Consider the following 144,179-nt stretch of genomic DNA (forward strand, 5'->3'; position numbering starts at 1 on the left):
ATAGCCACCATAACCATAGCCATAGCCATAGAAGCCACAGCCATAGCCATAGCCATAGCCATAGCAGCCATAGCCATAGCCATAGCCACAGCACTCATAGCCAGAGCGATAGCCATAGAACACATAGCCACAGAAGCCATAGCCAAAGCCACAGCAGCCACAGCCATAGCAACCACAGACGTAGCCATAGCCATAGCAGCCATAGCCATAGCCATAGCAGCCATAGCCATAGCCATAGCAGTCATAGCCATGGCCATAGTAGCCATTGCCATAGCCATAGCAGCCATAGCCATAGCCATAGCAGCCAAAGCCATAGCCATAGCCATAGCAGCCATAGCCATAGCAGACATAGCCATAGCCATAGCTGCCATAGCTATTTCCACAGCAGCCGTAGCCATAGCCAACGCCATAGCAGCCATAGCCATAGCAGACATAGCCATAGCCACAGCAGCTGTAGCCATACCCACAGCCATAGCAGCCATAGCCATAGCCATAGCCATAGCACTCATAGCCAGAGCGATAGCCATAGAACCCATAGCCATAGAAGCCATAGCCAAAGCCACAGCAGCCACAGCCATAGCAACCACAGACGTACCCATAGCCATTGTAGCCGTAGCCATAGCCATAGCAGCCATAGCCATAGCCCTAGCAGCCATAGCCATGGCCATACTAGCCATTGCCATAGCCATTGTAGCCGTAGCCATAGCCATAGCAGCCATAGCCATAGGCATAGCAGCTATAGCCATAACCATAGCCATAGCAGGCATAGCCATAGCCACAGGAGTTATAGCCATAGCAATAACAGCCATAGTAGCCATAGCCAAAGCCAGAGCAGCCATAGCCATAGCAGACATAGCCATAGACATAGCCATAGAAGCCGTAACCACAGCCATAGCAGCCATAGCCATAGCCACAGCAGCCATAGCCATAGCAGCCATAGCCATTGCCATAGCCATTGCAGCCAGAGCAATAGCAGCCATAGCCATAGCCCTAGAAGCCATAGCTATAGCAGCCATAGCCATAGCCATAGCAGTCATAGCAATGGCCATAGTAGCCATTGCCATAGCCATAGCAGCCATACACGTAGCCATAGACATATCAGTCATAGCCAAAGCCATAGCAGCCATAGCCATAGCCATAGCCATAGCAGCCATAGCCATAGCCGATACCTGCCATAGCTATATCCATAGCAGGCATAGTCATAGCCATAGCTGCCATAGCTATATCCATAGCAGCCATAGCCAGAGCCACAGCCATAGCAGCCATAGACATAGCCATGGTGGCCATAGCAGCCATAGCCGTAGCCATAGCAGCCATAGCCATAGCCATTGCTGCCATAACTATTTCCATAGCAGCCATAGCCATAGCCACAGCCATAGCAGACACAGACACAGCCATAGCCACAGCAGCCAATGCAGCTAAAGCCATAGCCAAAGCAGCCATAGCCATAGCGATAGCTATAGAAGCCATAGCCAGAAAAGGCATAGCCATGGCAGCCATAGCCATAGCCATAGCAGACATAGCCATAGCCATAGCCAGAGCAGCCGTATCCATAGCCATAGTAGCCATAGCCATAGCAATAACAGCCATAGTAGCCATAGCCAAAGCCACAGCAGCTATAGCCATAGCCATAGCAGCCATAGCCATAGACAGAGCAGCCTTAGCCATAGCCATAGCATCCGTAACCACAGCCATAGCAGCCACAGCCATAGCCACAGCAGCCATAGCCGTAGCAGCCATAACCATTGCCATAGCCATAGCAGCCAGAGCAATAGCAGCCATAGCCACAGCCCTAGCAGCCATAGCCATAACCATAGCATTCATAGTCATGGCCATAGTAGCCATTGCCATAGCCATAGCAGCCATACCCATAGCCATAGACATACCAGCCATAGCCAAAGCCATAGCAGCCATAGCCATAGCCACAGCCATAGCAGACATAGACATAGCTATAGCCACAGCAGCCAATGCAGCTAAAGCCATAGCCAAAGCAGCCATGGCCATAGCGATAGCCACAGAAGCAATAGCCACAAAAGGCATAGCCATGGCAGCCATAGCCATAGCCATAGCAGACATAGCCATAGCCATAGGAGACATAGCCATGGCCATAGCAGCCATAGCCATAGCCATAGCAGCCATAGCCATAGCGATAGCCATAGAAGCCATAGCCATAGAAGCCATAGTCATAGCAGCCATAGCCACTGCCGTAGCCATAGCAGCCATAGCCATAGCAGCCATAGCCATTGCCATAGCCATAGCCATAGCAGCCATAGCCATAGCAGCCATAGCCATAGCCATAGCAGTCATAGCCATAGCCATAGCCATAGCAGCCATAGCCATTGCCATAGCCATAGCAGCCACAGCAATAGCAGCCATAGCCATAGCCCTAGCTGCCATAGCCATAGCAGCCATAGCCATAGCCATAGCAGTCATAACCATGGCCATAGTAGCCATTGCCATAGCCATAGCAGCCATACCCATAGCCATAGCCATATCAGCCATAGCCAAAGCCATAGCAGCCATAGCCATAGCCATAGCCATAGCAGTCATAGCCATAGCCATACCTGCCATAGCTATATCCAAAGCAGGCATAGTCATAGCCATAGCTGCCATAGCTATATCCATAGCAGCCATAGCCAGAGCCACAGCCATAGCAGCCATAGACATAGCCATAGCCACAGCAGCCAATGCAGCTATAGCCCTAGCGAAAGCAGCCATAGCCATAGCCATAGCAGCCATAGCCACAGCAGCCCCAGCTATAGCCATAGCCAAAGCAGCCATAGCCATAGCCATAGCAGACATAGCCATAGCCATAGCAGCCATAGACATTTTCATAGCCATAGCAGCCATAGACATAGCCATAGCCATAGCAGCCAATGCAACTATAGCCATAGCGATAGCCGCCGTAGTTATTTCCATAGAAGCCATAGCCATAACCACAGCCATAGCAGCCATAGACATAGCCATACCCACAGCAGCCAATGTAGCTATAGCCATAGCCATAGCAGCCATGGCCAAGCCATAGCAGCCTTAGCCATAGACATAGCCATAGAAGCCATATCCACAGCCATAGCCATAGCAGATAGACGCAATAGCCATTGCAAACACAACCATAGCCATAGCTGCCATAGCCATAGCCGTAGCAGACATAGCCATTGCCATAGCCATAGCAGCCATAGCCATAGCAATAGCCATAACAGTCATAGCCATAGCGATAGCCATAAAAGCCATAGCCATAGAAGCCATAGCCATAGCAGCCATAGCCATAGCCATAGCCATAGCAGCCATAGCCATAGCAGCCATAGCCATAGCCATAGCAGCCATAGCCATAACCATAGCCATAGCAGCAATAGCCATAGCCATAGCCATAGCACCCATAAACATAGCCACAGCCATAGTAGCCATAGCCATAGCTATTGCCAATACAAGCCATAGCCAAAGCCATAGCAGCCATAGCCATAGCAACCATAGCCATAGCCATAGCAGCCATAGTCATGGCCATAGCCATAGCAGTCATAGCCATAGCCATTGCCAGAGCAGCCATAGCCATAGCGATAGCCAGAAAAGCCATAGCGATAGAAGCGATAGGCATAGCGGCCATAGCCATAGCCATAGCCATAGCAGCCATAGCCATAGCCATAGCCATAGCAGCCATAGCCATAGCCATAGCAGCCATAGCCATGGCCATACTAGCCATTGCCATAGCCATTGTAGCCGTAGCCATAGCCATAGCAGCCATAGCCATGGCCATACTAGCCATTGCCATAGCCATTGTATCCGTAGCCATAGCCATAGCAGACATAGCCATAGGCATAGCAGCTATAGCCATAACCATAGCCATAGCAGGCATAGCCATAGCCATAGGAGTTATAGCCATAGCCATAGAAGCCATAGCCATAGCTATAGCCATAGCCATAGCAGCCATAGCCATAGCCATAGCCATAGCCATAGCACTCATAGCCAGAGCGATAGCCATAGAACCCATAGCCATAGAAGCCATAGCCAAAGCCACAGCAGCCACAGCCATAGCAACCACAGACGTAGCCATAGCCATAGCAGCCATAGACATAGCCATAGCAGCCATAGCCATAGCCATAGCAGTCATAGCCATGGCCATAGGAGCCATTGCCATAGCCATAGCAGCCATAGCCATAGCCATAGCAGCCAAAGCCATAGCCATAGCAGCCATACCCATAGCCATAGTCATAGCAGCCATAACCATAGCCATAGCAGCCATAGCCATAGCCATAGCAGATACAGCCATAGCTATAGCAGCCATAGTCATAGCCATAGCAGTCATAGACATAGCAGCCATAGCCATAACCATAGCCATAGCAGCCATAGCAGCCATAGTCATAGCAGCCATAGCCATAACCATAGCCATAGAAGCCACAGCCATAGCAGCCATAGCCATTGCCATAGCCATAGGAGCCATAGCCACAGCGATAGCCATAAAAGCCATAGCGATAGAAGCGATAGGCATAGCAGCCATAGTCATAGCCATAGCCATAGCAGCCATAGCCATAGCAGCCATAGCCACAGCCATAGCAGCCATAGCCATAGCAGACATAGCCATAGCCATAGCAGCCGTACCCATAGCTATAGTCATAGCAGCCATAACCATAGCCATAGCAGCCATAGCCATAGCCATAGCAGATACAGCCAAAGCTATAGCAGCCATAGTCATAGCCATAGCAGTCATAGACATAGCCATAGCCATAGCCTATAGACGCAATAGCCATAGCCACCGTAACCATAGCCATAGCAGCCATAGCCATAGCCATAGCCATAGCAGCCATAGCAGCCATAGCCATAGCAGCCATAGTCATAGCCATAGCAGTCATAGACATAGCCATAGCCATAGCCTATAGACGCAATAGCCATAGCAGTCATAGACATAGCCATAGCCATAGCCTATAGACGCAATAGCCATAGCCACCATAACCATAGCCATAGCCATAGAAGCCACAGCCATAGCCATAGCCATAGCCATAGCAGCCATAGCCATAGCCATAGCCACAGCACTCATAGCCAGAGCGATAGCCATAGAACCCATAGCCACAGAAGCCATAGCCAAAGCCACAGCAGCCACAGCCATAGCAACCACAGACGTAGCCATAGCCATAGCAGCCATAGCCATAGCCATAGCAGCCATAGCCATAGCCATAGCAGTCATAGCCATGGCCATAGTAGCCATTGCCATAGCCATAGCAGCCATAGCCATAGCCATAGCAGCCAAAGACATAGCCATAGCCATAGCAGCCATAGCCATAGCAGACATAGCCATAGCCATAGCTGCCATAGCTATTTCCACAGCAGCCGTAGCCATAGCCAAAGCCATAGCAGCCATAGCCATAGCAGACATAGCCATAGCCACAGCAGCTGTAGCCATACCCACAGCCATAGCAGCCATAGCCATAGCAGCCGTAGCCATAGCCATAGCAGCCATAGACATAGCCATAGCAGCCATAGACACAGCCATAGCAGACATATCCGTAGCCATAGCAGCCATAGACATAGCAGCCGCAGCCATAGCCATAGCCATCGCAGCCATAGCCATAGCCATAGCCATAGCCATAGCAGCCATAGCCATGGCCATAGCCATAGCAGTCATAGCCATAGCCATTGCCAGAGCAGCCATGGCCATAGCGATAGCCAGAAAAGCCATAGCGATAGAAGCGATAGGCATACCGGCCATAGCCATAGCCATAGCCATAGCAGCCATAGCCATAGCCATAGCCATAGCAGCCATAGCCATAGCCATAGCAGCCATAGCCATGGCCATACTAGCCATTGCCATAGCCATTGTAGCCGTAGCCATAGCCATAGCAGCCATAGCCATAGGCATAGCAGCTATAGCCATAACCATAGCCATAGCAGGCGTAGCCATAGCCATAGGAGTTATAGCCATAGCTATAGAAGCCATAGCTATAGCCATAGCCATAGCCATAGCAGCCATAGCCATAGCCATAGCACTCATAGCCAGAGCGATAGCCATAGAACCCATAGCCATAGAAGCCATAGCCAAAGCCAAAGCAGCCACAGCCATAGCAACCACAGACGTAGCCATAGCCATAGCAGCCATAGGCATAGCCATAGCAGCCATAGCCATAGCCATAGCAGTCATAGCCATGGCCATAGTAGCCATTGCCATAGCCATAGCAGTCATAGCCATAGCCATAGCAGCCAAAGCCATAGCCATAGCAGCCATACCCATAGCCATAGTCATAGCAGCCATAACCATAGCCATAGCAGCCATAGCCATAGCCATAGCAGATACAGCCGTAGCTATAGCAGCCATAGTCATAGCCATAGCAGTCATAGACATAGCCATAGCCATAGTTTATTGACGCAATAGCCATAGCCACCATAACCATAGCCATAGCTGCCACAGCCATAGCCATAGCCATAGCAGCCATAGCAGCCATAGTCATAGCAGCCATAGCCATAACCATAGCCATAGAAGCCACAGCCATAGCAGCCATAGCCATTGCCATACCCATAGCAGCCATAGCCACAGCGATAGCCATAAAAGCCATAGCGATAGATGCGATAGGCATAGCAGCCATAGTCATAGCCATAGCCGTAGCAGCCATAGCCATAGCAGCCATAGCCACAGCCATAGCAGCCATAGCCATAGCAGCCGTAGCCATAGCCATAGCAGCCATAGACATAGCCATAGCCATAGCAGCAATAGCCATAGCCATAGCCATAGCACCCATAAACATAGCCACAGCCATAGTAGCCATAGCCATAGCTATAGCCAATACAGGCAATAGCCAAAGCCATAGCAGCCATAGCCATAGCAGACATAGCCATAGCCATAGCAGCCATACCCATAGCTATAGTCATAGCAGCCATAACCATAGCCATAGCAGCCATAGCCATAGCCATAGCAGATACAGCCAAAGCTATAGCAGCCATAGTCATAGCCATAGCAGTCATAGACATAGCCATAGCCATAGCCTATAGACGCAATAGCCATAGCCACCATAACCATAGCCATAGCAGCCATAGCCATAGCCATAGCCATAGCAGCCATAGCAGCCATAGCCATAGCAGCCATAGTCATAGCCATAGCAGTCATAGACATAGCCATAGCCATAGCCTATAGACGCAATAGCCATAGCAGTCATAGACATAGCCATAGCCATAGCCTATAGACGCAATAGCCATAGCCACCATAACCATAGCCATAGCCATAGAAGCCACAGCCATAGCCATAGCCATAGCCATAGCAGCCATAGCCATAGCCATAGCCACAGCACTCATAGCCAGAGCGATAGCCATAGAACCCATAGCCACAGAAGCCATAGCCAAAGCCACAGCAGCCACAGCCATAGCAACCACAGACGTAGCCATAGCCATAGCAGCCATAGCCATAGCCATAGCGGCCATAGCCATAGCCATAGCAGTCATAGCCATGGCAATAGTAGCCATTGCCATAGCCATAGCAGCCATAGCCATAGCCATAGCAGCCAAAGCCATAGCCATAGCCATAGCAGCCATAGCCATAGCAGACATAGCCATAGCCACAGCTGCCATAGCTATTTCCACAGCAGCCGTAGCCATAGTCAACGCCATAGCAGCCATAGCCATAGCAGACATAGCCATAGCCACAGCAGCTGTAGCCATACCCACAGCCATAGCAGCCATAGCCATAGCCATAGCCATAGCACTCATAGCCAGAGCGATAGCCATAGAACCCATAGCCATAGAAGCCATAGCCAAAGCCACAGCAGCCACAGCCATAGCAACCACAGACGTAGCCATAGCCATTGTAGCCGTAGCCATAGCCATAGCAGCCATAGCCATAGCCCTAGCAGCCATAGCCATGGCCATACTAGCCATTGCCATAGCCATTGTAGCCGTAGCCATAGCCATAGCAGCCATAGCCATAGGCATAGCAGCTATAGCCATAACCATAGCCATAGCAGGCATAGCCATAGCCACAGGAGTTATAGCCATAGCAATAACAGCCATAGTAGCCATAGCCAAAGCCAGAGCAGCCATAGCCATAGCCATAGCAGACATAGCCATAGACATAGCCATAGAAGCCGTAACCACAGCCATAGCAGCCATAGCCATAGCCACAGCAGCCATAGCCATAGCAGCCATAGCCATTGCCATAGCCATTGCAGGCAGAGCAATAGCAGCCATAGCCATAGCCCTAGAAGCCATAGCTATAGCAGCCATAGCCATAGCCATAGCAGTCATAGCAATGGCCATAGTAGCCATTGCCATAGCCATAGCAGTCATAGCCATAGCCATAGCAGCCAAAGCCATAGCCATAGCCATAGCAGCCATAGCCATAGCCATAGCAGCCATAGCCATGGCCATACTAGCCATTGCCATAGCCATTGTAGCCGTAGCCATAGCCATAGCAGCCATAGCCATAGGCATAGCAGCTATAGCCATAACCATAGCCATAGCAGGCGTAGCCATAGCCATAGGAGTTATAGCCATAGCTATAGAAGCCATAGCTATAGCCATAGCCATAGCCATAGCAGCCATAGCCATAGCCATAGCACTCATAGCCAGAGCGATAGCCATAGAACCCATAGCCATAGAAGCCATAGCCAAAGCCAAAGCAGCCACAGCCATAGCAACCACAGACGTAGCCATAGCCATAGCAGCCATAGGCATAGCCATAGCAGCCATAGCCATAGCCATAGCAGTCATAGCCATGGCCATAGTAGCCATTGCCATAGCCATAGCAGTCATAGCCATAGCCATAGCAGCCAAAGCCATAGCCATAGCAGCCATACCCATAGCCATAGTCATAGCAGCCATAACCATAGCCATAGCAGCCATAGCCATAGCCATAGCAGATACAGCCGTAGCTATAGCAGCCATAGTCATAGCCATAGCAGTCATAGACATAGCCATAGCCATAGTTTATTGACGCAATAGCCATAGCCACCATAACCATAGCCATAGCTGCCACAGCCATAGCCATAGCCATAGCAGCCATAGCAGCCATAGTCATAGCAGCCATAGCCATAACCATAGCCATAGAAGCCACAGCCATAGCAGCCATAGCCATTGCCATACCCATAGCAGCCATAGCCACAGCGATAGCTATAAAAGCCATAGCGATAGATGCGATAGGCATAGCAGCCATAGTCATAGCCATAGCCGTAGCAGCCATAGCCATAGCAGCCATAGCCACAGCCATAGCAGCCATAGCCATAGCAGCCGTAGCCATAGCCATAGCAGCCATAGACATAGCCATAGCCATAGCAGCAATAGCCATAGCCATAGCCATAGCACCCATAAACATAGCCACAGCCATAGTAGCCATAGCCATAGCTATAGCCAATACAGGCAATAGCCAAAGCCATAGCAGCCATAGCCATAGCAGACATAGCCATAGCCATAGCAGCCATACCCATAGCTATAGTCATAGCAGCCATAACCATAGCCATAGCAGCCATAGCCATAGCCATAGCAGATACAGCCAAAGCTATAGCAGCCATAGTCATAGCCATAGCAGTCATAGACATAGCCATAGCCATAGCCTATAGACGCAATAGCCATAGCCACCATAACCATAGCCATAGCAGCCATAGCCATAGCCATAGCCATAGCAGCCATAGCAGCCATAGCCATAGCAGCCATAGTCATAGCCATAGCAGTCATAGACATAGCCATAGCCATAGCCTATAGACGCAATAGCCATAGCAGTCATAGACATAGCCATAGCCATAGCCTATAGACGCAATAGCCATAGCCACCATAACCATAGCCATAGCCATAGAAGCCACAGCCATAGCCATAGCCATAGCCATAGCAGCCATAGCCATAGCCATAGCCACAGCACTCATAGCCAGAGCGATAGCCATAGAACCCATAGCCACAGAAGCCATAGCCAAAGCCACAGCAGCCACAGCCATAGCAACCACAGACGTAGCCATAGCCATAGCAGCCATAGCCATAGCCATAGCGGCCATAGCCATAGCCATAGCAGTCATAGCCATGGCAATAGTAGCCATTGCCATAGCCATAGCAGCCATAGCCATAGCCATAGCAGCCAAAGCCATAGCCATAGCCATAGCAGCCATAGCCATAGCAGACATAGCCATAGCCACAGCTGCCATAGCTATTTCCACAGCAGCCGTAGCCATAGTCAACGCCATAGCAGCCATAGCCATAGCAGACATAGCCATAGCCACAGCAGCTGTAGCCATACCCACAGCCATAGCAGCCATAGCCATAGCCATAGCCATAGCACTCATAGCCAGAGCGATAGCCATAGAACCCATAGCCATAGAAGCCATAGCCAAAGCCACAGCAGCCACAGCCATAGCAACCACAGACGTAGCCATAGCCATTGTAGCCGTAGCCATAGCCATAGCAGCCATAGCCATAGCCCTAGCAGCCATAGCCATGGCCATACTAGCCATTGCCATAGCCATTGTAGCCGTAGCCATAGCCATAGCAGCCATAGCCATAGGCATAGCAGCTATAGCCATAACCATAGCCATAGCAGGCATAGCCATAGCCACAGGAGTTATAGCCATAGCAATAACAGCCATAGTAGCCATAGCCAAAGCCAGAGCAGCCATAGCCATAGCCATAGCAGACATAGCCATAGACATAGCCATAGAAGCCGTAACCACAGCCATAGCAGCCATAGCCATAGCCACAGCAGCCATAGCCATAGCAGCCATAGCCATTGCCATAGCCATTGCAGGCAGAGCAATAGCAGCCATAGCCATAGCCCTAGAAGCCATAGCTATAGCAGCCATAGCCATAGCCATAGCAGTCATAGCAATGGCCATAGTAGCCATTGCCATAGCCATAGCAGCCATACACGTAGCCATAGACATATCAGCCATAGCCAAAGCCATAGCAGCCATAGCCATAGCCATAGCCATAGCAGCCATAGCCATAGCCATACCTGCCATAGCTATATCCATAGCAGGCATAGTCATAGCCATAGCTGCCATAGATATATCCATAGCAGCCATAGCCAGAGCTACAGCCATAGCAGCCATAGACATAGCCATGGTGGCCATAGCAGCCATAGCCGTAGCCATAGCAGCCATAGCCATAGCCATTGCTGCCATAACTATTTCCATGGCAGCCATAGCCATAGCCACAGCCATAGCAGACACAGACACAGCCATAGCCACAGCAGCCAATGCAGCTAAAGCCATAGCCAAAGCAGCCATAGCCATAGCGATAGCTATAGAAGCCATAGCCAGAAAAGGCATAGCCATGGCAGCCATAGCCATAGCCATAGCAGACATAGCCATAGCCATAGCCAGAGCAGCCGTATCCATAGCCATAGTAGCCATAGCCATAGCAATAACAGCCATAGTAGCCATAGCCAAAGCCACAGCAGCTATAGCCATAGCCATAGCAGCCATAGCCATAGCCAGAGCAGCCTTAGCCATAGCCATAGCATCCGTAACCACAGCCATAGCAGCCACAGCCATAGCCACAGCAGCCATAGCCGTAGCAGCCATAACCATTGCCATAGCCATAGCAGCCGGAGCAATAGCAGCCATAGCCATAGCCCTAGCAGCCATAGCCATAACCATAGCAGTCATAGTCATGGCCATAGTAGCCATTGCCATAGCCATAGCAGCCATACCCATAGCCATAGACATATCAGCCATAGCCAAAGCCATAGCAGCCATAGCCATAGCCACAGCCATAGCAGCCATAGACATAGCTATAGCCACAGCAGCCAATGCAGCTAAAGCCATAGCCAAAGCAGCCATGGCCATAGCGATAGCCACAGAAGCCATAGCCACAAAAGGCATAGCCATTGCGGCCATAGCCATAGCCATAGCAGACATAGCCATAGCCATAGGAGACATAGCCATGGCCATAGCAGCCATAGCCATAGCCATAGCAGCCATAGCCATAGCCATAGCAGCCATAGCCATAGCGATAGCCATAGAAGCCATAGCCATAGAAGCCATAGTCATAGCAGCCATAGCCACTGCCGTAGCCATAGCAGCCATAGCCATAGCAGCCATAGCCATTGCCATAGCCATAGCCATAGCAGCCATAGCCATAGCAGCCATAGCCATAGCCATAGCAGTCATAGCCATAGCCATAGCCATAGCAGCCATAGCCATAGCAGCCATAGCCATAGCCATAGCAGTCATAGCCATAGCCATAGCCATAGCAGCCATAGCCATTGCCATAGCCATAGCAGCCACAGCAATAGCAGCCATAGCCATAGCCCTAGCTGCCATAGCCATAGCAGCCATAGCCATAGCCATAGCAGTCATAACCATGGCCATAGTAGCCATTACCATAGCCATAGCAGCCATACCCATAGCCATAGCCATATCAGCCATAGCCAAAGCCATAGCAGCCATAGCCATAGCCATAGCCATAGCAGTCATAGCCATAGCCATACCTGCCATACCTATATCCAAAGCAGGCATAGTCATAGCCATAGCTGCCATAGCTATATCCATAGCAGCCATAGCCAGAGCCACAGCCATAGCAGCCATAGACATAGCCATAGCCACAGCAGCCAATGCAGCTATAGCCCTAGCGAAAGCAGCCATAGCCATAGCCATAGCAGTCATAGCCACAGCAGCCGCAGCTATAGCCATAGCCAAAGCAGCCAGAGCCATAGCAGCCATAGCCATTGCCATAGCCATAGCAGCCATAGCCATGGCCATACTAGCCATTGCCATAGCCATTGCAGCCGTAGTCATAGCCATAGCAGCCATAGCCATGGCCATACTAGCCATTGCCATAGCCATTGTAGCCGTAGCCATAGCCATAGCAGCCATAGCCATAGGCATAGCAGCTATAGCCATAACCATAGCCATAGCAGGCATAGCCATAGCCATAGGAGTTATAGCCATAGCCATAGAAGCCATAGCCATAGCTATAGCCATAGCCATAGCAGCCATAGCCATAGCCATAGCCATAGCCATAGCACTCATAGCCAGAGCGATAGCCATAAAACCCATAGCCATAGAAGCCATAGCCAAAGCCACAGCAGCCACAGCCATAGCAACCACAGACGTAGCCATAGCCATAGCAGCCATAGACATAGCCATAGCAGCCATAGCCATAGCCATAGCAGTCATAGCCATGGCCATAGTAGCCATTGCCATAGCCATAGCAGCCATAGCCATAGCCATAGCAGCCAAAGCCATAGCCATAGCAGCCATACCCATAGCCATAGTCATAGCAGCCATAACCATAGCCATAGCAGCCATAGCCATAGCCATAGCAGATACAGCCATAGCTATAGCAGCCATAGTCATAGCCATAGCAGTCATAGACATAGCAGCCATAGCCATAACCATAGCCATAGCAGCCATAGCAGCCATAGTCATAGCAGCCATAGCCATAACCATAGCCATAGAAGCCACAGCCATAGCAGCCATAGCCATTGCCATAGCCATAGCAGCCATAGCCATTGCCATAGCCATAGCAGCCATAGCCACAGCGATAGCCATAAAGGCCATAGCGATAGAAGCGATAGGCATAGCAGCCATAGTCATAGCCATAGCCATAGCAGCCATAGCCATAGCAGCCATAGCCACAGCCATAGCAGCCATAGCCATAGCAGCCGTAGCCATAGCCATAGCAGCTATAGACATAGCCATAGCAGCCATAGACACAGCCATAGCAGACATATCCGTAGCCATAGCAGCCATAGACATAGCAGCCGCAGCCATAGCCATAGCCATCGCAGCCATAGCCATAGCCATAGCCATAGCCATAGCAGCCATAGCCATAGCCATAGCCATAGCAGCAATAGCCATAGCCATAGCCATAGCACCCATAAACATAGCCACAGCCATAGTAGCCATAGCCATAGCTATAGCCAATACAAGCCATAGCCAAAGCCATAGCAGCCATAGCCATAGCAACCATAGCCATAGCCATAGCAGCCATAACCATGGCCATAGCCATAGCAGTCATAGCCATAGCCATTGCCAGAGCAGCCATAGCCATAGCGATAGCCAGAAAAGCCATAGCGATAGAAGCGATAGGCATAGCGGCCATAGCCGTAGCCATAGCCATAGCAGCCATAGCCATAGCCATAGCCATAGCAGCCATAGCCATAGCCATAGCAGCCATAGCCATGGCCATACTAGCCATTGCCATAGCCGTTGTAGCCGTAGCCATAGCCATAGCAGCCATAGCCATAGGCATAGCAGCTATAGCCATAACCATAGCCATAGCAGGCGTAGCCATAGCCATAGGAGTTATAGCCATAGCCATAGCCATAGCCATAGCCATAGCAGCCATAGCCATAGCCATAGCCATAGCCATAGCACTCATAGCCAGAGCGATAGCCATAGAACCCATAGCCATAGAAGCCATAGCCAAAGCCACAGCAGCCACAGCCATAGCAACCACAGACGTAGCCATAGCCATAGCAGCCATAGACATAGCCATAGCAGCCATAGCCATAGCCATAGCAGTCATAGCCATGGCCATAGTAGCCATTGCCATAGCCATAGCAGTCATAGCCATAGCCATAGCAGCCAAAGCCATAGCCATAGCAGCCATACCCATAGCCATAGTCATAGCAGCCATAACCATAGCCATAGCAGCCATAGCCATAGCCATAGCAGATACAGCCGTAGCTATAGCAGCCATAGTCATAGCCATAGCAGTCATAGACATAGCCATAGCCATAGCTTATAGACGCAATAGCCATAGCCACCATAACCATAGCCATAGCTGCCACAGCCATAGCAATAGCCATAGCAGCCATAGCAGCCATAGTCATAGCAGCCATAGCCATAACCATAACCATAGAAGCCACAGCCATAGCAGCCATAGCCATTGCCATAGCCATAGCAGCCATAGCCACAGCGATAGCCATAAAAGCCATAGCGATAGAAGCGATAGGCATAGCAGCCATAGTCATAGCCATAGCCATAGCAGCCATAGCCATAGCAGCCATAGCCACAGCCATAGCAGCCATAGCCATAGCAGCCGTAGACATAGCCATAGCAGCCACAGACATAACCATAGCCATAGCAGCAATAGCCATAGCCATAGCCATAGCACCCATAAACATAGCCACAGCCATAGTAGCCATAGCCATAGCTATAGCCAATACAAGCAATAGCCAAAGCCATAGCAGCCATAGCCATAGCAGACATAGCCATAGCCATAGCAGCCATACCCATAGCTATAGTCATAGCAGCCATAACCATAGCCATAGCAGCCATAGCCATAGCCATAGCAGATACAGCCAAAGCTATAGCAGCCATAGTCATAGCCATAGCAGTCATAGACATAGCCATAGCCATAGCCTATAGACGCAATAGCCATAGCCACCATAACCATAGCCATAGCAGCCATAGCCATAGCCATAGCCATAGCAGCCATAGCCATAGCCATAGCCACAGCACTCATAGCCAGAGCGATAGCTTATAGAACCCATAGCCACAGAAGCCATAGCCAAAGCCACAGCAGCCACAGCCATAGCAACCACAGACGTAGCCATAGCCATAGCAGCCATAGCCATAGCCATAGCAGCCATAGCCATAGCCATAGCAGTCATAGCCATGGCCATAGTAGCCATTGCCATAGCCATAGCAGCCATAGCCATAGCCATAGCAGCCAAAGCCATAGCCATAGCCATAGCAGCCATAGCCATAGCAGACATAGCCATAGCCATAGCTGCCATAGCTATTTCCACAGCAGCCGTAGCCATAGCCAACGCCATAGCAGCCATAGCCATAGCAGACATAGCCATAGCCACAGCAGCTGTAGCCATACCCACAGCCATAGCAGCCATAGCCATAGCCATAGCCATAGCACTCATAGCCAGAGCGATAGCCATAGAACCCATAGCCATAGAAGCCATAGCCAAAGCCACAGCAGCCACAGCCATGGCAACCACAGACGTAGCCATAGCCATTGTAGCCGTAGCCATAGCCATAGCAGCCATAGCCATAGCCCTAGCAGCCATAGCCATGGCCATACTAGCCATTGCCATAGCCGTTGTAGCCGTAGCCATAGCCATAGCAGCCATAGCCATAGGCATAGCAGCTATAGCCATAACCATAGCCATAGCAGGCATAGCCATAGCCACAGGAGTTATAGCCATAGCAATAACAGCCATAGTAGCCATAGCCAAAGCCAGAGCAGCCATAGCCATAGCCATAGCAGACATAGCCATAGACATAGCCATAGAAGCCGTAACCACAGCCATAGCAGCCATAGCCATAGCCGCAGCAGCCATAGCCATAGCAGCCATAGCCATTGCCATAGCCATTGCAGCCAGAGCAATAGCAGCCATAGCCATAGCCCTAGAAGCCATAGCTATAGCAGCCATAGCCATAGCCATAGCAGTCATAGCAATGGCCATAGTAGCCATTGCCATAGCCATAGCAGCCATACACGTAGCCATAGACATATCAGCCATAGCCAAAGCCATAGCAGCCATAGCCATAGCCATAGCCATAGCAGCCATAGCCACAGCCATACCTGCCATAGCTATATCCATAGCAGGCATAGTCATAGCCATAGCTGCCATAGCTATATCCATAGCAGCCATAGCCAGAGCCACAGCCATAGCAGCCATAGACATAGCCATGGTGGCCATAGCAGCCATAGCCGTAGCCATAGCAGCCATAGCCATAGCCATTGCTGCCATAACTATTTCCATAGCAGCCATAGCCATAGCCACAGCCATAGCAGACACAGACACAGCCATAGCCACAGCAGCCAATGCAGCTAAAGCCATAGCCAAAGCAGCCATAGCCATAGCGATAGCTATAGAAGCCATAGCCAGAAAAGGCATAGCCATGGCAGCCATAGCCATAGCCATAGCAGACATAGCCATAGCCATAGCCAGAGCAGCCGTATCCATAGCCATAGTAGCCATAGCCATAGCAATAACAGTCATAGTAGCCATAGCCAAGGCCACAGCAGCTATAGCCATAGCCATAGCAGCCATAGCCATAGCCAGAGCAGCCTTAGCCATAGCCATAGCATCCGTAACCACAGCCATAGCAGCCACAGCCATAGCCACAGCAGCCATGGCCGTAGCAGCCATAACCATTGCCATAGCCATAGCAGCCAGAGCAATAGCAGCCATAGCCATAGCCCTAGCAGCCATAGCCATAACCATAGCAGTCATAGTCATGGCCATAGTAGCCATTGCCATAGCCATAGCCATAGCACTCATAGCCATAGCCATAGCAGCCATACCCATAGCTATAGTCATAGCAGCCATAACCATAGCCATAGCAGCCATAGCCATAGCCATAGCAGATACAGCCAAAGCTATAGCAGCCATAGTCATAGCCATAGCAGTCATAGACATAGCCATAGCCATAGCCTATAGACGCAATAGCCATAGCCACCATAACCATAGCCATAGCAGCCATAGCCATAGCCATAGCAGCCACAGCCATAGCAACCACAGACGTAGCCATAGCCATAGCAGCCATAGCCATAGCCATAGCAGCCATAGCCATAGCCATAGCAGTCATAGCCATGGCCATAGTAGCCATTGCCATAGCCATAGCAGCCATAGCCATAGCCATAGCAGCCAAAGCCATAGCCATAGCCATAGCAGCCATAGCCATAGCAGACATAGCCATAGCCACAGCAGCTGTAGCCATACCCACAGCCACAGCAGCCATAGCCATAGCCATAGCAGTCGTAGCAATAGCCATAGCAGCCAAAGCCACAGCCATAGCAGCCATACCCATAGCCATAGTCATAGCAGCCATAACCATAGCCATAGCAGCCATAGCCATAGCCATAGCAGATACAGCCAAAGCTATAGCAGCCATAGTCATAGCCATAGCAGTCATAGACATAGCCATAGCCATAGCTTATAGACGCACTAGCCATAGCCACCATAACCATAGCCATAGCAGCCATAGCCATAGCCATAGCCATAGCAGCCATAGCTATTTCCATAGCAGCCATAGACATAGCCACAGCAATAGCGGCCATAGCCATAGCCATACCCAATACAAGCCATAGCCAAAGCCATAGCAGCCATAGCCATAGCAGCCATAGCCATAGCCACAGCAGCTATAGCCATACCCACAGCCATAGCAGCCATAGCCATAGCCCTAGCAGCCATAGCCATGGCCATACTAGCCATTGCCATAGCCATTGTAGCCGTAGCCATGGCCATAGCAGCCATAGCCATAGGCATAGCAGCTATAGCCATAACCATAGCCATAGCAGGCATAGCCATAGCCATAGGAGTTATAGCCATAGCCATAGAAGCCATAGCCATAGCCATAGCCATAGCCATAGCAGCCATAGCCATAGCCATAGCCATAGCACTCATAGCCAGAGCGATAGCCATAGAACCCATAGCCATAGAAGCCATAGCCAAAGCCACAGCAGCCACAGCCATAGCAACCACAGACGTAGCCATAGCCATTGTAGCCGTAGCCATAGCCATAGCAGCCATAGCCATAGCCCTAGCAGCCATAGCCATGACCATACTAGCCATTGCCATAGCCATTGTAGCCGTAGCCATAGCCATAGCAGCCATAGCCATAGGCATAGCAGCTATAGCCATAACCATAGCCATAGCAGGCATAGCCATAGCCACAGGAGTTATAGCCATAGCAATAACAGCCATAGTAGCCATAGCCAAAGCCAGAGCAGCCATAGCCATAGCCATAGCAGACATAGCCATAGACATAGCCATAGAAGCCGTAACCACAGCCATAGCAGCCATAGCCATAGCCACAGCAGCCATAGCCATAGCAGCCATAGCCATTGCCATAGCCATTGCAGCCAGAACAATAGCAGCCATAGCCATAGCCCTAGAAGCCATAGCTATAGCAGCCATAGCCATAGCCATAGCAGTCATAGCCATGGCCATAGTAGCCATTGCCATAGCCATAGCAGCCATACACGTAGCCATAGACATATCAGCCATAGCCAAAGCCATAGCAGCCATAGCCATAGCCATAGCCATAGCAGCCATAGCCATAGCCATAACTGCCATAGCTATATCCATAGCAGGCATAGTCATAGCCATAGCTGCCATAGCTATATCCATAGCAGCCATAGCCAGAGCCACAGCCATAGCAGCAATAGACATAGCCATGGTGGCCATAGCAGCCATAGCCATAGCCATAGCAGCCATAGCCATAGCCATTGCTGCCATAACTATTTCCATAGCAGCCATAGCCATAGCCACAGCCATAGCAGACACAGACACAGCCATAGCCACAGCAGCCAATGCAGCTAAAGCCATAGCCAAAGCAGCCATAGCCATAGCGATAGTTATAGAAGCCATGGCCAGAAAAGGCATAGCCATGGCAGCCATAGCCAGAGCCATAGCAGACATAGCCATAGCCATAGCCAGAGCAGCCGTATCCATAGCCATAGTAGCCATAGCCATAGCAATAACAGCCATAGTAGCCATAGCCAAAGCCACAGCAGCTATAGCCATAGCCATAGCAGCCATAGCCATAGCCAGAGCAGCCTTAGCCATAGCCATAGCATCCGTAACCACAGCCATAGCAGCCACAGCCATAGCCACAGCAGCCATAGCCGTAGCAGCCATAACCATTGCCATAGCCATAGCAGCCAGAGCAATAGCAGCCATAGCCATAGCCCTAGCAGCCATAGCCATAACCATAGCAGTCATAGTCATGGCCATAGTAGCCATTGCCATAGCCATAGCAGCCATACCCATAGCCATAGACATATCAGCCATAGCCAAAGCCATAGCAGCCATAGCCATAGCCACAGCCATAGCAGCCATAGACATAGCTATAGCCACAGCAGCCAATGCAGCTAAAGCCATAGCCAAAGCAGCCATGGCCATAGCGATAGCCACATAAGCCATAGCCACAAAAGGCATAGCCATGGCAGCCATAGCCGTAGCCATAGCAGACATAGCCATAGCCATAGGAGACACAGCCATGGCCATAGCAGCCATAGCCATAGCCATAGCAGCCATAGCCATAGCGATAGCCATAGAAGCCATAGCCATAGCAGCAATAGCCATAGCCATAGCAGTCATAGCCATGGCCATAGTAGCCATTGCCATAGCCATAGCAGCCATAGCCGTAGCAGCCATAGCTATAGCCATAGCAGCCATAACCATAGCCATAGCAGCCATAGCCATAGCAGTCATAGCCATAGCAGCCATAGCCATAGTCATAGCAGCCATAGCCAGAGCAGCCATAGCCATAGCCATAGCCATATCAGCCATAGCCATAGCCACAGCAGCCATAGCCATAGTCATAGCAGCCATAGCCATAGCAGCCATAGACATAGCCACAGCCATAGCGGCCATAGCCATAGCCATAGCCATAGCAGCCATAGCCATAGCCATAGCAGCCATAGACATAGCCATAGCAGCCATAGACACAGCCATAGCAGCCATATCCATAGCCATAGCAGCCATAGCCGTAGCCATAGCCATAGCAGTCATAGCCATAGCGATAGCCATAGAAGCCATAGCCATAGAAGCCATAGCCATCGCAACCATAGCCATAGCCATAGCAGCCATAGCCATAGCAACCATAGCCATAACAGCCATAGCCATAGCCATAGCAGCCATAGCCGTAGCAGCCATAGCCATAGCCATAGCCATAGCAGCCATTGCCATAGCAGCCACAGGCGTAGCCATAGCCATAGCAGCCATAGCCATAGCCATAGCAGCCATAGCCATTGCCACAGCCATAGCAGCCATAGCCATAACAGCCATAGCCATAGCCATAGCAGCCATAGCCGTAGCAGCCATAGCCATAGCCATAGCCATAGCAGCCACAGCCATAGCAGCCATACCCATAGCCATAGCAGCCATAGCCATAGCCATAACCATATCAGCCATAGCCATATCCATAGCACCCATAGCCATAGCCATAGCAGCCATAGCCATAGCCATAGCCATAGCAATCATAGCCGTAGCCATAGCCATAGCAGCCATAGCCATAGCCATAGCTCCCGTAGCTATTTCCATAGCAGCCGTAGCCATAGCCACAGCCATAGCCGCCGTAGACATATCCATAGCCACAGCAGCCAATGCAGCTATAGCCATAGCCAAAGCAGCCATAGCCATAGCCATAGCAGCCATCGCCATAGACATAGCCATAGCCATAGCCACAACCATAGCAGTCATAGCCATAACAGCCATAGCCATAGCCATAGCAGCCATAGCCATAGCAGCCATAGCCATAGCCATACCAGCCATAGCCATAGCAGCCATAGCCAAATCCATAGCAGCCATAGCCATAGCAGCCACAGACGTAGCCATAGCCATAGCAGCCATAGCCATAGCCATAGCATCTATAGCCATAACCATAGCCATAGCAGCCATTGCCATAGCCATACCAGCCATAGCCATAGCGATAGCCATAGAAGCCATAGCTATAGAAGCCATATCCATAGCCATAGCAGCCATAGCCGTAGCCATAGCCATAGCAGTCATAGCCATAGCGATAGCCATAGAAGCCATAGCCATAGAAGCCATAGCCATCGCAACCATAGCCATAGCCATAGCAGCCATAGCCATAGCAGCCATAGCCATAGCAACCATAGCCATAGCAGCCACAGACGTAGCCATAGCCATAGCAGCCATAGCCATAGCCATAGCAGCCATAGCCATTGCCACAGCCATAGCAGCCATAGCCATAACAGCCATAGCCATAGCCATAGCAGCCATAGCCGTAGCAGCCATAGCCATAGCCATAGCAGCCAACGCCATAACCATAGCCATAGAAGCCATAGCCATAGCAGCCATAGCCGTAGCAGCCATAGCCATAGCAGCCGCAACCATAGCCATAGCCATAGCAGATATTGCCATAGCCATGGTGGCCATAGCAGCCATAGCCGTAGCCATAGCCATATCCATAGCTCGCATATCCATAGCCATAGCATCCATAGCCATAGCCATAGCCATAGCAGCCATAGCCATAGCCATAGCCGCCATAGCTATTTCCATAGCAGCCATAGCGATAGCCACAGCCATAGCAGCCATAGACATAGCTATAGCCACAGCAGCCAATGCAGCTATAGCCATAGCCATAGCAGCCATAGCCATGGCCATAGCCATAGCAGACATAGCCATAGCCATTGCCATAGCAGCCATAGCCATAGCTATAGCCATAAAAGCCACAGCGATAGAAGCGATAGGCATAGCAGCCATAGGCATAGTCATAGCCATAGCAGTCATAGCCATAGCAGCCATAGCCATAGCCATAGCAGCCATAGCCATAGCCATAGCCATATCAGCCATAGCCATGGCCACAGCAGCCATACCCATAGCCATAGCCATAGCAGCCATAGCCACTGCCATAGCCATAGCAGCCATAGCCTTAGCCATAGCAGCCATAGCCATAGCAGCCATAGCCATAGCAGCCATAGCCATAGCCTTAGCAGCCATAGCCATAGCAGAAATAGCCATAGCCATAGCAGCCGTATCCATTGTCATAGTAGCCATAGTAATAGCCATAGCAGCCATAGTAGACGTAGCCATAGCCATAGCAGACATAGCCATAGCCATAGCAGCCAGAGCCATACGCATAGCAGCCAAAGCCATAGCCATAGACATAGTAGCCATAGCAGCCATAGCCATAGCAGCCATAGACATAGCCGTAGCCATAGAAGCCATAGCCATAGCAGCAATAGCCATTGCCATAGCCATAGCAGCCACACACGTAGCCATAGGCATAGCAGCCATGGCCATAGCCATAGCAGCCATAGCCATAGCCATTGCTATAGCAGCCATAGCCATAGCGATAGCCATAAAAGCCATAGCGATAGAAGCGATAGGCATAGCAGCCATAGCCATAGCCATAGCTATAGCAGCCATAGCCATAGCAGCCATAGCCACAGCCATAGCAGCCATAGCCATAGCAGCCATAGCCATAGCCATAGCCATAGCAGCCATAGCCATAGCCATAGCCGTAGCAGCCATAGCCATAGCAGACGCAACCATAGCCATAGCCATAGCAGATATTGCCATAGCCATGGTGGCCATAGCAGCCATAGCCGTAGCCATAGCCATATCCATAGCTCGCATATCCATAGCCATAGCATCCATAGCCATAGCCATAGCCATAGGCATAGCCATAGCAGCCATAGCCGTAGCCATAGCCATAGCCATAGCAGCCATGGCGATAGCCATAGCAGCTATAGCCAAAGCAATAGCCATATCAGCCATAGCCATAGCCACCGCAGCCATAACCATAGCCATAGCCATAGCTGCCATAGCTATTTCCATAGCAGCCATAGCCATAGCCACAGCCATAGCAGCCGTAGACATAGCCATAGCCACAGCAGCCAATGCAGCTATAGCCATAGCCAAAGCAGCCATAGCCATAGCCATAGCAGCCTTAGCCATAGACTTAGCCTCAGAAGCCACTGCCATAGCCATAGCCCTAGCAGATAGACGCAATAGCAATAGCAACCGTCGCCATACCCATAGCAGCAATAGCCATAGCAGCCACAGCCATAGCAGCCATAGCCATAGCCACAGCAGCCATAGCCATGGGCATAGTAGCCATAGCTATAGCCATAGCCGTAGCAGCCACAGCCATAGCAGCCGCAACCATAGCCATAGCAGATATTGCCACAGCCATGGTGGCCATAGCAGCCATAGCCGTAGCCATAGCCATATCCATAGCTCGCATATCCATAGCCATAGCATCCATAGCCATAGCATCCATAGCCATAGGCATAGCCATAGCAGCCATAGCCGTAGCCATAGCCATAGCCATAGCAGCCATGGCGATAGCCATAGCAGCTATAGCCAAAGCAATAGCCATAGCAGCCATAGCCATAGCAGCCATAGCCATAGCCATAGCCATAGCAGCCATAGCCATAGCCATAGCCGTAGCAGCCATAGCCATAGCAGCCGCAACCATAGCCATAGCCATAGCAGATATTGCCATAGCCATGGTGGCCATAGCAGCCATAGCCGTAGCCATAGCCATATCCATAGCTCGCATATCCATAGCCATAGCATCCATAGCCATAGCCATAGCCATAGGCATAGCCATAGCAGCCATAGCCGTAGCCATAGCCATGGCCATAGCAGCCATGGCGATAGCCATAGCAGCTATGGCCAAAGCAATAGCCATATCAGCCATAGCCATAGCCACCGCAGCCATAGCCATAGCCATAGCCATAGCAGCCATAGCCATAGCCATAGCTGCCATAGCTATTTCCATAGCAGCCATAGGCATAGCCACAGCCATAGCAGCCGTAGACATAGCCATAGCCACAGCAGCCAATGCAGCTATAGCCATAGCCAAAGCAGCCATAGCCATAGCCATAGCAGCCTTAGCCATAGACTTAGCCTCAGAAGCCACTGCCATAGCCATAGCCCTAGCAGATAGACGCAATAGCAATAGCAACCGTCGCCATACCCATAGCAGCAATAGCCATAGCAGCCACAGCCATAGCAGCCATAGCCATAGCCACAGCAGCCATAGCCATGGGCATAGTAGCCATAGCCATAGCCATAGCAGCCATAACCATAGCCATAGTAGCCATACACATAGCCATAGCCATAGCAGCCATAGTCCTAGACATAGCAATAGCCATAGCCATAGCAGCCCTAGCCATAGCCATAGCAGCTATAGCCGTAACCACAGCCATAGCAACCATAGCCATAGCAGCCATAGCCATGGGCATAGTAGCCATAGCCATAGCCATATCAGCCATAGCCATAGCAACAGCAGCCATAGAGATAGCCATAGCCATAGCAGCCATAGCCATAACAATAACTGCCATAGCTATTTCCATAGCAGCCATAGCCATAGCCACAGCCATAGCAGCCATAGACATAGCCATAGCCACAGCAGCCAACGCAGCTATAGTCATAGCCAAAGCAGCCATAGCCATAGCCATAGCAGCCATCGCCGTAGCCATAGCCATAGCCATAGCAGACATAGCCATAGCTATAGCAGCCATAGCCATAGCCATAGCCATAGCCATAGCAGCCATAGCCATAGCAATAGCCATAGCAGTCATAGCCATAGCGATGGCCATAGTAGTCGTAGCCATAGAAGACATAGCCATAGCAGCCGTAGCCATTGCCATAGGCATAGCAGCCATAGCCATAGCAGCCATAGCCATTGCCATAGCCATAGCATACATAGCCATCGCAGCCATAGCCATATCCATAGCAGGCATAGCCATAGCAGCCATAGCCATAGCAACCATAGCCATAGCCATAGCCATAGCAGCCATAGCCGTAGCAGCCATAGCCATAGCCATAGCCATAGCAGCCATTGCCATAGCAGCCACAGGCGTAGCCATAGCCATAGCAGCCATAGCCATAGCCATAGCAGCCATAGCCATTGCCACAGCCATAGCAGCCATAGCCATAACAGCCATAGCCATAGCCATAGCAGCCATAGCCGTAGCAGCCATAGCCATAGCCATAGCCATAGCAGCCACAGCCATAGCAGCCATACCCATAGCCATAGCAGCCATAGCCATAGCCATAACCATATCAGCCATAGCCATATCCATAGCACCCATAGCCATAGCCATAGCAGCCATAGCCATAGCCATAGCCATAGCAATCATAGCCGTAGCCATAGCCATAGCAGCCATAGCCATAGCCATAGCTCCCGTAGCTATTTCCATAGCAGCCGTAGCCATAGCCACAGCCATAGCCGCCGTAGACATATCCATAGCCACAGCAGCCAATGCAGCTATAGCCATAGCCAAAGCAGCCATAGCCATAGCCATAGCAGCCATCGCCATAGACATAGCCATAGCCATAGCCACAACCATAGCAGTCATAGCCATAACAGCCATAGCCATAGCCATAGCAGCCATAGCCATAGCAGCCATAGCCATAGCCATACCAGCCATAGCCATAGCAGCCATAGCCAAATCCATAGCAGCCATAGCCATAGCAGCCACAGACGTAGCCATAGCCATAGCAGCCATAGCCATAGCCATAGCATCTATAGCCATAACCATAGCCATAGCAGCCATTGCCATAGCCATACCAGCCATAGCCATAGCGATAGCCATAGAAGCCATAGCTATAGAAGCCATATCCATAGCCATAGCAGCCATAGCCGTAGCCATAGCCATAGCAGTCATAGCCATAGCGATAGCCATAGAAGCCATAGCCATAGAAGCCATAGCCATCGCAACCATAGCCATAGCCATAGCAGCCATAGCCATAGCAGCCATAGCCATAGCAACCATAGCCATAGCAGCCACAGACGTAGCCATAGCCATAGCAGCCATAGCCATAGCCATAGCAGCCATAGCCATTGCCACAGCCATAGCAGCCATAGCCATAACAGCCATAGCCATAGCCATAGCAGCCATAGCCGTAGCAGCCATAGCCATAGCCATAGCAGCCAACGCCATAACCATAGCCATAGAAGCCATAGCCATAGCAGCCATAGCCGTAGCAGCCATAGCCATAGCAGCCGCAACCATAGCCATAGCCATAGCAGATATTGCCATAGCCATGGTGGCCATAGCAGCCATAGCCGTAGCCATAGCCATATCCATAGCTCGCATATCCATAGCCATAGCATCCATAGCCATAGCCATAGCCATAGGCATAGCCATAGCAGCCATAGCCGTAGCCATAGCCATAGCCATAGCAGCCATGGCGATAGCCATAGCAGCTATAGCCAAAGCAATAGCCATATCAGCCATAGCCATAGCCACCGCAGCCATAGCCATAGCCATAGCCATAGCAGCCATAGCCATAGCCATAGCCGCCATAGCTATTTCCATAGCAGCCATAGCGATAGCCACAGCCATAGCAGCCATAGACATAGCTATAGCCACAGCAGCCAATGCAGCTATAGCCATAGCCATAGCAGCCATAGCCATGGCCATAGCCATAGCAGACATAGCCATAGCCATTGCCATAGCAGCCATAGCCATAGCTATAGCCATAAAAGCCACAGCGATAGAAGCGATAGGCATAGCAGCCATAGGCATAGTCATAGCCATAGCAGTCATAGCCATAGCAGCCATAGCCATAGCCATAGCAGCCATAGCCATAGCCATAGCCATATCAGCCATAGCCATGGCCACAGCAGCCATACCCATAGCCATAGCCATAGCAGCCATAGCCACTGCCATAGCCATAGCAGCCATAGCCTTAGCCATAGCAGCCATAGCCATAGCAGCCATAGCCATAGCAGCCATAGCCATAGCCTTAGCAGCCATAGCCATAGCAGAAATAGCCATAGCCATAGCAGCCGTATCCATTGTCATAGTAGCCATAGTAATAGCCATAGCAGCCATAGTAGACGTAGCCATAGCCATAGCAGACATAGCCATAGCCATAGCAGCCAGAGCCATACGCATAGCAGCCAAAGCCATAGCCATAGACATAGTAGCCATAGCAGCCATAGCCATAGCAGCCATAGACATAGCCGTAGCCATAGAAGCCATAGCCATAGCAGCAATAGCCATTGCCATAGCCATAGCAGCCACACACGTAGCCATAGGCATAGCAGCCATGGCCATAGCCATAGCAGCCATAGCCATAGCCATTGCTATAGCAGCCATAGCCATAGCGATAGCCATAAAAGCCATAGCGATAGAAGCGATAGGCATAGCAGCCATAGCCATAGCCATAGCTATAGCAGCCATAGCCATAGCAGCCATAGCCACAGCCATAGCAGCCATAGCCATAGCAGCCATAGCCATAGCCATAGCCATAGCAGCCATAGCCATAGCCATAGCCGTAGCAGCCATAGCCATAGCAGACGCAACCATAGCCATAGCCATAGCAGATATTGCCATAGCCATGGTGGCCATAGCAGCCATAGCCGTAGCCATAGCCATATCCATAGCTCGCATATCCATAGCCATAGCATCCATAGCCATAGCCATAGCCATAGGCATAGCCATAGCAGCCATAGCCGTAGCCATAGCCATAGCCATAGCAGCCATGGCGATAGCCATAGCAGCTATAGCCAAAGCAATAGCCATATCAGCCATAGCCATAGCCACCGCAGCCATAACCATAGCCATAGCCATAGCTGCCATAGCTATTTCCATAGCAGCCATAGCCATAGCCACAGCCATAGCAGCCGTAGACATAGCCATAGCCACAGCAGCCAATGCAGCTATAGCCATAGCCAAAGCAGCCATAGCCATAGCCATAGCAGCCTTAGCCATAGACTTAGCCTCAGAAGCCACTGCCATAGCCATAGCCCTAGCAGATAGACGCAATAGCAATAGCAACCGTCGCCATACCCATAGCAGCAATAGCCATAGCAGCCACAGCCATAGCAGCCATAGCCATAGCCACAGCAGCCATAGCCATGGGCATAGTAGCCATAGCTATAGCCATAGCCGTAGCAGCCACAGCCATAGCAGCCGCAACCATAGCCATAGCAGATATTGCCACAGCCATGGTGGCCATAGCAGCCATAGCCGTAGCCATAGCCATATCCATAGCTCGCATATCCATAGCCATAGCATCCATAGCCATAGCATCCATAGCCATAGGCATAGCCATAGCAGCCATAGCCGTAGCCATAGCCATAGCCATAGCAGCCATGGCGATAGCCATAGCAGCTATAGCCAAAGCAATAGCCATAGCAGCCATAGCCATAGCAGCCATAGCCATAGCCATAGCCATAGCAGCCATAGCCATAGCCATAGCCGTAGCAGCCATAGCCATAGCAGCCGCAACCATAGCCATAGCCATAGCAGATATTGCCATAGCCATGGTGGCCATAGCAGCCATAGCCGTAGCCATAGCCATATCCATAGCTCGCATATCCATAGCCATAGCATCCATAGCCATAGCCATAGCCATAGGCATAGCCATAGCAGCCATAGCCGTAGCCATAGCCATGGCCATAGCAGCCATGGCGATAGCCATAGCAGCTATGGCCAAAGCAATAGCCATATCAGCCATAGCCATAGCCACCGCAGCCATAGCCATAGCCATAGCCATAGCAGCCATAGCCATAGCCATAGCTGCCATAGCTATTTCCATAGCAGCCATAGGCATAGCCACAGCCATAGCAGCCGTAGACATAGCCATAGCCACAGCAGCCAATGCAGCTATAGCCATAGCCAAAGCAGCCATAGCCATAGCCATAGCAGCCTTAGCCATAGACTTAGCCTCAGAAGCCACTGCCATAGCCATAGCCCTAGCAGATAGACGCAATAGCAATAGCAACCGTCGCCATACCCATAGCAGCAATAGCCATAGCAGCCACAGCCATAGCAGCCATAGCCATAGCCACAGCAGCCATAGCCATGGGCATAGTAGCCATAGCCATAGCCATAGCAGCCATAGCCATAGCCATAGTAGCCATACACATAGCCATAGCCATAGCAGCCATAGTCCTAGACATAGCAATAGCCATAGCCATAGCAGCCCTAGCCATAGCCATAGCAGCTATAGCCGTAACCACAGCCATAGCAACCATAGCCATAGCAGCCATAGCCATGGGCATAGTAGCCATAGCCATAGCCATATCAGCCATAGCCATAGCAACAGCAGCCATAGAGATAGCCATAGCCATAGCAGCCATAGCCATAACAATAACTGCCATAGCTATTTCCATAGCAGCCATAGCCATAGCCACAGCCATAGCAGCCATAGACATAGCCATAGCCACAGCAGCCAACGCAGCTATAGTCATAGCCAAAGCAGCCATAGCCATAGCCATAGCAGCCATCGCCGTAGCCATAGCCATAGCCATAGCAGACATAGCCATAGCTATAGCAGCCATAGCCATAGCCATAGCCATAGCCATAGCAGCCATAGCCATAGCAATAGCCATAGCAGTCATAGCCATAGCGATGGCCATAGTAGTCGTAGCCATAGAAGACATAGCCATAGCAGCCGTAGCCATTGCCATAGGCATAGCAGCCATAGCCATAGCAGCCATAGCCATTGCCATAGCCATAGCATACATAGCCGTCGCAGCCATAGCCATATCCATAGCAGGCATAGCCATAGCAGCCATAGCCATAGCAACCATAGCCATAGCCATAGCCATAGCAGCCATAGCCATAGCCAATGCCATAGCAGCCATAGCCAAATCCATAGCAGCCCTAGCCATAGCAGCCACAGACGTAGCCATAGCCATAGCAGCCATAGCCATAGCCATAGCCATAGCCATCGCATACATAGCCATCGCAGTCATAGCCATAGCCATATCAGCCATAGCCATAGCAACCATAGCCATAGCCATAGCAGCCATAGCCATGGCCATAGCCATAGCAGTCATAGCCATGTCCATTGCCAGAGCAGCCATAGCCATAGCGATAGCCATAAAAGCCATAGCGATAGAAACGATAGGCATAGCGGCCATAGCCATAGCCATAGCCATAGCAGCCATAGCCATAGCCATAGCAGCCATAGCCATAGCAGCCATAGCCATAGCAGCCATAGCCATAGCCATAGCCATATCAGCCATAGCCATAGCCACAGCAGCCATACCCATAGCCATAGTCATAGCAGCCATAGCCATAGCCATAGCCGCCATAGCTATTTCCATACAGCCATAGACATAGCCACAGCAATAGCGGCCATAGCCATAGCCATACCCAATATAAGCCATAGCCAAAGCCATAGCAGCCATAGCCATAGCAGCCATAGCCATAGCCATAGCAGCCATAGCCATAGCCATAGCAGCCATAGCCATGGCCATACTAGACATTGCCATAGCCATTGTAGCCGTAGCCATAGCCATAGCAGCCATAGCCATAGGCATAGCAGCTATAGCCATAACCATAGCCATAGCAGCCATAGCCATAGCCATAGGAGTCATAGCCATCGCCATAGAAGCCATAGCCATAGCCATAGCCATAGCCATAGCCGCCATAGCCATAGCCATAGCAGCCAAAGCCATAGCCATAGCAGTCATACCCATAGCCATAGTCATAGCAGCCATAACCATAGCCATAGCAGCCATAGCCATAGCCATAGCAGATACAGCCATAGCTATAGCAGCCATAGTCATAGCCATAGCAGTCATAGACATAGCCATAGCCATAGCTTATAGACGCAATAGCCATAGCCACCATAACCATAGCCATAGCTGCCATAGCCATAGCCATAGCCATAGCAGCCATAGCAGCCATAGTCATAGAAGCCATAGCCATAACCATAGCCATAGAAGCCACAGCCATAGCAGCCATAGCCATTGCCATAGCCATAGCAGCCATAGCCGTAGCAGCCATAGCCGTAGCAGCCATAGCCATAGCCATAGCAGCCATAGCCATAGCAGAAATAGCCATAGCCATAGCAGCCGTATCCATAGCCATAGTAGCCATAGTCGTAGCCATAGCAGCCATAGTAGACATAGCCATAGCCATAGCAGACATAGCCATAGTAGACATAGCCATAGCCATAGCAGACATAGCCATAGTAGACATAGCCATAGCCATAGCAGACATGGCCATAGCCATAGCAGCCATAGCCATAGCCATAGCAGCCATAGACATAGCCATAGCAGCCATAGACACAGCCATAGCAGCCATATCCATAGCCATAGCAGCCATAGCCGTAGCCATAGCCATAGGAGTCATAGCCATAGCGATAGCCATAGAAGCCATAGCCATAGAAGCCATAGCCATCGCAACCATAGCCATAGCCATAGCAGCCATAGCCATAGCAGCCATAGCCATAGCAACCATAGCCATAGCAGCCATAGCCTTTGCCATAGCAGCTATAGCCGTAACCATAGCCATAGCAGCCATAGCCGTAACCATAGCAGCCTTAGCCATAGACATAGCCATAGAAGCCATAGCAATAGCCATAGCCATAGCAGATAGACGCAATAGCCATAGCAACCATAGCCACAGCCACAGTCGCAATAGACATAGCCATAACCATAGCAGCCATTGCCATAGCAGCCACAGACGTAGCCATAGCCATAGCAGCCATAGCCATAGCCAGAGCAGCCATAGCCATAGCCATAGCCATATCAGCCATAGCCATAGCCACAGCAGCCATAGCCATAGTCATAGCAGCCATAGCCATAGCAGCCATAGACATAGCCACAGCCATAGCGGCCATAGCCATAGCCATAGCCAATACAAGCCATAGCCAAAGCCATAGCAGCCATAGCCATAGCAGTCATAGCCACAGCAGCTATATCCATACCCACAGCCATAGCAGCAATAGCCATAGCCATAGCAGTCATAGCCATGGCCATACTAGCCATTACCATAGCCATAGCAGCCATAGCCATAGCCATAGCAGCCAAAGTCATAGCCATAGCAGCCATACCCATAGCCACAGTCATAGCAGCCATAACCATAGCCATAGCAGCCATAGCCATAGCCATAGCAGATACAGCCATAGCTATAGCAGCCACAGTTATAGCCATTGCAGTCATAGACATAGCCATAGCAGCCATAGCCATAGGAGCCATAGCCGTAGCAGCCATAGCCATAGCCACAGCAGCTATAGCCATACCCACAGCCATAGCAGCCATAGCCATAGCCATAGCAGCCATAGCCATGGCCATACTAGCCATTGCCATAGCCATTGTAGCCGTAGCCATAGCCATAGCAGCCATAGCCATAGGCATAGCAGCTATAGCCATAACCATAGCCATAGCAGCCATAGCCATAGCCACAGGAGTCATAGCTATAGCCATAGAAGCCATAGCCATAGCCATAGCCATAGCCATAGCAGACATAGCCTTAGTAGACATAGCCATAGCCATAGCAGACATAGCCATAGTAGACATAGCCATAGCCATAGCAGACATGGCCATAGCCATAGCAGCCATAGCCATAGCCATAGCAGCCATAGACATAGCCATAGCAGCCATAGACACAGCCATAGTAGCCATATCCATAGCCATAGCAGCCATAGCCGTAGCCATAGCCATATCAGCCATAGCCATAGCCACAGCAGCCATAGCCATAGCCATTGCCATAGCAGCCATAGCCAAATCCATAGCAGCCCTAGCCATAGCAGCCACAGACGTAGCCATAGCCATAGCAGCCATAGCCATAGCCATTGCCATAGCAGCCATAGCCAAATCCATAGCAGCCCTAGCCATAGCAGCCACAGACGTAGCCATAGCCATAGCAGCCATAGCCATAGCCATGGCCATAGCCATAGCAGTCATAGCCATATCCATTGCCAGAGCAGCCATAGCCATAGCGATAGCCATAAAATCCATAGCGATAGAAACGATAGGCATAGCGGCCATAGCCATAGCCATAGCCACAGCAGCCATAGCCATAGCCATAGCAGCCATAGCCATAGCAGCCATAGCCATAGCCATAGCCATATCAGCCATAGCCATAGCCACAGCAGCCATACCCATAGCCATAGTCATAGCAGCCATAGCCATAGCCATAGCCGCCATAGCTATTTCCATAGCAGCCATAGACATAGCCACAGCAATAGCGGCCATAGCCATAGCCATACGCAATACAAGCCATAGCCAAAGCCATAGCAGCCATAGCCATAGCAGCCATAGCCATAGCCACAGCAGCTATAGCCATACCCACAGCCATAGCAGCCATAGCCATAGCCATAGCAGCCATAGCCATGGCCATACTAGACATTGCCATAGCCATTGTAGCCGTAGCCATAGCCATAGCAGCCATAGCCATAGGCATAGCAGCTATAGCCATAACCATAGCCATAGCAGCCATAGCCATAGCCATAGGAGTCATAGCCATAGCCATAGAAGCCGTAGCCATAGCCATAGCCATAGCCATAGCTGCCATAGCCATAGCCATAGCCATAGCACTCATAGCCAGAGCGATAGCCATAGAACCCATAGCCATTGAAGCCATAGCCAAAGCCACAGCAGCCACAGCCATAGCAACCACAGACGTAGCCATAGCCATGGCAGCCATAGCCATAGCCATAGCAGCCATAGCCATAGCCATAGCAGTCATAGCCATGGCCATAGTAGCCATTGCCATATCCATAGCAGCCATAGCCATAGCCATAGCAGCCAAAGCCATAGCCATAGCAGTCATACCCATAGCCATAGTCATAGCAGCCATAACCATAGCCATAGCAGCCATAGCCATAGCCATAGCAGATACAGCCATAGCTATAGCAGCCATAGTCATAGCCATAGCAGTCATAGACATAGCCATAGCCATAGCTTATAGACGCAATAGCCATAGCCACCATAACCATAGCCATAGCTGCCATAGCCATAGCCATAGCCATAGCAGCCATAGCAGCCATAGTCATAGCAGCCATAGCCATAACCATAGCCATAGAAGCCACAGCCATAGCAGCCATAGCCATTGCCATAGCCATAGCAGCCATACCCGTAGCAGCCATAGCCGTAGCAGCCATAGCCATAGGCATAGCAGCCATAGCCATAGCAGAAATAGCCATAGCCATAGCAGCCGTATCCATAGCCATAGTAGCCATAGTCGTAGCCATAGCAGCCATAGTAGACATAGCCATAGCCATAGCAGACATAGCCATAGTAGACATAGCCATAGCCATAGCAGACATAGCCATAGTAGACATAGCCAAAGCCATAGCAGACATGGCCATAGCCATAGCAGCCATAGCCATAGCCATAGCAGCCATAGACATAGCCATAGCAGCCATAGACACAGCCATAGCAGGCATATCCATAGCCATAGCAGCCATAGCCGTAGCCATAGCCATAGCAGTCATAGCCATAGCGATAGCCATAGAAGCCATAGCCATAGAAGCCATAGCCATCGCAACCATAGCCATAGCCATAGCAGCCATAGCCATAGCAGCCATAGCCATAGCAACCATAGCCATAGCAGCCATAGCCTTTGCCATAGCAGCTATAGCCATAACCATAGCCATAGCAGCCATAGCCATAACCATAGCAGCCTTAGCCATAGACATAGCCATAGAAGCCATAGCAATAGCCATAGCCATAGCAGATAGACGCAATAGCCATAGCAACCATAGCCATAGCCACAGTCGCAATGGACATAGCCATAGCCATAGCAGCCATAGACATAGCCAGAGCCATAGTAACCATAGCCATAGCCATATCCAGAGCCATAGCAGCCATTGCCATAGCAGCCACAGACGTAGCCATAGCCATAGCAGCCATAGCCATAGCCATAGCAGCCATAGCCATTGCCACAGCCATAGCAGCCATAGCCATAGCAGCCATAGCCATAGCCATAGCAGCCAACGCCATAACCATAGCCATAGAAGCCATAGCCATAGCAGCCATAGCCGTAGCAGCCATAGCCATAGCAGCCGCAACCATAGCCATAGCCATAGCAGATATTGCCATAGCCATGGTGGCCATAGCAGCCATAGCCGTAGCCATAGCCATATCCATAGCTCGCATATCCATAGCCATAGCATCCATAGCCATAGCCATAGCCATAGACATAGCCATAGCAGCCATAGCCGTAGCCATAGCCATAGCCATAGCAGCCATGGCGATAGCCATAGCAGCTATAGCCAAAGCAATAGCCATATCAGCCATAGCCATAGCCACCGCAGCCATAGCCATAGCCATAGCCATAGCAGCCATAGCCATAGCAGCCATAGCCATAGCCATAGCCGCCATAGCTATTTCCATAGCAGCCATAGCGGTAGCCACAGCCATAGCAGCCATAGACATAGCCACAGCCACAGCAGCCAATGCAGCTATAGCCATAGCCATAGCAGCCATAGCCATGGCCATAGCCATAGCAGACATAGCCATAGCCATTGCCATAGCAGCCATAGCCATAGCTATAGCCATAAAAGCCACAGCGATAGAAGCGATAGGCATAGCAGCCATAGGCATAGCCATAGCCATAGCAGTCATAGCCATAGCAGCCATAGCCATAGTCATAGCAGCCATAGCCATAGCAGCCATAGACATAGCCACAGCCATAGCGGCCATAGCCATAGCCATAGCCAATACAAGCCATAGCCAAAGCCATAGCAGCCATAGCCATAGCAGTCATAGCCACAGCAGCTATATCCATACCCACAGCCATAGCAGCAATAGCCATAGCCATAGCAGTCATAGCCATGGCCATACTAGCCATTACCATAGCCATAGCAGCCATAGCCATAGCCATAGCAGCCAAACACATAGCCATAGCAGCCATACCCATAGCCACAGTCATAGCAGCCATAACCATAGCCATAGCAGCCATAGCCATAGCCATAGCAGATACAGCCATAGCTATAGCAGCCACAGTTATAGCCATTGCAGTCATAGACATAGCCATAGCCATAGCTTATAGACGCAATAGCCATAGCCACCATAACCATAGCCATAGCAGCCATAGCCATAGCCATAGCCATAGCAGCCACAGCAGCCATAGCCATAGCAGCCAACGCCATAACCATAGCCATAGAAACCATAGCCATAGCAGCCATAGCCATTGCCATAGCCATAGCAGCCATAGCCATAGCCATAGCAGCCATAGCCATAGGAGCCATAGCCATAGCAGCCATAGCCATAGCCACAGCAGCTATAGCCATACCCACAGCCATAGCAGCCATAGCCATAGCCATAGCAGCCATAGCCATGGCCATACTAGCCATTGCCATAGCCATTGTAGCCGTAGCCATAGCCATAGCAGCCATAGCCATAGGCATAGCAGCTATAGCCATAACCATAGCCATAGCAGCCATAGCCATAGCAGCCATAGCCGTAGCCATAGCCATAGAAGCCATAGCCATAGCCATAGCCATAGCCATAGCAGACATAGCCATAGTAGACATAGCCATAGCCATAGCAGACATAGCCATAGTAGAAATAGCCATAGCCATAGCAGACATGGCCATAGCCATAGCAGCCATAGCCATAGCCATAGCAGCCATAGACATAGCCATAGCAGCCATAGACACAGCCATAGCAGCCATATCCATAGCCATAGCAGCCATAGCCGTAGCCATAGCCATAGCAGTAATAGCCATAGCGATAGCCATAGAAGCCATAGCCATAGAAGCCATAGCCATCGCAACCATAGCCATAGCCATAGCAGCCATAGCCATAGCAACCATAGCCATAGCCGTAGCCATAGCAGCCATAGCCATAGCCATTGCCATAGCAGCCATAGCCAAATCCATAGCAGCCCTAGCCATAGCAGCCACAGACGTAGCCATAGCCATAGCAGCCATAGCCATAGCCATGGCCATAGCCATAGCAGTCATAGCCATATCCATTGCCAGAGCAGCCATAGCCATAGCGATAGCCATAAAATCCATAGCGATAGAAACGATAGGCATAGCGGCCATAGCCATAGCCATAGCCACAGCAGCCATAGCCATAGCCATAGCAGCCATAGCCATAGCAGCCATAGCCATAGCCATAGCCATATCAGCCATAGCCATAGCCACAGCAGCCATACCCATAGCCATAGTCATAGCAGCCATAGCCATAGCCATAGCCGCCATAGCTATTTCCATAGCAGCCATAGACATAGCCACAGCAATAGCGGCCATAGCCATAGCCATACCCAATACAAGCCATAGCCAAAGCCATAGCAGCCATAGCCATAGCAGCCATAGCCATAGCCACAGCAGCTATAGCCATACCCACAGCCATAGCAGCCATAGCCATAGCCATAGCAGCCATAGCCATGGCCATACTAGACATTGCCATAGCCATTGTAGCCGTAGCCATAGCCATAGCAGCCATAGCCATAGGCATAGCAGCTATAGCCATAACCATAGCCATAGCAGCCATAGCCATAGCCATAGGAGTCATAGCCATAGCCATAGAAGCCGTAGCCATAGCCATAGCCATAGCCATAGCCGCCATAGCCATAGCCATAGCCATAGCACTCATAGCCAGAGCGATAGCCATAGAACCCATAGCCATTGAAGCCATAGCTATAGCAGCCATAGCCATAGCCATAGCAGTCATAGCAATGGCCATAGTAGCCATTGCCATAGCCATAGCAGCCATACACGTAGCCATAGACATATCAGCCATAGCCAAAGCCATAGCAGCCATAGCCATAGCCACAGCCATAGCAGCCATAGCCATAGCCATACCTGCCATAGCTATATCCATAGCAGGCATAGTCATAGCCATAGCTGCCATAGCTATATCCATAGCAGCCATAGCCAGAGCCACAGCCATAGCAGCCATAGACATAGCCATGGTGGCCATAGCAGCCATAGCCGTAGCCATAGCAGCCATAGCCATAGCCATTGCTGCCATAACTATTTCCATAGCAGCCATAGCCATAGCCACAGCCATAGCAGACACAGACACAGCCATAGCCACAGCAGCCAATGCAGCTAAAGCCATAGCCAAAGCAGCCATAGCCATAGCGATAGCTATAGAAGCCATAGCCAGAAAAGGCATAGCCATGGCAGCCATAGCCATAGCCATAGCAGACATAGCCATAGCCATAGCCAGAGCAGCCGTATCCATAGCCATAGTAGCCATAGCCATAGCAATAACAGCCATAGTAGCCATAGCCAAAGCCACAGCAGCTATAGCCATAGCCATAGCAGCCATAGCCATAGCCAGAGCAGCCTTAGCCGTAGCAGCCATAACCATTGCCATAGCCATAGCAGCCAGAGCAATAGCAGCCATAGCCATAGCCCTAGCAGCCATAGCCATAACCATAGCAGTCATAGTCATGGCCATAGTAGCCATTGCCATAGCCATAGCAGCCATACCCATAGCCATAGACATATCAGCCATAGCCAAAGCCATAGCAGCCATAGCCATAGCCACAGCCATAGCAGCCATAGACATAGCTATAGCCACAGCAGCCAATGCAGCTAAAGCCATAGCCAAAGCAGCCATGGCCATAGCGATAGCCACAGAAGCCATAGCCACAAAAGGCATAGCCATGGCAGCCATAGCCATAGCCATAGCAGACATAGCCATAGCCATAGGAGACATAGCCATGGCCATAGCAGCCATAGCCATAGCCATAGCAGCCATAGCCATAGCGATAGCCATAGAAGCCATAGCCATAGAAGCCATAGTCATAGCAGCCATAGCCACTGCTGTAGCCATAGCAGCCATAGCCATAGCAGCCATAGCCATTGCCATAGCCATAGCCATAGCAGCCATAGCCATAGCAGCCATAGCCATAGCCATAGCAGACATAGCCATAGCCATAGCAGCCATAGACATTTTCATAGCCATAGCAGCCATAGACATAGCCATAGCCATAGCAGCCAATGCAACTATAGCCATAGCGATAGCCGCCATAGTTATTTCCATAGAAGCCATAGCCATAACCACAGCCATAGCAGCCATAGACATAGCCATACCCACAGCAGCCAATGTAGCTATAGCCATAGCCATAGCAGCCATGGCCAAGCCATAGCAGCCTTAGCCATAGACATAGCCATAGAAGCCATATCCACAGCCATAGCCATAGCAGATAGACGCAATAGCTATTGCAACCACAACCATAGCCATAGCAGCCATAGCCATAGCCGTAGCAGACATAGCCATTGCCATAGCCATAGCAGCCATAGCCATAGCAATAGCCATAGCAGTCATAGCCATAGCGATAGCAGCCATAGCCATAGCAGCCATAGCCATAGCCATAGCAGCCATAGCCATAGCCATAGCCATAGCAGCAATAGCCATAGCCATAGCCATAGCACCCATAAACATAGCCACAGCCATAGTAGCCATAGCCATAGCTATAGCCAATACAAGCCATAGCCAAAGCCATAGCAGCCATAGCCATAGCAACCATAGCCATAGCCATAGCAGCCATAGTCATGGCCATAGCCATAGCAGTCATAGCCATAGCCATTGCCAGAGCAGCCATAGCCATAGCGATAGCCAGAAAAGCCATAGCGATAGAAGCGATAGGCATAGCGGCCATAGCCACAGCCATAGCCATAGCAGCCATAGCCATAGCCATAGCCATAGCAGCCATAGCCATAGCCATAGCAGCCATAGCCATGGCCATACTAGCCATTGCCATAGTCATTGTAGCCGTAGCCATAGCCATAGCAGCCATAGCCATGGCCATACTAGCCATTGCCATAGCCATTGTAGCCGTAGCCATAGCCATAGCAGCCATAGCCATAGGCATAGCAGCTATAGCCATAACCATAGCCATAGCAGGCATAGCCATAGCCATAGGAGTTATAGCCATAGCCATAGAAGCCATAGCCATAGCTATAGCCATAGCCATAGCAGCCATAGCCATAGCCATAGCCATAGCCATAGCACTCATAGCCAGAGCGATAGCCATAGAACCCATAGCCATAGAAGCCATAGCCAAAGCCACAGCAGCCACAGCCATAGCAACCACAGACGTAGCCATAGCCATAGCAGCCATAGACATAGCCATAGCAGCCATAGCCATAGCCATAGCAGTCATAGCCATGGCCATAGTAGCCATTGCCATAGCCATAGCAGCCATAGCCATAGCCATAGCAGCCAAAGCCATAGCCATAGCAGCCATACCCATAGCCATAGTCATAGCAGCCATAACCATAGCCATAGCAGCCATAGCCATAGCCATAGCAGATACAGCCATAGCTATAGCAGCCATAGTCATAGCCATAGCAGTCATAGACATAGCAGCCATAGCCATAACCATAGCCATAGCAGCCATGGCAGCCATAGTCATAGCAGCCATAGCCATAACCATAGCCATAGAAGCCACAGCCATAGCAGCCATAGCCATTGCCATAGCCATAGGAGCCATAGCCACAGCGATAGCCATAAAAGCCATAGCGATAGAAGCGATAGGCATAGCAGCCATAGTCATAGCCATAGCCATAGCAGCCATAGCCATAGCAGCCATAGCCACAGCCATAGCAGCCATAGCCATAGCAGACATAGCCATAGCCATAGCAGCCATACCCATAGCTATAGTCATAGCAGCCATAACCATAGCCATAGCAGGCATAGCCATAGCCATAGCAGATACAGCCAAAGCTATAGCAGCCATAGTCATAGCCATAGCAGTCATAGACATAGCCATAGCCATAGCCTATAGACGCAATAGCCATAGCCACCATAACCATAGCCATAGCAGCCATAGCCATAGCCATAGCCATAGCAGCCATAGCAGCCATAGCCATAGCAGCCATAGTCATAGCCATAGCAGTCATAGACATAGCCATAGCCATAGCCTATAGACGCAATAGCCATAGCAGTCATAGACATAGCCATAGCCATAGCCTATAGACGCAATAGCCATAGCCACCACAACCATAGCCATAGCCATAGAAGCCACAGCCATAGCCATAGCCATAGCCATAGCAGCCATAGCCATAGCCATAGCCACAGCACTCATAGCCAGAGCGATAGCCATAGAACCCATAGCCACAGAAGCCATAGCCAAAGCCACAGCAGCCACAGCCATAGCAACCACAGACGTAGCCATAGCCATAGCAGCCATTGCCATAGCCATAGCAGCCATAGCCATAGCCATAGCAGTCATAGCCATGGCCATAGTAGCCATTGCCATAGCCATAGCAGTCATAGCCATAGCCATAGCAGCCAAAGCCATAGCCATAGCAGCCATACCCATAGCCATAGTCATAGCAGCCATAACCATAGCCATAGCAGCCATAGCCATAGCCATAGCAGATACAGCCATAGCTATAGCAGCCATAGTCATAGCCATAGCAGTCATAGACATAGCCATAGCCATAGCTTATAGACGCAATAGCCATAGCCACCATAACCATAGCCATAGCTGTCATAGCCATAGCCATAGCCATAGCAGCCATAGCAGCCATAGTCATAGCAGCCATAGCCTTAACCATAGCCATAGAAGCCACAGCCATAGCAGCCATAGCCATTGCCATAGCCATAGCAGCCATAGCCACAGCGATAGCCATAAAAGCCATAGCGATAGAAGCGATAGGCATAGCAGCCATAGTCATAGCCATAGCCATAGCAGCCATAGCCATAGCAGCCATAACCACAGCCATAGCAGCCATAGCCATAGCAGCCGTAGCCATAGCCATAGCAGCCATAGACATAGCCATAGCAGCCATAGACACAGCCATAGCAGACATATCCGTAGCCATAGCAGCCATTGACATAGCAGCCGCAGCCATAGCCATAGCCATAGCAGCCATAGCCATAGCAGCCATAGCCATAGCAGCCATAGCCATAGCCATAGCAGCCATAGCCATAGCCATAGCCATAGCAGCAATAGCCATAGCCATAGCCATAGCACCCATAAACATAGCCACAGCCATAGTAGCCATAGCCATAGCTATAGCCAATACAAGCCATAGCCAAAGCCATAGCAGCCATAGCCATAGCAACCATAGCCATAGCCATAGCAGCCATAGTCATGGCCATAGCCATAGCAGTCATAGCCATAGCCATTGCCAGAGCAGCCATAGCCATAGCGATAGCCAGAAAAGCCATAGCGATAGAAGCGATAGGCATAGCGGCCATAGCCACAGCCATAGCCATAGCAGCCATAGCCATAGCCATAGCCATAGCAGCCATAGCCATAGCCATAGCAGCCATAGCCATGGCCATACTAGCCATTGCCATAGTCATTGTAGCCGTAGCCATAGCCATAGCAGCCATAGCCATGGCCATACTAGCCATTGCCATAGCCATTGTAGCCGTAGCCATAGCCATAGCAGCCATAGCCATAGGCATAGCAGCTATAGCCATAACCATAGCCATAGCAGGCATAGCCATAGCCATAGGAGTTATAGCCATAGCCATAGAAGCCATAGCCATAGCTATAGCCATAGCCATAGCAGCCATAGCCATAGCCATAGCCATAGCCATAGCACTCATAGCCAGAGCGATAGCCATAGAACCCATAGCCATAGAAGCCATAGCCAAAGCCACAGCAGCCACAGCCATAGCAACCACAGACGTAGCCATAGCCATAGCAGCCATAGACATAGCCATAGCAGCCATAGCCATAGCCATAGCAGTCATAGCCATGGCCATAGTAGCCATTGCCATAGCCATAGCAGCCATAGCCATAGCCATAGCAGCCAAAGCCATAGCCATAGCAGCCATACCCATAGCCATAGTCATAGCAGCCATAACCATAGCCATAGCAGCCATAGCCATAGCCATAGCAGATACAGCCATAGCTATAGCAGCCATAGTCATAGCCATAGCAGTCATAGACATAGCAGCCATAGCCATAACCATAGCCATAGCAGCCATGGCAGCCATAGTCATAGCAGCCATAGCCATAACCATAGCCATAGAAGCCACAGCCATAGCAGCCATAGCCATTGCCATAGCCATAGCAGCAATAGCCATAGCCATAGCCATAGCACCCATAAACATAGCCACAGCCATAGTAGCAATAGCCATAGCTATAGCCAATACAAGCCATAGCCAAAGCCACAGCAGCCATAGCCATAGCAACCATAGCCATAGCCATAGCAGCCATAGCCATGGCCATAGAAATAGCAGTCATAGCCATAGCCATAGCCAGAGCAGCCATAGCCATAGCGATAGCCAGAAAAGCCATAGCGATAGAAGCGATAGGCAAAGCGGCCATAGCCATAGCCATAGCCATAGCAGCCATAGCCATAGCCATAGCCATAGCAGCCATAGCCATAGCCATAGCAGCCATAGCCATGGCCATACTAGCCATTGCCATAGCCATTGTAGCCGTAGCCATAGCCATAGCAGCCATAGCCATAGGCATAGCAGCTATAGCCATAACCATAGCTATAGCAGGCGTAGCCATAGCCATAGGAGTTATAGCCATAGCCATAGAAGCCATAGCCATAGCCATAGCCATAGCCATAGCAGCCATAGCCATAGCCATAGCCATAGCCATAGCACTCATAGCCAGAGCGATAGCCATAGAACCCATAGCCATAGAAGCCATAGCCAAAGCCACAGCAGCCACAGCCATAGCAACCACAGACGTAGCCATAGCCATAGCAGCCATAGACATAGCCATAGCAGCCATAGCCATAGCCATAGCAGTCATAGCCATGGCGATAGTAGCCATTGCCATAGCCATAGCAGCCAAAGCCATAGCCATAGCAGCCATACCCATAGCCATAGTCATAGCAGCCATAACCATAGCCATAGCAGCCATAGCCGTAGCCATAGCAGATACAGCCATAGCTATAGCAGCCATAGTCATAGCCATAGCAGTCATAGACATAGCCATAGCCATAGCTTATAGACGCAATAGCCATAGCCACCATAACCATAGCCATAGCTGCCACAGCCATAGCCATAGCCATAGCAGCCATAGCAGCCATAGTCATAGCAGCCATAGCCATAACCATAGCCATAGAAGCCACAGCCATAGCAGCCATAGCCATTGCCATAGCCATAGCAGCAATAGCCATAGCCATAGCCATAGCACCCATAAACATAGCCACAGCCATAGTAGCCATAGCCATAGCTATAGCCAATACAAGCAATAGCCAAAGCCATAGCAGCCATAGCCATAGCAGACATAGCCATAGCCATAGCAGCCATACCCATAGCTATAGTCATAGCAGCCATAACCATAGCCATAGCAGCCATAGCCATAGCCATAGCAGATACAGCCAAAGCTATAGCAGCCATAGTCATAGCCATAGCAGTCATAGACATAGCCATAGCCATAGCTTATAGACGCACTAGCCATAGCCACCATAACCATAGCCATAGCAGCCAAAGCCATAGCCATAGCCATAGCAGCCATAGCTATTTCCATAGCAGCCACAGCCATAGCCATAGCCATAGCAGCCATAGCAGCCATAGCCATAGCAGCCATAGTCATAGCCATAGCAGTCATAGACATAGCCATAGCCATAGCCTATAGACGCAATAGCCATAGCAGTCATAGACATAGCCATAGCCATAGCCTATAGACGCAATAGCCATAGCCACCATAACCATAGCCATAGCCATAGAAGCCACAGCCATAGCCATAGCCATAGCCATAGCAGCCATAGCCATAGCCATAGCCACAGCACTCATAGCCAGAGCGATAGCCATAGAACCCATAGCCACAGAAGCCATAGCCAAAGCCACAGCAGCCACAGCCATAGCAACCACAGACGTAGACATAGCCATAGCAGCCATAGCCATAGCCATAGCAGCCATAGCCATAGCCATAGCAGTCATAGCCATGGCCATAGTAGCCATTGCCATAGCCATAGCAGCCATAGCCATAGCCATAGCAGCCAAAGCCATAGCCATAGCCATAGCAGCCATAGCCATAGCAGACATAGCCATAGCCATAGCTGCCATAGCTATTTCCACAGCAGCCGTAGCCATAGCCAAAGCCATAGCAGCCATAGCCATAGCAGACATAGCCATAGCCACAGCAGCTGTAGCCATACCCACAGCCATAGCAGCCATAGCCATAGCCATAGCAGTCATAGCCATAGCCATAGCAGCCAAAGCCACAGCCATAGCAGCCATACCCATAGCCATAGTCATAGCAGCCATAACCATAGCCATAGCAGCCATAGCCATAGCCATAGCAGATACAGCCAAAGCTATAGCAGCCATAGTCATAGCCATAGCAGTCATAGACATAGCCATAGCCATAGCTTATAGACGCGCTAGCCATAGCCACCATAACCATAGCCATAGCAGCCATAGCCATAGCCATAGCCATAGCAGCCATAGCTATTTCCATAGCTGCCATAGACATAGCCACAGCAATAGCGGCCATAGCCATAGCCATACCCAATACAAGCCATAGCCAAAGCCATAGCAGCCATAGCCATAGCAGCCATAGCCATAGCCACAGCAGCTATAGCCATACCCACAGCCATAGCAGCCATAGCCATAGCCCTAGCAGCCATAGCCATGGCCATACTAGCCATTGCCATAGCCATTGTAGCCGTAGCCATGGCCATAGCAGCCATAGCCATAGGCATAGCAGCTATAGCCATAACCATAGCCATAGCAGGCATAGCCATAGCCATAGGAGTTATAGCCATAGCCATAGAAGCCATAGCCATAGCCATAGCAATAGCCATAGCAGCCATAGCCATAGCCATAGCCATAGCACTCATAGCCAGAGCGATAGCCATAGAACCCATAGCCATAGAAGCCATAGCCAAAGCCACAGCAGCCACAGCCATAGCAACCACAGACGTAGCCATAGCCATTGTAGCAGTAGCCATAGCCATAGCAGCCATAGCCATAGCCCTAGCAGCCATAGCCATGACCATACTAGCCATTGCCATAGCCATTGTAGCCGTAGCCATAGCCATAGCAGCCATAGCCATAGGCATAGCAGCTATAGCCATAACCATAGCCATAGCAGGCATAGCCATAGCCACAGGAGTTATAGCCATAGCAATAACAGCCATAGTAGCCATAGCCAAAGCCAGAGCAGCCATAGCCATAGCCATAGCAGACATAGCCATAGACATAGCCATAGAAGCCGTAACCACAGCCATAGCAGCCATAGCCATAGCCACAGCAGCCATAGCCATAGCAGCCATAGCCATTGCCATAGCCATTGCAGCCAGAGCAATAGCAGCCATAGCCATAGCCCTAGAAGCCATAGCTATAGCAGCCATAGCCATAGCCATAGCAGTCATAGCCATGGCCATAGTAGCCATTGCCGTAGCCATAGCAGCCATACACGTAGCCATAGACATATCAGCCATAGCCAAAGCCATAGCAGCCATAGCCATAGCCATAGCCATAGCAGCCATAGCCATAGCCATACCTGCCATAGCTATATCCATAGCAGGCATTGCCATAGCCATAGCAGCCATAGCCATAGCCATAGCAGCCATAGCCATAGCAGCCATAGCCATAGCAGCCATAGCCATAGCCACAGCAGCTATAGCCATACCCGCAGCCATAGCAGCCATAGCCATAGCCATAGCAGCCATAGCCGTGGCCATACTAGCCATTGCCATAGCCATTGTAGCCGTAGCCATAGCCATAGCAGCCATAGCCATAGGCATAGCAGCTATAGCCATAACCATAGCCATAGCAGCCATAGCCATAGCCACAGGAGCCATAGCCATAGCCATAGAAGCCATAGCCATAGCCGTAGCCATAGCCATAGCCATAGCAGACATAGCCATAGTAGACATAGCCATAGCCATAGCAGACATAGCCATAGTAGACATAGCCATAGCCATAGCAGACATGGCCATAGCCATAGCAGCCATAGCCATAGCCATAGCAGCCATAGACATAGCCATAGCAGCCATAGACACAGCCATAGCAGCCATATCCATAGCCATAGCAGCCATAGCCGTAGCCATAGCCATAGCAGTCATAGCCATAGCGATAGCCATAGAAGCCATAGCCATAGAAGCCATAGCCATCGCAACCATAGCCATAGCCATAGCAGCCATAGCCATAGCAACCATAGCCATAGCCATAGCCATAGCAGCCATAGCCATAGCCATTGCCATAGCAGCCATAGCCAAATCCATAGCAGCCCTAGCCATAGCAGCCACAGACGTAGCCATAGCCATAGCAGCCATAGCCATAGCCATAGCCATAGCCATCGCATACATAGCCATCGCAGCCATAGCCATAGCCATATCAGCCATAGCCATAGCAACCATAGCCATAGCCATAGCAGCCATAGCCATGGCCATAGCCATAGCAGTCATAGCCATATCCATTGCCAGAGCAGCCATAGCCATAGCGATAGCCATAAAATCCATAGCGATAGAAACGATAGGCATAGCGGCCATAGCCATAGCCATAGCCACAGCAGCCATAGCCATAGCCATAGCAGCCATAGCCATAGCAGCCATAGCCATAGCCATAGCCATATCAGCCATAGCCATAGCGACAGCAGCCATACCCATAGCCATAGTCATAGCAGCCATAGCCATAGCCATAGCCGCCATAGCTATTTCCATAGCAGCCATAGACATAGCCACAGCAATAGCGGCCATAGCCATAGCCATACCCAATACAAGCCATAGCCAAAGCCATAGCAGCCATAGCCATAGCAGCCATAGCCATAGCCACAGCAGCTATAGCCATACCCACAGCCATAGCAGCCATAGCCATAGCCATAGCAGCCATAGCCATGGCCATACTAGACATTGCCATAGCCATTGTAGCCGTAGCCATAGCCATAGCAGCCATAGCCATAGGCATAGCAGCTATAGCCATAACCATAGCCATAGCAGCCATAGCCATAGCAGCCATAGCCATTGCCATAGCCATAGCAGCCATAGCCATAGACATATCAGCCATAGCCAAAGCCATAGCAGCCATAGCCATAGCCACAGCCATAGCAGCCATAGACATAGCTATAGCCACAGCAGCCAATGCAGCTAAAGCCATAGCCAAAGCAGCCATGGCCATAGTGATAGCCACAGAAGCCATAGCCACAAAAGGCATAGCCATGGCAGCCATAGCCATAGCCATAGCAGACATAGCCATAGCCATAGGAGACATAGCCATGGCCATAGCAGCCATAGCCATAGCCATAGCAGCCATAGCCATAGCGATAGCCATAGAAGCCATAGCCATAGAAGCCATAGTCATAGCAGCCATAGCCACTGCCGTAGCCATAGCAGCCATAGCCATAGCAGCCATAGCCATTGCCATAGCCATAGCCATAGCAGCCATAGCCATAGCAGCCATAGCCATAGCCATAGCAGTCATAGCCATAGCCATAGCCATAGCAGCCATAGCCATTGCCATAGCCATAGCAGCCACAGCAATAGCAGCCATAGCCATAGCCCTAGCTGCCATAGCCATAGCAGCCATAGCCATAGCCATAGCAGTCATAACCATGGCCATAGTATCCATTGCCATAGCCATAGCAGCCATAGACATTTTCATAGCCATAGCAGCCATAGACATAGCCATAGCCATAGCAGCCAACGCAACTATAGCCATAGCGATATCCGCCATAGTTATTTCCATAGAAGCCATAGCCATAACCACAGCCATAGCAGCCATAGACATAGCCATACCCACAGCAGCCAATGTAGCTATAGCCATAGCCATAGCAGCCATGGCCAAGCCATAGCAGCCTTAGCCATAGACATAGCCATAGAAGCCATATCCACAGCCATAGCCATAGCAGATAGACGCAATAGCCATTGCAACCACAACCATAGCCATAGCAGCCATAGCCATAGCCGTAGCAGACATAGCCATTGCCATAGCCATAGCAGCCATAGCCATAGCAATAGCCATAGCAGTCATAGCCATAGCGATAGCCATAAAAGCCGTAGCCATAGAAGCCATAGCCATAGCAGCCATAGCCATAGCCATAGCAGCCATAGCCATAGCAGCCATAGCCATAGCCATAGCAGCCATAGCCATAGCAGGCATTGCCATAGCCAATGCAGCCATAGCCATAGCCACAGCAGCCAATGCAGCTATAGCCATATCCAAAGCAGCCATAGCAATAGCCATAGCAGCCTTAGCCATAGACATAGCCATAGAAACCATATCCATAGCCATAGCAGCTATAGCCATAACCATAGCCATAGCAGCCATAGCCATAGCCATAGCAGCCATGGCCATAGCCATAGCTGCCATAGCCATAGCAGCCATAGCCATTGCCATAGCCATAGCATACATAGCAATAGCAGCCATAGCCATAGCCATAGCTATAGCAGTCATAGCCATAGCGATAGCCATAAAAGCCATAGCCATAGCAGCCTAAGCCATAGCCATAGCCATAGCAGGCATTGCCATTGCCATGGTGGCGATAGCAGTCATGGCCGTAGCCATAGCCATAGCCATAGCAGCCATAGCCATAGCGATAGCCATAAAAGCCATAGCGATAGAAGCGATAGGCATAGCGGCCATAGCCATAGCCATAGCCATAGCAGCCATAGCTGCCATAGCCATAGCCATAGCCATAGCACTCATAGCCATAGCGATAGAAGCCATAGCCATAGAAGCCATAGCCAAAGCCACAGCAGCCATAGCCATAGCAGCCACAGACGTAGCCATAGCCATAGCAGCCATAGCCATAGCCATAGCCATAGCCATCGCATACATAGCTATCGCAGCCATAGCCATAGCCATATCAGCCATAGCCATAGCAACCATAGCCATAGCCATAGCAGCCATAGCCATGGCCATAGCCATAGCAGTCATAGCCATATCCATTGCCAGAGCACCCATAGCCATAGCGATAGCCATAAAATCCATAGCGATAGAAACGATAGGCATAGCGGCCATAGCCATAGCCATAGCCACAGCAGCCATAGCCATAGCCATAGCAGCCATAGCCATAGCCATAGCCATATCAGCCATAGCCGTAGCCATAGCCATAGCCATAGCAGCCATGGCGATAGCCATAGCAGCTATAGCCAAACCAATAGCCATATCAGCCATAGCCATAGCCACCGCAGCCATAGCCATAGCCATAGCCATAGCAGCCATAGGCATAGCCATAGCTGCCATAGCTATTTCCATAGCAGCCATAGCCATAGCCACAGCCATAGCAGCCGTAGACATAGCCATAGCCACAGCAGCCAATGCAGCTATAGCCATAGCCAAAGCAGCCATAGCCATAGCCATAGCAGCCTTAGCCATAGACATAGCCTCAGAAGCCACTGCCATAGCCATAGCCCTAGCAGATAGACGGAATAGCAATAGCAACCGTCGCCATACCCGTAGCAGCAATAGCCATAGCAGCCACAGCCATAGCAGCCATAGCCATAGCCACAGCAGCCATAGCCATGGGCATAGTAGCCATAGCCATAGCCATAGCAGCCATAGCCATAGCCATAGTAGCCATACACATAGCCATAGCCATAGCAGCCATAGGCCTAGACATAGCAATAGCCATAGCCATAGCAGCCCTAGCCATAGCCATAGCAGCTATAGCCGTAACCACAGTCATAGCAACCATAGCCATAGCAGCCATAGCCATGGGCATAGTAGCCATAGCCATAGCCATATCAGCCATAGCCATAGCAACAGCAGCCATAGACATAGCCATAGCCATAGCAGCCATAGCCATAACAATAACTGCCATAGCTATTTCCATAGCAGCCATAGCCATAGCCACAGCCATAGCAGCCATAGACATAGCCATAGCCACAGCAGCCAACGCAGCTATAGCCATAGCCAAAGCAGCCATAGCCATAGCCATAGCAGCCATCGCCGTAGCCATAGCCATAGCCATAGCAGACATAGCCATAGCTATAACAGCCATAGCCATAGCAGCCATAGCCATTGCCATAGCCATAGCATACATAGCCATCGCAGCCATAGCCATAGCCATAGCAGGCATAGCCATAGCAGCCATAGCCATAGCAACCATAGCCATAGCCATAGCCATAGCAGCCATAGCCATAGCCATTGCCATAGCAGCCATAGCCAAATCCATAGCAGCCCTAGCCATAGCAGCCACAGACGTAGCCATAGCCATAGCAGCCATAGCAATAGCCATAGCCATAGCCATCGCATACATAGCCAGCGCAGCCATAGCCATAGCCATATCAGCCATAGCCATAGCAACCATAGCCATAGCCATAGCAGCCATAGCCATGGCCATAGCCATAGCAGCCATAGCCATAGCCATTGCTATAGCAGCCATAGCCATAGCGATAGCCATAAAAGCCATAGCGATAGAAGCGATAGGCATAGCAGCCATAGCCATAGCCATAGCTATAGCAGCCATAGCCATAGCAGCCATAGCCACAGCCATAGCAGCCATAGCCATAGCAGCCATAGCCATAGCCATAGCCATAGCAGCCATAGCCATAGCCATTGCCATAGCAGCCATAGCCAAATCCATAGCAGCCCTAGCCATAGCAGCCACAGACGTAGCCATAGCCATAGCAGCCATCGCCATAGCCATAGCCATAGCCATCGCATACATAGCCAGCGCAGCCATAGCCATAGCCATATCAGCCATAGCCATAGCAACCATAGCCATAGCCATAGCAGATATTGCCATAGCCATGGTGGCCATAGCAGCCATAGCCGTAGCCATAGCCATATCCATAGCTCGCATATCCATAGCCATAGCATCCATAGCCATATCCATAGCCATAGGCATAGCCATAGCAGCCATAGCCGTAGCCATAGCCATAGCCATAGCAGCCATGGCGATAGCCATAGCAGCTATAGCCAAAGCAATAGCCATAGCCGCCATAGCTATTTCCATAGCAGCCATAGCGATAGCCACAGCCATAGCAGCCATAGACATAGCTATAGCCACAGCAGCCAATGCAGCTATAGCCATAGCCATAGCAGCCATAGCCATGGCCATAGCCATAGCAGACATAGCCATAGCCATTGCCATAGCAGCCATAGCCATAGCTATAGCCATAAAAGCCACAGCGATAGAAGCGATAGGCATAGCAGGCATAGGCATAGCCATAGCCATAGCAGTCATAGCCATAGCAGCCATAGCCATAGCCATAGCAGCCATAGCCATAGCCATAGCCATATCAGCCATAGCCATAGCCACAGCAGCCATACCCATAGCCATAGCCATAGCAGCCATAGCCACTGCCATAGCCATAGCAGCCATAGCCTTAGCCATAGCAGCCATAGCCATAGCAGCCATAGCCATAGCAGCCATAGCCATAGCCTTAGCAGCCATAGCCATAGCAGAAATAGCCATAGCCATAGCAGCCGTATCCATTGTCATAGTAGCCATAGTAATAGCCATAGCAGCCATAGTAGACGTAGCCATAGCCATAGCAGACGTAGCCATAGCCATAGCAGCCAGAGCCATACCCATAGCAGACAAAGCCATAGCCATAGACATAGTAGCCATAACAGCCATAGCCATAGCAGCCATAGACATAGCCGTAGCCATAGAAGCCATAGCCATAGCAGCAATAGCCATTGCCATAGCCATAGCAGCCACACACGTAGCCATAGGCATAGCAGCCATAGCCATAGCCATAGCAGCCATTGCCATAGCCATTGTGGCCATAGCAGCCATAGCCGTAGCCATAGAAGTCATAGCCATAGCCATAGTTGCCATAGTTATTTCCATAGCAGCCATAGCCATAGACACAGCCATAGCAGCCATAGCCATAGCAGCCATAGCCATAGCCATAGCCATAGCAGCCATATCCATAGCCATAGCCGTAGCAGCCATAGCCATAGCAGACGCAACCATAGCCATAGCCATAGCAGATATTGCCATAGCCATGGTGGCCATAGCAGCCATAGCCGTAGCCATAGCCATAACCATAGCTCGCATATCCATAGCCATAGCATCCATAGCCATAGCCATAGCCATAGGCATAGCCATAGCAGCCATAGCCGTAGCCATAGCCATAGCCATAGCAGCCATGGCGATAGCCATAGCAGCTATAGCCAAAGCAGTAGCCATATCAGCCATAGACATAGCCACCGCAGCCATAGCCATAGCCATAGCCATAGCAGCCATAGCCATAGCCATAGCTGCCATAGCTATTTCCATAGCAGCCATAGCCATAGCCACAGCCATAGCAGCCGTAGACATAGCCATAGCCACAGCAGCCAATGCAGCTATAGCCATAGCCAAAGCAGCCATAGCCATAACCATAGCAGCCTTAGCCATAGACATAGCCTCAGAAGCCACTGCCATAGCCATAGCCCTAGCAGATAGACGCAATAGCAATAGCAACCGTCGCCATACCCATAGCAGCAATAGCCATAGCAGCCACAGCCGTAGCAGCCATAGCCATAGCCACAGCAGCCATAGCCATGGGCATAGTAGCCATAGCCATAGCCATAGCAGCCATAGCCATAGCCATAGTAGCCATACACATAGCCATAGCCATAGCAGCCATAGGCCTAGACATAGCAATAGCCACAGCCATAGCAGCCCTAGCCATAGCCATAGCAGCTATAGCCGTAACCACAGCCATAGCAACCATAGCCATAGCAGCCATAGCCATGGGCATAGTAGCCATAGCCATAGCCATATCAGCCATAGCCATAGCAACAGCAGCCATAGCCATAGCCATAGCAGTCAGAGCCATAGCGATAGCCATAGTAGTCGTAGCCATAGAAGACATAGCCATAGCAGCCGTAGCCATTGCCATAGGCATAGCAGCCATAGCCATAGCAGCCATAGCCATTGCCATAGCCATAGCATACATAGCCATCGCAGCCATAGCCATAGCCATAGCAGGCATAGCCATAGCAGCCATAGCCATAGCAACCATAGCCATAGCCATAGCCATAGCAGCCATAGCCATAGCCATTGCCATAGCAGCCATAGCCAAATCCATAGCAGCCCTAGCCATAGCAGCCACAGACGTAGCCATAGCCATAGCAGCCATAGCCATAGCCATAGCCATAGCCATCGCATACGTAGCCAGCGCAGCCATAGCCATAGCCATATCAGCCATAGCCATAGCAACCATAGCCATAGCCATAGCAGCCATAGCCATGGCCATAGCCATAGCAGCCATAGCCATAGCCATTGCTATAGCAGCCATAGCCATAGCGATAGCCATAAAAGCCATACCGATAGAAGCGATAGGCATAGCAGCCATAGCCATAGCCATAGCTATAGCAGCCATAGCCATAGCAGCCATAGCCACAGCCATAGCAGCCATAGCCACAGCAGCCATAGCCATAGCCATAGCCATAGCAGCCATAGCCATAGCCATAGCAGCCATAGCCATAGCCATAGCCATATCAGCCATAGCCATAGCCACAGCAGCCATACCCATAGCCATAGCCACAGCAGCCATAGCCACTGCCATAGCCATAGCAGCCATAGCCTTAGCCATAGCAGCCATAGCCATAGCAGCCATAGCCATAGCAGCCATAGCCATAGCCTTAGCAGCCATAGCCATAGCAGAAATAGCCATAGCCATAGCAGCCGTATCCATTGTCATAGTAGCCATAGTAATAGCCATAGCAGCCATAGTAGACGTAGCCATAGCCATAGCAGACATAGCCATAGCCATAGCAGCCAGAGCCATACCCATAGCAGCCAAAGCCATAGCCATAGACATAGTAGCCATAACAGCCATAGCTATAGCAGCCATAGACCTAGCCGTAGCCATAGAAGCCATAGCCATAGCAGCAATAGCCATTGCCATAGCCATAGCAGCCACACACGTAGCCATAGGCATAGCAGCCATAGCCATAGCCATAGCAGCCATTGCCATAGCCATTGTGGCCATAGCAGCCATAGCCGTAGCCATAGAAGTCATAGCCATAGCCATAGTTGCCATAGTTATTTCCATAGCAGCCATAGCCATAGCCACAGCCATAGCAGCCATAGACATAAACATAGCCATAGCAGCCTTAGCCATAGCCATAGCCATAGTCATAGCAGCCATAGCCAAAGCCACAGCAGCCATAGCCATAGCAGCCGCAGCCATAGCCATAGCCATAGCAGCCATTGGCATAGCCATAGCAGCCATAGCCATAGCCATAGCCATAGCCATAGCAGTCATATCCATAGCGCTAGCCATAGAAGTCATAGCCATAGAAGCCATAGCCATAGCAGCCGTAGCCATCGCCATAGCCATAGCAGCCATAGCCATAGCAGCCATAGCCATAGCCATAGCAGCCATAGCCATAGCAGCCATACCCATTGCCATAGCCATAGCATACATAGCCATCGCAGCCATAGCCATAGCCATTGCAGGCATAGCCATAGCAGCCATAGCCATAGCAACCATAGCCATAGCCATAGCCATAGCCATAGCAGCCATGGCCATGGCCATAGCCATAGCAGCCATAGATATAGCCATTGCTATAGCAGCCATAGCCATAGCGATAGCCATAAAAGCCATAGCGATAGAAGCGATAGGCATAGCAGCCATAGCCATAGCTATAGCAGCCATAGCCATAGCAGCCATAGCCACAGCCATAGCAGCCATAGCCATAGCAGCCATAGCCATAGCCATAGCCATAGCAGCCATATCCATAGCCATAGCCGTAGCAGCCATAGCCATAGCAGACGCAACCATAGCCATAGCCATAGCAGATATTGCCATAGCCATGGTGGCCATAGCAGCCATAGCCGTAGCCATAGCCATAACCATAGCTCGCATATCCATAGCCATAGCATCCATAGCCATAGCCATAGCCATAGGCATAGCCATAGCAGCCATAGCCGTAGCCATAGCCATAGCCATAGCAGCCATGGCAATAGCCATAGCAGCTATAGCCAAAGCAGTAGCCATATCAGCCATAGACATAGCCACCGCAGCCATAGCCATAGCCATAGCCATAGCAGCCATAGCCATAGCCATAGCTGCCATAGCTATTTCCATAGCAGCCATAGCCATAGCCACAGCCATAGCAGCCGTAGACATAGCCATAGCCACAGCAGCCAATGCAGCTATAGCCATAGCCAAAGCAGCCATAGCCATAGCCATAGCAGCCTTAGCCATAGACATAGCCTCAGAAGCCACTGCCATAGCCATAGCCCTAGCAGATAGACGCAATAGCAATAGCAACCGTCGCCATACCCATAGCAGCAACAGCCATAGCAGCCATAGCCATAGCCACAGCAGCCATAGCCATGGGCATAGTAGCCATAGCCATAGCCATAGCAGCCATAGCCATAGCCATAGTAGCCATACACATAGCCATAGCCATAGCAGCCATAGGCCTAGACATAGCAATAGCCATAGCCATAGCAGCCCTAGCCATAGCCATAGCAGCTATAGCCGTAACCACAGCCATAGCAACCATAGCCATAGCAGCCATAGCCATGGGCATAGTAGCCATAGCCATAGCCATATCAGCCATAGCCATAGCAACAGCAGCCATAGCCATAGCCATAGCAGTCAGAGCCATAGCGATAGCCATAGTAGTCGTAGCCATAGAAGACATAGCCATAGCAGCCGTAGCCATTGCCATAGGCATAGCAGCCATAGCCATAGCAGCCATAGCCATTGCCATAGCCATAGCATACATAGCCATCGCAGCCATAGCCATAGCCATAGCAGGCATAGCCATAGCAGCCATAGCCATAGCAACCATAGCCATAGCCATAGCCATAGCAGCCATAGCCATAGCCATTGCCATAGCAGCCATAGCCAAATCCATAGCAGCCCTAGCCATAGCAGCCACAGACGTAGCCATAGCCATAGCAGCCATAGCCATAGCCATAGCCATAGCCATCGCATACGTAGCCAGCGCAGCCATAGCCATAGCCATATCAGCCATAGCCATAGCAACCATAGCCATAGCCATAGCAGCCATAGCCATGGCCATAGCCATAGCAGCCATAGCCATAGCCATTGCTATAGCAGCCATAGCCATAGCGATAGCCATAAAAGCCATAGCGATAGAAGCGATAGGCATAGCAGCCATAGCCATAGCCATAGCTATAGCCGCCATAGCCATAGCAGCCACAGCCACAGCCATAGCAGCCATAGCCATAGCAGCCATAGCCATAGCCATAGCCATAGCAGCCATAGCCATAGCCATAGCCGTAGCAGCCATAGCCATAGCAGCCGCAACCATAGCCATAGCCATAGCAGATATTGCCACAGCCATGGTGGCCATAGCAGCCATAGCCGTAGCCATAGCCATATCCATAGCTCGCATATCCATAGCCATAGCATCCATAGCCATAGCCATAGCCATAGGCATAGCCATAGCAGCCATAGCCGTAGCCATAGCCATAGCCATAGCAGCCATGGCGATAGCCATAGCAGCTATGGCCAAAGCAATAGCCATATCAGCCATAGCCATAGCCACCGCAGCCATAGCCATAGCCATAGCCATAGCAGCCATAGCCATAGCCATAGCTGCCATACCTATTTCCATAGCAGCCATAGCCATAGCCACAGCCATAGCAGCCGTAGACATAGCCATGGCCACAGCAGCCAATGCAGCTATAGCCATAGCCAAAGCAGCCATAGCCATAGCCATAGCAGCCACAGACATAGCCGTAGCAGCCATAGACACAGCCATAGCAGCCATATCCATAGCCATAGCAGCCATAGCCGTAGCCATAGCCATAGCAGTCATAGCCATAGCGATAGCCATAGAAGCCATAGCCATAGAAGCCATAGCCATCGCAACCATAATCATAACCATAGCAGCCATAGCCATAACAGCCATAGCCATAGCAACCATAGCCATAGCCATAGCCATAGCAGCCATAGCCATGGCCATAGCCATAGCAGCCATAACCATAGCCATTGCCATAGCAGCCATAGCCACAGCGATAGCCATAAAAGCCATAGCGATAGAAGCGATAGGCATAGCAGCCATAGCCATAGCAGCCATTGCCATAGCCATAGCAGCCATAGCCATAGCTGCCATAGCCTTTGCCATAGCAGCTATAGGCATAACCATAGCCATAGCAGATATTGCCATAGCCATGGTGGCCATAGCAGCCATAGCCGTAGCCATAGCCATATCCATAGCTCGCATATCCATAGCCATAGCATCCATAGCCATAGCCATAGCCATAGGCATAGCCATAGCAGCCATAGCCGTAGCCATAGCCATAGCCATAGCAGCCATGGCGATAGCCATAGCAGCTATGGCCAAAGCAATAGCCATATCAGCCATAGCAATAGCCACAGCAGCCATAGCCATAGTCATAGCAGCCATAGCCATAGCAGCCATAGACATAGCCACAGCCATAGCGGCCATAGCCATAGCCAGAGCAGCCATAGCCATAGCCATAGCCATATCAGCCATAGCCATAGCCACAGCAGCCATCGCCATAGTCATAGCAGCCATAGCCATAGCAGCCATAGACATAGCCACAGCCATAGCGGCCATAGCCATAGCCATAGCCAATACAAGAAATAGCCAAAGCCATAGCAGCCATAGCCATAGCAGTCATAGCCACAGCAGCTATATCCATACCCACAGCCATAGCAGCAATAGCCATAGCCATAGCAGCCATAGCCAAATCCATAGCAGCCCTAGCCATAGCAGCCACAGACGTAGCCATAGCCATAGCAGCCATAGCCATAGCCATAGCAGATAGACGCAATAGCCATAGCAACCATAGCCACAGCCACAGTCGCAATAGACATAGCCATAGCCATAGCAGCCATTGCCATAGCAGCCACAGACGTAGCCATAGCCATAGCAGCCATAGCCATAGCCAGAGCAGCCATAGCCATAGCCATAGCCATATCAGCCATAGCCATAGCCACAGGAGTCATAGCCATAGTCATAGCAGCCATAGCCATAGCAGCCATAGACATAGCCACAGCCATAGCGGCCATAGCCATAGCCATAGCCAATACAAGCCATAGCCAAAGCCATAGCAGCCATAGCCATAGCAGTCATAGCCACAGCAGCTATATCCATACCCACAGCCATAGCAGCAATAGCCATAGCCATAGCAGTCATAGTCATGGCCATACTAGCCATTACCATAGCCATAGCAGCCATAGCCATAGCCATAGCAGCCAAAGTCATAGCCATAGCAGCCATAGCCATAGCCATAGCAGATACAGCCATAGCTATAGCAGCCACAGTTATAGCCATTGCAGTCATAGACATAGCCATAGCCATAGCTTATAGACGCAATAGCCATAGCCACCATAACCATAGCCATAGCAGCTATAGCCATACCCACAGCCATAGCAGCCATAGCCATAGCCATAGCAGCCATAGCCATAGCAGCCATAGCCATAGCCATAGGAGTCATAGCCATAGCCATAGAAGCCATAGCCATAGCCATAGCCACAGCCATAGCCGCCATAGCCATAGCCATAGCCATAGCACTCATAGCCAGAGCGATAGCCATAGAACCCATAGCCATTGAAGCCATAGCCAAAGCCACAGCAGCCACAGCCATAGCAACCACAGACGTAGCCATAGCCATGGCAGCCATAGCCATAGCCATAGCAGCCATAGCCATAGCCATAGCAGTCATAGCCATGGCCATAGTAGCCATTGCCATATCCATAGCAGACATAGCCATAGCCATAGCAGCCAAAGCCATAGCCATAGCAGTCATACCCATAGTCATAGTCATAGCAGCCATAACCATAGCCATAGCAGCCATAGCCATAGCCATAGCAGATACAGCCATAGCTATAGCAGCCATAGTCATAGCCATAGCAGTCATAGACATAGCCATAGCCATAGCTTATAGACGCAATAGCCATAGCCACCATAACCATAGCCATAGCTGCCATAGCCATAGCCATAGCCATAGCAGCCATAGCAGCCATAGTCATAGCAGCCATAGCCATAACCATAGCCATAGAAGCCACAGCCATAGCAGCCATAGCCATTGCCATAGCCATAGCAGCCATAGCCGTAGCAGCCATAGCCGTAGCAGCCATAGCCATAGCCATAGCAGCCATAGCCATAGCAGAAATAGCCATAGCCATAGCAGCCGTATCCATAGCCATAGTAGCCATAGTCGTAGCCATAGCAGCCATAGTAGACATAGCCATAGCCAGAGCAGACATAGCCATAGTAGACATAGCCATAGCCATAGCAGACATAGCCATAGTAGACATAGCCAAAGCCATAGCAGACATGGCCATAGCCATAGCAGCCATAGCCATAGCCATAGCAGCCATAGACATAGCCATAGCAGCCATAGACACAGCCATAGCAGCCATAGCCATAGCCATAGCCATAGCCATAGCCGCCATAGCCATAGCCATAGCCATAGCACTCATAGCCAGATCGATAGCCATAGAACCCATAGCCATAGAAGCCATAGCCAAAGCCACAGCAGCCACAGCCATAGCAACCACAGACGTAGCCATAGCCATAGCAGCCATAGCCATAGCCATAGCAGCCATAGCCATAGCCATAGCAGCCATAGCCATGGCCATACTAGACATTGCCATAGCCATTGTAGCCGTAGCCATAGCCATAGCAGCCATAGCCATAGGCATAGCAGCTATAGCCATAACCATAGCCATAGCAGCCATAGCCATAGCCATAGGAGTCATAGCCATAGCCATAGAAGCCATAGTCATAGCCATAGCCATAGCCATAGCCGCCATAGCCATAGCCATAGCAGCCAAAGCCATAGCCATAGCAGTCATACCCATAGCCATAGTCATAGCAGCCATAACCATAGCCATAGCAGCCATAGCCATAGCCATAGCAGATACAGCCATAGCTATAGCAGCCATGGTCATAGCCATAGCAGTCATAGACATAGCCATAGCCATAGCTTATAGACGCAATAGCCATAGCCACCATAACCATAGCCATAGCTGCCATAGCCATAGCCATAGCCATAGCAGCCATAGCAGCCATAGTCATAGCAGCCATAGCCATAACCATAGCCATAGAAGCCACAGCCATAGCAGCCATAGCCATAGCCATTGCCATAGCAGCCATAGCCAAATCCATAGCAGCCCTAGCCATAGCAGCCACAGACGTAGCCATAGCCATAGCAGCCATAGCAATAGCCATAGCCATAGCCATCGCATACATAGCCAGCGCAGCCATAGCCATAGCCATATCAGCCATAGCCATAGCAACCATAGCCATAGCCATAGCAGCCATAGCCATGGCCATAGCCATAGCAGCCATAGCCATAGCCATTGCTATAGCAGCCATAGCCATAGCGATAGCCATAAAAGCCATAGCGATAGAAGCGATAGGCATAGCAGCCATAGCCATAGCCATAGCTATAGCAGCCATAGCCATAGCAGCCATAGCCACAGCCATAGCAGCCATAGCCATAGCAGCCATAGCCATAGCCATAGCCATAGCAGCCATAGCCATAGCCATTGCCATAGCAGCCATAGCCAAATCCATAGCAGCCCTAGCCATAGCAGCCACAGACGTAGCCATAGCCATAGCAGCCATCGCCATAGCCATAGCCATAGCCATCGCATACATAGCCAGCGCAGCCATAGCCATAGCCATATCAGCCATAGCCATAGCAACCATAGCCATAGCCATAGCAGATATTGCCATAGCCATGGTGGCCATAGCAGCCATAGCCGTAGCCATAGCCATATCCATAGCTCGCATATCCATAGCCATAGCATCCATAGCCATATCCATAGCCATAGGCATAGCCATAGCAGCCATAGCCGTAGCCATAGCCATAGCCATAGCAGCCATGGCGATAGCCATAGCAGCTATAGCCAAAGCAATAGCCATAGCCGCCATAGCTATTTCCATAGCAGCCATAGCGATAGCCACAGCCATAGCAGCCATAGACATAGCTATAGCCACAGCAGCCAATGCAGCTATAGCCATAGCCATAGCAGCCATAGCCATGGCCATAGCCATAGCAGACATAGCCATAGCCATTGCCATAGCAGCCATAGCCATAGCTATAGCCATAAAAGCCACAGCGATAGAAGCGATAGGCATAGCAGGCATAGGCATAGCCATAGCCATAGCAGTCATAGCCATAGCAGCCATAGCCATAGCCATAGCAGCCATAGCCATAGCCATAGCCATATCAGCCATAGCCATAGCCACAGCAGCCATACCCATAGCCATAGCCATAGCAGCCATAGCCACTGCCATAGCCATAGCAGCCATAGCCTTAGCCATAGCAGCCATAGCCATAGTAGCCATAGCCATAGCAGCCATAGCCATAGCCTTAGCAGCCATAGCCATAGCAGAAATAGCCATAGCCATAGCAGCCGTATCCATTGTCATAGTAGCCATAGTAATAGCCATAGCAGCCATAGTAGACGTAGCCATAGCCATAGCAGACGTAGCCATAGCCATAGCAGCCAGAGCCATACCCATAGCAGACAAAGCCATAGCCATAGACATAGTAGCCATAACAGCCATAGCCATAGCAGCCATAGACATAGCCGTAGCCATAGAAGCCATAGCCATAGCAGCAATAGCCATTGCCATAGCCATAGCAGCCACACACGTAGCCATAGGCATAGCAGCCATAGCCATAGCCATAGCAGCCATTGCCATAGCCATTGTGGCCATAGCAGCCATAGCCGTAGCCATAGAAGTCATAGCCATAGCCATAGTTGCCATAGTTATTTCCATAGCAGCCATAGCCATAGACACAGCCATAGCAGCCATAGCCATAGCAGCCATAGCCATAGCCATAGCCATAGCAGCCATATCCATAGCCATAGCCGTAGCAGCCATAGCCATAGCAGACGCAACCATAGCCATAGCCATAGCAGATATTGCCATAGCCATGGTGGCCATAGCAGCCATAGCCGTAGCCATAGCCATAACCATAGCTCGCATATCCATAGCCATAGCATCCATAGCCATAGCCATAGCCATAGGCATAGCCATAGCAGCCATAGCCGTAGCCATAGCCATAGCCATAGCAGCCATGGCGATAGCCATAGCAGCTATAGCCAAAGCAGTAGCCATATCAGCCATAGACATAGCCACCGCAGCCATAGCCATAGCCATAGCCATAGCAGCCATAGCCATAGCCATAGCTGCCATAGCTATTTCCATAGCAGCCATAGCCATAGCCACAGCCATAGCAGCCGTAGACATAGCCATAGCCACAGCAGCCAATGCAGCTATAGCCATAGCCAAAGCAGCCATAGCCATAGCCATAGCAGCCTTAGCCATAGACATAGCCTCAGAAGCCACTGCCATAGCCATAGCCCTAGCAGATAGACGCAATAGCAATAGCAACCGTCGCCATACCCATAGCAGCAATAGCCATAGCAGCCACAGCCGTAGCAGCCATAGCCATAGCCACAGCAGCCATAGCCATGGGCATAGTAGCCATAGCCATAGCCATAGCAGCCATAGCCATAGCCATAGTAGCCATACACATAGCCATAGCCATAGCAGCCATAGGCCTAGACATAGCAATAGCCACAGCCATAGCAGCCCTAGCCATAGCCATAGCAGCTATAGCCGTAACCACAGCCATAGCAACCATAGCCATAGCAGCCATAGCCATGGGCATAGTAGCCATAGCCATAGCCATATCAGCCATAGCCATAGCAACAGCAGCCATAGCCATAGCCATAGCAGTCAGAGCCATAGCGATAGCCATAGTAGTCGTAGCCATAGAAGACATAGCCATAGCAGCCGTAGCCATTGCCATAGGCATAGCAGCCATAGCCATAGCAGCCATAGCCATTGCCATAGCCATAGCATACATAGCCATCGCAGCCATAGCCATAGCCATAGCAGGCATAGCCATAGCAGCCATAGCCATAGCAACCATAGCCATAGCCATAGCCATAGCAGCCATAGCCATAGCCATTGCCATAGCAGCCATAGCCAAATCCATAGCAGCCCTAGCCATAGCAGCCACAGACGTAGCCATAGCCATAGCAGCCATAGCCATAGCCATAGCCATAGCCATCGCATACGTAGCCAGCGCAGCCATAGCCATAGCCATATCAGCCATAGCCATAGCAACCATAGCCATAGCCATAGCAGCCATAGCCATGGCCATAGCCATAGCAGCCATAGCCATAGCCATTGCTATAGCAGCCATAGCCATAGCGATAGCCATAAAAGCCATAGCGATAGAAGCGATAGGCATAGCAGCCATAGCCATAGCCATAGCTATAGCAGCCATAGCCATAGCAGCCATAGCCACAGCCATAGCAGCCATAGCCACAGCAGCCATAGCCATAGCCATAGCCATAGCAGCCATAGCCATAGCCATAGCAGCCATAGCCACAGCCATAGCCATATCAGCCATAGCCATAGCCACAGCAGCCATAGCCATAGCCATAGCCATAGCAGCCATAGCCATAGCCATAGCTGCCATAGCCATAGCCATAGCCATAGCCATCGCATACGTAGCCAGCGCAGCCATAGCCATAGCCATATCAGCCATAGCCATAGCAACCATAGCCATAGCCATAGCAGCCATAGCCATGGCCATAGCCATAGCAGCCATAGCCATAGCCATTGCTATAGCAGCCATAGCCATAGCGATAGCCATAAAAGCCATAGCGATAGAAGCGATAGGCATAGCAGCCATAGCCATAGCCATAGCTATAGCCGCCATAGCCATAGCAGCCACAGCCACAGCCATAGCAGCCATAGCCATAGCAGCCATAGCCATAGCCATAGCCATAGCAGCCATAGCCATAGCCATAGCCGTAGCAGCCATAGCCATAGCAGCCGCAACCATAGCCATAGCCATAGCAGATATTGCCACAGCCATGGTGGCCATAGCAGCCATAGCCGTAGCCATAGCCATATCCATAGCTCGCATATCCATAGCCATAGCATCCATAGCCATAGCCATAGCCATAGGCATAGCCATAGCAGCCATAGCCGTAGCCATAGCCATAGCCATAGCAGCCATGGCGATAGCCATAGCAGCTATGGCCAAAGCAATAGCCATATCAGCCATAGCCATAGCCACCGCAGCCATAGCCATAGCCATAGCCATAGCAGCCATAGCCATAGCCATAGCTGCCATACCTATTTCCATAGCAGCCATAGCCATAGCCACAGCCATAGCAGCCGTAGACATAGCCATAGCCACAGCAGCCAATGCAGCTATAGCCATAGCCAAAGCAGCCATAGCCATAGCCATAGCAGCCACAGACATAGCCGTAGCAGCCATAGACACAGCCATAGCAGCCATATCCATAGCCATAGCAGCCATAGCCGTAGCCATAGCCATAGCAGTCATAGCCATAGCGATAGCCATAGAAGCCATAGCCATAGAAGCCATAGCCATCGCAACCATAATCATAACCATAGCAGCCATAGCCATAACAGCCATAGCCATAGCAACCATAGCCATAGCCATAGCCATAGCAGCCATAGCCATGGCCATAGCCATAGCAGCCATAACCATAGCCATTGCCATAGCAGCCATAGCCACAGCGATAGCCATAAAAGCCATAGCGATAGAAGCGATAGGCATAGCAGCCATAGCCACAGCAGCCATTGCCATAGCCATAGCAGCCATAGCCATAGCTGCCATAGCCTTTGCCATAGCAGCTATAGGCATAACCATAGCCATAGCAGATATTGCCATAGCCATGGTGGCCATAGCAGCCATAGCCGTAGCCATAGCCATATCCATAGCTCGCATATCCATAGCCATAGCATCCATAGCCATAGCCATAGCCATAGGCATAGCCATAGCAGCCATAGCCGTAGCCATAGCCATAGCCATAGCAGCCATGGCGATAGCCATAGCAGCTATGGCCAAAGCAATAGCCATATCAGCCATAGCAATAGCCACAGCAGCCATAGCCATAGTCATAGCAGCCATAGCCATAGCAGCCATAGACATAGCCACAGCCATAGCGGCCATAGCCATAGCCAGAGCAGCCATAGCCATAGCCATAGCCATATCAGCCATAGCCATAGCCACAGCAGCCATCGCCATAGTCATAGCAGCCATAGCCATAGCAGCCATAGACATAGCCACAGCCATAGCGGCCATAGCCATAGCCATAGCCAATACAAGAAATAGCCAAAGCCATAGCAGCCATAGCCATAGCAGTCATAGCCACAGCAGCTATATCCATACCCACAGCCATAGCAGCAATAGCCATAGCCATAGCAGCCATAGCCAAATCCATAGCAGCCCTAGCCATAGCAGCCACAGACGTAGCCATAGCCATAGCAGCCATAGCCATAGCCATAGCAGATAGACGCAATAGCCATAGCAACCATAGCCACAGCCACAGTCGCAATAGACATAGCCATAGCCATAGCAGCCATTGCCATAGCAGCCACAGACGTAGCCATAGCCATAGCAGCCATAGCCATAGCCAGAGCAGCCATAGCCATAGCCATAGCCATATCAGCCATAGCCATAGCCACAGGAGTCATAGCCATAGTCATAGCAGCCATAGCCATAGCAGCCATAGACATAGCCACAGCCATAGCGGCCATAGCCATAGCCATAGCCAATACAAGCCATAGCCAAAGCCATAGCAGCCATAGCCATAGCAGTCATAGCCACAGCAGCTATATCCATACCCACAGCCATAGCAGCAATAGCCATAGCCATAGCAGTCATAGTCATGGCCATACTAGCCATTACCATAGCCATAGCAGCCATAGCCATAGCCATAGCAGCCAAAGTCATAGCCATAGCAGCCATAGCCATAGCCATAGCAGATACAGCCATAGCTATAGCAGCCACAGTTATAGCCATTGCAGTCATAGACATAGCCATAGCCATAGCTTATAGACGCAATAGCCATAGCCACCATAACCATAGCCATAGCAGCTATAGCCATACCCACAGCCATAGCAGCCATAGCCATAGCCATAGCAGCCATAGCCATAGCAGCCATAGCCATAGCCATAGGAGTCATAGCCATAGCCATAGAAGCCATAGCCATAGCCATAGCCACAGCCATAGCCGCCATAGCCATAGCCATAGCCATAGCACTCATAGCCAGAGCGATAGCCATAGAACCCATAGCCATTGAAGCCATAGCCAAAGCCACAGCAGCCACAGCCATAGCAACCACAGACGTAGCCATAGCCATGGCAGCCATAGCCATAGCCATAGCAGCCATAGCCATAGCCATAGCAGTCATAGCCATGGCCATAGTAGCCATTGCCATATCCATAGCAGACATAGCCATAGCCATAGCAGCCAAAGCCATAGCCATAGCAGTCATACCCATAGTCATAGTCATAGCAGCCATAACCATAGCCATAGCAGCCATAGCCATAGCCATAGCAGATACAGCCATAGCTATAGCAGCCATAGTCATAGCCATAGCAGTCATAGACATAGCCATAGCCATAGCTTATAGACGCAATAGCCATAGCCACCATAACCATAGCCATAGCTGCCATAGCCATAGCCATAGCCATAGCAGCCATAGCAGCCATAGTCATAGCAGCCATAGCCATAACCATAGCCATAGAAGCCACAGCCATAGCAGCCATAGCCATTGCCATAGCCATAGCAGCCATAGCCGTAGCAGCCATAGCCGTAGCAGCCATAGCCATAGCCATAGCAGCCATAGCCATAGCAGAAATAGCCATAGCCATAGCAGCCGTATCCATAGCCATAGTAGCCATAGTCGTAGCCATAGCAGCCATAGTAGACATAGCCATAGCCATAGCAGACATAGCCATAGTAGACATAGCCATAGCCATAGCAGACATAGCCATAGTAGACATAGCCATAGCCATAGCAGACATAGCCATAGTAGACATAGCCATAGCCATAGCAGACATGGCCATAGCCATAGCAGCCATAGCCATAGCCATAGCAGCCATAGACATAGCCATAGCAGCCATAGACACAGCCATAGCAGCCATATCCATAGCCATAGCAGCCATAGCCGTAGCCATAGCCATAGCAGTCATAGCCATAGCGATAGCCATAGAAGCCATAGCCATAGAAGCCATAGCCATCGCAACCATAGCCATAGCCATAGCAGCCATAGCCATAGCAGCCATAGCCATAGCAACCATAGCCATAGCCATAGCAGCCATAGCCATGGCCATACTAGACATTGCCATAGCCATTGTAGCCGTAGCCATAGCCATAGCAGCCATAGCCATAGGCATAGCAGCTATAGCCATAACCATAGCCATAGCAGCCATAGCCATAGCCATAGGAGTCATAGCCATAGCCATAGAAGCCATAGTCATAGCCATAGCCATAGCCATAGCCGCCATAGCCATAGCCATAGCAGCCAAAGCCATAGCCATAGCAGTCATACCCATAGCCATAGTCATAGCAGCCATAACCATAGCCATAGCAGCCATAGCCATAGCCATAGCAGATACAGCCATAGCTATAGCAGCCATGGTCATAGCCATAGCAGTCATAGACATAGCCATAGCCATAGCTTATAGACGCAATAGCCATAGCCACCATAACCATAGCCATAGCTGCCATAGCCATAGCCATAGCCATAGCAGCCATAGCAGCCATAGTCATAGCAGCCATAGCCATAACCATAGCCATAGAAGCCACAGCCATAGCAGCCATAGCCATTGCCATAGCCATAGCAGCCATAGCCGTAGCAGACATAGCCGTAGCAGCCATAGCCATAGCCATAGCAGCCATAGCCATAGCAGAAATAGCCATAGCCATAGCAGCCGTATCCATAGCCATAGTAGCCATAGTCGTAGCCATAGCAGCCATAGTAGACATAGCCATAGCCATAGCAGACATAGCCATAGTAGACATAGCCATAGCCATAGCAGACATAGCCGTAGCCATAGCCATAGCAGTCATAGCCATAGCGATAGCCATAGAAGCCATAGCCATAGAAGCCATAGCCATCGCAACCATAGCCATAGCCATAGCAGCCATAGCCATAGCAGCCATAGCCATAGCAACCATAGCCTTTGCCATAGCAGCTATAGCCATAACCATAGCCATAGCAGCCATAGCCATAACCATAGCAGCCTTAGCCATAGACATAGCCATAGAAGCCATAGCAATAGCCATAGCCATAGCAGATAGACGCAATAGCCATAGCAACCATAGCCACAGCCACAGTCGCAATAGACATAGCCATAGTCATAGCAGCCATAGCCATAGCAGCCATAGACATAGCCACAGCCATAGCGGCCATAGCCATAGCCATAGCCAATACAAGCCATAGCCAAAGCCATAGCAGCCATAGCCATAGCAGTCATAGCCACAGCAGCTATATCCATACCCACAGCCATAGCAGCAATAGCCATAGCCATAGCAGTCATAGCCATGGCCATACTAGCCATTACCATAGCCATAGCAGCCATAGCCATAGCCATAGCAGCCAAAGTCATAGCCATAGCAGCCATAGCCATAGCCATAGCAGATACAGCCATAGCTATAGCAGCCACAGTTATAGCCATTGCAGTCATAGACATAGCCATAGCCATAGCTTATAGACGCAATAGCCATAGCCACCATAACCATAGCCATAGCAGCCATAGCCATAGCCATAGCCATAGCAGCCACAGCAGTCATAGCCATAGCAGCCAACGCCATAGCCATAGCCATAGAAACCATAGCCATAGCAGCCATAGCCATTGCCATAGCCATAGCAGCCATAGCCATAGCCATAGCAGCCATAGCCATAGGAGCCATAGCCATAGCAGCCATAGCCATAGCCACAGCAGCTATAGCCATACCCACAGCCATAGCAGCCATAGCCATAGCCATAGCAGCCATAGCCATGGCCATACTAGCCATTGCCATAGCCATTGTAGCCGTAGCCATAGCCATAGCAGCCATAGCCATAGCCATAGCAGCCATAGCCATAGCAGCCATACCCATTGCCATAGCCATAGCATACATAGCCATCGCAGCCATAGCCATAGCCATTGCAGGCATAGCCATAGCAGCCATAGCCATAGCAACCATAGCCATAGCCATAGCCATAGCCATAGCAGCCATGGCCATGGCCATAGCCATAGCAGCCATAGATATAGCCATTGCTATAGCAGCCATAGCCATAGCGATAGCCATAAAAGCCATAGCGATAGAAGCGATAGGCATAGCAGCCATAGCCATAGCTATAGCAGCCATAGCCATAGCAGCCATAGCCACAGCCATAGCAGCCATAGCCATAGCAGCCATAGCCATAGCCATAGCCATAGCAGCCATATCCATAGCCATAGCCGTAGCAGCCATAGCCATAGCAGACGCAACCATAGCCATAGCCATAGCAGATATTGCCATAGCCATGGTGGCCATAGCAGCCATAGCCGTAGCCATAGCCATAACCATAGCTCGCATATCCATAGCCATAGCATCCATAGCCATAGCCATAGCCATAGGCATGGCCATAGCAGCCATAGCCGTAGCCATAGCCATAGCCATAGCAGCCATGGCGATAGCCATAGCAGCTATAGCCAAAGCAGTAGCCATATCAGCCATAGACATAGCCACCGCAGCCATAGCCATAGCCATAGCCATAGCAGCCATAGCCATAGCCATAGCTGCCATAGCTATTTCCATAGCAGCCATAGCCATAGCCACAGCCATAGCAGCCGTAGACATAGCCATAGCCACAGCAGCCAATGCAGCTATAGCCATAGCCAAAGCAGCCATAGCCATAGCCATAGCAGCCTTAGCCATAGACATAGCCTCAGAAGCCACTGCCATAGCCATAGCCCTAGCAGATAGACGCAATAGCAATAGCAACCGTCGCCATACCCATAGCAGCAACAGCCATAGCAGCCATAGCCATAGCCACAGCAGCCATAGCCATGGGCATAGTAGCCATAGCCATAGCCATAGCAGCCATAGCCATAGCCATAGTAGCCATACACATAGCCATAGCCATAGCAGCCATAGGCCTAGACATAGCAATAGCCATAGCCATAGCAGCCCTAGCCATAGCCATAGCAGCTATAGCCGTAACCACAGCCATAGCAACCATAGCCATAGCAGCCATAGCCATGGGCATAGTAGCCATAGCCATAGCCATATCAGCCATAGCCATAGCAACAGCAGCCATAGCCATAGCCATAGCAGTCAGAGCCATAGCGATAGCCATAGTAGTCGTAGCCATAGAAGACATAGCCATAGCAGCCGTAGCCATTGCCATAGGCATAGCAGCCATAGCCATAGCAGCCATAGCCATTGCCATAGCCATAGCATACATTGCCATCGCAGCCATAGCCATAGCCATAGCAGGCATAGCCATAGCAGCCATAGCCATAGCAACCATAGCCATAGCCATAGCCATAGCAGCCATAGCCATAGCCATTGCCATAGCAGCCATAGCCAAATCCATAGCAGCCCTAGCCATAGCAGCCACAGACGTAGCCATAGCCATAGCAGCCATAGCCATAGCCATAGCCATAGCCATCGCATACGTAGCCAGCGCAGCCATAGCCATAGCCATATCAGCCATAGCCATAGCAACCATAGCCATAGCCATAGCAGCCATAGCCATGGCCATAGCCATAGCAGCCATAGCCATAGCCATTGCTATAGCAGCCATAGCCATAGCGATAGCCATAAAAGCCATAGCGATAGAAGCGATAGGCATAGCAGCCATAGCCATAGCCATAGCTATAGCCGCCATAGCCATAGCAGCCACAGCCACAGCCATAGCAGCCATAGCCATAGCAGCCATAGCCATAGCCATAGCCATAGCAGCCATAGCCATAGCCATAGCCGTAGCAGCCATAGCCATAGCAGCCGCAACCATAGCCATAGCCATAGCAGATATTGCCACAGCCATGGTGGCCATAGCAGCCATAGCCGTAGCCATAGCCATATCCATAGCTCGCATATCCATAGCCATAGCATCCATAGCCATAGCCATAGCCATAGGCATAGCCATAGCAGCCATAGCCGTAGCCATAGCCATAGCCATAGCAGCCATGGCGATAGCCATAGCAGCTATGGCCAAAGCAATAGCCATATCAGCCATAGCCATAGCCACCGCAGCCATAGCCATAGCCATAGCCATAGCAGCCATAGCCATAGCCATAGCTGCCATACCTATTTCCATAGCAGCCATAGCCATAGCCACAGCCATAGCAGCCGTAGACATAGCCATAGCCACAGCAGCCAATGCAGCTATAGCCATAGCCAAAGCAGCCATAGCCATAGCCATAGCAGCCACAGACATAGCCGTAGCAGCCATAGACACAGCCATAGCAGCCATATCCATAGCCATAGCAGCCATAGCCGTAGCCATAGCCATAGCAGTCATAGCCATAGCGATAGCCATAGAAGCCATAGCCATAGAAGCCATAGCCATCGCAACCATAATCATAACCATAGCAGCCATAGCCATAACAGCCATAGCCATAGCAACCATAGCCATAGCCATAGCCATAGCAGCCATAGCCATGGCCATAGCCATAGCAGCCATAACCATAGCCATTGCCATAGCAGCCATAGCCACAGCGATAGCCATAAAAGCCATAGCGATAGAAGCGATAGGCATAGCAGCCATAGCCATAGCAGCCATTGCCATAGCCATAGCAGCCATAGCCATAGCTGCCATAGCCTTTGCCATAGCAGCTATAGGCATAACCATAGCCATAGCAGATATTGCCATAGCCATGGTGGCCATAGCAGCCATAGCCGTAGCCATAGCCATATCCATAGCTCGCATATCCATAGCCATAGCATCCATAGCCATAGCCATAGCCATAGGCATAGCCATAGCAGCCATAGCCGTAGCCATAGCCATAGCCATAGCAGCCATGGCGATAGCCATAGCAGCTATGGCCAAAGCAATAGCCATATCAGCCATAGCAATAGCCACAGCAGCCATAGCCATAGTCATAGCAGCCATAGCCATAGCAGCCATAGACATAGCCACAGCCATAGCGGCCATAGCCATAGCCAGAGCAGCCATAGCCATAGCCATAGCCATATCAGCCATAGCCATAGCCACAGCAGCCATCGCCATAGTCATAGCAGCCATAGCCATAGCAGCCATAGACATAGCCACAGCCATAGCGGCCATAGCCATAGCCATAGCCAATACAAGAAATAGCCAAAGCCATAGCAGCCATAGCCATAGCAGTCATAGCCACAGCAGCTATATCCATACCCACAGCCATAGCAGCAATAGCCATAGCCATAGCAGCCATAGCCAAATCCATAGCAGCCCTAGCCATAGCAGCCACAGACGTAGCCATAGCCATAGCAGCCATAGCCATAGCCATAGCAGATAGACGCAATAGCCATAGCAACCATAGCCACAGCCACAGTCGCAATAGACATAGCCATAGCCATAGCAGCCATTGCCATAGCAGCCACAGACGTAGCCATAGCCATAGCAGCCATAGCCATAGCCAGAGCAGCCATAGCCATAGCCATAGCCATATCAGCCATAGCCATAGCCACAGGAGTCATAGCCATAGTCATAGCAGCCATAGCCATAGCAGCCATAGACATAGCCACAGCCATAGCGGCCATAGCCATAGCCATAGCCAATACAAGCCATAGCCAAAGCCATAGCAGCCATAGCCATAGCAGTCATAGCCACAGCAGCTATATCCATACCCACAGCCATAGCAGCAATAGCCATAGCCATAGCAGTCATAGTCATGGCCATACTAGCCATTGCCATAGCCATAGCAGCCATAGCCATAGCCATAGCAGCCAAAGTCATAGCCATAGCAGCCATAGCCATAGCCATAGCAGATACAGCCATAGCTATAGCAGCCACAGTTATAGCCATTGCAGTCATAGACATAGCCATAGCCATAGCTTATAGACGCAATAGCCATAGCCACCATAACCATAGCCATAGCAGCTATAGCCATACCCACAGCCATAGCAGCCATAGCCATAGCCATAGCAGCCATAGCCATAGCAGCCATAGCCATAGCCATAGGAGTCATAGCCATAGCCATAGAAGCCATAGCCATAGCCATAGCCACAGCCATAGCCGCCATAGCCATAGCCATAGCCATAGCACTCATAGCCAGAGCGATAGCCATAGAACCCATAGCCATTGAAGCCATAGCCAAAGCCACAGCAGCCACAGCCATAGCAACCACAGACGTAGCCATAGCCATGGCAGCCATAGCCATAGCCATAGCAGCCATAGCCATAGCCATAGCAGTCATAGCCATGGCCATAGTAGCCATTGCCATATCCATAGCAGACATAGCCATAGCCATAGCAGCCAAAGCCATAGCCATAGCAGTCATACCCATAGTCATAGTCATAGCAGCCATAACCATAGCCATAGCAGCCATAGCCATAGCCATAGCAGATACAGCCATAGCTATAGCAGCCATAGTCATAGCCATAGCAGTCATAGACATAGCCATAGCCATAGCTTATAGACGCAATAGCCATAGCCACCATAACCATAGCCATAGCTGCCATAGCCATAGCCATAGCCATAGCAGCCATAGCAGCCATAGTCATAGCAGCCATAGCCATAACCATAGCCATAGAAGCCACAGCCATAGCAGCCATAGCCATTGCCATAGCCATAGCAGCCATAGCCGTAGCAGCCATAGCCGTAGCAGCCATAGCCATAGCCATAGCAGCCATAGCCATAGCAGAAATAGCCATAGCCATAGCAGCCGTATCCATAGCCATAGTAGCCATAGTCGTAGCCATAGCAGCCATAGTAGACATAGCCATAGCCAGAGCAGACATAGCCATAGTAGACATAGCCATAGCCATAGCAGACATAGCCATAGTAGACATAGCCAAAGCCATAGCAGACATGGCCATAGCCATAGCAGCCATAGCCATAGCCATAGCAGCCATAGACATAGCCATAGCAGCCATAGACACAGCCATAGCAGCCATAGCCATAGCCATAGCCATAGCCATAGCCGCCATAGCCATAGCCATAGCCATAGCACTCATAGCCAGATCGATAGCCATAGAACCCATAGCCATAGAAGCCATAGCCAAAGCCACAGCAGCCACAGCCATAGCAACCACAGACGTAGCCATAGCCATAGCAGCCATAGCCATAGCCATAGCAGCCATAGCCATAGCCATAGCAGCCATAGCCATGGCCATACTAGACATTGCCATAGCCATTGTAGCCGTAGCCATAGCCATAGCAGCCATAGCCATAGGCATAGCAGCTATAGCCATAACCATAGCCATAGCAGCCATAGCCATAGCCATAGGAGTCATAGCCATAGCCATAGAAGCCATAGTCATAGCCATAGCCATAGCCATAGCCGCCATAGCCATAGCCATAGCAGCCAAAGCCATAGCCATAGCAGTCATACCCATAGCCATAGTCATAGCAGCCATAACCATAGCCATAGCAGCCATAGCCATAGCCATAGCAGATACAGCCATAGCTATAGCAGCCATGGTCATAGCCATAGCAGTCATAGACATAGCCATAGCCATAGCTTATAGACGCAATAGCCATAGCCACCATAACCATAGCCATAGCGGCCATAGCCATAGCCATAGCCATAGCAGCCATAGCAGCCATAGTCATAGCAGCCATAGCCATAACCATAGCCATAGAAGCCACAGCCATAGCAGCCATAGCCATAGCCATTGCCATAGCAGCCATAGCCAAATCCATAGCAGCCCTAGCCATAGCAGCCACAGACGTAGCCATAGCCATAGCAGCCATAGCAATAGCCATAGCCATAGCCATCGCATACATAGCCAGCGCAGCCATAGCCATAGCCATATCAGCCATAGCCATAGCAACCATAGCCATAGCCATAGCAGCCATAGCCATGGCCATAGCCATAGCAGCCATAGCCATAGCCATTGCTATAGCAGCCATAGCCATAGCGATAGCCATAAAAGCCATAGCGATAGAAGCGATAGGCATAGCAGCCATAGCCATAGCCATAGCTATAGCAGCCATAGCCATAGCAGCCATAGCCACAGCCATAGCAGCCATAGCCATAGCAGCCATAGCCATAGCCATAGCCATAGCAGCCATAGCCATAGCCATTGCCATAGCAGCCATAGCCAAATCCATAGCAGCCCTAGCCATAGCAGCCACAGACGTAGCCATAGCCATAGCAGCCATCGCCATAGCCATAACCATAGCCATAGAAGCCACAGCCATAGCAGCCATAGCCATTGCCATAGCCATAGCAGCCATAGCCATTGCCATAGCCATAGCAGCCATAGCCACAGCGATAGCCATAAAGGCCATAGCGATAGAAGCGATAGGCATAGCAGCCATAGTCATAGCCATAGCCATAGCAGCCATAGCCATAGCAGCCATAGCCACAGCCATAGCAGCCATAGCCATAGCAGCCGTAGCCATAGCCATAGCAGCTATAGACATAGCCATAGCAGCCATAGACACAGCCATAGCAGACATATCCGTAGCCATAGCAGCCATAGACATAGCAGCCGCAGCCATAGCCATAGCCATCGCAGCCATAGCCATAGCCATAGCCATAGCCATAGCAGCCATAGCCATAGCCATAGCCATAGCAGCAATAGCCATAGCCATAGCCATAGCACCCATAAACATAGCCACAGCCATAGTAGCCATAGCCATAGCTATAGCCAATACAAGCCATAGCCAAAGCCATAGCAGCCATAGCCATAGCAACCATAGCCATAGCCATAGCAGCCATAACCATGGCCATAGCCATAGCAGTCATAGCCATAGCCATTGCCAGAGCAGCCATAGCCATAGCGATAGCCAGAAAAGCCATAGCGATAGAAGCGATAGGCATAGCGGCCATAGCCGTAGCCATAGCCATAGCAGCCATAGCCATAGCCATAGCCATAGCAGCCATAGCCATAGCCATAGCAGCCATAGCCATGGCCATACTAGCCATTGCCATAGCCGTTGTAGCCGTAGCCATAGCCATAGCAGCCATAGCCATAGGCATAGCAGCTATAGCCATAACCATAGCCATAGCAGGCGTAGCCATAGCCATAGGAGTTATAGCCATAGCCATAGCCATAGCCATAGCCATAGCAGCCATAGCCATAGCCATAGCCATAGCCATAGCACTCATAGCCAGAGCGATAGCCATAGAACCCATAGCCATAGAAGCCATAGCCAAAGCCACAGCAGCCACAGCCATAGCAACCACAGACGTAGCCATAGCCATAGCAGCCATAGACATAGCCATAGCAGCCATAGCCATAGCCATAGCAGTCATAGCCATGGCCATAGTAGCCATTGCCATAGCCATAGCAGTCATAGCCATAGCCATAGCAGCCAAAGCCATAGCCATAGCAGCCATACCCATAGCCATAGTCATAGCAGCCATAACCATAGCCATAGCAGCCATAGCCATAGCCATAGCAGATACAGCCGTAGCTATAGCAGCCATAGTCATAGCCATAGCAGTCATAGACATAGCCATAGCCATAGCTTATAGACGCAATAGCCATAGCCACCATAACCATAGCCATAGCTGCCACAGCCATAGCCATAGCCATAGCAGCCATAGCAGCCATAGTCATAGCAGCCATAGCCATAACCATAACCATAGAAGCCACAGCCATAGCAGCCATAGCCATTGCCATAGCCATAGCAGCCATAGCCACAGCGATAGCCATAAAAGCCATAGCGATAGAAGCGATAGGCATAGCAGCCATAGTCATAGCCATAGCCATAGCAGCCATAGCCATAGCAGCCATAGCCACAGCCATAGCAGCCATAGCCATAGCAGCCGTAGACATAGCCATAGCAGCCACAGACATAACCATAGCCATAGCAGCAATAGCCATAGCCATAGCCATAGCACCCATAAACATAGCCACAGCCATAGTAGCCATAGCCATAGCTATAGCCAATACAAGCAATAGCCAAAGCCATAGCAGCCATAGCCATAGCAGCCATAGCCATAGCCATAGCAGATACAGCCAAAGCTATAGCAGCCATAGTCATAGCCATAGCAGTCATAGACATAGCCATAGCCATAGCCTATAGACGCAATAGCCATAGCCACCATAACCATAGCCATAGCAGCCATAGCCATAGCCATAGCCATAGCAGCCATAGCCATAGCCATAGCCACAGCACTCATAGCCAGAGCGATAGCTTATAGAACCCATAGCCACAGAAGCCATAGCCAAAGCCACAGCAGCCACAGCCATAGCAACCACAGACGTAGCCATAGCCATAGCAGCCATAGCCATAGCCATAGCAGCCATAGCCATAGCCATAGCAGTCATAGCCATGGCCATAGTAGCCATTGCCATAGCCATAGCAGCCATAGCCATAGCCATAGCAGCCAAAGCCATAGCCATAGCCATAGCAGCCATAGCCATAGCAGACATAGCCATAGCCATAGCTGCCATAGCTATTTCCACAGCAGCCGTAGCCATAGCCAACGCCATAGCAGCCATAGCCATAGCAGACATAGCCATAGCCACAGCAGCTGTAGCCATACCCACAGCCATAGCAGCCATAGCCATAGCCATAGCCATAGCACTCATAGCCAGAGCGATAGCCATAGAACCCATAGCCATAGAAGCCATAGCCAAAGCCACAGCAGCCACAGCCATGGCAACCACAGACGTAGCCATAGCCATTGTAGCCGTAGCCATAGCCATAGCAGCCATAGCCATAGCCCTAGCAGCCATAGCCATGGCCATACTAGCCATTGCCATAGCCGTTGTAGCCGTAGCCATAGCCATAGCAGCCATAGCCATAGGCATAGCAGCTATAGCCATAACCATAGCCATAGCAGGCATAGCCATAGCCACAGGAGTTATAGCCATAGCAATAACAGCCATAGTAGCCATAGCCAAAGCCAGAGCAGCCATAGCCATAGCCATAGCAGACATAGCCATAGACATAGCCATAGAAGCCGTAACCACAGCCATAGCAGCCATAGCCATAGCCGCAGCAGCCATAGCCATAGCAGCCATAGCCATAGCCACAGCCATAGCAGCCATAGCCATAGCAGCCATAGCCATAGCCATAGCCATAGCAGCCATAGCCATAGCCATAGCCGTAGCAGCCATAGCCATAGCAGACGCAACCATAGCCATAGCCATAGCAGATATTGCCATAGCCATGGTGGCCATAGCAGCCATAGCCGTAGCCATAGCCATATCCATAGCTCGCATATCCATAGCCATAGCATCCATAGCCATAGCCATAGCCATAGGCATAGCCATAGCAGCCATAGCCGTAGCCATAGCCATAGCCATAGCAGCCATGGCGATAGCCATAGCAGCTATAGCCAAAGCAATAGCCATATCAGCCATAGCCATAGCCACCGCAGCCATAACCATAGCCATAGCCATAGCTGCCATAGCTATTTCCATAGCAGCCATAGCCATAGCCACAGCCATAGCAGCCGTAGACATAGCCATAGCCACAGCAGCCAATGCAGCTATAGCCATAGCCAAAGCAGCCATAGCCATAGCCATAGCAGCCTTAGCCATAGACTTAGCCTCAGAAGCCACTGCCATAGCCATAGCCCTAGCAGATAGACGCAATAGCAATAGCAACCGTCGCCATACCCATAGCAGCAATAGCCATAGCAGCCACAGCCATAGCAGCCATAGCCATAGCCACAGCAGCCATAGCCATGGGCATAGTAGCCATAGCTATAGCCATAGCCGTAGCAGCCACAGCCATAGCAGCCGCAACCATAGCCATAGCAGATATTGCCACAGCCATGGTGGCCATAGCAGCCATAGCCGTAGCCATAGCCATATCCATAGCTCGCATATCCATAGCCATAGCATCCATAGCCATAGCATCCATAGCCATAGGCATAGCCATAGCAGCCATAGCCGTAGCCATAGCCATAGCCATAGCAGCCATGGCGATAGCCATAGCAGCTATAGCCAAAGCAATAGCCATAGCAGCCATAGCCATAGCAGCCATAGCCATAGCCATAGCCATAGCAGCCATAGCCATAGCCATAGCCGTAGCAGCCATAGCCATAGCAGCCGCAACCATAGCCATAGCCATAGCAGATATTGCCATAGCCATGGTGGCCATAGCAGCCATAGCCGTAGCCATAGCCATATCCATAGCTCGCATATCCATAGCCATAGCATCCATAGCCATAGCCATAGCCATAGGCATAGCCATAGCAGCCATAGCCGTAGCCATAGCCATGGCCATAGCAGCCATGGCGATAGCCATAGCAGCTATGGCCAAAGCAATAGCCATATCAGCCATAGCCATAGCCACCGCAGCCATAGCCATAGCCATAGCCATAGCAGCCATAGCCATAGCCATAGCTGCCATAGCTATTTCCATAGCAGCCATAGGCATAGCCACAGCCATAGCAGCCGTAGACATAGCCATAGCCACAGCAGCCAATGCAGCTATAGCCATAGCCAAAGCAGCCATAGCCATAGCCATAGCAGCCTTAGCCATAGACTTAGCCTCAGAAGCCACTGCCATAGCCATAGCCCTAGCAGATAGACGCAATAGCAATAGCAACCGTCGCCATACCCATAGCAGCAATAGCCATAGCAGCCACAGCCATAGCAGCCATAGCCATAGCCACAGCAGCCATAGCCATGGGCATAGTAGCCATAGCCATAGCCATAGCAGCCATAGCCATAGCCATAGTAGCCATACACATAGCCATAGCCATAGCAGCCATAGTCCTAGACATAGCAATAGCCATAGCCATAGCAGCCCTAGCCATAGCCATAGCAGCTATAGCCGTAACCACAGCCATAGCAACCATAGCCATAGCAGCCATAGCCATGGGCATAGTAGCCATAGCCATAGCCATATCAGCCATAGCCATAGCAACAGCAGCCATAGAGATAGCCATAGCCATAGCAGCCATAGCCATAACAATAACTGCCATAGCTATTTCCATAGCAGCCATAGCCATAGCCACAGCCATAGCAGCCATAGACATAGCCATAGCCACAGCAGCCAACGCAGCTATAGTCATAGCCAAAGCAGCCATAGCCATAGCCATAGCAGCCATCGCCGTAGCCATAGCCATAGCCATAGCAGACATAGCCATAGCTATAGCAGCCATAGCCATAGCCATAGCCATAGCCATAGCAGCCATAGCCATAGCAATAGCCATAGCAGTCATAGCCATAGCGATGGCCATAGTAGTCGTAGCCATAGAAGACATAGCCATAGCAGCCGTAGCCATTGCCATAGGCATAGCAGCCATAGCCATAGCAGCCATAGCCATTGCCATAGCCATAGCATACATAGCCATCGCAGCCATAGCCATATCCATAGCAGGCATAGCCATAGCAGCCATAGCCATAGCAACCATAGCCATAGCCATAGCCATAGCAGCCATAGCCATAGCCAATGCCATAGCAGCCATAGCCAAATCCATAGCAGCCCTAGCCATAGCAGCCACAGACGTAGCCATAGCCATAGCAGCCATAGCCATAGCCATAGCCATAGCCATCGCATACATAGCCATCGCAGCCATAGCCATAGCCATATCAGCCATAGCCATAGCAACCATAGCCATAGCCATAGCAGCCATAGCCATGGCCATAGCCATAGCAGTCATAGCCATGTCCATTGCCAGAGCAGCCATAGCCATAGCGATAGCCATAAAAGCCATAGCGATAGAAACGATAGGCATAGCGGCCATAGCCATAGCCATAGCCATAGCAGCCATAGCCATAGCCATAGCAGCCATAGCCATAGCAGCCATAGCCATAGCAGCCATAGCCATAGCCATAGCCATATCAGCCATAGCCATAGCCACAGCAGCCATACCCATAGCCATAGTCATAGCAGCCATAGCCATAGCCATAGCCGCCATAGCTATTTCCATACAGCCATAGACATAGCCACAGCAATAGCGGCCATAGCCATAGCCATACCCAATATAAGCCATAGCCAAAGCCATAGCAGCCATAGCCATAGCAGCCATAGCCATAGCCATAGCAGCCATAGCCATAGCCATAGCAGCCATAGCCATGGCCATACTAGACATTGCCATAGCCATTGTAGCCGTAGCCATAGCCATAGCAGCCATAGCCATAGGCATAGCAGCTATAGCCATAACCATAGCCATAGCAGCCATAGCCATAGCCATAGGAGTCATAGCCATCGCCATAGAAGCCATAGCCATAGCCATAGCCATAGCCATAGCCGCCATAGCCATAGCCATAGCAGCCAAAGCCATAGCCATAGCAGTCATACCCATAGCCATAGTCATAGCAGCCATAACCATAGCCATAGCAGCCATAGCCATAGCCATAGCAGATACAGCCATAGCTATAGCAGCCATAGTCATAGCCATAGCAGTCATAGACATAGCCATAGCCATAGCTTATAGACGCAATAGCCATAGCCACCATAACCATAGCCATAGCTGCCATAGCCATAGCCATAGCCATAGCAGCCATAGCAGCCATAGTCATAGAAGCCATAGCCATAACCATAGCCATAGAAGCCACAGCCATAGCAGCCATAGCCATTGCCATAGCCATAGCAGCCATAGCCGTAGCAGCCATAGCCGTAGCAGCCATAGCCATAGCCATAGCAGCCATAGCCATAGCAGAAATAGCCATAGCCATAGCAGCCGTATCCATAGCCATAGTAGCCATAGTCGTAGCCATAGCAGCCATAGTAGACATAGCCATAGCCATAGCAGACATAGCCATAGTAGACATAGCCATAGCCATAGCAGACATAGCCATAGTAGACATAGCCATAGCCATAGCAGACATGGCCATAGCCATAGCAGCCATAGCCATAGCCATAGCAGCCATAGACATAGCCATAGCAGCCATAGACACAGCCATAGCAGCCATATCCATAGCCATAGCAGCCATAGCCGTAGCCATAGCCATAGGAGTCATAGCCATAGCGATAGCCATAGAAGCCATAGCCATAGAAGCCATAGCCATCGCAACCATAGCCATAGCCATAGCAGCCATAGCCATAGCAGCCATAGCCATAGCAACCATAGCCATAGCAGCCATAGCCTTTGCCATAGCAGCTATAGCCGTAACCATAGCCATAGCAGCCATAGCCGTAACCATAGCAGCCTTAGCCATAGACATAGCCATAGAAGCCATAGCAATAGCCATAGCCATAGCAGATAGACGCAATAGCCATAGCAACCATAGCCACAGCCACAGTCGCAATAGACATAGCCATAACCATAGCAGCCATTGCCATAGCAGCCACAGACGTAGCCATAGCCATAGCAGCCATAGCCATAGCCAGAGCAGCCATAGCCATAGCCATAGCCATATCAGCCATAGCCATAGCCACAGCAGCCATAGCCATAGTCATAGCAGCCATAGCCATAGCAGCCATAGACATAGCCACAGCCATAGCGGCCATAGCCATAGCCATAGCCAATACAAGCCATAGCCAAAGCCATAGCAGCCATAGCCATAGCAGTCATAGCCACAGCAGCTATATCCATACCCACAGCCATAGCAGCAATAGCCATAGCCATAGCAGTCATAGCCATGGCCATACTAGCCATTACCATAGCCATAGCAGCCATAGCCATAGCCATAGCAGCCAAAGTCATAGCCATAGCAGCCATACCCATAGCCACAGTCATAGCAGCCATAACCATAGCCATAGCAGCCATAGCCATAGCCATAGCAGATACAGCCATAGCTATAGCAGCCACAGTTATAGCCATTGCAGTCATAGACATAGCCATAGCAGCCATAGCCATAGGAGCCATAGCCGTAGCAGCCATAGCCATAGCCACAGCAGCTATAGCCATACCCACAGCCATAGCAGCCATAGCCATAGCCATAGCAGCCATAGCCATGGCCATACTAGCCATTGCCATAGCCATTGTAGCCGTAGCCATAGCCATAGCAGCCATAGCCATAGGCATAGCAGCCATAGCCATAGCCACAGCAGCCATACCCATAGCCATAGTCATAGCAGCCATAGCCATAGCCATAGCCGCCATAGCTATTTCCATAGCAGCCATAGACATAGCCACAGCAATAGCGGCCATAGCCATAGCCATACCCAATACAAGCCATAGCCAAAGCCATAGCAGCCATAGCCATAGCAGCCATAGCCATAGCCACAGCAGCTATAGCCATACCCACAGCCATAGCAGCCATAGCCATAGCCATAGCAGCCATAGCCATGGCCATACTAGACATTGCCATAGCCATTGTAGCCGTAGCCATAGCCATAGCAGCCATAGCCATAGGCATAGCAGCTATAGCCATAACCATAGCCATAGCAGCCATAGCCATAGCCATAGGAGTCATAGCCATAGCCATAGAAGCCGTAGCCATAGCCATAGCCATAGCCATAGCTGCCATAGCCATAGCCATAGCCATAGCACTCATAGCCAGAGCGATAGCCATAGAACCCATAGCCATTGAAGCCATAGCCAAAGCCACAGCAGCCACAGCCATAGCAACCACAGACGTAGCCATAGCCATGGCAGCCATAGCCATAGCCATAGCAGCCATAGCCATAGCCATAGCAGTCATAGCCATGGCCATAGTAGCCATTGCCATATCCATAGCAGCCATAGCCATAGCCATAGCAGCCAAAGCCATAGCCATAGCAGTCATACCCATAGCCATAGTCATAGCAGCCATAACCATAGCCATAGCAGCCATAGCCATAGCCATAGCAGATACAGCCATAGCTATAGCAGCCATAGTCATAGCCATAGCAGTCATAGACATAGCCATAGCCATAGCTTATAGACGCAATAGCCATAGCCACCATAACCATAGCCATAGCTGCCATAGCCATAGCCATAGCCATAGCAGCCATAGCAGCCATAGTCATAGCAGCCATAGCCATAACCATAGCCATAGAAGCCACAGCCATAGCAGCCATAGCCATTGCCATAGCCATAGCAGCCATACCCGTAGCAGCCATAGCCGTAGCAGCCATAGCCATAGGCATAGCAGCCATAGCCATAGCAGAAATAGCCATAGCCATAGCAGCCGTATCCATAGCCATAGTAGCCATAGTCGTAGGCATAGCAGCCATAGTAGACATAGCCATAGCCATAGCAGACATAGCCATAGTAGACATAGCCATAGCCATAGCAGACATAGCCATAGTAGACATAGCCAAAGCCATAGCAGACATGGCCATAGCCATAGCAGCCATAGCCATAGCCATAGCAGCCATAGACATAGCCATAGCAGCCATAGACACAGCCATAGCAGCCATATCCATAGCCATAGCAGCCATAGCCGTAGCCATAGCCATAGCAGTCATAGCCATAGCGATAGCCATAGAAGCCATAGCCATAGAAGCCATAGCCATCGCAACCATAGCCATAGCCATAGCAGCCATAGCCATAGCAGCCATAGCCATAGCAACCATAGCCATAGCAGCCATAGCCTTTGCCATAGCAGCTATAGCCATAACCATAGCCATAGCAGCCATAGCCATAACCATAGCAGCCTTAGCCATAGACATAGCCATAGAAGCCATAGCAATAGCCATAGCCATAGCAGATAGACGCAATAGCCATAGCAACCATAGCCATAGCCACAGTCGCAATAGACATAGCCATAGCCATAGCAGCCATAGACATAGCCAGAGCCATAGTAACCATAGCCATAGCCATATCCAGAGCCATAGCAGCCATTGCCATAGCAGCCACAGACGTAGCCATAGCCATAGCAGCCATAGCCATAGCCATAGCAGCCATAGCCATTGCCACAGCCATAGCAGCCATAGCCATAGCAGCCATAGCCATAGCCATAGCAGCCAACGCCATAACCATAGCCATAGAAGCCATAGCCATAGCAGCCATAGCCGTAGCAGCCATAGCCATAGCAGCCGCAACCATAGCCATAGCCATAGCAGATATTGCCATAGCCATGGTGGCCATAGCAGCCATAGCCGTAGCCATAGCCATATCCATAGCTCGCATATCCATAGCCATAGCATCCATAGCCATAGCCATAGCCATAGACATAGCCATAGCAGCCATAGCCGTAGCCATAGCCATAGCCATAGCAGCCATGGCGATAGCCATAGCAGCTATAGCCAAAGCAATAGCCATATCAGCCATAGCCATAGCCACCGCAGCCATAGCCATAGCCATAGCCATAGCAGCCATAGCCATAGCAGCCATAGCCATAGCCATAGCCGCCATAGCTATTTCCATAGCAGCCATAGCGGTAGCCACAGCCATAGCAGCCATAGACATAGCCACAGCCACAGCAGCCAATGCAGCTATAGCCATAGCCATAGCAGCCATAGCCATGGCCATAGCCATAGCAGACATAGCCATAGCCATTGCCATAGCAGCCATAGCCATAGCTATAGCCATAAAAGCCACAGCGATAGAAGCGATAGGCATAGCAGCCATAGGCATAGCCATAGCCATAGCAGTCATAGCCATAGCAGCCATAGCCATAGTCATAGCAGCCATAGCCATAGCAGCCATAGACATAGCCACAGCCATAGCGGCCATAGCCATAGCCATAGCCAATACAAGCCATAGCCAAAGCCATAGCAGCCATAGCCATAGCAGTCATAGCCACAGCAGCTATATCCATACCCACAGCCATAGCAGCAATAGCCATAGCCATAGCAGTCATAGCCATGGCCATACTAGCCATTACCATAGCCATAGCAGCCATAGCCATAGCCATAGCAGCCAAACACATAGCCATAGCAGCCATACCCATAGCCACAGTCATAGCAGCCATAACCATAGCCATAGCAGCCATAGCCATAGCCATAGCAGATACAGCCATAGCTATAGCAGCCACAGTTATAGCCATTGCAGTCATAGACATAGCCATAGCCATAGCTTATAGACGCAATAGCCATAGCCACCATAACCATAGCCATAGCAGCCATAGCCATAGCCATAGCCATAGCAGCCACAGCAGCCATAGCCATAGCAGCCAACGCCATAACCATAGCCATAGAAACCATAGCCATAGCAGCCATAGCCATTGCCATAGCCATAGCAGCCATAGCCATAGCCATAGCAGCCATAGCCATAGGAGCCATAGCCATAGCAGCCATAGCCATAGCCACAGCAGCTATAGCCATACCCACAGCCATAGCAGCCATAGCCATAGCCATAGCAGCCATAGCCATGGCCATACTAGCCATTGCCATAGCCATTGTAGCCGTAGCCATAGCCATAGCAGCCATAGCCATAGGCATAGCAGCTATAGCCATAACCATAGCCATAGCAGCCATAGCCATAGCAGCCATAGCCGTAGCCATAGCCATAGAAGCCATAGCCATAGCCATAGCCATAGCCATAGCAGACATAGCCATAGTAGACATAGCCATAGCCATAGCAGACATAGCCATAGTAGAAATAGCCATAGCCATAGCAGACATGGCCATAGCCATAGCAGCCATAGCCATAGCCATAGCAGCCATAGACATAGCCATAGCAGCCATAGACACAGCCATAGCAGCCATATCCATAGCCATAGCAGCCATAGCCGTAGCCATAGCCATAGCAGTCATAGCCATAGCGATAGCCATAGAAGCCATAGCCATAGAAGCCATAGCCATCGCAACCATAGCCATAGCCATAGCAGCCATAGCCATAGCAACCATAGCCATAGCCGTAGCCATAGCAGCCATAGCCATAGCCATTGCCATAGCAGCCATAGCCAAATCCATAGCAGCCCTAGCCATAGCAGCCACAGACGTAGCCATAGCCATAGCAGCCATAGCCATAGCCATGGCCATAGCCATAGCAGTCATAGCCATATCCATTGCCAGAGCAGCCATAGCCATAGCGATAGCCATAAAATCCATAGCGATAGAAACGATAGGCATAGCGGCCATAGCCATAGCCATAGCCACAGCAGCCATAGCCATAGCCATAGCAGCCATAGCCATAGCAGCCATAGCCATAGCCATAGCCATATCAGCCATAGCCATAGCCACAGCAGCCATACCCATAGCCATAGTCATAGCAGCCATAGCCATAGCCATAGCCGCCATAGCTATTTCCATAGCAGCCATAGACATAGCCACAGCAATAGCGGCCATAGCCATAGCCATACCCAATACAAGCCATAGCCAAAGCCATAGCAGCCATAGCCATAGCAGCCATAGCCATAGCCACAGCAGCTATAGCCATACCCACAGCCATAGCAGCCATAGCCATAGCCATAGCAGCCATAGCCATGGCCATACTAGACATTGCCATAGCCATTGTAGCCGTAGCCATAGCCATAGCAGCCATAGCCATAGGCATAGCAGCTATAGCCATAACCATAGCCATAGCAGCCATAGCCATAGCCATAGGAGTCATAGCCATAGCCATAGAAGCCGTAGCCATAGCCATAGCCATAGCCATAGCCGCCATAGCCATAGCCATAGCCATAGCACTCATAGCCAGAGCGATAGCCATAGAACCCATAGCCATTGAAGCCATAGCTATAGCAGCCATAGCCATAGCCATAGCAGTCATAGCAATGGCCATAGTAGCCATTGCCATAGCCATAGCAGCCATACACGTAGCCATAGACATATCAGCCATAGCCAAAGCCATAGCAGCCATAGCCATAGCCACAGCCATAGCAGCCATAGCCATAGCCATACCTGCCATAGCTATATCCATAGCAGGCATAGTCATAGCCATAGCTGCCATAGCTATATCCATAGCAGCCATAGCCAGAGCCACAGCCATAGCAGCCATAGACATAGCCATGGTGGCCATAGCAGCCATAGCCGTAGCCATAGCAGCCATAGCCATAGCCATTGCTGCCATAACTATTTCCATAGCAGCCATAGCCATAGCCACAGCCATAGCAGACACAGACACAGCCATAGCCACAGCAGCCAATGCAGCTAAAGCCATAGCCAAAGCAGCCATAGCCATAGCGATAGCTATAGAAGCCATAGCCAGAAAAGGCATAGCCATGGCAGCCATAGCCATAGCCATAGCAGACATAGCCATAGCCATAGCCAGAGCAGCCGTATCCATAGCCATAGTAGCCATAGCCATAGCAATAACAGCCATAGTAGCCATAGCCAAAGCCACAGCAGCTATAGCCATAGCCATAGCAGCCATAGCCATAGCCAGAGCAGCCTTAGCCGTAGCAGCCATAACCATTGCCATAGCCATAGCAGCCAGAGCAATAGCAGCCATAGCCATAGCCCTAGCAGCCATAGCCATAACCATAGCAGTCATAGTCATGGCCATAGTAGCCATTGCCATAGCCATAGCAGCCATACCCATAGCCATAGACATATCAGCCATAGCCAAAGCCATAGCAGCCATAGCCATAGCCACAGCCATAGCAGCCATAGACATAGCTATAGCCACAGCAGCCAATGCAGCTAAAGCCATAGCCAAAGCAGCCATGGCCATAGCGATAGCCACAGAAGCCATAGCCACAAAAGGCATAGCCATGGCAGCCATAGCCATAGCCATAGCAGACATAGCCATAGCCATAGGAGACATAGCCATGGCCATAGCAGCCATAGCCATAGCCATAGCAGCCATAGCCATAGCGATAGCCATAGAAGCCATAGCCATAGAAGCCATAGTCATAGCAGCCATAGCCACTGCTGTAGCCATAGCAGCCATAGCCATAGCAGCCATAGCCATTGCCATAGCCATAGCCATAGCAGCCATAGCCATAGCAGCCATAGCCATAGCCATAGCAGACATAGCCATAGCCATAGCAGCCATAGACATTTTCATAGCCATAGCAGCCATAGACATAGCCATAGCCATAGCAGCCAATGCAACTATAGCCATAGCGATAGCCGCCATAGTTATTTCCATAGAAGCCATAGCCATAACCACAGCCATAGCAGCCATAGACATAGCCATACCCACAGCAGCCAATGTAGCTATAGCCATAGCCATAGCAGCCATGGCCAAGCCATAGCAGCCTTAGCCATAGACATAGCCATAGAAGCCATATCCACAGCCATAGCCATAGCAGATAGACGCAATAGCTATTGCAACCACAACCATAGCCATAGCAGCCATAGCCATAGCCGTAGCAGACATAGCCATTGCCATAGCCATAGCAGCCATAGCCATAGCAATAGCCATAGCAGTCATAGCCATAGCGATAGCAGCCATAGCCATAGCAGCCATAGCCATAGCCATAGCAGCCATAGCCATAGCCATAGCCATAGCAGCAATAGCCATAGCCATAGCCATAGCACCCATAAACATAGCCACAGCCATAGTAGCCATAGCCATAGCTATAGCCAATACAAGCCATAGCCAAAGCCATAGCAGCCATAGCCATAGCAACCATAGCCATAGCCATAGCAGCCATAGTCATGGCCATAGCCATAGCAGTCATAGCCATAGCCATTGCCAGAGCAGCCATAGCCATAGCGATAGCCAGAAAAGCCATAGCGATAGAAGCGATAGGCATAGCGGCCATAGCCACAGCCATAGCCATAGCAGCCATAGCCATAGCCATAGCCATAGCAGCCATAGCCATAGCCATAGCAGCCATAGCCATGGCCATACTAGCCATTGCCATAGTCATTGTAGCCGTAGCCATAGCCATAGCAGCCATAGCCATGGCCATACTAGCCATTGCCATAGCCATTGTAGCCGTAGCCATAGCCATAGCAGCCATAGCCATAGGCATAGCAGCTATAGCCATAACCATAGCCATAGCAGGCATAGCCATAGCCATAGGAGTTATAGCCATAGCCATAGAAGCCATAGCCATAGCTATAGCCATAGCCATAGCAGCCATAGCCATAGCCATAGCCATAGCCATAGCACTCATAGCCAGAGCGATAGCCATAGAACCCATAGCCATAGAAGCCATAGCCAAAGCCACAGCAGCCACAGCCATAGCAACCACAGACGTAGCCATAGCCATAGCAGCCATAGACATAGCCATAGCAGCCATAGCCATAGCCATAGCAGTCATAGCCATGGCCATAGTAGCCATTGCCATAGCCATAGCAGCCATAGCCATAGCCATAGCAGCCAAAGCCATAGCCATAGCAGCCATACCCATAGCCATAGTCATAGCAGCCATAACCATAGCCATAGCAGCCATAGCCATAGCCATAGCAGATACAGCCATAGCTATAGCAGCCATAGTCATAGCCATAGCAGTCATAGACATAGCAGCCATAGCCATAACCATAGCCATAGCAGCCATGGCAGCCATAGTCATAGCAGCCATAGCCATAACCATAGCCATAGAAGCCACAGCCATAGCAGCCATAGCCATTGCCATAGCCATAGGAGCCATAGCCACAGCGATAGCCATAAAAGCCATAGCGATAGAAGCGATAGGCATAGCAGCCATAGTCATAGCCATAGCCATAGCAGCCATAGCCATAGCAGCCATAGCCACAGCCATAGCAGCCATAGCCATAGCAGACATAGCCATAGCCATAGCAGCCATACCCATAGCTATAGTCATAGCAGCCATAACCATAGCCATAGCAGGCATAGCCATAGCCATAGCAGATACAGCCAAAGCTATAGCAGCCATAGTCATAGCCATAGCAGTCATAGACATAGCCATAGCCATAGCCTATAGACGCAATAGCCATAGCCACCATAACCATAGCCATAGCAGCCATAGCCATAGCCATAGCCATAGCAGCCATAGCAGCCATAGCCATAGCAGCCATAGTCATAGCCATAGCAGTCATAGACATAGCCATAGCCATAGCCTATAGACGCAATAGCCATAGCAGTCATAGACATAGCCATAGCCATAGCCTATAGACGCAATAGCCATAGCCACCACAACCATAGCCATAGCCATAGAAGCCACAGCCATAGCCATAGCCATAGCCATAGCAGCCATAGCCATAGCCATAGCCACAGCACTCATAGCCAGAGCGATAGCCATAGAACCCATAGCCACAGAAGCCATAGCCAAAGCCACAGCAGCCACAGCCATAGCAACCACAGACGTAGCCATAGCCATAGCAGCCATTGCCATAGCCATAGCAGCCATAGCCATAGCCATAGCAGTCATAGCCATGGCCATAGTAGCCATTGCCATAGCCATAGCAGTCATAGCCATAGCCATAGCAGCCAAAGCCATAGCCATAGCAGCCATACCCATAGCCATAGTCATAGCAGCCATAACCATAGCCATAGCAGCCATAGCCATAGCCATAGCAGATACAGCCATAGCTATAGCAGCCATAGTCATAGCCATAGCAGTCATAGACATAGCCATAGCCATAGCTTATAGACGCAATAGCCATAGCCACCATAACCATAGCCATAGCTGTCATAGCCATAGCCATAGCCATAGCAGCCATAGCAGCCATAGTCATAGCAGCCATAGCCTTAACCATAGCCATAGAAGCCACAGCCATAGCAGCCATAGCCATTGCCATAGCCATAGCAGCCATAGCCACAGCGATAGCCATAAAAGCCATAGCGATAGAAGCGATAGGCATAGCAGCCATAGTCATAGCCATAGCCATAGCAGCCATAGCCATAGCAGCCATAACCACAGCCATAGCAGCCATAGCCATAGCAGCCGTAGCCATAGCCATAGCAGCCATAGACATAGCCATAGCAGCCATAGACACAGCCATAGCAGACATATCCGTAGCCATAGCAGCCATTGACATAGCAGCCGCAGCCATAGCCATAGCCATAGCAGCCATAGCCATAGCAGCCATAGCCATAGCAGCCATAGCCATAGCCATAGCAGCCATAGCCATAGCCATAGCCATAGCAGCAATAGCCATAGCCATAGCCATAGCACCCATAAACATAGCCACAGCCATAGTAGCCATAGCCATAGCTATAGCCAATACTAGCCATAGCCAAAGCCATAGCAGCCATAGCCATAGCAACCATAGCCATAGCCATAGCAGCCATAGTCATGGCCATAGCCATAGCAGTCATAGCCATAGCCATTGCCAGAGCAGCCATAGCCATAGCGATAGCCAGAAAAGCCATAGCGATAGAAGCGATAGGCATAGCGGCCATAGCCACAGCCATAGCCATAGCAGCCATAGCCATAGCCATAGCCATAGCAGCCATAGCCATAGCCATAGCAGCCATAGCCATGGCCATACTAGCCATTGCCATAGTCATTGTAGCCGTAGCCATAGCCATAGCAGCCATAGCCATGGCCATACTAGCCATTGCCATAGCCATTGTAGCCGTAGCCATAGCCATAGCAGCCATAGCCATAGGCATAGCAGCTATAGCCATAACCATAGCCATAGCAGGCATAGCCATAGCCATAGGAGTTATAGCCATAGCCATAGAAGCCATAGCCATAGCTATAGCCATAGCCATAGCAGCCATAGCCATAGCCATAGCCATAGCCATAGCACTCATAGCCAGAGCGATAGCCATAGAACCCATAGCCATAGAAGCCATAGCCAAAGCCACAGCAGCCACAGCCATAGCAACCACAGACGTAGCCATAGCCATAGCAGCCATAGACATAGCCATAGCAGCCATAGCCATAGCCATAGCAGTCATAGCCATGGCCATAGTAGCCATTGCCATAGCCATAGCAGCCATAGCCATAGCCATAGCAGCCAAAGCCATAGCCATAGCAGCCATACCCATAGCCATAGTCATAGCAGCCATAACCATAGCCATAGCAGCCATAGCCATAGCCATAGCAGATACAGCCATAGCTATAGCAGCCATAGTCATAGCCATAGCAGTCATAGACATAGCAGCCATAGCCATAACCATAGCCATAGCAGCCATGGCAGCCATAGTCATAGCAGCCATAGCCATAACCATAGCCATAGAAGCCACAGCCATAGCAGCCATAGCCATTGCCATAGCCATAGCAGCAATAGCCATAGCCATAGCCATAGCACCCATAAACATAGCCACAGCCATAGTAGCAATAGCCATAGCTATAGCCAATACAAGCCATAGCCAAAGCCACAGCAGCCATAGCCATAGCAACCATAGCCATAGCCATAGCAGCCATAGCCATGGCCATAGAAATAGCAGTCATAGCCATAGCCATAGCCAGAGCAGCCATAGCCATAGCGATAGCCAGAAAAGCCATAGCGATAGAAGCGATAGGCAAAGCGGCCATAGCCATAGCCATAGCCATAGCAGCCATAGCCATAGCCATAGCCATAGCAGCCATAGCCATAGCCATAGCAGCCATAGCCATGGCCATACTAGCCATTGCCATAGCCATTGTAGCCGTAGCCATAGCCATAGCAGCCATAGCCATAGGCATAGCAGCTATAGCCATAACCATAGCTATAGCAGGCGTAGCCATAGCCATAGGAGTTATAGCCATAGCCATAGAAGCCATAGCCATAGCCATAGCCATAGCCATAGCAGCCATAGCCATAGCCATAGCCATAGCCATAGCACTCATAGCCAGAGCGATAGCCATAGAACCCATAGCCATAGAAGCCATAGCCAAAGCCACAGCAGCCACAGCCATAGCAACCACAGACGTAGCCATAGCCATAGCAGCCATAGACATAGCCATAGCAGCCATAGCCATAGCCATAGCAGTCATAGCCATGGCGATAGTAGCCATTGCCATAGCCATAGCAGCCAAAGCCATAGCCATAGCAGCCATACCCATAGCCATAGTCATAGCAGCCATAACCATAGCCATAGCAGCCATAGCCGTAGCCATAGCAGATACAGCCATAGCTATAGCAGCCATAGTCATAGCCATAGCAGTCATAGACATAGCCATAGCCATAGCTTATAGACGCAATAGCCATAGCCACCATAACCATAGCCATAGCTGCCACAGCCATAGCCATAGCCATAGCAGCCATAGCAGCCATAGTCATAGCAGCCATAGCCATAACCATAGCCATAGAAGCCACAGCCATAGCAGCCATAGCCATTGCCATAGCCATAGCAGCAATAGCCATAGCCATAGCCATAGCACCCATAAACATAGCCACAGCCATAGTAGCCATAGCCATAGCTATAGCCAATACAAGCAATAGCCAAAGCCATAGCAGCCATAGCCATAGCAGACATAGCCATAGCCATAGCAGCCATACCCATAGCTATAGTCATAGCAGCCATAACCATAGCCATAGCAGCCATAGCCATAGCCATAGCAGATACAGCCAAAGCTATAGCAGCCATAGTCATAGCCATAGCAGTCATAGACATAGCCATAGCCATAGCTTATAGACGCACTAGCCATAGCCACCATAACCATAGCCATAGCAGCCAAAGCCATAGCCATAGCCATAGCAGCCATAGCTATTTCCATAGCAGCCACAGCCATAGCCATAGCCATAGCAGCCATAGCAGCCATAGCCATAGCAGCCATAGTCATAGCCATAGCAGTCATAGACATAGCCATAGCCATAGCCTATAGACGCAATAGCCATAGCAGTCATAGACATAGCCATAGCCATAGCCTATAGACGCAATAGCCATAGCCACCATAACCATAGCCATAGCCATAGAAGCCACAGCCATAGCCATAGCCATAGCCATAGCAGCCATAGCCATAGCCATAGCCACAGCACTCATAGCCAGAGCGATAGCCATAGAACCCATAGCCACAGAAGCCATAGCCAAAGCCACAGCAGCCACAGCCATAGCAACCACAGACGTAGACATAGCCATAGCAGCCATAGCCATAGCCATAGCAGCCATAGCCATAGCCATAGCAGTCATAGCCATGGCCATAGTAGCCATTGCCATAGCCATAGCAGCCATAGCCATAGCCATAGCAGCCAAAGCCATAGCCATAGCCATAGCAGCCATAGCCATAGCAGACATAGCCATAGCCATAGCTGCCATAGCTATTTCCACAGCAGCCGTAGCCATAGCCAAAGCCATAGCAGCCATAGCCATAGCAGACATAGCCATAGCCACAGCAGCTGTAGCCATACCCACAGCCATAGCAGCCATAGCCATAGCCATAGCAGTCATAGCCATAGCCATAGCAGCCAAAGCCACAGCCATAGCAGCCATACCCATAGCCATAGTCATAGCAGCCATAACCATAGCCATAGCAGCCATAGCCATAGCCATAGCAGATACAGCCAAAGCTATAGCAGCCATAGTCATAGCCATAGCAGTCATAGACATAGCCATAGCCATAGCTTATAGACGCGCTAGCCATAGCCACCATAACCATAGCCATAGCAGCCATAGCCATAGCCATAGCCATAGCAGCCATAGCTATTTCCATAGCTGCCATAGACATAGCCACAGCAATAGCGGCCATAGCCATAGCCATACCCAATACAAGCCATAGCCAAAGCCATAGCAGCCATAGCCATAGCAGCCATAGCCATAGCCACAGCAGCTATAGCCATACCCACAGCCATAGCAGCCATAGCCATAGCCCTAGCAGCCATAGCCATGGCCATACTAGCCATTGCCATAGCCATTGTAGCCGTAGCCATGGCCATAGCAGCCATAGCCATAGGCATAGCAGCTATAGCCATAACCATAGCCATAGCAGGCATAGCCATAGCCATAGGAGTTATAGCCATAGCCATAGAAGCCATAGCCATAGCCATAGCAATAGCCATAGCAGCCATAGCCATAGCCATAGCCATAGCACTCATAGCCAGAGCGATAGCCATAGAACCCATAGCCATAGAAGCCATAGCCAAAGCCACAGCAGCCACAGCCATAGCAACCACAGACGTAGCCATAGCCATTGTAGCAGTAGCCATAGCCATAGCAGCCATAGCCATAGCCCTAGCAGCCATAGCCATGACCATACTAGCCATTGCCATAGCCATTGTAGCCGTAGCCATAGCCATAGCAGCCATAGCCATAGGCATAGCAGCTATAGCCATAACCATAGCCATAGCAGGCATAGCCATAGCCACAGGAGTTATAGCCATAGCAATAACAGCCATAGTAGCCATAGCCAAAGCCAGAGCAGCCATAGCCATAGCCATAGCAGACATAGCCATAGACATAGCCATAGAAGCCGTAACCACAGCCATAGCAGCCATAGCCATAGCCACAGCAGCCATAGCCATAGCAGCCATAGCCATTGCCATAGCCATTGCAGCCAGAGCAATAGCAGCCATAGCCATAGCCCTAGAAGCCATAGCTATAGCAGCCATAGCCATAGCCATAGCAGTCATAGCCATGGCCATAGTAGCCATTGCCGTAGCCATAGCAGCCATACACGTAGCCATAGACATATCAGCCATAGCCAAAGCCATAGCAGCCATAGCCATAGCCATAGCCATAGCAGCCATAGCCATAGCCATACCTGCCATAGCTATATCCATAGCAGGCATTGCCATAGCCATAGCAGCCATAGCCATAGCCATAGCAGCCATAGCCATAGCAGCCATAGCCATAGCAGCCATAGCCATAGCCACAGCAGCTATAGCCATACCCGCAGCCATAGCAGCCATAGCCATAGCCATAGCAGCCATAGCCGTGGCCATACTAGCCATTGCCATAGCCATTGTAGCCGTAGCCATAGCCATAGCAGCCATAGCCATAGGCATAGCAGCTATAGCCATAACCATAGCCATAGCAGCCATAGCCATAGCCACAGGAGCCATAGCCATAGCCATAGAAGCCATAGCCATAGCCGTAGCCATAGCCATAGCCATAGCAGACATAGCCATAGTAGACATAGCCATAGCCATAGCAGACATAGCCATAGTAGACATAGCCATAGCCATAGCAGACATGGCCATAGCCATAGCAGCCATAGCCATAGCCATAGCAGCCATAGACATAGCCATAGCAGCCATAGACACAGCCATAGCAGCCATATCCATAGCCATAGCAGCCATAGCCGTAGCCATAGCCATAGCAGTCATAGCCATAGCGATAGCCATAGAAGCCATAGCCATAGAAGCCATAGCCATCGCAACCATAGCCATAGCCATAGCAGCCATAGCCATAGCAACCATAGCCATAGCCATAGCCATAGCAGCCATAGCCATAGCCATTGCCATAGCAGCCATAGCCAAATCCATAGCAGCCCTAGCCATAGCAGCCACAGACGTAGCCATAGCCATAGCAGCCATAGCCATAGCCATAGCCATAGCCATCGCATACATAGCCATCGCAGCCATAGCCATAGCCATATCAGCCATAGCCATAGCAACCATAGCCATAGCCATAGCAGCCATAGCCATGGCCATAGCCATAGCAGTCATAGCCATATCCATTGCCAGAGCAGCCATAGCCATAGCGATAGCCATAAAATCCATAGCGATAGAAACGATAGGCATAGCGGCCATAGCCATAGCCATAGCCACAGCAGCCATAGCCATAGCCATAGCAGCCATAGCCATAGCAGCCATAGCCATAGCCATAGCCATATCAGCCATAGCCATAGCGACAGCAGCCATACCCATAGCCATAGTCATAGCAGCCATAGCCATAGCCATAGCCGCCATAGCTATTTCCATAGCAGCCATAGACATAGCCACAGCAATAGCGGCCATAGCCATAGCCATACCCAATACAAGCCATAGCCAAAGCCATAGCAGCCATAGCCATAGCAGCCATAGCCATAGCCACAGCAGCTATAGCCATACCCACAGCCATAGCAGCCATAGCCATAGCCATAGCAGCCATAGCCATGGCCATACTAGACATTGCCATAGCCATTGTAGCCGTAGCCATAGCCATAGCAGCCATAGCCATAGGCATAGCAGCTATAGCCATAACCATAGCCATAGCAGCCATAGCCATAGCAGCCATAGCCATTGCCATAGCCATAGCAGCCATAGCCATAGACATATCAGCCATAGCCAAAGCCATAGCAGCCATAGCCATAGCCACAGCCATAGCAGCCATAGACATAGCTATAGCCACAGCAGCCAATGCAGCTAAAGCCATAGCCAAAGCAGCCATGGCCATAGTGATAGCCACAGAAGCCATAGCCACAAAAGGCATAGCCATGGCAGCCATAGCCATAGCCATAGCAGACATAGCCATAGCCATAGGAGACATAGCCATGACCATAGCAGCCATAGCCATAGCCATAGCAGCCATAGCCATAGCGATAGCCATAGAAGCCATAGCCATAGAAGCCATAGTCATAGCAGCCATAGCCACTGCCGTAGCCATAGCAGCCATAGCCATAGCAGCCATAGCCATTGCCATAGCCATAGCCATAGCAGCCATAGCCATAGCAGCCATAGCCATAGCCATAGCAGTCATAGCCATAGCCATAGCCATAGCAGCCATAGCCATTGCCATAGCCATAGCAGCCACAGCAATAGCAGCCATAGCCATAGCCCTAGCTGCCATAGCCATAGCAGCCATAGCCATAGCCATAGCAGTCATAACCATGGCCATAGTAGCCATTGCCATAGCCATAGCAGCCATAGACATTTTCATAGCCATAGCAGCCATAGACATAGCCATAGCCATAGCAGCCAACGCAACTATAGCCATAGCGATATCCGCCATAGTTATTTCCATAGAAGCCATAGCCATAACCACAGCCATAGCAGCCATAGACATAGCCATACCCACAGCAGCCAATGTAGCTATAGCCATAGCCATAGCAGCCATGGCCAAGCCATAGCAGCCTTAGCCATAGACATAGCCATAGAAGCCATATCCACAGCCATAGCCATAGCAGATAGACGCAATAGCCATTGCAACCACAACCATAGCCATAGCAGCCATAGCCATAGCCGTAGCAGACATAGCCATTGCCATAGCCATAGCAGCCATAGCCATAGCAATAGCCATAGCAGTCATAGCCATAGCGATAGCCATAAAAGCCGTAGCCATAGAAGCCATAGCCATAGCAGCCATAGCCATAGCCATAGCAGCCATAGCCATAGCAGCCATAGCCATAGCCATAGCAGCCATAGCCATAGCAGGCATTGCCATAGCCAATGCAGCCATAGCCATAGCCACAGCAGCCAATGCAGCTATAGCCATATCCAAAGCAGCCATAGCAATAGCCATAGCAGCCTTAGCCATAGACATAGCCATAGAAACCATATCCATAGCCATAGCAGCTATAGCCATAACCATAGCCATAGCAGCCATAGCCATAGCCATAGCAGCCATGGCCATAGCCATAGCTGCCATAGCCATAGCAGCCATAGCCATTGCCATAGCCATAGCATACATAGCAATAGCAGCCATAGCCATAGCCATAGCTATAGCAGTCATAGCCATAGCGATAGCCATAAAAGCCATAGCCATAGCAGCCTAAGCCATAGCCATAGCCATAGCAGGCATTGCCATTGCCATGGTGGCGATAGCAGTCATGGCCGTAGCCATAGCCATAGCCATAGCAGCCATAGCCATAGCGATAGCCATAAAAGCCATAGCGATAGAAGCGATAGGCATAGCGGCCATAGCCATAGCCATAGCCATAGCAGCCATAGCTGCCATAGCCATAGCCATAGCCATAGCACTCATAGCCATAGCGATAGAAGCCATAGCCATAGAAGCCATAGCCAAAGCCACAGCAGCCATAGCCATAGCAGCCACAGACGTAGCCATAGCCATAGCAGCCATAGCCATAGCCATAGCCATAGCCATCGCATACATAGCTATCGCAGCCATAGCCATAGCCATATCAGCCATAGCCATAGCAACCATAGCCATAGCCATAGCAGCCATAGCCATGGCCATAGCCATAGCAGTCATAGCCATATCCATTGCCAGAGCAGCCATAGCCATAGCGATAGCCATAAAATCCATAGCGATAGAAACGATAGGCATAGCGGCCATAGCCATAGCCATAGCCACAGCAGCCATAGCCATAGCCATAGCAGCCATAGCCATAGCAGCCATAGCCATAGCCATAGCCATATCAGCCATAGCCGTAGCCATAGCCATAGCCATAGCAGCCATGGCGATAGCCATAGCAGCTATAGCCAAACCAATAGCCATATCAGCCATAGCCATAGCCACCGCAGCCATAGCCATAGCCATAGCCATAGCAGCCATAGGCATAGCCATAGCTGCCATAGCTATTTCCATAGCAGCCATAGCCATAGCCACAGCCATAGCAGCCGTAGACATAGCCATAGCCACAGCAGCCAATGCAGCTATAGCCATAGCCAAAGCAGCCATAGCCATAGCCATAGCAGCCTTAGCCATAGACATAGCCTCAGAAGCCACTGCCATAGCCATAGCCCTAGCAGATAGACGGAATAGCAATAGCAACCGTCGCCATACCCGTAGCAGCAATAGCCATAGCAGCCACAGCCATAGCAGCCATAGCCATAGCCACAGCAGCCATAGCCATGGGCATAGTAGCCATAGCCATAGCCATAGCAGCCATAGCCATAGCCATAGTAGCCATACACATAGCCATAGCCATAGCAGCCATAGGCCTAGACATAGCAATAGCCATAGCCATAGCAGCCCTAGCCATAGCCATAGCAGCTATAGCCGTAACCACAGTCATAGCAACCATAGCCATAGCAGCCATAGCCATGGGCATAGTAGCCATAGCCATAGCCATATCAGCCATAGCCATAGCAACAGCAGCCATAGACATAGCCATAGCCATAGCAGCCATAGCCATAACAATAACTGCCATAGCTATTTCCATAGCAGCCATAGCCATAGCCACAGCCATAGCAGCCATAGACATAGCCATAGCCACAGCAGCCAACGCAGCTATAGCCATAGCCAAAGCAGCCATAGCCATAGCCATAGCAGCCATCGCCGTAGCCATAGCCATAGCCATAGCAGACATAGCCATAGCTATAACAGCCATAGCCATAGCAGCCATAGCCATTGCCATAGCCATAGCATACATAGCCATCGCAGCCATAGCCATAGCCATAGCAGGCATAGCCATAGCAGCCATAGCCATAGCAACCATAGCCATAGCCATAGCCATAGCAGCCATAGCCATAGCCATTGCCATAGCAGCCATAGCCAAATCCATAGCAGCCCTAGCCATAGCAGCCACAGACGTAGCCATAGCCATAGCAGCCATAGCAATAGCCATAGCCATAGCCATCGCATACATAGCCAGCGCAGCCATAGCCATAGCCATATCAGCCATAGCCATAGCAACCATAGCCATAGCCATAGCAGCCATAGCCATGGCCATAGCCATAGCAGCCATAGCCATAGCCATTGCTATAGCAGCCATAGCCATAGCGATAGCCATAAAAGCCATAGCGATAGAAGCGATAGGCATAGCAGCCATAGCCATAGCCATAGCTATAGCAGCCATAGCCATAGCAGCCATAGCCACAGCCATAGCAGCCATAGCCATAGCAGCCATAGCCATAGCCATAGCCATAGCAGCCATAGCCATAGCCATTGCCATAGCAGCCATAGCCAAATCCATAGCAGCCCTAGCCATAGCAGCCACAGACGTAGCCATAGCCATAGCAGCCATCGCCATAGCCATAGCCATAGCCATCGCATACATAGCCAGCGCAGCCATAGCCATAGCCATATCAGCCATAGCCATAGCAACCATAGCCATAGCCATAGCAGATATTGCCATAGCCATGGTGGCCATAGCAGCCATAGCCGTAGCCATAGCCATATCCATAGCTCGCATATCCATAGCCATAGCATCCATAGCCATATCCATAGCCATAGGCATAGCCATAGCAGCCATAGCCGTAGCCATAGCCATAGCCATAGCAGCCATGGCGATAGCCATAGCAGCTATAGCCAAAGCAATAGCCATAGCCGCCATAGCTATTTCCATAGCAGCCATAGCGATAGCCACAGCCATAGCAGCCATAGACATAGCTATAGCCACAGCAGCCAATGCAGCTATAGCCATAGCCATAGCAGCCATAGCCATGGCCATAGCCATAGCAGACATAGCCATAGCCATTGCCATAGCAGCCATAGCCATAGCTATAGCCATAAAAGCCACAGCGATAGAAGCGATAGGCATAGCAGGCATAGGCATAGCCATAGCCATAGCAGTCATAGCCATAGCAGCCATAGCCATAGCCATAGCAGCCATAGCCATAGCCATAGCCATATCAGCCATAGCCATAGCCACAGCAGCCATACCCATAGCCATAGCCATAGCAGCCATAGCCACTGCCATAGCCATAGCAGCCATAGCCTTAGCCATAGCAGCCATAGCCATAGCAGCCATAGCCATAGCAGCCATAGCCATAGCCTTAGCAGCCATAGCCATAGCAGAAATAGCCATAGCCATAGCAGCCGTATCCATTGTCATAGTAGCCATAGTAATAGCCATAGCAGCCATAGTAGACGTAGCCATAGCCATAGCAGACGTAGCCATAGCCATAGCAGCCAGAGCCATACCCATAGCAGACAAAGCCATAGCCATAGACATAGTAGCCATAACAGCCATAGCCATAGCAGCCATAGACATAGCCGTAGCCATAGAAGCCATAGCCATAGCAGCAATAGCCATTGCCATAGCCATAGCAGCCACACACGTAGCCATAGGCATAGCAGCCATAGCCATAGCCATAGCAGCCATTGCCATAGCCATTGTGGCCATAGCAGCCATAGCCGTAGCCATAGAAGTCATAGCCATAGCCATAGTTGCCATAGTTATTTCCATAGCAGCCATAGCCATAGACACAGCCATAGCAGCCATAGCCATAGCAGCCATAGCCATAGCCATAGCCATAGCAGCCATATCCATAGCCATAGCCGTAGCAGCCATAGCCATAGCAGACGCAACCATAGCCATAGCCATAGCAGATATTGCCATAGCCATGGTGGCCATAGCAGCCATAGCCGTAGCCATAGCCATAACCATAGCTCGCATATCCATAGCCATAGCATCCATAGCCATAGCCATAGCCATAGGCATAGCCATAGCAGCCATAGCCGTAGCCATAGCCATAGCCATAGCAGCCATGGCGATAGCCAGAGGCAGCTATAGCCAAAGCAGTAGCCATATCAGCCATAGACATAGCCACCGCAGCCATAGCCATAGCCATAGCCATAGCAGCCATAGCCATAGCCATAGCTGCCATAGCTATTTCCATAGCAGCCATAGCCATAGCCACAGCCATAGCAGCCGTAGACATAGCCATAGCCACAGCAGCCAATGCAGCTATAGCCATAGCCAAAGCAGCCATAGCCATAGCCATAGCAGCCTTAGCCATAGACATAGCCTCAGAAGCCACTGCCATAGCCATAGCCCTAGCAGATAGACGCAATAGCAATAGCAACCGTCGCCATACCCATAGCAGCAATAGCCATAGCAGCCACAGCCGTAGCAGCCATAGCCATAGCCACAGCAGCCATAGCCATGGGCATAGTAGCCATAGCCATAGCCATAGCAGCCATAGCCATAGCCATAGTAGCCATACACATAGCCATAGCCATAGCAGCCATAGGCCTAGACATAGCAATAGCCACAGCCATAGCAGCCCTAGCCATAGCCATAGCAGCTATAGCCGTAACCACAGCCATAGCAACCATAGCCATAGCAGCCATAGCCATGGGCATAGTAGCCATAGCCATAGCCATATCAGCCATAGCCATAGCAACAGCAGCCATAGCCATAGCCATAGCAGTCAGAGCCATAGCGATAGCCATAGTAGTCGTAGCCATAGAAGACATAGCCATAGCAGCCGTAGCCATTGCCATAGGCATAGCAGCCATAGCCATAGCAGCCATAGCCATTGCCATAGCCATAGCATACATAGCCATCGCAGCCATAGCCATAGCCATAGCAGGCATAGCCATAGCAGCCATAGCCATAGCAACCATAGCCATAGCCATAGCCATAGCAGCCATAGCCATAGCCATTGCCATAGCAGCCATAGCCAAATCCATAGCAGCCCTAGCCATAGCAGCCACAGACGTAGCCATAGCCATAGCAGCCATAGCCATAGCCATAGCCATAGCCATCGCATACGTAGCCAGCGCAGCCATAGCCATAGCCATATCAGCCATAGCCATAGCAACCATAGCCATAGCCATAGCAGCCATAGCCATGGCCATAGCCATAGCAGCCATAGCCATAGCCATTGCTATAGCAGCCATAGCCATAGCGATAGCCATAAAAGCCATACCGATAGAAGCGATAGGCATAGCAGCCATAGCCATAGCCATAGCTATAGCAGCCATAGCCATAGCAGCCATAGCCACAGCCATAGCAGCCATAGCCACAGCAGCCATAGCCATAGCCATAGCCATAGCAGCCATAGCCATAGCCATAGCAGCCATAGCCATAGCCATAGCCATATCAGCCATAGCCATAGCCACAGCAGCCATACCCATAGCCATAGCCACAGCAGCCATAGCCACTGCCATAGCCATAGCAGCCATAGCCTTAGCCATAGCAGCCATAGCCATAGCAGCCATAGCCATAGCAGCCATAGCCATAGCCTTAGCAGCCATAGCCATAGCAGAAATAGCCATAGCCATAGCAGCCGTATCCATTGTCATAGTAGCCATAGTAATAGCCATAGCAGCCATAGTAGACGTAGCCATAGCCATAGCAGACATAGCCATAGCCATAGCAGCCAGAGCCATACCCATAGCAGCCAAAGCCATAGCCATAGACATAGTAGCCATAACAGCCATAGCTATAGCAGCCATAGACCTAGCCGTAGCCATAGAAGCCATAGCCATAGCAGCAATAGCCATTGCCATAGCCATAGCAGCCACACACGTAGCCATAGGCATAGCAGCCATAGCCATAGCCATAGCAGCCATTGCCATAGCCATTGTGGCCATAGCAGCCATAGCCGTAGCCATAGAAGTCATAGCCATAGCCATAGTTGCCATAGTTATTTCCATAGCAGCCATAGCCATAGCCACAGCCATAGCAGCCATAGACATAAACATAGCCATAGCAGCCTTAGCCATAGCCATAGCCATAGTCATAGCAGCCATAGCCAAAGCCACAGCAGCCATAGCCATAGCAGCCGCAGCCATAGCCATAGCCATAGCAGCCATTGGCATAGCCATAGCAGCCATAGCCATAGCCATAGCCATAGCCATAGCAGTCATATCCATAGCGCTAGCCATAGAAGTCATAGCCATAGAAGCCATAGCCATAGCAGCCGTAGCCATCGCCATAGCCATAGCAGCCATAGCCATAGCAGCCATAGCCATAGCCATAGCAGCCATAGCCATAGCAGCCATACCCATTGCCATAGCCATAGCATACATAGCCATCGCAGCCATAGCCATAGCCATTGCAGGCATAGCCATAGCAGCCATAGCCATAGCAACCATAGCCATAGCCATAGCCATAGCCATAGCAGCCATGGCCATGGCCATAGCCATAGCAGCCATAGATATAGCCATTGCTATAGCAGCCATAGCCATAGCGATAGCCATAAAAGCCATAGCGATAGAAGCGATAGGCATAGCAGCCATAGCCATAGCTATAGCAGCCATAGCCATAGCAGCCATAGCCACAGCCATAGCAGCCATAGCCATAGCAGCCATAGCCATAGCCATAGCCATAGCAGCCATATCCATAGCCATAGCCGTAGCAGCCATAGCCATAGCAGACGCAACCATAGCCATAGCCATAGCAGATATTGCCATAGCCATGGTGGCCATAGCAGCCATAGCCGTAGCCATAGCCATAACCATAGCTCGCATATCCATAGCCATAGCATCCATAGCCATAGCCATAGCCATAGGCATAGCCATAGCAGCCATAGCCGTAGCCATAGCCATAGCCATAGCAGCCATGGCAATAGCCATAGCAGCTATAGCCAAAGCAGTAGCCATATCAGCCATAGACATAGCCACCGCAGCCATAGCCATAGCCATAGCCATAGCAGCCATAGCCATAGCCATAGCTGCCATAGCTATTTCCATAGCAGCCATAGCCATAGCCACAGCCATAGCAGCCGTAGACATAGCCATAGCCACAGCAGCCAATGCAGCTATAGCCATAGCCAAAGCAGCCATAGCCATAGCCATAGCAGCCTTAGCCATAGACATAGCCTCAGAAGCCACTGCCATAGCCATAGCCCTAGCAGATAGACGCAATAGCAATAGCAACCGTCGCCATACCCATAGCAGCAACAGCCATAGCAGCCATAGCCATAGCCACAGCAGCCATAGCCATGGGCATAGTAGCCATAGCCATAGCCATAGCAGCCATAGCCATAGCCATAGTAGCCATACACATAGCCATAGCCATAGCAGCCATAGGCCTAGACATAGCAATAGCCATAGCCATAGCAGCCCTAGCCATAGCCATAGCAGCTATAGCCGTAACCACAGCCATAGCAACCATAGCCATAGCAGCCATAGCCATGGGCATAGTAGCCATAGCCATAGCCATATCAGCCATAGCCATAGCAACAGCAGCCATAGCCATAGCCATAGCAGTCAGAGCCATAGCGATAGCCATAGTAGTCGTAGCCATAGAAGACATAGCCATAGCAGCCGTAGCCATTGCCATTGGCATAGCAGCCATAGCCATAGCAGCCATAGCCATTGCCATAGCCATAGCATACATAGCCATCGCAGCCATAGCCATAGCCATAGCAGGCATAGCCATAGCAGCCATAGCCATAGCAACCATAGCCATAGCCATAGCCATAGCAGCCATAGCCATAGCCATTGCCATAGCAGCCATAGCCAAATCCATAGCAGCCCTAGCCATAGCAGCCACAGACGTAGCCATAGCCATAGCAGCCATAGCCATAGCCATAGCCATAGCCATCGCATACGTAGCCAGCGCAGCCATAGCCATAGCCATATCAGCCATAGCCATAGCAACCATAGCCATAGCCATAGCAGCCATAGCCATGGCCATAGCCATAGCAGCCATAGCCATAGCCATTGCTATAGCAGCCATAGCCATAGCGATAGCCATAAAAGCCATAGCGATAGAAGCGATAGGCATAGCAGCCATAGCCATAGCCATAGCTATAGCCGCCATAGCCATAGCAGCCACAGCCACAGCCATAGCAGCCATAGCCATAGCAGCCATAGCCATAGCCATAGCCATAGCAGCCATAGCCATAGCCATAGCCGTAGCAGCCATAGCCATAGCAGCCGCAACCATAGCCATAGCCATAGCAGATATTGCCACAGCCATGGTGGCCATAGCAGCCATAGCCGTAGCCATAGCCATATCCATAGCTCGCATATCCATAGCCATAGCATCCATAGCCATAGCCATAGCCATAGGCATAGCCATAGCAGCCATAGCCGTAGCCATAGCCATAGCCATAGCAGCCATGGCGATAGCCATAGCAGCTATGGCCAAAGCAATAGCCATATCAGCCATAGCCATAGCCACCGCAGCCATAGCCATAGCCATAGCCATAGCAGCCATAGCCATAGCCATAGCTGCCATACCTATTTCCATAGCAGCCATAGCCATAGCCACAGCCATAGCAGCCGTAGACATAGCCATGGCCACAGCAGCCAATGCAGCTATAGCCATAGCCAAAGCAGCCATAGCCATAGCCATAGCAGCCACAGACATAGCCGTAGCAGCCATAGACACAGCCATAGCAGCCATATCCATAGCCATAGCAGCCATAGCCATAGCCACAGCAGCCATCGCCATAGTCATAGCAGCCATAGCCATAGCAGCCATAGACATAGCCACAGCCATAGCGGCCATAGCCATAGCCATAGCCAATACAAGAAATAGCCAAAGCCATAGCAGCCATAGCCATAGCAGTCATAGCCACAGCAGCTATATCCATACCCACAGCCATAGCAGCAATAGCCATAGCCATAGCAGCCATAGCCAAATCCATAGCAGCCCTAGCCATAGCAGCCACAGACGTAGCCATAGCCATAGCAGCCATAGCCATAGCCATAGCAGATAGACGCAATAGCCATAGCAACCATAGCCACAGCCACAGTCGCAATAGACATAGCCATAGCCATAGCAGCCATTGCCATAGCAGCCACAGACGTAGCCATAGCCATAGCAGCCATAGCCATAGCCAGAGCAGCCATAGCCATAGCCATAGCCATATCAGCCATAGCCATAGCCACAGGAGTCATAGCCATAGTCATAGCAGCCATAGCCATAGCAGCCATAGACATAGCCACAGCCATAGCGGCCATAGCCATAGCCATAGCCAATACAAGCCATAGCCAAAGCCATAGCAGCCATAGCCATAGCAGTCATAGCCACAGCAGCTATATCCATACCCACAGCCATAGCAGCAATAGCCATAGCCATAGCAGTCATAGTCATGGCCATACTAGCCATTACCATAGCCATAGCAGCCATAGCCATAGCCATAGCAGCCAAAGTCATAGCCATAGCAGCCATAGCCATAGCCATAGCAGATACAGCCATAGCTATAGCAGCCACAGTTATAGCCATTGCAGTCATAGACATAGCCATAGCCATAGCTTATAGACGCAATAGCCATAGCCACCATAACCATAGCCATAGCAGCTATAGCCATACCCACAGCCATAGCAGCCATAGCCATAGCCATAGCAGCCATAGCCATAGCAGCCATAGCCATAGCCATAGGAGTCATAGCCATAGCCATAGAAGCCATAGCCATAGCCATAGCCACAGCCATAGCCGCCATAGCCATAGCCATAGCCATAGCACTCATAGCCAGGGCGATAGCCATAGAACCCATAGCCATTGAAGCCATAGCCAAAGCCACAGCAGCCACAGCCATAGCAACCACAGACGTAGCCATAGCCATGGCAGCCATAGCCATAGCCATAGCAGCCATAGCCATAGCCATAGCAGTCATAGCCATGGCCATAGTAGCCATTGCCATATCCATAGCAGACATAGCCATAGCCATAGCAGCCAAAGCCATAGCCATAGCAGTCATACCCATAGTCATAGTCATAGCAGCCATAACCATAGCCATAGCAGCCATAGCCATAGCCATAGCAGATACAGCCATAGCTATAGCAGCCATAGTCATAGCCATAGCAGTCATAGACATAGCCATAGCCATAGCTTATAGACGCAATAGCCATAGCCACCATAACCATAGCCATAGCTGCCATAGCCATAGCCATAGCCATAGCAGCCATAGCAGCCATAGTCATAGCAGCCATAGCCATAACCATAGCCATAGAAGCCACAGCCATAGCAGCCATAGCCATTGCCATAGCCATAGCAGCCATAGCCGTAGCAGCCATAGCCGTAGCAGCCATAGCCATAGCCATAGCAGCCATAGCCATAGCAGAAATAGCCATAGCCATAGCAGCCGTATCCATAGCCATAGTAGCCATAGTCGTAGCCATAGCAGCCATAGTAGACATAGCCATAGCCAGAGCAGACATAGCCATAGTAGACATAGCCATAGCCATAGCAGACATAGCCATAGTAGACATAGCCAAAGCCATAGCAGACATGGCCATAGCCATAGCAGCCATAGCCATAGCCATAGCAGCCATAGACATAGCCATAGCAGCCATAGACACAGCCATAGCAGCCATAGCCATAGCCATAGCCATAGCCATAGCCGCCATAGCCATAGCCATAGCCATAGCACTCATAGCCAGATCGATAGCCATAGAACCCATAGCCATAGAAGCCATAGCCAAAGCCACAGCAGCCACAGCCATAGCAACCACAGACGTAGCCATAGCCATAGCAGCCATAGCCATAGCCATAGCAGCCATAGCCATAGCCATAGCAGCCATAGCCATGGCCATACTAGACATTGCCATAGCCATTGTAGCCGTAGCCATAGCCATAGCAGCCATAGCCATAGGCATAGCAGCTATAGCCATAACCATAGCCATAGCAGCCATAGCCATAGCCATAGGAGTCATAGCCATAGCCATAGAAGCCATAGTCATAGCCATAGCCATAGCCATAGCCGCCATAGCCATAGCCATAGCAGCCAAAGCCATAGCCATAGCAGTCATACCCATAGCCATAGTCATAGCAGCCATAACCATAGCCATAGCAGCCATAGCCATAGCCATAGCAGATACAGCCATAGCTATAGCAGCCATGGTCATAGCCATAGCAGTCATAGACATAGCCATAGCCATAGCTTATAGACGCAATAGCCATAGCCACCATAACCATAGCCATAGCAGCTATAGCCATACCCACAGCCATAGCAGCCATAGCCATAGCCATAGCAGCCATAGCCATAGCAGCCATAGCCATAGCCATAGGAGTCATAGCCATAGCCATAGAAGCCATAGCCATAGCCATAGCCACAGCCATAGCCGCCATAGCCATAGCCATAGCCATAGCACTCATAGCCAGGGCGATAGCCATAGAACCCATAGCCATTGAAGCCATAGCCAAAGCCACAGCAGCCACAGCCATAGCAACCACAGACGTAGCCATAGCCATGGCAGCCATAGCCATAGCCATAGCAGCCATAGCCATAGCCATAGCAGTCATAGCCATGGCCATAGTAGCCATTGCCATATCCATAGCAGACATAGCCATAGCCATAGCAGCCAAAGCCATAGCCATAGCAGTCATACCCATAGTCATAGTCATAGCAGCCATAACCATAGCCATAGCAGCCATAGCCATAGCCATAGCAGATACAGCCATAGCTATAGCAGCCATAGTCATAGCCATAGCAGTCATAGACATAGCCATAGCCATAGCTTATAGACGCAATAGCCATAGCCACCATAACCATAGCCATAGCTGCCATAGCCATAGCCATAGCCATAGCAGCCATAGCAGCCATAGTCATAGCAGCCATAGCCATAACCATAGCCATAGAAGCCACAGCCATAGCAGCCATAGCCATTGCCATAGCCATAGCAGCCATAGCCGTAGCAGCCATAGCCGTAGCAGCCATAGCCATAGCCATAGCAGCCATAGCCATAGCAGAAATAGCCATAGCCATAGCAGCCGTATCCATAGCCATAGTAGCCATAGTCGTAGCCATAGCAGCCATAGTAGACATAGCCATAGCCAGAGCAGACATAGCCATAGTAGACATAGCCATAGCCATAGCAGACATAGCCATAGTAGACATAGCCAAAGCCATAGCAGACATGGCCATAGCCATAGCAGCCATAGCCATAGCCATAGCAGCCATAGACATAGCCATAGCAGCCATAGACACAGCCATAGCAGCCATAGCCATAGCCATAGCCATAGCCATAGCCGCCATAGCCATAGCCATAGCCATAGCACTCATAGCCAGATCGATAGCCATAGAACCCATAGCCATAGAAGCCATAGCCAAAGCCACAGCAGCCACAGCCATAGCAACCACAGACGTAGCCATAGCCATAGCAGCCATAGCCATAGCCATAGCAGCCATAGCCATAGCCATAGCAGCCATAGCCATGGCCATACTAGACATTGCCATAGCCATTGTAGCCGTAGCCATAGCCATAGCAGCCATAGCCATAGGCATAGCAGCTATAGCCATAACCATAGCCATAGCAGCCATAGCCATAGCCATAGGAGTCATAGCCATAGCCATAGAAGCCATAGTCATAGCCATAGCCATAGCCATAGCCGCCATAGCCATAGCCATAGCAGCCAAAGCCATAGCCATAGCAGTCATACCCATAGCCATAGTCATAGCAGCCATAACCATAGCCATAGCAGCCATAGCCATAGCCATAGCAGATACAGCCATAGCTATAGCAGCCATGGTCATAGCCATAGCAGTCATAGACATAGCCATAGCCATAGCTTATAGACGCAATAGCCATAGCCACCATAACCATAGCCATAGCTGCCATAGCCATAGCCATAGCCATAGCAGCCATAGCAGCCATAGTCATAGCAGCCATAGCCATAACCATAGCCATAGAAGCCACAGCCATAGCAGCCATAGCCATAGCCATTGCCATAGCAGCCATAGCCAAATCCATAGCAGCCCTAGCCATAGCAGCCACAGACGTAGCCATAGCCATAGCAGCCATAGCAATAGCCATAGCCATAGCCATCGCATACATAGCCAGCGCAGCCATAGCCATAGCCATATCAGCCATAGCCATAGCAACCATAGCCATAGCCATAGCAGCCATAGCCATGGCCATAGCCATAGCAGCCATAGCCATAGCCATTGCTATAGCAGCCATAGCCATAGCGATAGCCATAAAAGCCATAGCGATAGAAGCGATAGGCATAGCAGCCATAGCCATAGCCATAGCTATAGCAGCCATAGCCATAGCAGCCATAGCCACAGCCATAGCAGCCATAGCCATAGCAGCCATAGCCATAGCCATAGCCATAGCAGCCATAGCCATAGCCATTGCCATAGCAGCCATAGCCAAATCCATAGCAGCCCTAGCCATAGCAGCCACAGACGTAGCCATAGCCATAGCAGCCATCGCCATAGCCATAGCCATAGCCATCGCATACATAGCCAGCGCAGCCATAGCCATAGCCATATCAGCCATAGCCATAGCAACCATAGCCATAGCCATAGCAGATATTGCCATAGCCATGGTGGCCATAGCAGCCATAGCCGTAGCCATAGCCATATCCATAGCTCGCATATCCATAGCCATAGCATCCATAGCCATATCCATAGCCATAGGCATAGCCATAGCAGCCATAGCCGTAGCCATAGCCATAGCCATAGCAGCCATGGCGATAGCCATAGCAGCTATAGCCAAAGCAATAGCCATAGCCGCCATAGCTATTTCCATAGCAGCCATAGCGATAGCCACAGCCATAGCAGCCATAGACATAGCTATAGCCACAGCAGCCAATGCAGCTATAGCCATAGCCATAGCAGCCATAGCCATGGCCATAGCCATAGCAGACATAGCCATAGCCATTGCCATAGCAGCCATAGCCATAGCTATAGCCATAAAAGCCACAGCGATAGAAGCGATAGGCATAGCAGGCATAGGCATAGCCATAGCCATAGCAGTCATAGCCATAGCAGCCATAGCCATAGCCATAGCAGCCATAGCCATAGCCATAGCCATATCAGCCATAGCCATAGCCACAGCAGCCATACCCATAGCCATAGCCATAGCAGCCATAGCCACTGCCATAGCCATAGCAGCCATAGCCTTAGCCATAGCAGCCATAGCCATAGTAGCCATAGCCATAGCAGCCATAGCCATAGCCTTAGCAGCCATAGCCATAGCAGAAATAGCCATAGCCATAGCAGCCGTATCCATTGTCATAGTAGCCATAGTAATAGCCATAGCAGCCATAGTAGACGTAGCCATAGCCATAGCAGACGTAGCCATAGCCATAGCAGCCAGAGCCATACCCATAGCAGACAAAGCCATAGCCATAGACATAGTAGCCATAACAGCCATAGCCATAGCAGCCATAGACATAGCCGTAGCCATAGAAGCCATAGCCATAGCAGCAATAGCCATTGCCATAGCCATAGCAGCCACACACGTAGCCATAGGCATAGCAGCCATAGCCATAGCCATAGCAGCCATTGCCATAGCCATTGTGGCCATAGCAGCCATAGCCGTAGCCATAGAAGTCATAGCCATAGCCATAGTTGCCATAGTTATTTCCATAGCAGCCATAGCCATAGACACAGCCATAGCAGCCATAGCCATAGCAGCCATAGCCATAGCCATAGCCATAGCAGCCATATCCATAGCCATAGCCGTAGCAGCCATAGCCATAGCAGACGCAACCATAGCCATAGCCATAGCAGATATTGCCATAGCCATGGTGGCCATAGCAGCCATAGCCGTAGCCATAGCCATAACCATAGCTCGCATATCCATAGCCATAGCATCCATAGCCATAGCCATAGCCATAGGCATAGCCATAGCAGCCATAGCCGTAGCCATAGCCATAGCCATAGCAGCCATGGCGATAGCCATAGCAGCTATAGCCAAAGCAGTAGCCATATCAGCCATAGACATAGCCACCGCAGCCATAGCCATAGCCATAGCCATAGCAGCCATAGCCATAGCCATAGCTGCCATAGCTATTTCCATAGCAGCCATAGCCATAGCCACAGCCATAGCAGCCGTAGACATAGCCATAGCCACAGCAGCCAATGCAGCTATAGCCATAGCCAAAGCAGCCATAGCCATAGCCATAGCAGCCTTAGCCATAGACATAGCCTCAGAAGCCACTGCCATAGCCATAGCCCTAGCAGATAGACGCAATAGCAATAGCAACCGTCGCCATACCCATAGCAGCAATAGCCATAGCAGCCACAGCCGTAGCAGCCATAGCCATAGCCACAGCAGCCATAGCCATGGGCATAGTAGCCATAGCCATAGCCATAGCAGCCATAGCCATAGCCATAGTAGCCATACACATAGCCATAGCCATAGCAGCCATAGGCCTAGACATAGCAATAGCCACAGCCATAGCAGCCCTAGCCATAGCCATAGCAGCTATAGCCGTAACCACAGCCATAGCAACCATAGCCATAGCAGCCATAGCCATGGGCATAGTAGCCATAGCCATAGCCATATCAGCCATAGCCATAGCAACAGCAGCCATAGCCATAGCCATAGCAGTCAGAGCCATAGCGATAGCCATAGTAGTCGTAGCCATAGAAGACATAGCCATAGCAGCCGTAGCCATTGCCATAGGCATAGCAGCCATAGCCATAGCAGCCATAGCCATTGCCATAGCCATAGCATACATAGCCATCGCAGCCATAGCCATAGCCATAGCAGGCATAGCCATAGCAGCCATAGCCATAGCAACCATAGCCATAGCCATAGCCATAGCAGCCATAGCCATAGCCATTGCCATAGCAGCCATAGCCAAATCCATAGCAGCCCTAGCCATAGCAGCCACAGACGTAGCCATAGCCATAGCAGCCATAGCCATAGCCATAGCCATAGCCATCGCATACGTAGCCAGCGCAGCCATAGCCATAGCCATATCAGCCATAGCCATAGCAACCATAGCCATAGCCATAGCAGCCATAGCCATGGCCATAGCCATAGCAGCCATAGCCATAGCCATTGCTATAGCAGCCATAGCCATAGCGATAGCCATAAAAGCCATAGCGATAGAAGCGATAGGCATAGCAGCCATAGCCATAGCCATAGCTATAGCAGCCATAGCCATAGCAGCCATAGCCACAGCCATAGCAGCCATAGCCACAGCAGCCATAGCCATAGCCATAGCCATAGCAGCCATAGCCATAGCCATAGCAGCCATAGCCACAGCCATAGCCATATCAGCCATAGCCATAGCCACAGCAGCCATAGCCATAGCCATAGCCATAGCAGCCATAGCCATAGCCATAGCTGCCATAGCCATAGCCATAGCCATAGCCATCGCATACGTAGCCAGCGCAGCCATAGCCATAGCCATATCAGCCATAGCCATAGCAACCATAGCCATAGCCATAGCAGCCATAGCCATGGCCATAGCCATAGCAGCCATAGCCATAGCCATTGCTATAGCAGCCATAGCCATAGCGATAGCCATAAAAGCCATAGCGATAGAAGCGATAGGCATAGCAGCCATAGCCATAGCCATAGCTATAGCCGCCATAGCCATAGCAGCCACAGCCACAGCCATAGCAGCCATAGCCATAGCAGCCATAGCCATAGCCATAGCCATAGCAGCCATAGCCATAGCCATAGCCGTAGCAGCCATAGCCATAGCAGCCGCAACCATAGCCATAGCCATAGCAGATATTGCCACAGCCATGGTGGCCATAGCAGCCATAGCCGTAGCCATAGCCATATCCATAGCTCGCATATCCATAGCCATAGCATCCATAGCCATAGCCATAGCCATAGGCATAGCCATAGCAGCCATAGCCGTAGCCATAGCCATAGCCATAGCAGCCATGGCGATAGCCATAGCAGCTATGGCCAAAGCAATAGCCATATCAGCCATAGCCATAGCCACCGCAGCCATAGCCATAGCCATAGCCATAGCAGCCATAGCCATAGCCATAGCTGCCATACCTATTTCCATAGCAGCCATAGCCATAGCCACAGCCATAGCAGCCGTAGACATAGCCATAGCCACAGCAGCCAATGCAGCTATAGCCATAGCCAAAGCAGCCATAGCCATAGCCATAGCAGCCACAGACATAGCCGTAGCAGCCATAGACACAGCCATAGCAGCCATATCCATAGCCATAGCAGCCATAGCCGTAGCCATAGCCATAGCAGTCATAGCCATAGCGATAGCCATAGAAGCCATAGCCATAGAAGCCATAGCCATCGCAACCATAATCATAACCATAGCAGCCATAGCCATAACAGCCATAGCCATAGCAACCATAGCCATAGCCATAGCCATAGCAGCCATAGCCATGGCCATAGCCATAGCAGCCATAACCATAGCCATTGCCATAGCAGCCATAGCCACAGCGATAGCCATAAAAGCCATAGCGATAGAAGCGATAGGCATAGCAGCCATAGCCACAGCAGCCATTGCCATAGCCATAGCAGCCATAGCCATAGCTGCCATAGCCTTTGCCATAGCAGCTATAGGCATAACCATAGCCATAGCAGATATTGCCATAGCCATGGTGGCCATAGCAGCCATAGCCGTAGCCATAGCCATATCCATAGCTCGCATATCCATAGCCATAGCATCCATAGCCATAGCCATAGCCATAGGCATAGCCATAGCAGCCATAGCCGTAGCCATAGCCATAGCCATAGCAGCCATGGCGATAGCCATAGCAGCTATGGCCAAAGCAATAGCCATATCAGCCATAGCAATAGCCACAGCAGCCATAGCCATAGTCATAGCAGCCATAGCCATAGCAGCCATAGACATAGCCACAGCCATAGCGGCCATAGCCATAGCCAGAGCAGCCATAGCCATAGCCATAGCCATATCAGCCATAGCCATAGCCACAGCAGCCATCGCCATAGTCATAGCAGCCATAGCCATAGCAGCCATAGACATAGCCACAGCCATAGCGGCCATAGCCATAGCCATAGCCAATACAAGAAATAGCCAAAGCCATAGCAGCCATAGCCATAGCAGTCATAGCCACAGCAGCTATATCCATACCCACAGCCATAGCAGCAATAGCCATAGCCATAGCAGCCATAGCCAAATCCATAGCAGCCCTAGCCATAGCAGCCACAGACGTAGCCATAGCCATAGCAGCCATAGCCATAGCCAGAGCAGCCATAGCCATAGCCATAGCCATAGCCATAGCTGCCATAGCCATAGCCATAGCCATAGCACTCATAGCCAGATCGATAGCCATAGAACCCATAGCCATAGAAGCCATAGCCAAAGCCACAGCAGCCACAGCCATAGCAACCACAGACGTAGCCATAGCCATAGCAGCCATAGCCATAGCCATAGCAGCCATAGCCATAGCCATAGCAGCCATAGCCATGGCCATACTAGACATTGCCATAGCCATTGTAGCCGTAGCCATAGCCATAGCAGCCATAGCCATAGGCATAGCAGCTATAGCCATAACCATAGCCATAGCAGCCATAGCCATAGCCATAGGAGTCATAGCCATAGCCATAGAAGCCATAGTCATAGCCATAGCCATAGCCATAGCCGCCATAGCCATAGCCATAGCAGCCAAAGCCATAGCCATAGCAGTCATACCCATAGCCATAGTCATAGCAGCCATAACCATAGCCATAGCAGCCATAGCCATAGCCATAGCAGATACAGCCATAGCTATAGCAGCCATGGTCATAGCCATAGCAGTCATAGACATAGCCATAGCCATAGCTTATAGACGCAATAGCCATAGCCACCATAACCATAGCCATAGCTGCCATAGCCATAGCCATAGCCATAGCAGCCATAGCAGCCATAGTCATAGCAGCCATAGCAATAACCATAGCCATAGAAGCCACAGCCATAGCAGCCATAGCCATTGCCATAGCCATAGCAGCCATAGCCGTAGCAGACATAGCCGTAGCAGCCATAGCCATAGCCATAGCAGCCATAGCCATAGCAGAAATAGCCATAGCCATAGCAGCCGTATCCATAGCCATAGTAGCCATAGTCGTAGCCATAGCAGCCATAGTAGACATAGCCATAGCCATAGCAGACATAGCCATAGTAGACATAGCCATAGCCATAGCAGACATAGCCATAGTAGACATAGCCATAGCCATAGCAGACATAGCCATAGTAGACATAGCCATAGCCATAGCAGACATGGCCATAGCCATAGCAGCCATAGCCATAGCCATAGCAGCCATAGACATAGCCATAGCAGCCATAGACACAGCCATAGCAGCCATATCCATAGCCATAGCAGCCATAGCCGTAGCCATAGCCATAGCAGTCATAGCCATAGCGATAGCCATAGAAGCCATAGCCATAGAAGCCATAGCCATCGCAACCATAGCCATAGCCATAGCAGCCATAGCCATAGCAGCCATAGCCATAGCAACCATAGCCATAGCCATAGCAGCCATAGCCATGGCCATACTAGACATTGCCATAGCCATTGTAGCCGTAGCCATAGCCATAGCAGCCATAGCCATAGGCATAGCAGCTATAGCCATAACCATAGCCATAGCAGCCATAGCCATAGCCATAGGAGTCATAGCCATAGCCATAGAAGCCATAGTCATAGCCATAGCCATAGCCATAGCCGCCATAGCCATAGCCATAGCAGCCAAAGCCATAGCCATAGCAGTCATACCCATAGCCATAGTCATAGCAGCCATAACCATAGCCATAGCAGCCATAGCCATAGCCATAGCAGATACAGCCATAGCTATAGCAGCCATGGTCATAGCCATAGCAGTCATAGACATAGCCATAGCCATAGCTTATAGACGCAATAGCCATAGCCACCATAACCATAGCCATAGCTGCCATAGCCATAGCCATAGCCATAGCAGCCATAGCAGCCATAGTCATAGCAGCCATAGCCATAACCATAGCCATAGAAGCCACAGCCATAGCAGCCATAGCCATTGCCATAGCCATAGCAGCCATAGCCGTAGCAGACATAGCCGTAGCAGCCATAGCCATAGCCATAGCAGCCATAGCCATAGCAGAAATAGCCATAGCCATAGCAGCCGTATCCATAGCCATAGTAGCCATAGTCGTAGCCATAGCAGCCATAGTAGACATAGCCATAGCCATAGCAGACATAGCCATAGTAGACATAGCCATAGCCATAGCAGACATAGCCGTAGCCATAGCCATAGCAGTCATAGCCATAGCGATAGCCATAGAAGCCATAGCCATAGAAGCCATAGCCATCGCAACCATAGCCATAGCCATAGCAGCCATAGCCATAGCAGCCATAGCCATAGCAACCATAGCCTTTGCCATAGCAGCTATAGCCATAACCATAGCCATAGCAGCCATAGCCATAACCATAGCAGCCTTAGCCATAGACATAGCCATAGAAGCCATAGCAATAGCCATAGCCATAGCAGATAGACGCAATAGCCATAGCAACCATAGCCACAGCCACAGTCGCAATAGACATAGCCATAGTCATAGCAGCCATAGCCATAGCAGCCATAGACATAGCCACAGCCATAGCGGCCATAGCCATAGCCATAGCCAATACAAGCCATAGCCAAAGCCATAGCAGCCATAGCCATAGCAGTCATAGCCACAGCAGCTATATCCATACCCACAGCCATAGCAGCAATAGCCATAGCCATAGCAGTCATAGCCATGGCCATACTAGCCATTACCATAGCCATAGCAGCCATAGCCATAGCCATAGCAGCCAAAGTCATAGCCATAGCAGCCATAGCCATAGCCATAGCAGATACAGCCATAGCTATAGCAGCCACAGTTATAGCCATTGCAGTCATAGACATAGCCATAGCCATAGCTTATAGACGCAATAGCCATAGCCACCATAACCATAGCCATAGCAGCCATAGCCATAGCCATAGCCATAGCAGCCACAGCAGCCATAGCCATAGCAGCCAACGCCATAGCCATAGCCATAGAAACCATAGCCATAGCAGCCATAGCCATTGCCATAGCCATAGCAGCCATAGCCATAGCCATAGCAGCCATAGCCATAGGAGCCATAGCCATAGCAGCCATAGCCATAGCCACAGCAGCTATAGCCATACCCACAGCCATAGCAGCCATAGCCATAGCCATAGCAGCCATAGCCATGGCCATACTAGCCATTGCCATAGCCATTGTAGCCGTAGCCATAGCCATAGCAGCCATAGCCATAGGCATAGCAGCCATAGCCATAGCAGCCATAGCCATAGCCATAGCCATAGCAGATATTGCCATAGCCATGGTGGCCATAGCAGCCATAGCCGTAGCCATAGCCATATCCATAGCTCGCATATCCATAGCCATAGCATCCATAGCCATAGCCATAGCCATAGGCATAGCCATAGCAGCCATAGCCGTAGCCATAGCCATAGCCATAGCAGCCATGGCGATAGCCATAGCAGCTATAGCCAAAGCAATAGCCATATCAGCCATAGCCATAGCCACCGCAGCCATAGCCATAGCCATAGCCATAGCAGCCATAGGCATAGCCATAGCTGCCATAGCTATTTCCATAGCAGCCATAGCCATAGCCACAGCCATAGCAGCCGTAGACATAGCCATAGCCACAGCAGCCAATGCAGCTATAGCCATAGCCAAAGCAGCCATAGCCATAGCCATAGCAGCCTTAGCCATAGACATAGCCTCAGAAGCCACTGCCATAGCCATAGCCCTAGCAGATAGACGCAATAGCAATAGCAACCGTCGCCATACCCATAGCAGCAATAGCCATAGCAGCCACAGCCATAGCAGCCATACCCATAGCCACAGCAGCCATAGCCATGGGCATAGTAGCCATAGCCATAGCCATAGCAGCCATAGCCATAGCCATAGTAGCCATACACATAGCCATAGCCATAGCAGCCATAGGCCTAGACATAGCAATAGACATAGCCATAGCAGCTATAGCCGTAACCACAGCCATAGCAACCATAGCCATAGCAGCCATAGCCATGGGCATAGTAGCCATAGCCATAGCCATATCAGCCATAGCCATAGCAACAGCAGCCATAGCCATAGCCATAGCCATATCAGCCATAGCCATAGCCACAGCAGCCATACCCATAGCCATAGCCACAGCAGCCATAGCCACTGCCATAGCCATAGCAGCCATAGCCTTAGCCATAGCAGCCATAGCCATAGCAGCCATAGCCATAGCAGCCATAGCCATAGCCTTAGCAGCCATAGCCATAGCAGAAATAGCCATAGCCATAGCAGCCGTATCCATTGTCATAGTAGCCATAGTAATAGCCATAGCAGCCATAGTAGACGTAGCCATAGCCATAGCAGACATAGCCATAGCCATAGCAGCCAGAGCCATACCCATAGCAGCCAAAGCCATAGCCATAGACATAGTAGCCATAACAGCCATAGCCATAGCAGCCATAGACCTAGCCGTAGCCATAGAAGCCATAGCCATAGCAGCAATAGCCATTGCCATAGCCATAGCAGCCACACACGTAGCCATAGGCATAGCAGCCATAGCCATAGCCATAGCAGCCATTGCCATAGCCATTGTGGCCATAGCAGCCATAGCCGTAGCCATAGAAGTCATAGCCATAGCCATAGTTGCCATAGTTATTTCCATAGCAGCCATAGCCATAGCCACAGCCATAGCAGCCATAGACATAAACATAGCCATAGCAGCCTTAGCCATAGCCATAGCCATGGTCATAGCAGCCATAGCCAAAGCCACAGCAGCCATAGCCATAGCAGCCGCAGCCATAGCCATAGCCATAGCAGCCATTGGCATAGCCATAGCAGCCATAGCCATAGCCATAGCCATAGCCATAGCAGTCATATCCATAGCGCTAGCCATAGAAGTCATAGCCATAGAAGCCATAGCCATAGCAGCCGTAGCCATCGCCATAGCCATAGCAGCCATAGCCATAGCAGCCATAGCCATAGCCATAGCAGCCATAGCCATAGCAGCCATACCCATTGCCATAGCCATAGCATACATAGCCATCGCAGCCATAGCCATAGCCATTGCAGGCATAGCCATAGCAGCCATAGCCATAGCAACCATAGCCATAGCCATAGCCATAGCCATAGCAGCCATGGCCATGGCCATAGCCATAGCAGCCATAGATATAGCCATTGCTATAGCAGCCATAGCCATAGCGATAGCCATAAAAGCCATAGCGATAGAAGCGATAGGCATAGCAGCCATAGCCATAGCTATAGCAGCCATAGCCATAGCAGCCATAGCCACAGCCATAGCAGCCATAGCCATAGCAGCCATAGCCATAGCCATAGCCATAGCAGCCATATCCATAGCCATAGCCGTAGCAGCCATAGCCATAGCAGACGCAACCATAGCCATAGCCATAGCAGATATTGCCATAGCCATGGTGGCCATAGCAGCCATAGCCGTAGCCATAGCCATAACCATAGCTCGCATATCCATAGCCATAGCATCCATAGCCATAGCCATAGCCATAGGCATGGCCATAGCAGCCATAGCCGTAGCCATAGCCATAGCCATAGCAGCCATGGCGATAGCCATAGCAGCTATAGCCAAAGCAGTAGCCATATCAGCCATAGACATAGCCACCGCAGCCATAGCCATAGCCATAGCCATAGCAGCCATAGCCATAGCCATAGCTGCCATAGCTATTTCCATAGCAGCCATAGCCATAGCCACAGCCATAGCAGCCGTAGACATAGCCATAGCCACAGCAGCCAATGCAGCTATAGCCATAGCCAAAGCAGCCATAGCCATAGCCATAGCAGCCTTAGCCATAGACATAGCCTCAGAAGCCACTGCCATAGCCATAGCCCTAGCAGATAGACGCAATAGCAATAGCAACCGTCGCCATACCCATAGCAGCAACAGCCATAGCAGCCATAGCCATAGCCACAGCAGCCATAGCCATGGGCATAGTAGCCATAGCCATAGCCATAGCAGCCATAGCCATAGCCATAGTAGCCATACACATAGCCATAGCCATAGCAGCCATAGGCCTAGACATAGCAATAGCCATAGCCATAGCAGCCCTAGCCATAGCCATAGCAGCTATAGCCGTAACCACAGCCATAGCAACCATAGCCATAGCAGCCATAGCCATGGGCATAGTAGCCATAGCCATAGCCATATCAGCCATAGCCATAGCAACAGCAGCCATAGCCATAGCCATAGCAGTCAGAGCCATAGCGATAGCCATAGTAGTCGTAGCCATAGAAGACATAGCCATAGCAGCCGTAGCCATTGCCATAGGCATAGCAGCCATAGCCATAGCAGCCATAGCCATTGCCATAGCCATAGCATACATAGCCATCGCAGCCATAGCCATAGCCATAGCAGGCATAGCCATAGCAGCCATAGCCATAGCAACCATAGCCATAGCCATAGCCATAGCAGCCATAGCCATAGCCATTGCCATAGCAGCCATAGCCAAATCCATAGCAGCCCTAGCCATAGCAGCCACAGACGTAGCCATAGCCATAGCAGCCATAGCCATAGCCATAGCCATAGCCATCGCATACGTAGCCAGCGCAGCCATAGCCATAGCCATATCAGCCATAGCCATAGCAACCATAGCCATAGCCATAGCAGCCATAGCCATGGCCATAGCCATAGCAGCCATAGCCATAGCCATTGCTATAGCAGCCATAGCCATAGCGATAGCCATAAAAGCCATAGCGATAGAAGCGATAGGCATAGCAGCCATAGCCATAGCCATAGCTATAGCCGCCATAGCCATAGCAGCCACAGCCACAGCCATAGCAGCCATAGCCATAGCAGCCATAGCCATAGCCATAGCCATAGCAGCCATAGCCATAGCCATAGCCGTAGCAGCCATAGCCATAGCAGCCGCAACCATAGCCATAGCCATAGCAGATATTGCCACAGCCATGGTGGCCATAGCAGCCATAGCCGTAGCCATAGCCATATCCATAGCTCGCATATCCATAGCCATAGCATCCATAGCCATAGCCATAGCCATAGGCATAGCCATAGCAGCCATAGCCGTAGCCATAGCCATAGCCATAGCAGCCATGGCGATAGCCATAGCAGCTATGGCCAAAGCAATAGCCATATCAGCCATAGCCATAGCCACCGCAGCCATAGCCATAGCCATAGCCATAGCAGCCATAGCCATAGCCATAGCTGCCATACCTATTTCCATAGCAGCCATAGCCATAGCCACAGCCATAGCAGCCGTAGACATAGCCATAGCCACAGCAGCCAATGCAGCTATAGCCATAGCCAAAGCAGCCATAGCCATAGCCATAGCAGCCACAGACATAGCCGTAGCAGCCATAGACACAGCCATAGCAGCCATATCCATAGCCATAGCAGCCATAGCCGTAGCCATAGCCATAGCAGTCATAGCCATAGCGATAGCCATAGAAGCCATAGCCATAGAAGCCATAGCCATCGCAACCATAATCATAACCATAGCAGCCATAGCCATAACAGCCATAGCCATAGCAACCATAGCCATAGCCATAGCCATAGCAGCCATAGCCATGGCCATAGCCATAGCAGCCATAACCATAGCCATTGCCATAGCAGCCATAGCCACAGCGATAGCCATAAAAGCCATAGCGATAGAAGCGATAGGCATAGCAGCCATAGCCATAGCAGCCATTGCCATAGCCATAGCAGCCATAGCCATAGCTGCCATAGCCTTTGCCATAGCAGCTATAGGCATAACCATAGCCATAGCAGATATTGCCATAGCCATGGTGGCCATAGCAGCCATAGCCGTAGCCATAGCCATATCCATAGCTCGCATATCCATAGCCATAGCATCCATAGCCATAGCCATAGCCATAGGCATAGCCATAGCAGCCATAGCCGTAGCCATAGCCATAGCCATAGCAGCCATGGCGATAGCCATAGCAGCTATGGCCAAAGCAATAGCCATATCAGCCATAGCAATAGCCACAGCAGCCATAGCCATAGTCATAGCAGCCATAGCCATAGCAGCCATAGACATAGCCACAGCCATAGCGGCCATAGCCATAGCCAGAGCAGCCATAGCCATAGCCATAGCCATATCAGCCATAGCCATAGCCACAGCAGCCATCGCCATAGTCATAGCAGCCATAGCCATAGCAGCCATAGACATAGCCACAGCCATAGCGGCCATAGCCATAGCCATAGCCAATACAAGAAATAGCCAAAGCCATAGCAGCCATAGCCATAGCAGTCATAGCCACAGCAGCTATATCCATACCCACAGCCATAGCAGCAATAGCCATAGCCATAGCAGCCATAGCCAAATCCATAGCAGCCCTAGCCATAGCAGCCACAGACGTAGCCATAGCCATAGCAGCCATAGCCATAGCCATAGCAGATAGACGCAATAGCCATAGCAACCATAGCCACAGCCACAGTCGCAATAGACATAGCCATAGCCATAGCAGCCATTGCCATAGCAGCCACAGACGTAGCCATAGCCATAGCAGCCATAGCCATAGCCAGAGCAGCCATAGCCATAGCCATAGCCATATCAGCCATAGCCATAGCCACAGGAGTCATAGCCATAGTCATAGCAGCCATAGCCATAGCAGCCATAGACATAGCCACAGCCATAGCGGCCATAGCCATAGCCATAGCCAATACAAGCCATAGCCAAAGCCATAGCAGCCATAGCCATAGCAGTCATAGCCACAGCAGCTATATCCATACCCACAGCCATAGCAGCAATAGCCATAGCCATAGCAGTCATAGTCATGGCCATACTAGCCATTGCCATAGCCATAGCAGCCATAGCCATAGCCATAGCAGCCAAAGTCATAGCCATAGCAGCCATAGCCATAGCCATAGCAGATACAGCCATAGCTATAGCAGCCACAGTTATAGCCATTGCAGTCATAGACATAGCCATAGCCATAGCTTATAGACGCAATAGCCATAGCCACCATAACCATAGCCATAGCAGCTATAGCCATACCCACAGCCATAGCAGCCATAGCCATAGCCATAGCAGCCATAGCCATAGCAGCCATAGCCATAGCCATAGGAGTCATAGCCATAGCCATAGAAGCCATAGCCATAGCCATAGCCACAGCCATAGCCGCCATAGCCATAGCCATAGCCATAGCACTCATAGCCAGAGCGATAGCCATAGAACCCATAGCCATTGAAGCCATAGCCAAAGCCACAGCAGCCACAGCCATAGCAACCACAGACGTAGCCATAGCCATGGCAGCCATAGCCATAGCCATAGCAGCCATAGCCATAGCCATAGCAGTCATAGCCATGGCCATAGTAGCCATTGCCATATCCATAGCAGACATAGCCATAGCCATAGCAGCCAAAGCCATAGCCATAGCAGTCATACCCATAGTCATAGTCATAGCAGCCATAACCATAGCCATAGCAGCCATAGCCATAGCCATAGCAGATACAGCCATAGCTATAGCAGCCATAGTCATAGCCATAGCAGTCATAGACATAGCCATAGCCATAGCTTATAGACGCAATAGCCATAGCCACCATAACCATAGCCATAGCTGCCATAGCCATAGCCATAGCCATAGCAGCCATAGCAGCCATAGTCATAGCAGCCATAGCCATAACCATAGCCATAGAAGCCACAGCCATAGCAGCCATAGCCATTGCCATAGCCATAGCAGCCATAGCCGTAGCAGCCATAGCCGTAGCAGCCATAGCCATAGCCATAGCAGCCATAGCCATAGCAGAAATAGCCATAGCCATAGCAGCCGTATCCATAGCCATAGTAGCCATAGTCGTAGCCATAGCAGCCATAGTAGACATAGCCATAGCCAGAGCAGACATAGCCATAGTAGACATAGCCATAGCCATAGCAGACATAGCCATAGTAGACATAGCCAAAGCCATAGCAGACATGGCCATAGCCATAGCAGCCATAGCCATAGCCATAGCAGCCATAGACATAGCCATAGCAGCCATAGACACAGCCATAGCAGCCATAGCCATAGCCATAGCCATAGCCATAGCCGCCATAGCCATAGCCATAGCCATAGCACTCATAGCCAGATCGATAGCCATAGAACCCATAGCCATAGAAGCCATAGCCAAAGCCACAGCAGCCACAGCCATAGCAACCACAGACGTAGCCATAGCCATAGCAGCCATAGCCATAGCCATAGCAGCCATAGCCATAGCCATAGCAGCCATAGCCATGGCCATACTAGACATTGCCATAGCCATTGTAGCCGTAGCCATAGCCATAGCAGCCATAGCCATAGGCATAGCAGCTATAGCCATAACCATAGCCATAGCAGCCATAGCCATAGCCATAGGAGTCATAGCCATAGCCATAGAAGCCATAGTCATAGCCATAGCCATAGCCATAGCCGCCATAGCCATAGCCATAGCAGCCAAAGCCATAGCCATAGCAGTCATACCCATAGCCATAGTCATAGCAGCCATAACCATAGCCATAGCAGCCATAGCCATAGCCATAGCAGATACAGCCATAGCTATAGCAGCCATGGTCATAGCCATAGCAGTCATAGACATAGCCATAGCCATAGCTTATAGACGCAATAGCCATAGCCACCATAACCATAGCCATAGCTGCCATAGCCATAGCCATAGCCATAGCAGCCATAGCAGCCATAGTCATAGCAGCCATAGCCATAACCATAGCCATAGAAGCCACAGCCATAGCAGCCATAGCCATAGCCATTGCCATAGCAGCCATAGCCAAATCCATAGCAGCCCTAGCCATAGCAGCCACAGACGTAGCCATAGCCATAGCAGCCATAGCAATAGCCATAGCCATAGCCATCGCATACATAGCCAGCGCAGCCATAGCCATAGCCATATCAGCCATAGCCATAGCAACCATAGCCATAGCCATAGCAGCCATAGCCATGGCCATAGCCATAGCAGCCATAGCCATAGCCATTGCTATAGCAGCCATAGCCATAGCGATAGCCATAAAAGCCATAGCGATAGAAGCGATAGGCATAGCAGCCATAGCCATAGCCATAGCTATAGCAGCCATAGCCATAGCAGCCATAGCCACAGCCATAGCAGCCATAGCCATAGCAGCCATAGCCATAGCCATAGCCATAGCAGCCATAGCCATAGCCATTGCCATAGCAGCCATAGCCAAATCCATAGCAGCCCTAGCCATAGCAGCCACAGACGTAGCCATAGCCATAGCAGCCATCGCCATAGCCATAGCCATAGCCATCGCATACATAGCCAGCGCAGCCATAGCCATAGCCATATCAGCCATAGCCATAGCAACCATAGCCATAGCCATAGCAGATATTGCCATAGCCATGGTGGCCATAGCAGCCATAGCCGTAGCCATAGCCATATCCATAGCTCGCATATCCATAGCCATAGCATCCATAGCCATATCCATAGCCATAGGCATAGCCATAGCAGCCATAGCCGTAGCCATAGCCATAGCCATAGCAGCCATGGCGATAGCCATAGCAGCTATAGCCAAAGCAATAGCCATAGCCGCCATAGCTATTTCCATAGCAGCCATAGCGATAGCCACAGCCATAGCAGCCATAGACATAGCTATAGCCACAGCAGCCAATGCAGCTATAGCCATAGCCATAGCAGCCATAGCCATGGCCATAGCCATAGCAGACATAGCCATAGCCATTGCCATAGCAGCCATAGCCATAGCTATAGCCATAAAAGCCACAGCGATAGAAGCGATAGGCATAGCAGGCATAGGCATAGCCATAGCCATAGCAGTCATAGCCATAGCAGCCATAGCCATAGCCATAGCAGCCATAGCCATAGCCATAGCCATATCAGCCATAGCCATAGCCACAGCAGCCATACCCATAGCCATAGCCATAGCAGCCATAGCCACTGCCATAGCCATAGCAGCCATAGCCTTAGCCATAGCAGCCATAGCCATAGTAGCCATAGCCATAGCAGCCATAGCCATAGCCTTAGCAGCCATAGCCATAGCAGAAATAGCCATAGCCATAGCAGCCGTATCCATTGTCATAGTAGCCATAGTAATAGCCATAGCAGCCATAGTAGACGTAGCCATAGCCATAGCAGACGTAGCCATAGCCATAGCAGCCAGAGCCATACCCATAGCAGACAAAGCCATAGCCATAGACATAGTAGCCATAACAGCCATAGCCATAGCAGCCATAGACATAGCCGTAGCCATAGAAGCCATAGCCATAGCAGAAATAGCCATTGCCATAGCCATAGCAGCCACACACGTAGCCATAGGCATAGCAGCCATAGCCATAGCCATAGCAGCCATTGCCATAGCCATTGTGGCCATAGCAGCCATAGCCGTAGCCATAGAAGTCATAGCCATAGCCATAGTTGCCATAGTTATTTCCATAGCAGCCATAGCCATAGACACAGCCATAGCAGCCATAGCCATAGCAGCCATAGCCATAGCCATAGCCATAGCAGCCATATCCATAGCCATAGCCGTAGCAGCCATAGCCATAGCAGACGCAACCATAGCCATAGCCATAGCAGATATTGCCATAGCCATGGTGGCCATAGCAGCCATAGCCGTAGCCATAGCCATAACCATAGCTCGCATATCCATAGCCATAGCATCCATAGCCATAGCCATAGCCATAGGCATAGCCATAGCAGCCATAGCCGTAGCCATAGCCATAGCCATAGCAGCCATGGCGATAGCCATAGCAGCTATAGCCAAAGCAGTAGCCATATCAGCCATAGACATAGCCACCGCAGCCATAGCCATAGCCATAGCCATAGCAGCCATAGCCATAGCCATAGCTGCCATAGCTATTTCCATAGCAGCCATAGCCATAGCCACAGCCATAGCAGCCGTAGACATAGCCATAGCCACAGCAGCCAATGCAGCTATAGCCATAGCCAAAGCAGCCATAGCCATAGCCATAGCAGCCTTAGCCATAGACATAGCCTCAGAAGCCACTGCCATAGCCATAGCCCTAGCAGATAGACGCAATAGCAATAGCAACCGTCGCCATACCCATAGCAGCAATAGCCATAGCAGCCACAGCCGTAGCAGCCATAGCCATAGCCACAGCAGCCATAGCCATGGGCATAGTAGCCATAGCCATAGCCATAGCAGCCATAGCCATAGCCATAGTAGCCATACACATAGCCATAGCCATAGCAGCCATAGGCCTAGACATAGCAATAGCCACAGCCATAGCAGCCCTAGCCATAGCCATAGCAGCTATAGCCGTAACCACAGCCATAGCAACCATAGCCATAGCAGCCATAGCCATGGGCATAGTAGCCATAGCCATAGCCATATCAGCCATAGCCATAGCAACAGCAGCCATAGCCATAGCCATAGCAGTCAGAGCCATAGCGATAGCCATAGTAGTCGTAGCCATAGAAGACATAGCCATAGCAGCCGTAGCCATTGCCATAGGCATAGCAGCCATAGCCATAGCAGCCATAGCCATTGCCATAGCCATAGCATACATAGCCATCGCAGCCATAGCCATAGCCATAGCAGGCATAGCCATAGCAGCCATAGCCATAGCAACCATAGCCATAGCAACCATAGCCATAGCCATAGCCATAGCAGCCATAGCCATAGCCATTGCCATAGCAGCCATAGCCAAATCCATAGCAGCCCTAGCCATAGCAGCCACAGACGTAGCCATAGCCATAGCAGCCATAGCCATAGCCATAGCCATAGCCATCGCATACGTAGCCAGCGCAGCCATAGCCATAGCCATATCAGCCATAGCCATAGCAACCATAGCCATAGCCATAGCAGCCATAGCCATGGCCATAGCCATAGCAGCCATAGCCATAGCCATTGCTATAGCAGCCATAGCCATAGCGATAGCCATAAAAGCCATAGCGATAGAAGCGATAGGCATAGCAGCCATAGCCATAGCCATAGCTATAGCCGCCATAGCCATAGCAGCCACAGCCACAGCCATAGCAGCCATAGCCATAGCAGCCATAGCCATAGCCATAGCCATAGCAGCCATAGCCATAGCCATAGCCGTAGCAGCCATAGCCATAGCAGCCGCAACCATAGCCATAGCCATAGCAGATATTGCCACAGCCATGGTGGCCATAGCAGCCATAGCCGTAGCCATAGCCATATCCATAGCTCGCATATCCATAGCCATAGCATCCATAGCCATAGCCATAGCCATAGGCATAGCCATAGCAGCCATAGCCGTAGCCATAGCCATAGCCATAGCAGCCATGGCGATAGCCATAGCAGCTATGGCCAAAGCAATAGCCATATCAGCCATAGCCATAGCCACCGCAGCCATAGCCATAGCCATAGCCATAGCAGCCATAGCCATAGCCATAGCTGCCATACCTATTTCCATAGCAGCCATAGCCATAGCCACAGCCATAGCAGCCGTAGACATAGCCATAGCCACAGCAGCCAATGCAGCTATAGCCATAGCCAAAGCAGCCATAGCCATAGCCATAGCAGCCACAGACATAGCCGTAGCAGCCATAGACACAGCCATAGCAGCCATATCCATAGCCATAGCAGCCATAGCCGTAGCCATAGCCATAGCAGTCATAGCCATAGCGATAGCCATAGAAGCCATAGCCATAGAAGCCATAGCCATCGCAACCATAATCATAACCATAGCAGCCATAGCCATAACAGCCATAGCCATAGCAACCATAGCCATAGCCATAGCCATAGCAGCCATAGCCATGGCCATAGCCATAGCAGCCATAACCATAGCCATTGCCATAGCAGCCATAGCCACAGCGATAGCCATAAAAGCCATAGCGATAGAAGCGATAGGCATAGCAGCCATAGCCATAGCAGCCATTGCCATAGCCATAGCAGCCATAGCCATAGCTGCCATAGCCTTTGCCATAGCAGCTATAGGCATAACCATAGCCATAGCAGATATTGCCATAGCCATGGTGGCCATAGCAGCCATAGCCGTAGCCATAGCCATATCCATAGCTCGCATATCCATAGCCATAGCATCCATAGCCATAGCCATAGCCATAGGCATAGCCATAGCAGCCATAGCCGTAGCCATAGCCATAGCCATAGCAGCCATGGCGATAGCCATAGCAGCTATGGCCAAAGCAATAGCCATATCAGCCATAGCAATAGCCACAGCAGCCATAGCCATAGTCATAGCAGCCATAGCCATAGCAGCCATAGACATAGCCACAGCCATAGCGGCCATAGCCATAGCCAGAGCAGCCATAGCCATAGCCATAGCCATATCAGCCATAGCCATAGCCACAGCAGCCATCGCCATAGTCATAGCAGCCATAGCCATAGCAGCCATAGACATAGCCACAGCCATAGCGGCCATAGCCATAGCCATAGCCAATACAAGAAATAGCCAAAGCCATAGCAGCCATAGCCATAGCAGTCATAGCCACAGCAGCTATATCCATACCCACAGCCATAGCAGCAATAGCCATAGCCATAGCAGCCATAGCCAAATCCATAGCAGCCCTAGCCATAGCAGCCACAGACGTAGCCATAGCCATAGCAGCCATAGCCATAGCCATAGCAGATAGACGCAATAGCCATAGCAACCATAGCCACAGCCACAGTCGCAATAGACATAGCCATAGCCATAGCAGCCATTGCCATAGCAGCCACAGACGTAGCCATAGCCATAGCAGCCATAGCCATAGCCAGAGCAGCCATAGCCATAGCCATAGCCATATCAGCCATAGCCATAGCCACAGGAGTCATAGCCATAGTCATAGCAGCCATAGCCATAGCAGCCATAGACATAGCCACAGCCATAGCGGCCATAGCCATAGCCATAGCCAATACAAGCCATAGCCAAAGCCATAGCAGCCATAGCCATAGCAGTCATAGCCACAGCAGCTATATCCATACCCACAGCCATAGCAGCAATAGCCATAGCCATAGCAGTCATAGTCATGGCCATACTAGCCATTGCCATAGCCATAGCAGCCATAGCCATAGCCATAGCAGCCAAAGTCATAGCCATAGCAGCCATAGCCATAGCCATAGCAGATACAGCCATAGCTATAGCAGCCACAGTTATAGCCATTGCAGTCATAGACATAGCCATAGCCATAGCTTATAGACGCAATAGCCATAGCCACCATAACCATAGCCATAGCAGCTATAGCCATACCCACAGCCATAGCAGCCATAGCCATAGCCATAGCAGCCATAGCCATAGCAGCCATAGCCATAGCCATAGGAGTCATAGCCATAGCCATAGAAGCCATAGCCATAGCCATAGCCACAGCCATAGCCGCCATAGCCATAGCCATAGCCATAGCACTCATAGCCAGAGCGATAGCCATAGAACCCATAGCCATTGAAGCCATAGCCAAAGCCACAGCAGCCACAGCCATAGCAACCACAGACGTAGCCATAGCCATGGCAGCCATAGCCATAGCCATAGCAGCCATAGCCATAGCCATAGCAGTCATAGCCATGGCCATAGTAGCCATTGCCATATCCATAGCAGACATAGCCATAGCCATAGCAGCCAAAGCCATAGCCATAGCAGTCATACCCATAGTCATAGTCATAGCAGCCATAACCATAGCCATAGCAGCCATAGCCATAGCCATAGCAGATACAGCCATAGCTATAGCAGCCATAGTCATAGCCATAGCAGTCATAGACATAGCCATAGCCATAGCTTATAGACGCAATAGCCATAGCCACCATAACCATAGCCATAGCTGCCATAGCCATAGCCATAGCCATAGCAGCCATAGCAGCCATAGTCATAGCAGCCATAGCCATAACCATAGCCATAGAAGCCACAGCCATAGCAGCCATAGCCATTGCCATAGCCATAGCAGCCATAGCCGTAGCAGCCATAGCCGTAGCAGCCATAGCCATAGCCATAGCAGCCATAGCCATAGCAGAAATAGCCATAGCCATAGCAGCCGTATCCATAGCCATAGTAGCCATAGTCGTAGCCATAGCAGCCATAGTAGACATAGCCATAGCCAGAGCAGACATAGCCATAGTAGACATAGCCATAGCCATAGCAGACATAGCCATAGTAGACATAGCCAAAGCCATAGCAGACATGGCCATAGCCATAGCAGCCATAGCCATAGCCATAGCAGCCATAGACATAGCCATAGCAGCCATAGACACAGCCATAGCAGCCATAGCCATAGCCATAGCCATAGCCATAGCCGCCATAGCCATAGCCATAGCCATAGCACTCATAGCCAGATCGATAGCCATAGAACCCATAGCCATAGAAGCCATAGCCAAAGCCACAGCAGCCACAGCCATAGCAACCACAGACGTAGCCATAGCCATAGCAGCCATAGCCATAGCCATAGCAGCCATAGCCATAGCCATAGCAGCCATAGCCATGGCCATACTAGACATTGCCATAGCCATTGTAGCCGTAGCCATAGCCATAGCAGCCATAGCCATAGGCATAGCAGCTATAGCCATAACCATAGCCATAGCAGCCATAGCCATAGCCATAGGAGTCATAGCCATAGCCATAGAAGCCATAGTCATAGCCATAGCCATAGCCATAGCCGCCATAGCCATAGCCATAGCAGCCAAAGCCATAGCCATAGCAGTCATACCCATAGCCATAGTCATAGCAGCCATAACCATAGCCATAGCAGCCATAGCCATAGCCATAGCAGATACAGCCATAGCTATAGCAGCCATGGTCATAGCCATAGCAGTCATAGACATAGCCATAGCCATAGCTTATAGACGCAATAGCCATAGCCACCATAACCATAGCCATAGCTGCCATAGCCATAGCCATAGCCATAGCAGCCATAGCAGCCATAGTCATAGCAGCCATAGCAATAACCATAGCCATAGAAGCCACAGCCATAGCAGCCATAGCCATTGCCATAGCCATAGCAGCCATAGCCGTAGCAGACATAGCCGTAGCAGCCATAGCCATAGCCATAGCAGCCATAGCCATAGCAGAAATAGCCATAGCCATAGCAGCCGTATCCATAGCCATAGTAGCCATAGTCGTAGCCATAGCAGCCATAGTAGACATAGCCATAGCCATAGCAGACATAGCCATAGTAGACATAGCCATAGCCATAGCAGACATAGCCATAGTAGACATAGCCATAGCCATAGCAGACATAGCCATAGTAGACATAGCCATAGCCATAGCAGACATGGCCATAGCCATAGCAGCCATAGCCATAGCCATAGCAGCCATAGACATAGCCATAGCAGCCATAGACACAGCCATAGCAGCCATATCCATAGCCATAGCAGCCATAGCCGTAGCCATAGCCATAGCAGTCATAGCCATAGCGATAGCCATAGAAGCCATAGCCATAGAAGCCATAGCCATCGCAACCATAGCCATAGCCATAGCAGCCATAGCCATAGCAGCCATAGCCATAGCAACCATAGCCATAGCCATAGCAGCCATAGCCATGGCCATACTAGACATTGCCATAGCCATTGTAGCCGTAGCCATAGCCATAGCAGCCATAGCCATAGGCATAGCAGCTATAGCCATAACCATAGCCATAGCAGCCATAGCCATAGCCATAGGAGTCATAGCCATAGCCATAGAAGCCATAGTCATAGCCATAGCCATAGCCATAGCCGCCATAGCCATAGCCATAGCAGCCAAAGCCATAGCCATAGCAGTCATACCCATAGCCATAGTCATAGCAGCCATAACCATAGCCATAGCAGCCATAGCCATAGCCATAGCAGATACAGCCATAGCTATAGCAGCCATGGTCATAGCCATAGCAGTCATAGACATAGCCATAGCCATAGCTTATAGACGCAATAGCCATAGCCACCATAACCATAGCCATAGCTGCCATAGCCATAGCCATAGCCATAGCAGCCATAGCAGCCATAGTCATAGCAGCCATAGCCATAACCATAGCCATAGAAGCCACAGCCATAGCAGCCATAGCCATTGCCATAGCCATAGCAGCCATAGCCGTAGCAGACATAGCCGTAGCAGCCATAGCCATAGCCATAGCAGCCATAGCCATAGCAGAAATAGCCATAGCCATAGCAGCCGTATCCATAGCCATAGTAGCCATAGTCGTAGCCATAGCAGCCATAGTAGACATAGCCATAGCCATAGCAGACATAGCCATAGTAGACATAGCCATAGCCATAGCAGACATAGCCATAGTAGACATAGCCATAGCCATAGCAGACATAGCCATAGTAGACATAGCCATAGCCATAGCAGACATGGCCATAGCCATAGCAGCCATAGCCATAGCCATAGCAGCCATAGACATAGCCATAGCAGCCATAGACACAGCCATAGCAGCCATATCCATAGCCATAGCAGCCATAGCCGTAGCCATAGCCATAGCAGTCATAGCCATAGCGATAGCCATAGAAGCCATAGCCATAGAAGCCATAGCCATCGCAACCATAGCCATAGCCATAGCAGCCATAGCCATAGCAGCCATAGCCATAGCAACCATAGCCATAGCAGCCATAGCCTTTGCCATAGCAGCTATAGCCATAACCATAGCCATAGCAGCCATAGCCATAACCATAGCAGCCTTAGCCATAGACATAGCCATAGAAGCCATAGCAATAGCCATAGCCATAGCAGATAGACGCAATAGCCATAGCAACCATAGCCACAGCCACAGTCGCAATAGACATAGCCATAGTCATAGCAGCCATAGCTATAGCAGCCATAGACATAGCCACAGCCATAGCGGCCATAGCCATAGCCATAGCCAATACAAGCCATAGCCAAAGCCATAGCAGCCATAGCCATAGCAGTCATAGCCACAGCAGCTATATCCATACCCACAGCCATAGCAGCAATAGCCATAGCCATAGCAGTCATAGCCATGGCCATACTAGCCATTACCATAGCCATAGCAGCCATAGCCATAGCCATAGCAGCCAAAGTCATAGCCATAGCAGCCATAGCCATAGCCATAGCAGATACAGCCATAGCTATAGCAGCCACAGTTATAGCCATTGCAGTCATAGACATAGCCATAGCCATAGCTTATAGACGCAATAGCCATAGCCACCATAACCATAGCCATAGCAGCCATAGCCATAGCCATAGCCATAGCAGCCACAGCAGCCATAGCCATAGCAGCCAACGCCATAGCCATAGCCATAGAAACCATAGCCATAGCAGCCATAGCCATTGCCATAGCCATAGCAGCCATAGCCATAGCCATAGCAGCCATAGCCATAGGAGCCATAGCCATAGCAGCCATAGCCATAGCCACAGCAGCTATAGCCATACCCACAGCCATAGCAGCCATAGCCATAGCCATAGCAGCCATAGCCATGGCCATACTAGCCATTGCCATAGCCATTGTAGCCGTAGCCATAGCCATAGCAGCCATAGCCATAGGCATAGCAGCCATAGCCATAGCAGCCATAGCCATAGCCATAGCCATAGCAGATATTGCCATAGCCATGGTGGCCATAGCAGCCATAGCCGTAGCCATAGCCATATCCATAGCTCGCATATCCATAGCCATAGCATCCATAGCCATAGCCATAGCCATAGGCATAGCCATAGCAGCCATAGCCGTAGCCATAGCCATAGCCATAGCAGCCATGGCGATAGCCATAGCAGCTATAGCCAAAGCAATAGCCATATCAGCCATAGCCATAGCCACCGCAGCCATAGCCATAGCCATAGCCATAGCAGCCATAGGCATAGCCATAGCTGCCATAGCTATTTCCATAGCAGCCATAGCCATAGCCACAGCCATAGCAGCCGTAGACATAGCCATAGCCACAGCAGCCAATGCAGCTATAGCCATAGCCAAAGCAGCCATAGCCATAGCCATAGCAGCCTTAGCCATAGACATAGCCTCAGAAGCCACTGCCATAGCCATAGCCCTAGCAGATAGACGCAATAGCAATAGCAACCGTCGCCATACCCATAGCAGCAATAGCCATAGCAGCCACAGCCATAGCAGCCATACCCATAGCCACAGCAGCCATAGCCATGGGCATAGTAGCCATAGCCATAGCCATAGCAGCCATAGCCATAGCCATAGTAGCCATACACATAGCCATAGCCATAGCAGCCATAGGCCTAGACATAGCAATAGACATAGCCATAGCAGCCCTAGCCATAGCCATAGCAGCTATAGCCGTAACCACAGCCATAGCAACCATAGCCATAGCAGCCATAGCCATGGGCATAGTAGCCATAGCCATAGCCATATCAGCCATAGCCATAGCAACAGCAGCCATAGACATAGCCATAGCCATAGCAGCCATAGCCATAACAATAACTGCCATAGCTATTTCCATAGCAGCCATAGCCATAGCCTCAGCCATAGCAGCCATAGACATAGCCATAGCCACAGCAGCCAACGCAGCTATAGCCATAGCCAAAGCAGCCATAGCCATAGCCATAGCAGCCATCGCCGTAGCCATAGCCATAGCCATAGCAGACATAGCCATAGCTATAGCAGCCATAGCCATAGCAGCCATAGCCATTGCCATAGCCATAGCATACATAGCCATCGCAGCCATAGCCATAGCCATAGCAGGCATAGCCATAGCAGCCATAGCCATAGCAACCATAGCCATAGCCATAGCCATAGCAGCCATAGCCATAGCCATTGCCATAGCAGCCATAGCCAAATCCATAGCAGCCCTAGCCATAGCAGCCACAGACGTAGCCATAGCCATAGCAGCCATAGCCATAGCCATAGCCATAGCCATCGCATACATAGCCAGCGCAGCCATAGCCATAGCCATATCAGCCATAGCCATAGCAACCATAGCCATAGCCATAGCAGCCATAGCCATGGCCATAGCCATAGCAGCCATAGCCATAGCCATTGCTATAGCAGCCATAGCCATAGCGATAGCCATAAAAGCCATAGCGATAGAAGCGATAGGCATAGCAGCCATAGCCATAGCCATAGCTATAGCAGCCATAGCCATAGCAGCCATAGCCACAGCCATAGCAGCCATAGCCATAGCAGCCATAGCCATGGCCATACTAGCCATTACCATAGCCATAGCAGCCATAGCCATAGCCATAGCAGCCAAAGTCATAGCCATAGCAGCCATAGCCATAGCCATAGCAGATACAGCCATAGCTATAGCAGCCACAGTTATAGCCATTGCAGTCATAGACATAGCCATAGCCATAGCTTATAGACGCAATAGCCATAGCCACCATAACCATAGCCATAGCAGCCATAGCCATAGCCATAGCCATAGCAGCCACAGCAGCCATAGCCATAGCAGCCAACGCCATAACCATAGCCATAGAAACCATAGCCATAGCAGCCATAGCCATTGCCATAGCCATAGCAGCCATAGCCATAGCCATAGCAGCCATAGCCATAGGAGCCATAGCCATAGCAGCCATAGCCATAGCCACAGCAGCTATAGCCATACCCACAGCCATAGCAGCCATAGCCATAGCCATAGCAGCCATAGCCATGGCCATACTAGCCATTGCCATAGCCATTGTAGCCGTAGCCATAGCCATAGCAGCCATAGCCATAGGCATAGCAGCTATAGCCATAACCATAGCCATAGCAGCCATAGCCATAGCCACAGGAGTCATAGCCATGGCCATACTAGCCATTACCATAGCCATAGCAGCCATAGCCATAGCAATAGCAGCCATAGCCATAGCCATAGCAGCCATAGCCATAGGAGCCATAGCCATAGCAGCCATAGCCATAGCCACAGCAGCTATAGCCATACCCACAGCCATAGCAGCCATAGCCATAGCCATAGCAGCCATAGCCATGGCCATACTAGCCATTGCCATAGCCATTGTAGCCGTAGCCATAGCCATAGCAGCCATAGCCATAGGCATAGCAGCTATAGCCATAACCATAGCCATAGCAGCCATAGCCATAGCCACAGGAGTCATAGCCATAGCCATAGAAGCCATAGCCATTGCCATAGCCATAGCCATAGCAGACATAGCTATAGTAGACATAGCCATAGCCATAGCAGACATAGCCATAGTAGACATAGCCATAGCCATAGCAGACATGGCCATAGCCATAGCAGCCATAGCCATAGCCATAGCAGCCATAGACATAGCCATAGCAGCCATAGACACAGCCATAGCAGCCATATCCATAGCCATAGCAGCCATAGCCGTAGCCATAGCCATAGCAGTCATAGCCATAGCGATAGCCATAGAAGCCATAACCATAGAAGCCATAGCCATCGCAACCATAGCCATAGCCATAGCAGCCATAGCCGTAGCAACCATAGCCATAGCCATAGCCATAGCAGCCATAGCCATAGCCATTGCCATAGCAGCCATAGCCAAATCCATAGCAGCCCTAGCCATAGCAGCCACAGACGTAGCCATAGCCATAGCAGCCATAGCCATAGACATAGCCATAGCCATCGCATACATAGCCATCGCAGCCATAGCGATAGCCATATCAGCCATAGCCATAGCAACCATAGCCATAGCCATAGCAGCCATAGCCATGGCCATAGCCATAGCAGTCATAGCCATATCCATTGCCAGAGCAGCCATAGCCATAGCGATAGCCATAAAATCCATAGCGATAGAAACGATAGGCATAGCGGCCATAGCCATAGCCATAGCCACAGCAGCCATAGCCATAGCCATAGCAGCCATAGCCATAGCAGCCATAGCCATAGCAGCCATAGCCATAGCCATAGCCATATCAGCCATAGCCATAGCCACAGCAGCCATACCCATAGCCATAGTCATAGCAGCCATAGCCGTAGCCATAGCCGCCATAGCTACTTCCATAGCAGCCATAGACATAGCCACAGCAATAGCGGCCATAGCCATACCCATACCCAATACAAGCCATAGCCAAAGCCATAGCAGCCATAGCCATAGCAGCCATAGCCATAGCCACAGCAGCTATAGCCATACCCACAGCCATAGCAGCCATAGCCATAGCCATAGCAGCCATAGCCATGGCCATACTAGACATTGCCATAGCCATTGTAGCCGTAGCCATAGCCATAGCAGCCATAGCCATCGGCATAGCAGCTATAGCCATAACCATAGCCATAGCAGCCATAGCCATAGCCATAGGAGTCATAGCCATAGCCATAGAAGCCATAGCCATAGCCATAGCCATAGCCATAGCCGCCATAGCCATAGCCATAGCCATAGCCATAGCCGCCATAGCCATAGCCATAGCCATAGCACTCATAGCCAGAGCGATAGCCATAGAACCCATAGCCATTGAAGCCATAGCCAAAGCCACAGCAGCCACAGCCATAGCAACCACAGACGTAGCCATAGCCATGGCAGCCATAGCCATAGCCATAGCAGCCATAGTAGACATAGCCATAGCCATAGCAGACATAGCCATAGTAGACATAGCCATAGCCATAGCAGACATAGCCATAGTAGACATAGCCAAAGCCATAGCAGACATGGCCATAGCCATAGCAGCCATAGCCATAGCCATAGCAGCCATAGACATAGCCATAGCAGCCATAGACACAGCCATAGCAGCCATAGCCATAGCCATAGCCATAGCCATAGCCGCCATAGCCATAGCCATAGCCATAGCACTCATAGCCAGAGCGATAGCCATAGAACCCATAGCCATAGAAGCCATAGCCAAAGCCACAGCAGCCACAGCCATAGCAACCACAGACGTAGCCATAGCCATAGCAGCCATAGCCATAGCCATAGCAGCCATAGCCATAGCCATAGCAGCCATAGGCATAGCCATAGCAGCCATAGCCATGGCCATACTAGACATTGCCATAGCCATTGTAGCCGTAGCCATAGCCATAGCAGCCATAGCCATAGGCATAGCAGCTATAGCCATAACCATAGCCATAGCAGCCATAGCCATAGCCATAGGAGTCATAGCCATAGCCATAGAAGCCATAGCCATAGCCATAGCCATAGCCATAGCCGCCATAGCCATAGCCATAGCAGCCAAAGCCATAGCCATAGCAGTCATACCCATAGCCATAGTCATAGCAGCCATAACCATAGCCATAGCAGCCATAGCCATAGCCATAGCAGATACAGCCATAGCTATAGCAGCCATAGTCATAGCCATAGCAGTCATAGACATAGCCATAGCCATAGCTTATAGACGCAATAGCCATAGCCACCATAACCATAGCCATAGCTGCCATAGCCATAGCCATAGCCATAGCAGCCATAGCAGCCATAGTCATAGCAGCCATAGCCATAACCATAGCCATAGAAGCCACAGCCATAGCAGCCATAGCCATTGCCATAGCCATAGCAGCCATAGCCGTAGCAGCCATAGCCGTAGCAGCCATAGCCATAGCCATAGCAGCCATAGCCATAGCAGAAATAGCCATAGCCATAGCAGCCGTATCCATAGCCATAGTAGCCATAGTCGTAGCCATAGCAGCCATAGTAGACATAGCCATAGCCATAGCAGACATAGCCATAGTAGACATAGCCATAGCCATAGCAGACATAGCCATAGTAGACATAGCCATAGCCATAGCAGACATGGCCATAGCCATAGCAGCCATAGCCATAGCCATAGCAGCCATAGACATAGCCATAGCAGCCGTAGACACAGCCATAGCAGCCATATCCATAGCCATAGCAGCCATAGCCGTAGCCATAGCCATAGCAGTCATAGCCATAGCGATAGCCATAGAAGCCATAGCCATAGAAGCCATAGCCATCGCAACCATAGCCATAGCCATAGCAGCCATAGCCATAGCAGCCATAGCCATAGCAACCATAGCCATAGCAGCCATAGCCTTTGCCATAGCAGCTATAGCCATAACCATAGCCATAGCAGCCATAGCCATAACCATAGCAGCCTTAGCCATAGACATAGCCATAGAAGCCATAGCAATAGCCATAGCCATAGCAGATAGACGCAATAGCCATAGCAACCATAGCCACAGCCACAGTCGCAATAGACATAGCCATAGCCATAGCAGCCATTGCCATAGCAGCCACAGACGTAGCCATAGCCATAGCAGCCATAGCCATAGCCAGAGCAGCCATAGCCATAGCCATAGCCATATCAGCCATAGCCATAGCCACAGCAGCCATAGCCATAGTCATAGCAGCCATAGCCATAGCAGCCATAGACATAGCGACAGCCATAGCGGCCATAGCCATAGCCATAGCCAATACAAGCCATAGCCAAAGCCATAGCAGCCATAGCCATAGCAGCCATAGCCATAGCCATAGCCATAGCAGCCACAGCAGCCATAGCCATAGCAGCCAACGCCATAACCATAGCCATAGAAACCATAGCCATAGCAGCCATAGCCATTGCCATAGCCATAGCAGCCATAGCCATAGCCATAGCAGCCATAGCCATAGGAGCCATAGCCATAGCAGCCATAGCCATAGCCATAGCCATAGCAGATATTGCCATAGCCATGGTGGCCATAGCAGCCATAGCCGTAGCCATAGCCATATCCATAACTCGCGTATCCATAGCCATAGCATCCATAGCCATAGCCATAGCCATAGGCATAGCCATAGCAGCCATAGCCGTAGCCATAGCCATAGCCATAGCAGCCATGGCGATAGGCATAGCAGCTATAGCCAAAGCAATAGCCATATCAGCCATAGCCATAGCCACCGCAGCCATAGCCATAGCCATAGCCATAGCAGCCATAGGCATAGCCATAGCTGCCATAGCTATTTCCATAGCAGCCATAGCCATAGCCACAGCCATAGCAGCCGTAGACATAGCCATAGCCACAGCAGCCAATGCAGCTATAGCCATAGCCAAAGCAGCCATAGCCATAGCCATAGCAGCCATAGCCATAGCCATAGTAGCCATACACATAGCCATAGCCATAGCAGCCATAGGCCTAGACATAGCAATAGACATAGCCATAGCAGCCCTAGCCATAGCCATAGCAGCTATAGCCGTAACCACAGCCATAGCAACCATAGCCATAGCA

The sequence above is a fragment of the Calliopsis andreniformis genome, unplaced genomic scaffold (genome assembly GCF_051401765.1).
Source record: "Calliopsis andreniformis isolate RMS-2024a unplaced genomic scaffold, iyCalAndr_principal scaffold0047, whole genome shotgun sequence".
In the NCBI taxonomy this organism is placed as follows: domain Eukaryota; kingdom Metazoa; phylum Arthropoda; class Insecta; order Hymenoptera; family Andrenidae; genus Calliopsis; species Calliopsis andreniformis.